At 42.0% G+C, this 109,460-nt stretch overlaps 1 protein-coding gene and 1 non-coding gene across 2 annotated transcripts; one reads left to right on the plus strand and one right to left on the minus strand.

Annotated features, from left to right (window-relative positions):
- Nucleotides 1-4,348: 4,348 nt before the first annotated feature.
- LOC139413198 (fer-1 like family member 4) lies at nucleotides 4,349-108,709 on the plus strand. The gene is made up of 46 exons (XM_071160300.1): nucleotides 4,349-4,555; nucleotides 12,769-12,824; nucleotides 18,162-18,250; nucleotides 24,176-24,275; nucleotides 24,507-24,601; nucleotides 24,793-24,834; nucleotides 25,064-25,231; nucleotides 25,309-25,369; nucleotides 25,760-25,891; nucleotides 26,778-26,840; nucleotides 27,075-27,159; nucleotides 27,390-27,552; nucleotides 29,325-29,508; nucleotides 32,692-32,878; nucleotides 37,382-37,654; nucleotides 37,841-37,944; nucleotides 38,101-38,209; nucleotides 38,484-38,676; nucleotides 38,805-38,925; nucleotides 39,039-39,139; nucleotides 40,890-40,977; nucleotides 41,278-41,394; nucleotides 52,556-52,708; nucleotides 52,890-53,073; nucleotides 53,632-53,756; nucleotides 56,074-56,208; nucleotides 64,577-64,750; nucleotides 65,057-65,167; nucleotides 65,737-65,898; nucleotides 66,491-66,662; nucleotides 76,423-76,532; nucleotides 84,008-84,127; nucleotides 84,454-84,493; nucleotides 85,605-85,699; nucleotides 85,914-86,045; nucleotides 86,240-86,356; nucleotides 86,570-86,697; nucleotides 87,025-87,195; nucleotides 87,333-87,487; nucleotides 88,131-88,312; nucleotides 91,833-91,918; nucleotides 92,036-92,134; nucleotides 92,446-92,687; nucleotides 102,377-102,672; nucleotides 103,596-103,696; nucleotides 107,502-108,709. Exons 1-46 carry the CDS (start codon nucleotides 4,477-4,479, stop codon nucleotides 107,680-107,682), a joined length of 6,081 nt encoding a protein of 2,026 aa, XP_071016401.1. The 5' UTR covers nucleotides 4,349-4,476; the 3' UTR covers nucleotides 107,683-108,709.
- Nucleotides 30,219-30,273, minus strand: LOC139414515 (U7 small nuclear RNA). The gene has a single exon (XR_011634892.1). It is a non-coding gene; the product is annotated as a U7 small nuclear RNA (small nuclear RNA).
- Nucleotides 108,710-109,460: the final 751 nt, after the last annotated feature.

The raw sequence follows: 109,460 nt of genomic DNA on the forward strand, positions 1-109,460 counted from the left end.
GTTGCAGGAAGCAGAACGTTCTCCACGGTGTCTCCAGACTCTGTCACGTCTGTCACATGTGCTCAGTGTGAACCTGCTTTCATCTGTGAAGAGCACAGGGCGCCAGTGGCGAATTTGCCAATCTTGGTGTTCTCTGGCAAATGCCAAACGTCCTGCACGGTGTTGGGCTGTAAGCACAACCCCCACCTGTGGACGTCGGGCCCTCATACCACCCTCATGGAGTCTGTTTCTGACCGTTTGAGCAGACACATGTACATTTGTGGCCTGCTGGAGGTCATTTTGCAGGGCTCTGGCAGTGCTCCTCCTGCTCCTCCTTGCACAAAGGCGGAGGTGGGTTGTTGCCCTCCTACGGCCTCCTCCACGTCTCCTGATGTACTGGCCTGTCTCCTGGTAGCGCCTCCATGCTCTGGACACTACGCTGACACACACAGCAAACCTTCTTGCCACAGCCCACTTGTGTGGGTTGTAGACTCCGTCTCATGCTACCACTAGAGTGAAAGCACCGCCAGCATTCAAAAGTGACCAAAACATCAGCCAGGAAGCATAGGAACTGAGAAGTGGTCTGTGGTCACCACCTGCAGAACCACTCCTTTATTGGGGGTGTCTTGCTAATTGCCTATAATTTCCACCTGTTGTCTATTCCATTTGCACAACACCATGTGAAATGTATTATCAATCAGTGTTGCTTCCTAAGTGGACAGTTTGATTTCACAGAAGTGTGATTGACTTGGAGTTAAATTGTGTTGTTTAAGTGTTCCCTTTATTTTTTTGAGCAGTGTATATATTTTCCTATATATAATATATGATTATTGTACTGCACCGTGGACTCTGTACCGAACGGTTCAATACGAATACACGTACCGTTTCACCTCTAATATTTACCCATGATAGAAATTGTCTGAATATTAATATTTGACATGAATGACAACCGTTCAGGAGATATCGGTCCTCTAAGTTGGACCCTTTAGCCTATTCTTGGACCCTCCCCCCCACACTACCATGAGACATCAATATCTTGGTCATTGATTAAGACAAAACGTTGATTTTGAGGTCATTTTGAGGTTTTAAATAATAATCTCAATCTTCTATAGGAAACATACTTATATGATAGAATTGACATTCCCATTCAAGTTGACATTCAACAGTGGGAGGACCGGGTGTTGGTCTGAAAATCTCCCCCCTGCCAGAATTCCCCCATCTAATTTCCTTAATTTTGTGGCTAGAGTCAAATACTTTCTATAGAACAAACTCCACGTCAGGATAGGCAACCGAAATTAATAGTTAATGTATGTGTGTTGGGGGGTAACCTGTAACCGAAAGGTTGCTAGATCGAATCCCAGAGCTGACAAGGTAAAAATCTGTCATTCTGCCGCTGAACAAGGCAGTCAGTTAACCCACTGTTCCTAGGCCATCATTGAAAATAAGATTTTGTTCTTAATAACTGACTTGCCTAGTTAGATAAAGGTTAAAAAAAATGTAAGCTAAACTGACAACTGAGTAATGAGCAGAAAGCAAGTTGCAGCATTGAAGAACGCAAAGGGAAGTGTATTCTGGCAAGGGGGAGATTTTCAGCACAACACCAGCAGCCATCTTTGTGGTAGTAGTTGGAAGTTAAAATGTCAATGCTATTTCAATTTCAATGGCGTACCAGCTAGGGTCTGAAAGGGTAGGTCCAATCTGTGAATTATATTTGTTGGATTGAAATTACACCCACCCTGTATTCAAGAGTATTTCCGTGTTACAACAAAGTAATGTGCTTTTGAAGCCAAAGAAGTGGATTTGACGTTCGTGATACACACAGTGCATTCGGAAAGTATTTAGACCCCTTCCCCTTTTCCACATTTTGTTACGTTACAACCTTATTCTAAAATGGATTCAATTCAATTAATTTTACATAATTTGGAAAGGCACACACCTGTCTATATAAGGTCCCACAGTTGACAGTACATGTCAGAGCAAAAACCAAGCCATGAGGTCAAAGGAATTGTCTGTAGAGCTTCGAGACAGGATTGTCTTTAGGCACAGAGCTGTTTGAAGGGTACCAAAAAATGTCTGCAGTATTGAAGGGGTCCAAGATCACAGTGGCCTCCATCATTCTTAAATGGAGGAAGTTTTTCTAAGAGCTGAGCCGCCGGCCAAAATGAGCAATCAGTGTTGAAGGGCTTTGGTCAGGGAGGTGACCAAGAACTCGATGTTCACTCTTACAGAGCTCCAGAGTTCCTCTATGGAGATGGCTGTCCTTCTGGAAGGTTCTCCCACCTCTGCAGCACTCCATCATTCAGGCCTTTATGGTATAGTGGCTGGACGGAAGCCACTCCTTAGTAAAGGGCCCATGACAGCCCGTTTGGAGTTTGCCAAAAGGCACGTTAAGGACAAGATTCTATACCAAGATTGAACTCTTTGGCCTGAATGCCAAGCATCACGTCTGGAGGAAACCTGGCACCATCCCTAAGGTGAAGCATGGTGGTGGCAGCATCATGCTTTGGGGATGTTTTTTAGTGGAAGGGACTGGGAGACTAGTCAGGATCGAGGGAAAGATGAACAGAGCAAAGTACAGAGAGATCCTTGATGAAAACCTGCTCCAGAACGCTCAGAACCTCAGACTCGGGAAAAGGTTCACCTTCCAACAGAACTACAACCCTAGCACACAACCAAGACAGCGCAGGAGTGGCTTCGGGACAAGTCTCTGAATGTCCTTGAGTGGTCCAGCCGGAGCCTGGACTTGAACCCGATCTAACATCTCTGGAGAGACCTGAAAATAGCTGTGCATTGACGCTCCCCATCCAACCTGACAGAGCTTGAGAGGATCTGCACAGAAGAATGGGAGAAACTCCCCAAATACAGGTGTGCCAAGCTTGTAGTGTCATACCCAAGAAGTCTCGAATGTAATTGCAGCCGAAGATGCTTCTAGAAAGTGATGAAGGGTCTGAATACTTATGTAAATCTATTATTTCAGTTTATTTTTAATACATTTGCAAAATGTTCTAAAAGCCTGTTTTTGCTTTGTCGTTATGGGGTATTGTGTGGAGTTTGAGGGGGAGAGAAAACAATTTTAATCAATTTTATATTAAGGCTTAAGACAGTGGTGTACCCATTATATTAGAAAAAAGCACTTACTGACTTGTAATTCCACAGTAGCTCAATCACCCAAATCAGTGCTGCTATGAATATGCTAAACTTGTTGGGACCACATGTATACAGTACATATATATATATATATATATATATATATATATATACAGTAAATACAAAGTGTTTTTTGTTTAATTTAAAGGGAATCCATTTTGCTTCTACTGAACAAAAATATAAACACAACATGTAAAGTGTTGGTCCCATGTTTCATGAGCTAAAATAAGAGGCCAGACATTTTCCATATCCACCAAAAGCTTATTACTCTCATTTTGTCCATTTTTTTTTACATCCCCGTTAGTGAGCATTTGACCTTTACAAAAATAATCCATCCACCTTACAAGTGTGGCATATTAAGAAGCCAATTAAACAGCATAATCATTACACGTGCACTTTGAGCTTGGGACAATAAAAGGCCGCTCAAGTGTGCAGTTGTCGTCACACAACACAATGCTACAGATGTCTGAAGTTTTGATGGAGCTTGCAATTGGCATGCTGACTGCAGGAATGTCCACCAGAGTTATTGCCAGACAATTATGGGATCGTCTGAGGAGGGGAAGGGGGGTGCCCAGGAGTATTTCTGTCTGTCATAAGCCCTTTTGTGGGGAGAAACCTATTCTGATTGGCTGGGTGGACCTGGCTCCCAAGTGGGCGGGCCTTCCCCTGCACAGTCATGTGTAATTCATAGCTTAGGACCTAATGCATTTTTAAAAATTGACAGATTTCCTTTAATGAACTGTAACGCAGTAAAATATTTGAAATTGTTGCATGTTGCGTTTATATTTTTGTTGAGTATATTTATGAACGCAAGCCTTGAGGTGAAGGAAACTGTATCTCCAGTCATAACTTTTTATGAAAAATAGTTTTTAAAGACACCCATGTGAATACACCAGTCGTTGTAATATGAGCAACTTAATTTATTCTAAAAACATTATTTGGAATCCAGTTGACATGGACAGACCCTCAAGGTTTACACAGGCAGGCAGCCCAATTCTGTACCTTTTTTTGTATTACTATTTGGTCTTTTGACTGATCATATCTGCTTTTGTGTCAATAATTGAGCAAAAGATCAGAATTGTGCTGCCTGTGTAAACGTAGCCTATGCGTTCTGTCTGATTGTGACTAACCAGGCTGGGCAACTCCTACCTCACATTCCTCAAACATTAGGAACTTCCCCTTTAGAAAACAAAACACTGTTTTTGTCCCTCATTGAATCAACACCTATGTGGATAGGAGATTTTGTTAGAGGTTCAGTTGACAGCATGTGAGCTACTGGTCTCCACACTCAAACAGATCAGAGCTGTACGATGATATCTATTGGATACAGTTACATACTCAAACAGAAACATGTCCATCACTGTCAACCTGAAGAGGATCACCAATTTACCTGGGACGTACGATCGAAAAGTGGAGTTATCCTTTAGAGGTACATAAGTGCAGTTATGTTGAGCTTTCAGACATTCAGCTTTCATGAATATGTTTGATGTGATTGTCTGCCATGGATGCAACTTATCCTCTGAACATTTATTGTATTTGATTGACATGAAAGTAAATGTTTGCTTTACCTGGATATGAAACCTGAGGTTCAACTAGATGAAAGAGGATAGTTTCATATTGCGTGGTGGTGTACATTTAGTAATCTTGTAGATCCACAAGTATATTACAGTTGTTCTTGAATTCTGGTGACATTTGAAGCCATAAAGTGTTTATAAATGTTTATAAATGTTTATGTTTATGTTTATAAATACATTGTTAACAAACAATGGAGTGAATGCAATTTATCCACAAGCTTTTGGGTTCTGATCAAGTTAGACAGTTGAACTTGAAGTTGTTTTTCGCAAGTTATATTCTTTAAGAATCAATGGCTATATACAGTTGAAGTCGGAAGTTTACATACACTTAGGTTGGAGTCATTAAAATTAGTTTTTAAACCACTCCACACATTTCTTGTTAACAAACTATAGTTTTGGCAAGTCAGTTAAGACATCTACTTTGTGCATGACACAAGTAATTGTTCCAACAATTGTTTATAGACCGATTATTTCACTTATAACTCACTGTATCACATTTCCAGTTGGTCATAAGTTTACATACAATAAGTTGGCTGTGCCTTTAAACAGCTTGGAAAATTACAGAACATGATGTCATGGCTTTAGAAGGTTCTGACAGGCTAATTGACATCATTTGAGTCAATTGGAGGAGTACCTGTGGATGTATTTCAAGGCCTACCTTCAAACTCAGTGCCTCTTTGCTTGACATCATGGGAATATCAAAAGAAATCAGCCAAGACCTCAGAAAAAATGTTGTAGAGCTCCACAAGTCTGGTTCATACTTGGGAGCAATTTACAAATGCCTGAAGGTACCACGTTCATCTGTACAAACAATAGTACGCAAGTATAAACATCATGGGACCACGCAGCCGTCATACCGCTCAGGAAGGAGACGTGTTCTGTCTCCTAGAGATGAACGTGTTTTGGTGCGAAAAGTGCAAATCAATCCCAGGACAACAGCAAAGGACCTTGTGAAGATGCTGGAGGAAACGGGTACGAAAGTATCTATATCCACAGTAAAACGAGTCCTGTATCGACACAACCTGAAAGACCGCTCAGCAAGGAAGAAGCCAATGCTGCAAAATCGCCATAAAACGCCAGACTACGGTTTGCAACTGCACAAAGATCGTACTTTTTGGATAAATGTCCTCTAGTCTGATGAAACAAAAACACATTGTTTTTGGAGGAAAAAGGGTTAGGCTTGCAAGCCGTAGAACACCTACCCAACCGTGAAGCACGGGGGTGGCAGCATCATGTTGTAGGGATGCTTTGCTGCTGGAGGGACTGGTGCACTCGGGTGACCCGGGGGGCGAGGTGCCGGGCGATCCGGGTGGAGGCGGTGGAAGTCCCTCAGGAGTGAAGGTTCCAAAATGTCCCCCACCGGTACCCAGCACCTCTCCTCCAGTACCCTTCCCAGTCCACGAGGTACTGTAGGCCCCTCGCCCGGCGTCTCGAGTCCAGAATGGCACGTACTGTGTGCGCCGGGGACCCCTCGATGTCCAGAGGGGGCGGAGGGACCTCTGGCACCTCACCTTCTTGTAGGGGACCAGCCTCCACCGGCTTGAGGAGAGACGCATGAAACGAGCTGTTAATACGATAAAAAGTAGGAAGTTGTAACTTATAACACACCTCGTTTATCCTCCTCAGGACTTTAAATGGCCCCACACACTGTGGCCTCTGCTTCCGGCAGGGCAGGCGGAGGGGCAGGTTTCGGGTCGAGAGCCAGACCCGGTTCCCCGGTGCGAACACGGGGGCCTCACTGCGGTGCTGGTCAGCGCTCTTCTTCTGTCGTCCCCCAGCCAGTCTCAACGATTCCTGGACGGCTCTCCAGGTGTCCTTTGAGCGCTGCACCCATTCCTCCACCGCAGGCGCTTCGGTCTGGCTCTGATGCCATGGCGCCAGGACCGGCTGGTAGCCCAACACACACTGGAAGGGAGACATGTTAGTTGAGGAGTGTCGAAGGGAGTTCTGAGCGAGCTCTTCCCATGGAACATACCTCGCCCACTCACCTGGCCGATCCCAGCAATAGGACCGCAGAAACCTGCTCACATCCTGCTTTAATTGCTCCACCTGCCCATTACTCTCGGGTGGAAACCCGAGGTCAGGCTGACCGAGACCCCAGCCTCTCCATAAACACCCTCTAAACTCTGGACGTGAACTGGGGACCCCGATCAGAGACGATTTCCTCAGGCACCCCGTAGTGCCGGAAGACATGGGTAAACAGAGCCTCTGCAGGGCCGTAGGGAGACCGGGCAACGGGATGAGACGAAAACCGATCCACAACGACCAGGATCGTAGTACTTCCCTGGGACGGGGGTAGGTCGGTGAGGAAGTCCACCTACAAGTGTGACCACGGCCTTTGTGGAACGGGGAGGGGCTCTAACTTCCTTCTAGGCAGGTGTCGGGGAGCCTTGCTCCGAGCGCACACCGAGCAGGAGGAGACATAAAACCTCACGTCCTTCGCCAACGTGGGCCACCAGTACCTCCCCCTAAGACTCTGCACCGTCTTCTCGATACCAGGATGACCCGAGGAGGGTAGAGTATGGGCCCAACGAATTAACCTGTCACGGACACCCCGCGGCTGAGACCCTGCTGGACACTGGGGGGGTGCAGGCTCCAACCGTGATGCCCTCTATCTCCACGTCCACCTCCCGTACCACCGGTGCCATGAGACATGAAGGTGGAAGGATGGGGGTCGGCTCGATGGACCGCTCCTCGGTATCATATAGGCGGGACAGCGCGTCGGCCTTCGCGTTTTGGGAGCCTGGCCGGTACGAGATGGTGAAACGGAACCGGGTAAAGAACATGGCCCATTTAGCCTGACACGGATTCAGTCTCCTCCCTGCCCGGATATACTCGAGATTACGATGGTCAGTCCAAATGAGAAAAGGGTGTTTAGCCCCCTCAAGCCAATGTCTCCACACCTTCAGAGCCTTGACTACAGCTAACAACTCCCGGTCCCCCAGGTCATAGTTTCGCTCTGCCGGACCGAGGTTCTTCGAAAAGAAGGCGCAAGGGCGGAGCTTCGGTGGCGTGCCCGAGTGCTGGGACAGCACGGCCCCTACCCCAGCCTCGGACGCGTCCACCTCCACTATGAACGCTAAAAAGGGGTCCGGATGCGCCAACACGGGCGCATTGGTGAACAGCTCCTTCAGACGACTGAAAGCTCTGCCCCGACTCTGTTGACCAGCGCAAGAGCGCCAGTCCTCCCTTCAGCAGTGAGGTAATGGGAGCAGCCACCTGACCAAAACCCGGATAAACCTCCGGTAGTAATTGGCAAACCCTAAAAACCTCTGCAGCTCTTTTACCTTGGTCGGAGTCGGCCAATTACGCACGGCTGTAACGCGGTCACACGCCATCACCACCCCGGAGGTGGAAATGCGATAACCCAGGAAGGAAACGGCTTGTTTGGAGAACACTCATTTCTCAGCCTTGACATACAGGTCATGCTCCAGCAGTCACCCAAGTACCTTATACGCACCAGAGACATGTGCGCGGCGTGTGTGTCATAATAGATCAGGATGTCATCGATGTACACTACCCCTCCCTGCCCGTGCAGGTCTCGGAGAATCTTGTCTACCAAAGATTGGAAAACGGCTGGAGCATTCTTCCACCCATATGGCATGACGTGGTACTCATAATGGCCAGATGTAGTACTAAATGCGGTCTTCCACTCATCTCCTCCCCCGGATACGCACCAGGTTATATGCACTCCTCGGGTCCAGTTTTGTGAAGAAACGCGCCCAGTGAAATGATTCCACCGCTGTAGCGATGAGAGGTAGTGGGTAGCTACCTCTATAATCAATGCACGGACGCAGACCTCCCTCCTTCTTCTTCACAAAAAAATAAGCTTGAGGAGACGGGTGACGTGGAGGGCCGAATGTACCCCTGTCCCAGAGATTCGGTGACGTACAGTGCCTTGCGAAAGTATTCGGCCCCCTTGAACTTTGCGACCTTTTGCCACATTTCAGGCTTCAAACATAAAGATATAAAACTGTATTTTTTTTGTGAAGAATCAACAACAAGTGGGACACAATCATGAAGTGGAACGACATTTATTGGATATTTCAAACTTTTTTAACAAATCAAAAACTGAAAAATTGTGCGTGCAAAATTATTCAGCCCCTTTAATTTCAGTGCAGCAAACTCTCTCCAGAAGTTCAGTGAGGATCTCTGAATGATCCAATGTTGACCTAAATGACTAATGATGATAAATACAATCCACCTGTGTGTAATCAAGTCTCCGTATAAATGCACCTGCACTGTGATAGTCTCAGAGGTCCGTTAAAAGCGCAGAGAGCATCATTAAGAACAAGGAACACACCAGGCAGGTCCGAGATACTGTTGTGAAGAAGTTTAAAGCCGGATTTGGATACAAAAAGATTTCCCAAGCTTTAAACATCCCAAGGAGCACTGTGCAAGCGATGATATTGAAATGGAAGGAGTATCAGACCACTGCAAATCTACCAAGACCTGGCCGTCCCTCTAAACTTTCAGCTCATACAAGGAGAAAACTGATCAGAGATGCAGCCAAGAGGCCCATGATCACTCTGGATGAACTGCAGAGATCTACAGCTGAGGTGGGAGACTCTGTCCATAGGACAACAATCAGTCATATATTGCACAAATCTGGCCTTTATGGAAGAGTGGCAAGAAGAAAGCCATTTCTTAAAGATATCCATAAAAAGTGTTGTTTAAAGTTTGCCACAAGCCACCTGGGAGACACACCAAACATGTGGAAGAAGGTGCTCTGGTCAGATGAAACCAAAATTGAACTTTTTGGCAACAATGCAAAATGTTATGTTTGGCGTAAAAGCAACACAGCTGAACACACCATCCCCACTGTCAAACATGGTGGTGGCAGCATCATGGTTTGGGCCTGCTTTTCTTCAGCAGGGACAGGGAAGATGGTTAAAATTGATGGGAAGATGGATGGAGCCAAATACAGGACCATTCTGGAAGAAAACCTGATGGAGTCTGCAAAAGACCTGAGACTGGGACGGAGATTTGTCTTCCAACAAGACAATGATCCAAAACATAAAGCAAAATCTACAATGGAATGGTTCAAAAATAAACATATCCAGGTGTTAGAATGGCCAAGTCAAAGTCCAGACCTGAATCCAATCGAGAATCTGTGGAAAGAACTGAAAACTGCTGTTCACAAATGCTCTCCATCCAACCTCACTGAGCTCGAGCTGTTTTGCAAGGAGGAATGGGAAAAAATGTCAGTCTCTCGATGTGCAAAACTGATAGAGACATACCCCAAGCGACTTACAGCTGTAATCGCAGCAAAAGGTGGCCCTACAAAGTATTAACAAGGGGGCTGAATAATTTTGTACGCCCAATTTTTCAGTTTTTGATTTGTTAAAAAAGTTTGAAATATCCAATAAATGTCGTTCCACTTCATGATTGTGTCCCACTTGTTGATTCTTCACAAAAAAATACAGTTTTATATCTTTATGTTTGAAGCCTGAAATGTGGCAAAAGGTCGCAAAGTTCAAGGGGGCTGAATACTTTCGCAAGGCACTGTATGTCTTCATAGCCACTGTCTCCTCCTGGGACAATGGGTAGACGTGACTCCTAGGAAGTGCAGCGTTTTCCAGAAGGTTTATCGCGCAGTCCCCTCGACGATGGGGTGGTAATTAGGTCGCCTTCTTTTTACAGAAGGCGATAGCCAAATCGGCATATTCAGAGGGAATGCGCACAGTGGAAACTTGGTCTGGACTCTCCACCGTAGTCGCACCTACAGACACTCCTACACACCTGCCTGAACACTCCTCTGACCACCCTCGAAGAGCCCCCTGTCTCCATGAAATCACTGGGTTGTGATGAGCTAGCCAGGGAATTCCCAGCATCACTGGAAACGCAGGTGAATCGATAAGGAATAGACTAATCCGCTCCTTATGATCCCCCTGCGTTACCATGTCCAGTGGCACCGTGGCCTCCCTGACCAGCCCTGACCCTAATGATGGCTATCTAAGGAGTGCACGGGGAAAGGTTGGTCTAACGACACCAGGGGAATCCCTAGCCTTAGCGCGAGCCCACGATCCATGAAGTTCCCAGCTGCGCCTGAATCGACTAGCGCCTTATGCTGTAGAGAGGGAGAACCCAGGGAAAGACGTTAGCACAAACATATGGCCGACAGGAAGCTCTGGGTGAGTCTGGTGCTGACTCACCTGGGGTGAACGAGTAGTGCTCCGCCTGCCTTCCTGACTCCAAGACGAGCTCCTCCAGCACCGGTCGGCAGTGTGTCCTCGCCGACCACAACTGGTGCAGTAGGAAACTCCTCCTCCGGTCCCCCTCGATGCAGCCCCCCTAACTCAATGGGGATGGGAGCAGGAGGGCCTGGAGGTGGAATCGACAGGGCCCGTTCTGACGCCCCCGGGCAGCCAGCAGGTTGTCCAGACGAATGGACATGTCTATCAGTTCATCCAGGGAGATGGTGGTGTCCCGACACGCTAGCTCCCTGCGGACGTCTTCCCTGAGGCTACAACGATAGTGGTCCATCAGAACCCTGTCGTTCCACCCCGCCCCTTCGGCCAAGGTCCGGAACTCCAGAACAAGGTCCTGCACGCTCCTCGTCTCCTGTCGCAGGTGGACCAGCCCTCCCGTGGGTGGTCGTACACAGCCCGGAATCGGCGGGTGAACTCGGGGTAGTGATCCCTCGCCGAGTCTGGGCCATTCCACACTGCGTTGTCCCACTCCAGGGCTCGCCCAGTCAGACAGGAGACGAGGACGCTCACGCTCTCCTCCCCTGAGGGAGTCGGACGGACGGTAGCTAGGTACAACTCCAGTTGTAGGAGAAACCCCTGACACCCAGCCTCCGACCCATCGTACTCCCTGGGGACCACCAGACGCAGGGCACCGGAGTCGGACGCTGAAGCAGGGGTAGGTGGTGCTGGTGGAGGGGGCGCTGGAGGAGAGGTGGGAAGGCCACTCCTCTCCCATCGGTCCATCCTCTCCATCAGCTGATCCATTGCTGACCCAATCCGGTGAAGAATGGTGGTGTAATGGAGACCCTCTCCTCCATCGATGGGAGAGGTGTGGCTGCTCCTGCTTATTCCATGACAAGGTGCGGGATTCTGTCACGGATGACTAGGAGGGGAAAGTAGGAATCAGGTGCAGAGAGCAGAGGGTTCACGGAGAAATGCACTTTATTCCAGCACAAAATGGTCATGCCCAAAACACAGGGCGGAAAACACTGACCAATCCAAAGCACAGGGTAACAACGGTCCGGATGGAGCACAATAACACCTCCGATACAAAACGTGAACAAAATATAATCCCGCACAAACAAGGGTGGGCTTCACAAGCTTAAAGAAGTAAGCAAATCAAGAAAACACAAATAGTAACAGGTGCAACTCATAAGACTAAACTAACTTAAAAGGGTAAAGGAATTGGTGGCGGCTAGTAGGCCGGTGACGACGACCGCCGAGCACCGCCCGAAACAGGCAGGGGAGCCAACTTCGGCGGGAGTCATGAGATGGCTAGTAATCCTCTTTAATATAGACACCTCCCCCGATAACAGTTTGCCCTCAAGGATCTTTGAATATCTTTGTAATAAGTGATTTTCAAGGCGATAACACCAACAACAAAATGTAGGAATGATTTATATATATTTTTAATAGGATTTAGTTTTTATTGATCTGTACAATACTTACTTTCTTGCATTCAAAATTATAGATATACTATAAATTCCCTAATGTCAATACAACTGTACTGGATGACTACTGGGATGAGCCAAGTACTTTCAACAAATCATAATGTTTTGTAGAATAAAGGACTTGCATTATGTTGTATCAATGGTAAACAGTTCAATATAAACAATAACATGTATGATGTGTAACTATTTGCCATTTTAAAGTGTGTTTCATGCTTGCAAAGAAGGGGGGCGCAAATGCCACTGCAATTCAAGAATTACCCATTCAATTTCAAGAAAACAGTGTCTTATTAAAACTACGGTGGTTAATTTACTTATTTTCAAGTTTTTGCAAGTGTAATTATGTCTACTGTTTTCTGTCCTACAGTATATTCATACAATGTGTGTAATATGTCTCCAGTCTTCTCAGCATATTTATCCATTTTTTAGGTTTTACCCACAAAACCAAGATTCTTCAGTGTGAAAATTTTGCCATTTTCAATGAGGTAAGATCCTTCTTGAATTAAATATTTGGCCCAGTATCAGGGTTGTAGTCAATTTGAGTTGGAATCATTCAATTCAGGAAATTATTTTTTTTAAATTATTATTATTTTTTTTAAATCTCCTTTTCAGTTTATTGAAAAGAGATGCCCTTTTTCAATTATTGTAACGGAGTTTCAGTTTACTTCCTAAATGGAATTTCAGTTTACTTCCTAATTTTTTTCTCCACAGAACATGTTGGTATCTGGTTGCGCTAAGCAACCATTTGCTTGTCCAGACGAAACCAGTTTGTCAAAAGTTGCTAGCTCACGTTTTAATTCTCAAACAAAATAAATACTGCAATTTCAACCAAGCCACATTTTTATGGATACATTTTTATGGATATATACAAAGAAATGTCAATTGAAAAAGGGTCAAATGAAACAAAGTGCAACTAGTTTGCAGTCTCCAGCTTCAGTTTGAAGTGATTGTGTTTGTTGTGTTGTTGGCTAGCTCCTCTGAACAACAGTGTCCTGACGAGAGAGCACATTTTCTATGCCAAGCGAAATTGTGCCTCATTAGCTCATTGTAATGAATGTCACTAGAAAACAGTTTAAACAAATGCAAATGCAGCTACTTTGCTGTTATTCTGGCTGCCCTTTTTGACGTGACTAAGTTAGCCGTGGTTGGCTAGCTAGCAAGCAAGGGATAAGAACTTTGCCAGCAAGTATGGCAATGGAATTTTTAGCCAAGATGTAGAACAAATGATTGGGTCGCGTCCATGGATACAGAACAAAAAGACTGAAAGACTGGGTCACGTCTCTGGCAACCAGCCGGCTTGGGTAGCAACCCTAGATTTGTGTCGGGACTATATATTGTGGACGGATGAAATAGTATGAATACGTTTTAATGAAAATATGTCTATCATTATTTGAATATATTGGTAACCCGTTGTATAAAAGTGATAATGCCCGGTGTTTGGAGGATATATTGACACGGTTTGCCGGCCATCGACTTCGTCTCCGGCCTAACAACACCCATGCCAATATATCCTACCAAACACCTGCTTTTCGGGCATTATCACTTAATTATATCATGGTATTGTTGAATACTCATTTCTGATTGGCTTGAAGGGAATTCTCGAGCATGCATTATTTCCCAATAACGCACAGTATATCAGCACGGTAGAATTCAATGGCTATAGTTCAATCTTACATGTTCTATGTTTAAGCTGCTTTTGAAAGCAAAAGTTGAATTGAAAACATTATTGGCATTGTTGAATTCAATTTTCATAATAGCAAGCTAGGACTGATGGTTTGGTTACCAAGACAAATACTGTAGCTAGCTATCTAGTGAACCTGCAGTGGATGTTGAACACATTTTTTACCTGCAAAATAACATTTTTTTGCAGCAAATGTGTTAAATGATAGCCATGGTATAATGAGGATAATCAACTCGGGGCTCTATGCATTCTCTGGAAAATAATTAAACTTCTGTGGAAAGTTAGTTCCACTCTATAATGGTGTTGTGGAACACCTCCCGAATTGTTCATTATTTTCCATAGAACACATAGCCAGCCCCTCGTATATTATCCCTAATGCCTCATGTCCACTAGATGCATCAAACTCTTTGCCTTCAGGTGGAAGTCATTCATTGTCAATGGAGCAGTCCGAAACGCTACGTAGCACGGTGGTACAAACGGAAATACAATCACAGACTCCAACTAGCTAGCATTTTAGCTAGTTAAAAAGCAAAGCACGTGCATCGTACGGAAACTGTGGGTTAGACATCTGGCAGAACAAAACGCATATGCAGCTGGTGAACATCGAGCATATTACACAACGCAACTTGCACACAAATGTAGTTGCTTGCAACTGAGTTGCTTTTTGATTGCTATGTGAAACACTAATACACAACTAATAAGCAACTTATCTGCAACTTGGTTGCATTCAGTTGAAACTTTTCAACTTTGTGCAACTAGTTCCACTACTTTAACCTGATCCTACCCCAGGCCAATGGCCTGAGAGGACAGGACACTACCACTCAACACACTCTGTAACTCTTCTTAATTAAAATCTTGTGCTCCCAAGTACTTCTCTACAGCTGCCACAACAACACCTAGTTTCTGTGATTTAAATTCCATTTCTGCTGTACAGTTGATAACCATTGCTATAAACGCTAAGAAGACACACAAACAAACATCACAAGTCCACTTTGGATTTGTGCAACTAATTGCAAGCAACAGCCAATCAAAATGAATGCTTTTGTCACATGATCCATTCGAAGGTTCGGATCTCCGGCCCAGTTGTCATGTCAACAACACAGCTGTCAGTGCTGCAGAACCGTGATCAAGGTGGACATATGAGACATTACCCAAACGAAAGCTGTATAAATAAATACTGGAATCGGGGCTAGTGAAGGTTTATGTACATGGTTTGGAAGTCAGTAGCTTTCCATCCAATTGGCGACGGATTTTCATGAGAATATTCTAGAATCCGCATAAAGAAAATATGAGCACTTTCCACCAAATGGACTTGTTGCAGATTACATCCGTGCGTTATGTTCGATATGCTTCCATTGTATTTTAAAGTCTACCAATAGTTTTGTCACAAAAACGGTTGCATTAAATAGCAAATGTGCCTACTCTGGTATAGGCACCTGCGCTCTAGACAGTAGCTCGCAGATACAGTGCGGGTGTGCTGTGCGGGTTGTCTAGTCTACATGGTGATATTAATACATATCTAACTGCACTGTCCAATTTACAGTAGCTATTACAGTGACATAATACCATGCTATTGTTTGAGGAGAGTGTGCAATTATGAACTTGAACATGTATTAATAAACCAATTAGGCACATTTGGGCCGTCTTTATACAACATTTTGAACATATATGCATGCAATCATTCATTGGATCAGTCTAAAACTTTGCACATACACTGCTGCCATGTAGTGGCCAAAATCTAAATTGTGCCTGGGCTGGAATAATACATTATGGCCTTTCTCTTGCATTTCAAAGATGATGGTACAAAATATTATTGTATTGTATTATATTAACTTTTACCAGATCTAATGTGTTATATTATCCTACATTAATTTCACATTTCCACAAACTTCAATGTGTTTCCTTTCAAAATGTATCAAGAATATTCATAGTTGTTACTTTTATCTCTTATTCTTATCCATATTTTTTGAAACTTCACTATCGGTTAGGGGCACGTAAGTCAGCATTTCACTGTAAGGTCTACACCTGTTGTATTTGGTGCATGTGACTAATACAATTTTATTTGATTTGAAGAATATGCACATCCTTGCTTCAGGTCCTGAGCTGCAGGCAGTTAGATTTGGGTATGTCATTTTGGGGGGAAAATTTAAAAAGGGATCCAATCCTTAAGAGTTTTTAAGCATTGGTCATCATGACACCAAAATAAGACCCTCAAAAATTATTGGAAAGCAGCATCAAGCTGTATTTACAATGGTGTTTGTTCTTCACAGGCTGCCCATTTCTAGTGGGAACATGTCACAAATCTTGCTGCTGTGATGGCACACTGGTATTTCACCCAGTAGATATGGGAGTTTATCAAAATTGAGTTTGTGTTTTAATTCTTTGTGGCTCTGTGTAATATGAGGGAAATATGTGTCTCTAATATGGTCATACATTTGGCAGGAGGTTAGGAAGTGCAGCTCAGTTTCCACCACATTTTGTGGGAAGTGTGCACATGGCCTGTCTTCTCTTGAGAGCCAGGTCTGCCTACGGTGGCCTTTCTCAGTAGCAAGGCTATGCTCACTGTGTAATGGATATCTTCGTCTGAGGAGGAGTAAGGATCGGACCAAAGCGCAGCGTGGTGAGTGTTCATGATGATGTTTAATGAAACGAACTGAACACTGAAATACAAAACAATAAAGTGAACGAACGAAAACCGAAACAGTACCGTGTGGCCCAAACACTCACACGGAAACAAACTCCCACAAACCAAAAGTGAAACCCAGGCTACCTAAGTATGATTCTCAATCAGGGACAACAATTGACAGCTGCCTCTGATTGAGAACCATACTAGGCCGAACTCAAAAACTAACATAGAAAAACAAACACAGACTGCCCACCCCAACTCACGCCCTGACCATACTAAAACAAAGACAAAAACAAAGGAACTAAGGTCAGAACGTGACACACTGAGTCTGTACATAGTCAAAGCTTTCCTTAAGTTTTGGTCAGTCACAGTGGTCAGGTATTCTCTCTGTTTAGGGCCAAATAGCATTCTAGTTTACTCAGTTTTTTTGTTAATTCTTTCCAATGTGTCAAGTAATTATCTTTTTGTTTGCTCATGATTTGGTTCGGTCTAATTGTGTTGCTGTCCTGGAGGTCTGTGGGGTCTTTTTGTGTTTGTGAACAGAGCCCCAGGAACAGCTTGCTCTCTCTCTTCTTACTGCTCCAGGTTCTTTGTATGATATTTTATTAGCAATGCTATCACTACTTGTAGGTTGGATAGAGCTCAAGGCTCTATTCTTCTCTCTGTGAGTCATCAAGTTGTCATTTACCTTACCGGTAATGGGTGGACATTCTCCACACATAGCAAACACGGGTGCTAAGCTCACAGTGGCACTGGGTGACAAGCATGCACACACAAAATACAGACTGGGGTTAACCTTTCACAAACACAAATTGAAGGTGGTACTGAATCAACATGAGGAGTCTCCATGTCACTCGTAAAGAAGCGTATTCAGTTTCTTGTTTGCATTCGCAGTTGTTGAGGGTTAGTTAGTTTGGGGCGGCAGGGTAGCCTAGTGGTTAGAGCGTTGGACTAGTAACCGGAAGGTTGCGAGTTCAAACCCCCGAGCTGACAAGGTACAAATCTGTCGTTCTGCCCCTGAACAGGCAGTTAACCCACTGTTCCCAGGCCGTCATTGAAAATAAGAATTTGTTCTTAACTGACTTGCCTGGTTAAATAAAGGTAAAATAAATAAAATAAAAATAGTGGCAGTTATCGACTGCTAATGATCTATTTGCTAATTACAGATATGTTTGATTGATGCTATTATACAATTTGAACAGACACATGCATGATCCCATTTTATGGTGTTACTGTTTTCCTGATGTTTTTTTTACAAATGTATCTACAGCGCAACAACAATGAACTAATGCCTGAAAAGTTTTGCAGAAATTCCAATCATGTTGGTCCCTCTTTAGCAAAACTTTAAATATAGATGTCATCGGTGACTTTTAAGTGTTTTGTTTACAAAATACAAAGTTCACTTCTGTCCTGGGATCCTGGAAATGGCAAGCAAATGTGTGATTGATGAGAGAATATCGCCCCCTCAAATTATTAACAGCTATTCCATACTCTTGAATGTCTCCATTTCTGCAGCACTTCAGGTGGCCAACCTATGGGAAGGTCATCAAGCACGAGGTACTCTCTGTCAGCGTGTACAACTGCAGCAAGGTTTTCAGCAACAGGTTAGTCTACAGATCATATGACGTAACTGTGAAATGCAAGGCCACACATATCAATAGTAGTTCTCTTTTAAATAATTGTTCGATATCTCACGATATCTCTCTTTGGGGTATCGCCACTTCTGTCGAAGACAGACAAGCTGCGCTGCGACCGGGAGGGACCCTCCCGACCCTCCCCCTTTATAAGTCGTTGCGTGAAACAAAGAGGCTCTCGAAACTAGGCTAGCTAACACTGCAAAGCTAAATAACTAGGCTAGCTAAAACTGCAAAGCGAGCTAACCAAGCTAGCTAACTCGTCAAGGCAAACTAGCTAACGTAAACTCCGCCCATTCCGTACAAATGTGTGCAACCGCGACATTCAAACGAGGTTGCAAAGAACTAATGGGACTGTAGTGACTGTGTTGACTTCAAAATCTGGGGTGTGAACTACGTTTCTATTCAAGCGTTGATCGACATGGTAATGGCTCTATAGTATTGGAGAAAAGTTGAAAAAAACTGACCCTCCGTTACATTGTGACGTGTCATGCTGTAACGAACAGCACACATAAAGGAACTCTTTCTGTCTTACAATCTCTCTCCACCAGGTGTAGCACTTCTCTCATCGTTTAAAAACAAGAGATGGACAGTGACAGGGGTCAGGGGGGATACCTAAGTCATGTTTTGCGTCATCACTGCAAGCGATCAGGACTCTCAAAGCCACTGTTCACTTCTGAAGATCACTTTAGCACCGCCCTAAAAACCCGATTCAAATTCGACACAAACCTTCAAATAGGTATGTAATGACACATTATATAAACTCTTTATAGTGATTTATTTACATTGTAGAGGCGATAAGGTGATAAGTTGGACAGATCGAGTGAAAAAAAAGCTGTTTCCCCACAAGACATCTCTCCTTCTCACTATCACGCAGTAGTCTTGCTTCCCCACACACCATTTTTTCAAAGACCCCACGGAGCTCATTGCCTTCCTGAATCATGCAGAAACAGGCAGCGTGGAGGTCTCGACATGGATTTTATTGGAAAGGGGATAAATTGTGCTTTACAATGGTATTGTACAGTTGATCTGCAAGTATTGGGAGCTAAAATAAGGTCAATTGTACGATGTACAAAAGTGAGTGAATTTACGATACCGCTTCTAGCTAGTCCTACCCACCAATGGTGGAATTGCTATCCAGCTCCCTTATTTAGCGCACCTAGCATTCACTCATTTTGTGCTCACTGCCCTGTCCAACTGGTGCTACAGCCAAAGGGACATGCAAGACCAGAGAAAGACGCCACCCACGCGACTTTCTACGGCTAGCTCAAGCTAGGCTACTAGCCCACGAGGCAAATGCCAGCTAGCTAACTACCAGTTTAACTAACTAACAGCTTAGCTAAAACTAAAACCTCACAGCTAACCTTGTGCTTACTAAACTGACCAACCTCATGGTGATAAGGTCAGAGAAACTCCAAAAGTGAAGGAAGACGCCATCCACGTTGCTTCTAACCCACACAGCTAACATCAGCTAGCTAACTGCCATCTAGCAACTGCTAGCTTAGCTCTCATATTTATTTCACCTATCAATCAGTTGCTTTGTGCTTACTAATGGAACCAGTCCCATCACACAGTGATCCGCTAACTAACCAAGGCGAGCTGTGCCACTGCTAGCTTATGCTAGGCCAAATGCGTGCACGGTTTACCTCTGCTAGCACACTGCTAGCTTATCTCTCTTGTATGGGCTAAAGCCCACACGGCTAATGTCAGCTAGCTTACAAAGCTACCAAACTTTCTCCCTGCGATATGGATACTCTCACCACATTCACAAGTCAACTCTAACAAGGCTAAGGACCCCGCACCTTGTCCGTGCGCATGCAGGTCTTTGATTTCAGACAAGGATTCATATCCCCTTTGTATTTCATGTCTGGGGGTTGAGCAGGGCCACGTCTTGTTCGATAACCCTGAATCTTGCTCGCATTGTAGTGTGCTGCTAGAGGAAAAAGTCTACAACTTTTTTTTTACAAAGAGAGTCCCTATCAACGGCTGATCTAGTTCGGATATGTATTGAATAAAAGAGCCCAGACTGCTGACAGCTAGCTAAATACTGCTAGCTCAGCTAAATTAAACGCTGTGTGTTACCACGCTCAAGCCCATGGGTAGGGGCATGTTAAAACAGCCCCAGGCTAACACTAGCTGGGCTAACATCACAGTTGTCACCAAGCACTGTTCGTTCTCCAAAGGCACAGGGCCTAGTTATTTAAATGTAGAGGGTGAATCTCTAGAACACCACCAGAGTGTCGGAGCACACCATCTCTGTCATCAAGCTTGTGGACAGCTCACTGCCAAAAGGGAGAATTGATGCGCATGTGCAGTTCATCCCTGTGCACTATCCACGATTGCAAGGAGATGCAGAGTTCAGTTCGCCATTAAACCACCCATTTTCTACTGAATAAATCTTCCATCCTCATCCAGATCAGCTGGCCCTCTGGGCCTGGCCCGTGAATGGATGAATCTAAATGCGACAGGACTGCCACTTAAGGTTGTTGCGGGTGCCAGGGCCCCTTCCACATGTTCACTGTATGACAATAAGTGCTGTGTATCCGAAGTGATATGCTTTTTACAAAACAAATCAGGAAGAAAACATCCACTTGTATGTCGTTTCATGAAGGGTGTGCATCGTTTATGCCCAGTTTAAAGCCTTTAGTCCCGCCATGGGACCCCCAGCCGAATACAACAGGTGTAGTAGACCTTACCGTGAAATGCTTACTTACAAGCCCTTTAGCCTAGTGGTTAGAGCGTTGGACTAGTAACCGGAAGGTTGCAAGTTCAAATCCCCGAGCTGACAAGGTACAAATCTGTCGTTCTGCCCCTGAACAGGCAGTTAACCCACTGTTCCTAGGCTGTCATTGAAAATAAGAATTTGTTCTTAACTGACTTGCCTAGTTAAATAAAGGTAAAATAAATTTGGAAAGGCACACACCTGTCTATATAAGGTCCCACAGTTGACAGTGCATGTTAGCACAAAAAACCAAGCCACGAAGGCAAAGGTATTGTCCGTAGAGCTCAGAGACAGGATTGGGTCGAGGCACAGATCTGTGGAAGGGTACCAAAACATTTTTGCAGCATTGAAGGTCCCCAAGAACACAGTGGCCTCCATCATTCTTAAATTGAAGAAGTTTGGAACCACCAAGACTCTTCCTAGAGCTGGCCAAACAAAGCAATCGGGGGAGAAGGGCCTTGGTCAGGGAGGTGATCAATAACCTGATGGTCACTCTGACAGAGCTCTAGAGATCCTCTATGGAGGTGGGAGAAACTTCCAGAAGGACAACCATACCTGCAGCACTCCACCAAGGTAGTTTGGCCAGACGGAGGCCACTCGACAGTAAAAGGCACATGACAGCCCGCTTGGAATTTGCCAAAAAACAAGACTCTCAAACCATGAGAAACAAGATTCTCTGGTCACGTCTGTCAAGCGTCACGTCTGGAGGAAACCTGGCACCATCCCTACTGTGAAGCATGGTGGTGGCAGCATCATGCAGTGGGGATGTTTTTCAGTGGCAGGGACTGGGAGACTAGTCAGGATCAAGGCAAAGATGAATGGAGCAAAGTACAGAGATTCCTTGATGAAAACCTGCTCCAGAGCGCTCAGGACTTCAGACTAGGGCAAAAGTTCACCTTCCAACAGGACAATGCCCCTAAGCACACAGCCAAGACAACGCAGGTGTGACTTCGGGACAAGTCTCAATGTCCTTGAGTGGCCCAGCAAGAACCCGATCGCACATCTCTGGAGATCCCTAAAAATAGCTGTGCAGTAATGCTTCACCTCCAACCTGACAGAGCTTGAGAGGATCTGCACAGAAGAATGGGAGAAACTTCCCAAATACAGGTGTTCCAAGCCTGTAGCATCATACCCAAGAAGGTTCAAAGCTGTAATCGCTGCCAAAGGTGCTTCAACAAAGTACTGAGTAAAGGGTCTGAATACTAAACGTGATCTTTTATTTATTTATTTATAATAAATGTGCTAAAATGTATAAAAACCTGTTTTTCTTTTGTCATTATGGGGTATTGTGTGTAGACTGATGAGGACAATATACAATTTAATTAATTTTAGAATAAGGCGTTAACATAACAAACTGTGGAAAAAGTGAAGTGGTCAAGTCAATTTGCGGGGTTATGTGTTAGTCGAGGTATTTGAGGTAATATGTACATGTAGGTAGGGGTAAAGTGACTATGTATACCGTTGAAGTCAGAAGTTTACATATACTTAGGTTGGAGTCATTAAAACTCGTTTATCAACAACTCCACAAATTTCTTGTTAACAAACTATAGTTTTGGCAAGTTGGTTATGACATCTACTTTGTGCATGACACAAGTAATTTTTCTAACAATTGTTTACAGACAAATTATTTCACTTATAATTCCCAGAATCACAATTCCAGTGGGTCAGAAGTTTACATACACTAAGTTGACTGTGCCTTTAAACAGCATGGAAAATTCCAGAAAATGATGTCATGGCTTTAGAAGCTTCTGATAGGTTAATGTTTAAATGTATTTGGCTAAGGTGTATGTAAACTTCCGACTTCAACTGCAGATAATAAACAGCGAGTAGCAGCAGTGTAAAAAAAAGGGGGGGGGGGGGGAGTCAATGCAAATAGTCCGGATAGCCATTTGATTAGCTGTTCAGTAGTCTATGGCTTCGGGGTAGAAGCTGTTAAGGTGCCTTTTGGACCGAGACTTCATGCTCTTGTACCGCTTGCCATGCGGTAGCGGAGAAAACAGTCTATGACTTGGGTGACCGGAGTTTGAAAAATGTTTGGGCCTTCCTCTGACACCACCTGGTATAGAGGTCCTAAATTGCAGGAAGCTTGGCCCCAGTGATGTACTGGGCCCTACGCAGTACCCTCTGTAGCACTTTGAGGCGGTGATGCTCTCGATGGTGCAGCTGTATAACATTTTTGACGATCTGATGACCCATGCCAAATATTTTAAGTCTCCTGAGGGGGAATAGGTGTTGTCGTGCCCTCTTTGCGACTGTCTTGGTGGGTTTGGACCATGATAGTTTGTTGGTGATGTGGACACCAAGGAATTTGAAACTCTCAACCTGCTCCGCTACAGCCCCATCGATGAGAATGGGGGCATGCTCGGCCCTCCTTTTCCTGTAGTCCGTGATCATTTCCTTTGTCTTGATCACATTGAGGGAGAGGTTGTTGTCCTGGCACCACACGGACAGGTCTCTGACCTCCTCCCTATAGGCTGTCTCAACGGTGTCGGTTATCAGGCCTACTAACGTTGTGTTGTCAGAAAACTTAATGAAGATATTGGAGTCGTGCTTGGCCACGCAGTCATGTGTAAACAAGGAGTACAGCAGTATAGGAAGGGACTAAGCACACACCCCTGTCTATTGTGCTCTAAGCTACAGTATTTCATACCAGCCTTGAGAGCCGATGGAAAGCGTGAGTGCCTCTCTTTCAAAACTGCTTTGCTACTTGCCCTTACTTCTGCAAATCAAGAAGTGTGTGAGCTGCATGCAGTTCATCACTTGTGCCTGCAATTTGCCCTGGGGTTATCTAAGGTTACCCTACAGCCGGTCCTACAATTGCTTCAGATTAGAATGCTTTTCAACCCCCGCCTTTCTCCTCTCTGGAGGAAGAACAGAACAGTTTTTGTCCAGTGCACACTTTACTCATCTATATGGACACGAGGAGAGTTTTAAGGAGGAGTAACCAGCTTTTTGTCTCCTCGGCACCTCACACAAGTAAACCTCTCCGCAGTCCAACCTGTCAACCTTACAGTATGTAGAGTTTGTGACCAACCTTTCTTCACTGAGAGGAAAAATAAATCCCAACAAAAGACAAATGCTGAATTGAATCTATTGTTTAATTCAATTGATATATATAATATGCATATATGGAGGGGTGATCGAACACTGTTTGACTGTGATGTCTCCCTCAGGCTCCTGGGTAAATTAATCATCAGTCTTCAGCATGTGGTGACCTCTGGGAGACTGATACTCCGAGAGCCACTGACAGACAGCAACCACAGCCAGACAAATGTAAGTCAAGCACATACCCCAGTGGAGGCTTCTGCAGGGAGGATACCGAGAATGACCCTCCACTTTACTGTGGAATGCATTTTTTTTTTTAAATGTATGATCCTGGCACACACACACACACACACACACACACACACACACACACACACACACACACACACACACACACACACACACACACATACGTTTATTTATCTATAAAGGCACTTTTTATATACTTCATATGTTCAGATATACATTGAGCTGGACGTACGATACCACCCTGTGCAAGGTGCTGCCGGTGGATGGGAGGGTGAGGAATTCCTCAATGTGGAAGACAATGATGAGTGAGTGAAAGAATAGTATGTCGAATACTGCCCCATTTCGTCCACTATATTTGATAACAGATTGCATGCTCACCGACGTTGTTATATTCTTCCTAATGTTGATTAATTAATATTTCATTATATTAAAATAATAATCTTCAAGTCACATATCAAACTCTCTTCTCATTTTCTCTCCTTTCCCCCTTTCTCAGTTCAGGTCTTTTTATCAGAAACTCAGGTTTTGCTGAACCTAGGTAAGTCCTAGACACTATAATTGAGAGATGATTGAAGAGTGCTCAAATTTGATTGATTGATGCCATTCTGAGATAAGATCACATTCAGTGAACTCTAGTCATATGGAATGTTTCTGTGGACGATTTCTCAAGTGTTAGACATTTTGTTCATTTGTCCAGACACCTGTATTTGTATTTCTTATTGTATTTCATATGACAATGATCCAAATGATGATACTCTGACTCTCAGGTTAAAACAGGGTCTGCGACCCGAGAAACTCGACCGAGAGACCAGGAAATTAGGGCGCGGTCTGGTCAAAACCGGGGACGAGGATGATGAAGACGATGACGAGGATGATGACGATTATGATATATCAGACATGGAGTCTGCCAACATAATGTTCACTCCCCTTTTAAGGTGTTTTTTTTCTCTTGTTTCTGTAGAGGAATTTTTAGACACGATTATATTTTTATGCTGAGTTGTCTGTGTTTTAGTCGTTGCAGACCTCTTTCAAAGCATGTGCTTGCCGCCACACCTCGAGTACAGAGCTTCCAGGTGAGTGATGAAAGTTATGGAGGAGAAGGCAAAGGAAAAGTTTCCCCCAACACCATTATTAAGAGATGCTTATGTCACCCTTTAAAAAGCACTGGTTTATGTAATATTTGACATAGTGGGTTATGTCACTTTTGACATTGGTGGTTATGTCACAGTTATGGTACATTTATGAATCCTTGATAGAGCATGACATACAGTTCTAGATGATTTGTGACACAATAATATAGTGATTTTGAAGCCTTTATTAATGCTTGATAAGGCCTTCATGAATTGCACTTAATTTAAAGCGGGACAAAGTTGGGTCCATCTAATCTTTATGATCACACCATTATTTGTCCCATGAAAAACTTAATTTCAAGACCAGCACCTCAAAGTCGCTCTTTCTCTCAGGTTAATGTGAATGTATTGGAGGCCCAGAAACTGGTGGGCGTGAACATAAACCCAGCCGTGTACATCAGAGTGGGAGAAGTGAAGAAGAAAACCGCTACACAGAAGTCCACCAACTGTCCATTCTACAATGAGGTGGGCTATTTAACCCTGAGTCTCAGGGGTGTAGAATATACACTCAACACCATTTTTGTATTTGGACAGTGAAGCTAAAATGTTACATTTGTCTTTACAGTCCAGCATTTTGAATTTCAAATTAAATATTTCATATGAGGCGACATTTCAGAATGTCACCTTTTATTTGAGGGTATTTTCATGCATATCTTTTTCACCAGATAATGTTTTGCTCAATAGGAACTGAACGGTGAATAATGTATTGTGTCATTTTGGAGTCACTTTTATTGTAAGTAAGAATAGAAGATTTTTCTGAACACTTCTAAATTAATTTGGATACTAGTGCTACCATGATTATGGATAAACTGAACTGTGAATAGGGATGAGTGAGAAAGTTACATTGGCACAAATTCACATACCCCCCCCAAAATGCTAAACTCCCCTGTCATTATTATTCATGATTTTTCTTAATCATGACATTATCAGGATTCATTTGTGTTCAGAAACATCTTTATCTTCCAAACTTAGAAAAAAAATGACTCCAGTCATTATTCACAGATCAGCTCCTATTGGGAAAAACATGACCTAAAACACAACTAAAACAAATTGCAAATACTTATGACTTCTTCAAATGGGGGGACTAGATAATGCTTTCATTTCTAAACAGTAAAACTGATATGTGTGAAAATACCCTAAAATAATACCCTCGTATGCACCATTTGATCCAAAATCCAAAATGCTGGAGTATAGAGACAAATAAAAAATGTTTACTTCACTGTCCAAATACATATGATGTTGAGTGTAATCAAATAAGATAATTTACTTTATATGTGGAGGTATCCAAGAGACTCTTTACTTAAGGTTTCAATTCCCCACACGTTACTTCAATGTTTCTTTCCTCTCTCAGAACTTCATGTTTGAGTTCCAGGAGACACAAGATGTTCTGTTTGATAAAGTTATTGAGATAACGGTAAGTTGTAAAATTAGTTAGTTGTATGTCTCGACTTGACATTTTTGATAATCAGAATTTGATTCAATATATATCAGTGTAAAGTGAAATGAGGTATCTTTGTCCTGAAGCAGCATTTGCACACTGGAACCACAGGATCATGTGGTGTGATACATAATGTCCTGGGCTCACCGGATCAGTTAAGATAATGTAATGTTATCCTTGGATATACTGAGCCTTTGTTTTATCACATAGGTTGTTCACAAAAAGATGCTGGGATTAATGATGACACTTATCGGCACATTCAAAATTGACATCAGCACTGTGTACAGTCAGCAAGGTAAACAGGATATGACACAAAAACTTGGAAGCATGTATAAAAGGGAAGATAAACTCTGTGGTGCCCTGATAAGACTATGATTTAAAGGTTAAAGGGAATAGTCCTTATTCTTTCAATATTGGAATTTTAGGGAGTTGGGATAGTCATTCATTTTGACATCACTATTCAATAGAAATATCAGCCATTGTATTTTTTTACTCATAAAGAAGTCTCTCTTTCTGTCGCAACAGAGCACAGGTTCTACCAGAAATGGGCTCCCCTTACTGATCCCGGTGACACCCGGACAGGGATAAAAGGTTTTGTGAAGTGCACCTTGAGTGTTGTGATGAAAGGAGACGCAATGGGAATGCCCAGTTTGCCTCCTTTAGGCAGTCAGAACAATGACATTGAGACGTAAGTCATATGCCTCCTAAGACAAATGCTTAACATTTTATTAGCCATGTAGACTACTCCTTGGTGGGTGGTGTTTATAACTCACTTTAAGCTAAACTCAGCAAAAAAAGAAACGTCCTCTCACTGTCAACTGCGTTTATTTTCAGCAAACTTAACATGTGTAAATATTTGTATGAACATAACAAGATTCAACAACTGCGACATAAACTGCACAAGTTCCACAGACATGACTAACAGAAATGGAATAATGTGTCCCTGAACAAAATCAAAAGTAACAGTCAGTATCTGGTGTGGCCACCAGCTGCATTAAGTACTGCAGTGCATCTCCTCCTCATGGACTGCACCAGATTTGCCGGTTTTTGCTGTGAGATGTTACCCCACTCAACCACCAAGGCACCTGCAAGTTCCTGGACATTTCTGGGGGGAATGGCCCTAGCCCTCACCCTCTGATCCAACAGGTCCCAGATGTACTCAATGGGATTGAGATCCGGGCTCTTTGCTGGCAATGGCAGAACACTAACATTTCTGTCCTGCAGGAAATCACGCACAGAACGAGCAGTATGGCTGGTGGCATTGTCAAGCTGGAGGGTTATGTCAGGATGAGCCTGCAGGAAGGGTACCACATGAGAGAGGAAGATGTCTTCCCTGTAATGCACAGCGTTGAGATTGTCTGCAATGACAACAAGCTCAGTCCGATGATGCTGTGACACACCACCCCAGACCATGACGGACCCTCCACCTCCAAATCGATCCCTCTCCAGTGTACAGGCCTCGGTGTAACGCTCATTCCTTTGACAATAAACGCAAATCCGTCCATCACCCCTGGTGAGACAAAACCACGACTCATCAGTGAAGAGCACTTATTGCCAGTCCTGTCTGGTCCAGTGACATTGGGTTTGTGCCCATAGGCGGCGTTGTTGCCGGTGATGTCTGGTGAGGACCTGCCTTACAACAGGCCTACAAGCCCTCAGCCCAGCCTCTCTCAACCTATTGCAGACAGTCTGAGCACTGATGGAGGGATTGTGCGTTCCTGGTGTAACTCGGGCAGTTGTTGTTGCCATCCTGTACCTGTCCCGCAGGTGTGATGTTCGGATGTACCGATCCTGTGCAGGTGTTGTTACATGTGGTCTGCCACTGCCAGGACGATAAGCTGTCCATCCTGTCTCCCTGTAAGCATCTTAGGCATCTCACAGTTCGGACATTGCAATTTATTGCCCTGGCCACATCTGCAGTCCTCCTGCCTCCTTGCAGCATGCCTAAGGCACATTCACGCAGATGAGCAGGGACCGTGGCCATCTTTCTTTTGCTGTTTTTCAGAGTCAGTAGAAAGGACTCTTTAGTGTCCTAAGTTTTCATAACTGTGACCTTAATTGCCTACCGTCTGTAAGCTGTTAGTGTCTTACCGACTGTTCCACAGGTGCAAGTTCATTAATTATTTGTGGTTCATTGAACAAGCATGGGAAACAGTGTTTAAACTCTTTACAATGAAGATCTGTGAAGTTATTCAGATTATCTTTGAAAGACAGGGTCCTGAAAAAGGGATATTTCTTTTTTTGCTGTGTTTATTACTTGAAATCATTGGCTGATTTCCCGTTTTATTTTTCTGCTTCCCGTATTGTTCATTCATTCAACAACAACAAAATATTGATGCAGGAAAGCTTTAACTGCTCACTATTCCTGAATTTGCCTTTCTTAATTGCCTCTGAGGGGATAAGTTAAGTTGTACTGATTTGAATTGAAGTTGGGCTCTTGTTGCTTTCCTCTCTGTGTAGGAACCTGCTCTTGCCCAAGAGAATGCCAATGGAGAGGCCCTGGGCTAAGTTCCTGGTGAAGATCTACAAGGCAGAAGGTTTACCCAGTATGAGCGCTGGCTTCCTGGGTAGCTTCTCTAAGATGATGGGGGACAAGAAGGTCTTCATTGACCCTTACGTACAGGTCACATTCGCAGGCCAACAGGTACAGGTGCAGGTTATTTTAACGTTGAATAACAAGGCTTTGATCAATTCCATTTAAATTAAGTTAATTCAGGAAGTAAACTGAAATTCTAATTCCATTTTTGTCATGAGGAAAATTTACTTCCTTAATTGACTGAATTTAAATGGAATTGACCCGAATCTATTGGATATATGCTAGAAATAAGGTATATCAAACCGATTTCGGTCGCATTCATATAACAATTAGTCTATTAAATGGTTTAGTTGGTTTTGTATAGTCAGTCGTTAATGCAGGGTTTTCTTTGTTGTGCCAGTTCACATTACAAAATACTGTAGTATACAATTATTATTGTTTAACCTTTATTTAACCAGGGTTGGTAGTGTTTTTACTAACTTTACTGTAGTATTAATAAATAAAAGAAAACTGCAATGTATACTATAGTAATTAATGTAGTGTTTTTGTAGTATACTGTAGTATTTACAGATAACAGTTAACTATAGTATAAATAATAAATAAAATATATAAATAAAATAACTGTAGTATATGGTATAGTGTAATGTAGTTTTTTGTAGTATACTGTACTATTTACAGTTAACTATAGTATAAATAATAAAATAAATAAACAAAAGAATTGTAGTATATACTATAGTGTAATGTAGTGTTTTTGTGGACTGTAGTATACAGTAGTAATTACTGTAGTGTTTTTATTTTATTATATGTGACATGGAAGTGGAGGCTTTCTCCTTCAGGAAACCTACTGGAGAAATACTAAAATAGCAAATTTTCCATAACCTGTAAGTAGGTTATGGACCTTACTGTAGTCATCTTTCTACAGTGATTTTTTTGTGTGGATATTCTACAATATACTGCAACATTCTATAGTTTTTATTTTTGTATTTAACCTTTATTTTGACAGGGTGTCAATTTTTTATTACATTTTTTTATTGAACTAGGCAAGTCAGTTAAGAACAAATTCTTATTTACAATGACAGCCTAGGAACAGTGGGTTAACTGCCTTGTTCAGGGGCAGAACGGCAGATTTTTACCTTGTCAGCTCGGGGATTCGATCTAGCAGCCTTTCGGTTACTGGCCCAACACTCTAACCACTAGGCTATAACTGTCTCCTGTGATAAAACGGCATCCAAGTGTTTACGATTAAAAGCAGCTGCACTTTGATAAATAGTATCACCATAATCAAGAACAGGTAGAAAGATTGACTGAATAATCTGCTTCCTACTGCTTAGAAAGAGACCAGATCTGTTTCTGAGAAAAAAAAGCCACTTTAAATCTTAGTTTCTAAACAAGGTCAGTCGTAAGTTTTTTTTAAAACAATAAATCATTGTCATTCTACATACCAAGGCATTTGTATGCAGGGACTCGTTCGATTAAAGAACCATCCGATGAGTAAAGATGTAATCCAGCTGAGAAAATCTTACATGAACTTGAAAACAACGTATTTGTTTTGCACGTATTAAGTACGAGTTTTAAATCAGTAAGGACTTCCTGCACAACTGAAAAATCAGACTGTAGTCTTGTCACAGCCAGGTCAGCAGTTAGGGAAATTGCGTACATAATAGTGTCATCTGCATATAGATTAAATTACATTTTGATTGACCAATAGCATTTATATAAAAAATGAAAAGAAGAAGTCCTAGTTTCAACCCCACGAAACACCTTTACGTACTTCAAGAAATTCGGACTTAAAGGAAAATTCCACCCAAAAATTCCACCCAAAACTATCTTTTGGTATATGTTTCATTTTGTCCATTGTTGACATAGTCCCAAAATGTTTTGCTTGTCAGCAATCAAGTTTTCAAAAGAAATCGAAAAAGATTGTTTTTGGGTGGAGTTTTCCTTTAACCCCATCAATCACGATGGCGTGAGTTCTGTCACTAAGATAATCATGAAAACATGAACAGGCGTCAGAGCTCAGGCCTATCGAGGACAACTTATTTAATAAAATGTTCAATAGTATCAAAAGATTTGGACAGGTCCACAAACAAAGCAGCACATTTAATTTTAGTGTCTAAAGCATTGACAAGATCATTAGCAACTAAAGTGATTGCTGTAATAGTGCTATGCCTAATACCTAAACCATGATTGGTTTACATACAAAATACATTCCTCAGATAGAAAAGAGAAAAGTTGTTAATTTACCAAGGATTCAAGAATCTTAGTTAGACAACAAAGCCTTGAAATGGGGCTTTAATTAGGGCCCCGAGTGGCGCAGCAGTCTAAGGCACTGCATCTCCGTGGTAGAGGCGTCACTATAGACCCTGGTTCAATTCCAGGTTGTATCACAACCGGACATGATTGGGAGTCCCATAGGGCTGCGCACAATTGGCCCAGCGTCGTCCGGATTAGGGTTTGGCTGTGGTAGGCTTTCATTGTAAATAAGAATTTGTTCTTAACTGGGCTGCCTAATTAAACATAATGGAGTCTCAGCACAAGAGCTGATTTTCCATACTTTTGGAATATTTCCTGATAACAATGTTAAATAAAAAATGTTGGTTATTGGTTAATAACCAACATTGATGGGCGTTGCACACTTAACCAGACCAGGATCCAATTTGTCAATAGTAAGTGCTACACATGAACGAGGGACACTACAGTGTGTAGTATAGTATTCTACAGTATACTACATACTTCTCTAGTAAGTACAGCAGTGTTATATAGTAAATTGTAATATTTTTTTAATATGGGATGTCTCTTCCTTATTTGAGTTCATCTCACCTCTACCTGCCTGGTCTCATACAAGCCATCTATGTCCTCCCTGTGATATGCTTGTGTTTCTATGCCTCAACTCCCAACAACACTCACTCTTACAATACACCCACTATTTGTTTACTGGGTTGTGGTCCCTTTATTTGTACAGTACACTCTGTCTTTCCTGGTAAGGTAATGGCAAACACACCACTGTTTCCAAACAAATGTAGTGTGTCACTGTGGCTGCCACCTCATTCACATCACGGCACAACCCTATATTTCCTTTACTGCATTCCTTCTCTTGATGTACTGTAAGACTAGGGATAGGATTACAATAGCACTTAACCGCTCTCTGGCTTTTGGGAGTTTGTTAAATTAAATAATTAACCTTTATCTAAAATGAAATTAGCCTGATTTTTATAATTTAATTGTAAGACCTACAGTATGTGAATTTATCAATGGACTGCTTCAATTGAGAAATACTGCTTTTTATTAAAGGGTGAGACGTCAGTGGAGTCCAACACCAACACTCCTGAGTGGAATGAGCAGATCTCTTTCATCGAGCAGTTTCCTCCCCTTGCCCGCCGAATCAAAGTGCAGATCCTGGATGATGCCAACATTGGCGATGTGGCAGTGGGGACACACTTTCTTGACATGCAGCAAATCTCCAACCCCAACAGAAATGGTAGCATCTGCAGCAGAAGACCTAAACTCTCCCTTTAGCAGACTACTATCGACATAGCTTCTGACCACAAGTTGGATCCTGACCACAACTAGGATCTTGATGGGACTTTGGGCTTAGATGAATCCTAGTTGCGTGAGGTTCCAGTGCCTGCCGTCCTAAATCAATACAGGCCTAAAGTGTGAACGGTTTCATCCCCCAAAAAATCCCTTCAACAAAGGCATATCCATAATCTCTAGGAACAATACTTACCACCAGGCAGTTTTAAATTGTCAAGGCTTGAAAATCAGTTCAGTTCGCTACCCAAACCAGATCAAACCAGACACATCTGGTTTCAAGTGACCAAGTCACGTCATGTGATCTGCTACTGCGGTTAGTGGACGCACTGGGAATTAGACATGATATCTGATTACATCAGTGAAAAGGTTACGACTTTAGCTTTTCTTCTATGTACTGTAATTCCTGTAATACGATAAATTAAGGCATGGCTAGTTGTACAACCCCTACACCTATGGGAACCGTGCATGTTTAGAGCGCCACCATTAGTTAAAAGATGTAACTTTTTTCCCTCTTAAAAAATCTACAATCCTTTTAGAATGATGATTTTCCCTTTACCGGGTTGGGTCATTGTCCTGTTGAAAAAACAACAACAAATGAAAGTCCGACTAAGAGCAAACCAGATGGGATGGCGTATCGCTACAGAATGATGTTGTAGCCATGCTGGTTAAGTGTGCCTTGAGGACAGTTAGGACAGCTAACTTCCTAACTTCTTACAAAAAGTGTACTTCTGACTAAGAGCTCCCAAAGTAAGTACATTTTAGACTGAAAGACAAGTTAATTTTGTCAAACTTGTGAGGCTCTCCATGCTCTCCAGGCTCTCCATGCTCATTAGTTGCTCATTCAACATATTTGCTGCTACTTTACTCAATTTTGAACGTCTCCATTCCTAACTGTTACATTCCCTGAGACCAACCAGAAATATTTCCTTGGCTAAATATTCCCCGATTTTCATAAAACAGCCACACGTGGTCTCTCGTTTCTGTATCACCCCATTTTGCGCAAGGCAAAATAGTAGTACTTGGTGATCATCAATTAGCTTGTTTGGTGCCGTAGGAGCAGGGGTGTAATGCTGCTGGAGCGCACTGCATCCTCACAATGGTGCTCATTTAGTAAAGTTAGATCAAAGCTGAATCAATGTCTTGGAAGATCACATAATCATTATTAGTATTCTACATAACAGAAACGGATATAATAGCATAGCCTTACTGTTACATCAAAAACACCACCTCATTTCTAATAATATTTTAGGATGGTTAGCCGAAAATTATTGGCGTGCGTCAAACTCAGCAGCGTGCGTAGCTTGGCAGAATGTGCTTCAATTTAAACAACATACATAAAGGCTATATAGTTTGTTAACACCATCTGCTCTAATTGGCTTACAAAACAGTAAATCAAGAAGATCTAAATGCATATTCCCATAAAAATGATTGGCATGCAGATGTAGTTTGGATGTTTCACAGCAATCATTTGAAATTTGGTATGCCTTATTTGGGGTTTGAGGGTGTCTATTATTTAAAAAAATGATTTACTATGTTTGGGCATAGGCAGACGTTGCAATATATGTCTGCATTTTATGCATCTTCCAAAGGGGGGAGTGCTGCGTCTGAAAATAATTCATGTTGGATACACTGGACAATGAATGTCCCACAATATCATCCTGATGTCCCCCATTTGGGTATTTTAAATGTGGTCACCCTAAATTAGTGAGATATTTTATTTAACACCTAGACTTTCAAATATTTTATTCCCCAACATGGGGACAAAATAACAAAACATTTTTATTTTTTAAATAATTCTGCTTTTCTTTGCCATGCTGTTGCTCTGGCTCTGTAATAGTCAAGTTGTGGGTGACACCTGTATCAGAATCCCACAGTTCTTACCTTTCTAACAGTACTAAGCATGTTTTGATACAACTTATATAATCTAAATGTATCTAATGAGTCAGAGTTTAACATGTTGCCTGGTGGTAAGTATTGTTCTTGGAGATTATGAATATGCCTTTGTAGACAGGAAAGGTTTTTGGGGTGAAACGGTATACTTTAGGTCTGTTTTGATTTCAGACGCCAGGCACTGGAGCCTCGCACAACTATGATACATCTAAGCCCAATGTCTTGTCAAGATCCATGTTGCGGTCCAAAGCTACTATCGACAGAATGATACAGGTTTTTCTTGGGGGAAGGGATTCACTATAAAAATATAGGAATTGTCTTAAGTAATACCTTATAATAACTTCTTTATAATGCACATTTATATTGTATTATGCACAATGCTATGCATGCACAACACGGGTGTTTATAACTGGTGATAAAGATGTATCATCAGGGGTGGAAATGGAGAAAAAAATACTCTGGGAACCAATTCTTACGAATCAAAATGATTTCACTAATTGAATTCAATGTAAAATGGCCATTTATTTTTGCATGACAAAACGATTTCCCAGGGTTCTCCCTGGGATTTCACTCCAGGAACCCGGTTCCTCCCCATTTCCACCCATGTACAGTGGGGCAAAAAAGTATTTAGTCAGCCACCAATTGTGCAAGTTCTCCCACTTAAAAAGATGAGAGAGGCCTGTCATTTTCATCGTAGGTACACTTCAACTATGAGAAAAAAAATCCAGAAAATCACATTGTAGGATTTTTTATGAATTTATTTGCAAATTATGGTGGAAAATAAGTATTTGGTCACCTACAAACAAGCAAGATTTCTGACTCTCACAGACCTGTAACTTCTTCTTTAAGAGGCTCCTCTGTCCTCCACTCGTTACCTGTATTAATGGAACCTGTTTGAACTTGTTATCAGTATAAAAGACACCTGTCCAAAACCTCAAATAGTCACACTCCAAACTCCACTATGGCCAAGACCAAAGAGCTGTCAAAGGACACCAGAAACAAAATTGTAGACCTGCACCAGGCTGGGAAGACTGAATCTGCAATAGTTAAGCAGCTTGGTTTGAAGAAATCAACTGTGGGAGCAATTATTAGGAAATGGAAGACATACAAGACCACTGATAATCTCCCTCGATCTGGGGCTCCATGCAAGATCTCACCCCGTGGGGTCAAAATGATCACAAGAACGTTGAGCAAAAATCCCAGAACCACACGGGGGGGACCTAGTGAATGGCCTGCAGAGACAAAGCCTACCATTAGTAACACACTACGCCGCCAGGGACTCAAATCCTGCAGTGCCAGACGTGTCCCCCTGCTTAAGCCAGTACATGTCCAGGCCCGTCTGAAGTTTGCTAGAGAGCATTTGGATGATCCAGAAGAAGATTGGGAGAATGTCATATGGTCAGATGAAACCAAAATATAACTTTTTGGTAAAAACTCAACTCGTTGTGTTTGGAGGACAAAGAATGCTGAGTTGCATCCAAAGAACACCATACCTACTGTGAAGCATGGGGGTAGAAACATCATGCTTTGGGGCTGTTTTTCTGCAAAGGGACCAGGACGACTGATCCGTGTAAAGGAAAGACTGAATGGGGCCATGTATTGTGAGATTTTGAGAGAAAACCTCCTTCCATCAGCAAAGGCATTGAAGATGAAATGTGGCTGGGTCCTTCAGCATGACAATGATCCCAAACGCACCACCCAGGCAACGAAGAAGTGCCTTCGTAAGAAGCATTTCAAGGTCCTGGAGTGGCCTAGCCAGTCTCCAGATCTCAATCCCATAGAACATCTTTGGAGGGAGTTGAAAGTCTGTGTTGCCCAGCAACAGCCCCAAAACATCACTGCTCTAGAGGAGATCTGCATGGAGGTATGGGCCAAAATAACAGCAACAGTGTGTGAAAACCTTGTGAAGACTTACAGAAAACGTTTGATCTCTGTCATTGCCAACAAAGGGTATATAACAAAGTATTGAGATAAACTTTTGTTATTGACCAAATACTTATGTTCCACCATAATTTGCAAATAAATTCATAAAAATCCTACAATGTGTTTTTCTGGATTTTTTTCCCCTAATTTTGTCTGTCATAGTTGAAGTGTATCTATGATGAAAATTGCAGGTCTCTCTCATCTTTTTAAGTGGGAGAACTTGCACAATTGGTGGCTGACTAAATACTTTTTTGCCCCACTGTATAATACAATGCCTTATAAAAATTATAATCAAGGGATATATTCACATTCCACCCTCTTCGTCAACTAATATGTATCACAATGTTAATTAGGCAACATTTTACCCGTTCATAATGCTGCATGATATAATTACATTACGGTATTATTATGCTGTGTATTATATTGCATTATGCATAGCTCATAACATTAATGCACTTATAATTCATTATGGAGATGGTATTTGTAGGAGGTGTTACCGTCTTTGGTCCTGTCTATTACAAATTTTATGTAAACATCCATCTGTCAATTATAGTGTATCTCTCAGTAACAGGACATTATCCTTCCCCTCTCTCTGGTGTGGTCTCCCTGGGTTCATCCTTTCCATCCTCTCCAGGGTTCAACCCCACCTTTGGCCCGTCCTGGATCAACCTGTACGGCTCCCCCCAGAACTCTGCCCTGGGCGACATCCACCAGTTTTTGAACGAAGGTCTGAGCGAGGGCATCTTCTACCGGGGCCGCATGCTACTGTCCCTCAGTGTGGAGGTTTACTCCTCCCCCAACAATGCTGCCGTGGAGAACAGCAAGGCCACAGCCGGTGCCAGGAGCGCCCTTGGCAAGCTCTCCCTCAAGAAGAAGAGCCGGAAGTCCAAGGAAAATAAGCAAGAAGGTAGCAAACAGTTATTGTACAAGTTACAATGGTTGTTGTATTTTGGATTGCAGTGTATGTTGTTAGTTGATCTGTGCAATGTTGTTTTATGGTATAGTGCAGTGCCATCAGTTAAAGGCTAAGTATAGGAAGGGATAGGTTGTTCTGCGAGCTTTGGTGATTTGTTGTTGTTGGTGTGATGTGTAGCAGCACCAGGCCCTAGTGGGCCTACAGAGGAGTCTGAGGAAGCAGGTACAGAGGTACCCGGGGCTGTGACTGTGGAGGTGGAGGAGATTCATCCCTTGCCTGAGGTCAGCACCGCCTACATCCCCCAGAAACCTAACACGATAATAAACCCACGCTGACATACCATTTGCTGCATTATTACTGCCTGATTGTTTAAGTTTGAGTATTTAAGACCCCTCTTCTTGTGTTCTTGTTACAACTTGTCTTATTTTGTCTTACAGAATTTCTTTGGAGAAAAGGATGAATTTTTGCTATTCGCATCCCTCTTTGAAGTGACCATGATTGATCCCATCATTGGAAGCAAGCCAGTGACCTTTGAGTTGTCCATTGGTAATACTGTGACATTTTGCCCACTTTTTCAAGATAAGAAACTAGACATTAGTGGGATTAGTGCCAAGTTAATTAGGAATCATCTAACTATAACCTATGTAATGAAATACATTACTGAAATCTGCCCCTGGTGGTGCAGTTACATCCACCTTGAAGTGTTGCAATACAGGTTAACTTTTCAGTGCCCATAATTGTTTTTCTATCAAACATGGATTTTGCAAGGTCTTTTCACTGAGATATATTCTGTGTGTTGTGTATTTTTGGATGTGAACAGGGAACTACGGTAAGGCAGCAGAGGTGGTAGTGAATCCAAAGAAGAGTCAGAGCAGAGAGGATCTAAGCAGTGAGAGACAGTCTCTGTTGGAATCATCAGAAGATGAACTGGAGAGGGAGGATATTCCAATCCCTGGGTCACAGGACAGTTCTATCACTGCTCCAAGAAGACCACAGTTTACTGAGTATGACCGGTAACTCAAAGTCTTATTCATCTGATAAATTATCAACAGACAAACTAACAATGGATGCACCCCAGCCAATCTTCCAGATAGATACCAGGGCAGTGTAAATCTTTTATTTTTATTTTTTACATTTACAGATCATTTAGCTGTGTCCCAATGACATATGAGAAGCCTTGTATGTTTCTGTGGACCCATTTTGAGGACCACTGCTTCCGTTACCACAATGTCAACTGGCTGCACAAGATGGCTGATAGGCTGGTAAGTGCTCAGATCTAAATACTGTAACCTGTGCTTAACTTGTGACCTGATCTCCATTGGTTCCCTGGAAGCCGCAAAGATACTGATGTTGAGGGCTGTTCCCTCTTCATTAGGAATATGGCATTGATGAGGTGGAGAAACTCCTAAAGAGACCAAGGAGCAATGCCAAGGAGCGCTTAGGGGAGGTGCTTTTGGAGTTTGTCACGAGTTGCAAGTGAGTTGCTACAATACCATCTCAGCATTTGGAAACATCAAGTGGACAACCTGTAGCCTTTTAGTCAATTGCTTACAGTAGGTTACCATGATGCTTTTAAATGTTTATTGTCGTGTCTTTACTATCATTAAACTGAAGACATAGTTTTCATCGAAGATTCTCTGTAATTAGTATTACGCGATCAACTGATTAATCATGTAAATGTAATTAACTAAATTGGGGCACCAAGGAAAAATATTCAGATTACAAAGTTATCATTTCCTAAAATAACTTTTCAGATATTTTATCTGATCAATTAGTCTTCTAATTAATTAATTATTTACTTTACCTCACGTTAGTCTCATTCCAAACGTCGTAAATTGTTGGTTATCTGCACGAACCCAGTCTTCACTATGAGTCATCCATACATCAATTGTCTTAAATCATTTATGTATTACTAACTAAGTAATTCACAGAAATGCATAAGCAAACAGTAAACATGGTTACATGAAATGATAGGAGAATGTGCCCTAGTGGGCTAAACTGGCATGGCGGCATGTTAGACAAAAGGAGAAGTGGGGGTCGACTAAGAAGTCACTACAGAGTGATAATTATAACAATTGAAATGCTAATCCTTTGCACATGAACGCTCACTAATTCGGGAACAATTGCAATCAATATATATATTTACGCTCAGTGTGTCGTCTTGATCGCTGGTGAAAAGTTTGTTGATCGCTGGTGAAAAGTTTGTTGATCGCTGGTGAAAAGTTTGTTTCTTTTGTAGAATTGTCCGTCTCTCTCCCCCTCTCTCTCGGTTGTGGTTAGAGGGGATAGTTCAGAGTGACATTCATTTGTTTCGTTATAGGATGGATGTTTCGGTGGTTATCGTTCTTCGCGTTCAATGATACCGAATTCCTAGCTGCAGACTAGTAATTAATATCAAAGACTTGTTCTTATTCTGTCGGCATCGATAGTTTAAGAGTTTAACCACGTGGTATGGTTAAAAGATTCAGCAATGGTCTACAACCTTTGTCTCCTCCTAATGGAGAAAAGCATGGTCTGCAACCTTTAGCCATCTCGTAATTGAGGTAAGCTCGGTCTGCTGATCGAAAACCCGAGTGGGGGTTTTATTCGGAAGGCAGAAAAGGGCTGTCCCAGGACGCCTGACCCGCTCAGGGGCGGTCCTCTGATTTAGTTAACTCCAATCCCCTTTTTCCTTCATTAAACAGTCCAAAATCACATTACACAATTTTACAAACAGTATCATACTCACTCATTCATCTTATACAACAATTAGATCTAAACCTCATATCTGAGGCTATTATATAAACAGCGTTATGGTAATGTGGCCACACCGTCTCCAATGAGCTTCCCCAAGTTGTGACAAATGGACCAGTTCATAGCTGGATTCTTAACCGATCTTTTATACTTTTTTTTAAATACTTTTTTGAAATTTGTTCGTACCTCAAGTTCTGTGAGGTGGAAGGAATTCCTTTGTTCTCCATGAAAATCTACTCTCTCTATACTGTGTCCATGAGGAGATCCTCAGGAATTTACGACATCTCTCTGACCACAACAACCTAGTTGACATTATCAATCATACCCAGCTGACAATTGGCACATTCATCCCCCTCCTCTCCCCTGTAACTATTCCCCAGGTCGTTGCTTTATATGAGAATGTGTTCTCAGTCAGCTTACCTGGTAAAATAAGGGTTAAATAAATAAAACAATTTAATAATAAAAAATGACCGTGTTTCTCCCTGCCCTGAAGGCAGTACAACTCCAACTCAGATAGGAAGACACCAGCGAAGCGCAACAACCTGGACAAATTCCGCAAGGAGTTTATCAAGAAGAACATTGTGAGTGAGGCTTAAACATGAGCCACTAATCTCATCCGTTATTATCTCAATCCACATTACAAACACAATTCTCACTGATTATATTGATACTATGTTTCTATCCTGTGATATGGTATCTATGAAGAGACACACACAGGTACAGACACATGCATACACACTCTACACACACATACATTGTAATTTTGTTATATGGTGGTATTATACATTTTGTATTGTAGATATGTAGTGGTGTAATAATGTTATATGATGTACTGTTTTATATTTTCTTTTATGTAAATATATACATATCTCTTTCCCCAGATTGTCCTAGCCAAGCAGTCTCTGCGAGTGAAGCGGAAGGTGACCAGACGTACAGTGAAAGAAAGACTGACAGACGCCAAGAGGATCCTAAAGAGGCTACAACTCCTGACGAAAGAAGTGAGTCGAAGCGAGTACTTTGCAGGGGTGGGATTGGGTCTTTCAATCTAATTCAAACAAATGCATTTATAAAGCCCTTTTTACATCAGCAGATGCCACAAAGGGGACAGCCAGGAGTAATTAGGCCAGATAGTCCTGAGACATGATCCTAATGCTCAGGTCCTCTGGGAGGGGAGAGACAGAGAGAGAAATTGGAGAATTAGGAGCATACTTAAGTTCACACAGGACACCAGATAAGGCAGAGGACAATTTCACCAAATAGGACAGACTGACAATAGCCCACCAGCACATAGACTATTGCATCATATATACTGGAAGCTGAGACACAGGGGGGGTCTGTGGACACTGAGTTTGATGATACCTCCCGGATAGGGCCATCCAGACAGGATATAACCCCACCCACTTTGACAAAGCACAGCCTCCACACCACTAAAAGGACCACCAACTTACTTCCCTGAGACAACCCTGAGTATAGCCCACGAAGATCTCCTCCACCGCACTAGCCCGAGGGGGCACAAAACCGGACAGGAAGATCACATCAGTGACTCAACCCACTCAAGTAGAGTATAGTGAAGAAAACCTGGCGTGATGTATCCCTCCTAGGGACGGCATGGAAGAGCACTAGTAAGCCAGTGACTCAGCCCCCTTAATAGGTTCAGAGGCAGAAAATCCCAGTGGAGAGGGGAGACGGCCAGGCTGAGACAGCAAGGGTGGTTCATCATTTGCCATTCCCCTTCGCACCCCTGGACCAGACTACACTCAGTCATAGGACCTACTGAAGAGATAAGTCTTCGGTAAAGACTTAAAGGTCGAGACCGAGTCTGCGTATCTCACCTGGATAGGTAGACCATTCCATAAAAATGTAGTTCTACAGGAGAAAGCCCTGCCTCCAGCTGTTTGCTTAGAAATTCGAGGGACAATAAGGAGGCATGTGTCTTGTGATCATAGTTTACGTGTCGGTATGTACGGCAGGACCAAATCGAAGAGAGACACTACATGACCAAAGGTATGTGGACATCTGCTCGTCGAACATCTCATTCCAAAATCATGGGTATTAATAAAGAGTTGGTGCCCCCTTTGCTGCTATAATTGTCTCCACTCTTCTGGGATGGCTTTCCACTAGATGTTGGAACATTGCTGCGGGGACTTGCTGCCATTCAGCCACAAGAATGTTAGTGAGGTCGGGCACTGATGTTCGGCGATTAGACCTAGCTCGCAGTCGGTGTACCAATTCATCCCAAAGGTGTTCGATGGAGTTGAGGTCAGGCCTCTGTGCAGGCCAGTCAAGTTCTTCCACACAGATTTCAACAAACAATTTCGGTATGGACCTTGCTTTGTGCACAAGGGCATTGTCATGTTGAAACAGAGTAGGGCCTTCCCCAAACTATTCCCACAAAGTTGGAAGCACAGACTCATCTAGAATGTCATTGTATGCTGTAGTGATTTCCCTTCACTGGAACTAAGGGGCCTAGCCCAAACCATGAAAAACAGACCCAGACCATTATTCCTCTTCCACCAAACTTTATAGTTGGCTCTATGAATTTGGGCAGGTAGCATTCTCCTGGCATCCGCCAAACCCAGATTTGTCAGTCGGACTGCCAGATGGTGAAGCGTGATTCATCACTTCAGAGAACGTGTTTCCCATTTTCCAGAGTCCAATAGCGGCAAGCTTTACATCACTCCACATAATTTTGTATTTACACTACCGGTCATTTAGATCCACAATATTTATTCCATGGGACAGCACTAGATCCAGGGTTTGAATGTGGCAATGCGTAGGTTTGGAGACAGTGGGTTTTGTCCAATGATGATGGCTCCAATAGCTTTTTGGAGTGGGTCTATGGACTTTTTCATGTGAATATTGAAGTCCTCAAAATGATCTGCCAGTCCAAAAGGAATTCAGGGAACTCAGTGAGGAATGCTGTATATGGCCTAGTAGGCTGCATAGATTCCATGACTGGAAACTAAAAAGACAAAAATGCAGTCATTGTTTTTCTCATAAAGGCAGCAGCTACTCTTCCTGAGGTCCAGCAAAATGAAGGCACTTTATACAATTTAAAAAACATTACAATACATTCACGGATTTCACAACACAATGTGTGCCCTCAGGCCCCTACTCCACTACTACCATCACATATCTACAGTACTAAGTGTGCGTGCGTGTGTGCGTGCGTGCATGTGCCAGGGTTTGTGATGCTTCACAGTCCCCACTGTTCCAAAAGGTGTTTTTTAAAATGTTTTCTAAATCGAATTTTACTGCTTGTGTCAGTTACTTGATGTGGAATAGAGTTCCATATAGTCATGGCTCTATGTAGTACTGTGTGCCTCCCATAGTCTGTTCTGGACTTGGGGACTGAAGAGACCTCTTGTGGCATGTCTTGTGGGGTATGCATGGGTGTCCAAGCTGTGTGACAGTAGTTTATACAGACAGCTGGGTGCATTCAACATGTCAATACTTCTTTAAAAATAAGTAGTGATGAAGTCAATCTCTCCTCCACTTTCAGCCAGGAGAGATGGACATGCATATTATTAATATTAGCTCTCTGTGTACATCCAAGGGCCAGCCGTGCCAATTGCAATTTTCCTAAGTCCTTTTTTTGTGGCACCTCACCACACGACTGCACAGTAGTCAAGGTGCAACAAAACTAGGGCCTGTAGGACCTGCCTTGTTGATAGTGTTGTTAAGAAGGCAGAGCATCGCTTTATTATAGACAGACTTTCCCCATCTTAGCTACTACTGCATCAATATGTTTTGACCATGACAGTTTACAATCTAGGGTTACACCAAGCAGTTTAGTCATGTCAACTTGCTCGATTTCCACATTATTTATTGCAAGATTTAGGGTTTAGTGAGTGTTTTGTTCCAAATACAATGCTTTTAGTTATAGAAATATTTAGGGCTAACTTATTCCTTGCCACCCACTTTGAAACTAAAAGCTGCTCTTTGTTGAGTGTTGCAGTCATTTCAGTCGCTGTAGTAGCTGACGTGTATAGTGTGGAGTCATCCGCATACATAGACACTCTGGCTTTATTCAAAGTCAGTGGCATGTCGTTAGTAAAAATTTAAAAAAGCAAGGGGCCTAAACAGCTACCCTGGGGAATTCCTGATTCTAACTGGATTATATTTGATAGGCTTACATTAAAGAACACCCTCAGTGTTCTGTTAGACAAGTAACTCTTTATCCACAATATAGCAGGGGGTGTAAAGCCATAACACAAGTTTTGCCAGCAGCAGACTCTGATCGATAATGTCAAAGGCCGCACTGAAGTCTAACAAGACCACACAATCTTTTTATAATCAATTTCTCTCAGCCTATCATCACCCATTTTTGTAAGTGCTGTGCTTGTTGAGTGTACTTCCCTATAAGCATGCTAAAATTCAGTTGTCAACTTGTTTACTGTGAAATTGCATTGTATCTGATTAAACACATTTTTTTTCCAGAACTTTACTAAGGGTTGGTAACAGGCTGATTGGTCAGCTATTTGAGCCAGTAGAGGGGGCTTTACTATTCTTGGGTAGCGGAATGACTTTAGCTTCTCTCCAGGCCTGCGTGCACATGCTCTCTAGTTGGCTTAAATTGAAGATGTGGCAAATAGGAGTGGCAATATCGTCTGCTATTATCCTCGTCAATTTTCTATCTAGATTGTCAGACCCCGGTGGCTTGTCAATTTGGATAGACAACAATATTTTTTTCACCTCTTCCAGACTGACTTTACAGAAATCAAAAGTACAATTCTTGTCTTTCATAATTTGGTTCGATATACTTGGATGTGTAGTGTCAGCGTTTGTTGCTGGCATGTCATCCATACGTTTGCTTATCTTGCCAATGAAAAAGTAATTAGTTTGTAATAGCATGTAGGCTTTGTGATGAATGAGCCATCTGATTCAATGAATGAAGCAGCCGAGTTGGCCTTTTTTCCTAAAGTTTCATTTAAAGCTTTTTTACTTTTTTACCATCATTCTTTATATAATTTTTCTTTGTTTCATACTGTAGTTTATTTTTATTTAGTTTAGTCACATGATTTATTAATTTGTAGTATGTTTGCCAATCAGTTGGGCTGCCAGACCTAATTGTCATACCTTTTGCCTCATCCCTCTCAACCATACCATTTTTCAAGTCCTCATCAATCCAAGGGGATTTAACCGTTTTACAGTAATTTTCTTAATGGGTGTGTGCTTATTAGTAACTGGAATAAGTAGTTTCATAAATGTGTCAAGTGCAGTGTCTGGTTGCTCCTCATTACACACAACAACATTCGAATCACTGCAAAACTTATTGTATCCTCTTATACACTAGGCCCAGCCTTCGTCTCTTTGGTTTTCCTAGATATGGCTACTATATTGTGATCACTGCATTCTATGGGTCTGGATACTGCTTTTAAGCAAATATCTGCAGCATTAGTAAAATGTGATCAATACATGTTGATTTCATTCATGTGCTGTTTGTAAATACCCTGGTAGGGTGACTGACAGCCTGATCCAGGTTGCAGGCACTTGTTACAGCTGGAAGTATTTTCCTGAGTGGGCAGCTTGATGATAGCCAGTCTATTTAAAGCACCCATAAAATATACTTCTCTGTTGATATCACATACACTATCAAGCATTTCACACATATTATCCAGATACTGACTGTTAGCACTTGGTGGTCTATAGCAGCTTCCCACAAGACTGGGCTTTAGGTGAGGCAGATTAACCTGTAGCCATATTACTTCAACAGTATTTAACATTAGATCGTCTCTAAGCTTTACAGGAATGTGGTTCTGAATATAGACCGCAACACCGCCTCCGTTGGCATTTCTGTCTTTTCGGGTAGATGTTTTAACCATGTATTGCTACCACTGTATCGTCAAAGGTATTATCTACTGTAAGTAAGTTTCAGAGATAGTCAGAATATGAATGTCATCTGTTACAAGCAAGTTATTGACTTCATGGACCTTGTTTCTTAGACTACATATGTTAAAAACCTCTTTGGGCTAGACGTGGTGCTAGCGACCCACCTTGACAACACCTGGTGAAATTGCAGAGCGCGAAATTCAAATGACAGAAATAGTAATATTTAACATTCATGAAAATACATCAGAAAAAAAGTGTAACTTATTGTTAATCCAGCCACTGTGTCAGATTTCAAAAAGGCTTTACGACAAAAGCACACTATGTGATTATCTGAGGACAGCATCCAGCACACAAAAGCATTAAAAACATTTTCCAATCAGCCAGGCACGAAAGTCAGTAATAGCGATAAAATAAATGCCTTACCTTTGAAGATCTTCTTCTGTTGTCACTCCAAAAGGTCCCAGCTACATCACAAATGGTCCTTTTGTTTGATAAAGTATTTCTTTATATCCCCAAAAATATCCCCAAAGTTTAGCTGGTGCGCTTCATTCAATAATCCACCGGTTTACCTCCTTCAAAATGCATACAAAATGAATCCCAAACGTTACCAATAATCTTCTCCAAACAAGTCAAACAACATTTATAATCAAACCTCAGGTACCCTAATACGTAAATAAATGATCAAATTTAAGACGCAAAATCATTATTGTCTTTACCGGAGATAAACAACAAAGTACTCGCTCTAATCCTCGCGCGTGAAAACACTACAGCCAAAATGGGAGCCACCTAGAAAAGCGACAAATTCTAGCTCATTTTTCCAAAAACAAGCCTGAAACTCTTTCTAAAGACTGTTGACATCTAGTGGAAGCCATAGGAATGGCAATCTGGGAGGTTTTCCCTTCATATTAAAAATGACAGGCATTGGAATCAGTGGTTGGCTGAATTTCTGGATGGTTTGTCCTCTGGTTTTTGTCTGCCATATCAGTTCTGTTATACTCACAGACATTATTTCAACAGTTTTAGAAACTTTAGAGTGTTTTCTATCCTATTATATGCATATCCTAGCTCCTGGGCCTGAGTAACAGGCAGTTTACTTTGGGCACGCTTGTCATCCAGACATCAAAATATTGCCCCCTAGCCCAAAGGGCTATTTTTAGCACTTTACTGGGTTGCTTGATTGTTTTTATTGCTTTACTGAGAAGCTTATCAGAGGTAGACTTACTCATGTTATTTATGTTGGAGCTGATAGTGCAGGGTGAGCTGCAAAAAGTGGTCTTCCTACTATTGCACACTGCCTCAGTGCTATCAATGTAACTCTGGTTTATATGCTCATGATTACTGCTTACAATAGCTGTAGGATGAACAGATGTATTCGGTGCAATTAGGGGTACATAAATTAAATTACTTACATTGTTTTCCAATGCCCCTAAGATCATGTACATTTGATGCAGCATTATGATGACTCATTGTCACAATGGTAGGGATTAACTGAGCTGGTCTTGGATCATTTACCAGTCGTTGTTTTAACGCAGCCTTGAAATGCGTGGACACGATTCCAGGAGCCAAGATGATTTGAATGGACTCCATCATTCCTGGAGAGAATCATCTGTTTCCAAGTTATCAATTAAAGTGACTCCAGCAGAGCTACAGTAGTCTTTTGGCCAGATGTGTAATGTCAGCAGTCTGCTGAATCTTTCACGGCCACGGCCCAACGATGGTACTGGACCATTTGCATTAAAATACATTAAAAAATAATAATAATTTGGAGACTATTAATGCTAAAATCAGTTCTTTAAATCAAATCAAATCAACGTTTATTTGTCATGTACACCGAATACAACAGTGAATTACAGTGAAATGCTTACTTACAGGCTCTAACCAATAGTGAAAAAAAGGTATTAGGTGAACAATAGGTAAGTAAAGAAATAAAACAACAGTAAAAAGAAAGGCTATATACAGTAGCGAGGCTATACAAGTAGCGAGGCTTCATACAGACACTGGTTGTCAGGCTGATTGAGGTAGTATGTAGTTAAAGTGAAATGGTTAAAGTGACTATACATATATGATGAACAGAGAGTAGCAGTAGCTTAAAAGAGGGGTTGGCGGGTGGTGGGACACAATGCAGATAGCCCGGTTAGCCAATGTGCGGAAGCAGTGGTTGGTCGGCCCAATTGAGGTAGTATGTACATGAATGTATAGTTAATGTGACTATGCATATATGATAAACAGAGAGTAGTTGTTTTTTTTTTTTATCCAATTGTTAGTAGTTACTATCTTGTCTCATCGCTACAACTCCCGTACGGGCTCGGGAGAGACGAAGGTCGAAAGCCATGTGTCCTCCGAAACACAACCCAACCAAGCCGCACTGCTCCTTAACACAGCATGCATCCAACCCAGAAGCCAGCCGCACCAATGTGTTGGAGGAAACACTGTGCACCTGGCGACCTGGTTAGCGTGCACTGCACCCGGCCCGCCACAGGAGTTGCTAGTGAGCGATGAGACAAGGATATCCCTACCGGCCAAACCCTCCCTAACCCGGACGACGCTAGGCCAATTGTGCATCGCCCCACGGACCTCCCGGTCGCACCCAGCTGCGACAGAGCCTGGGCGCGAACCCAGAGTCTCTGGTGGCACTGCTAGCACTGCGATGCAGTGCCCTAGACCACTGCGTCACCCGGGTGGCAATTTCCTGTTTAGGAGTCTTATGGCTTCGGGCAAAAACTGTTGAGAAGCCTTTTTGTCCTAGACTTGGCACTCCGGTACCACTTGCCATGTGGCATTAGAGAGAACAGTCTATGAAGTGGTGGCTGGGATCTTTGATAATTTTTAGGGCCTTCCTCTGACACCGTCTGGTGTAATGCTACAACTCCCGTACGGGCTCGGTGCCTTGCGGTCAGAGTCCGAGCAATTGCTGTACCAGGCAGTGATGCAACCAGTGCTCTCGATGTTGCAGCTGTAGAACCTTTTGAGGATCTCAGGACCCATTCCAAATCTTTTTAGTATCCTGAGGTGGAATAGGCTTTGTAGTGCCCTCTTCACGACTGTCTTGGTGTGTTTGGACGATGATAGTTTGTTGGTGATGTGGACACCAAGGAACTTGAAGCCCTCAACCTGCTCCACTACAGCCCCGTCGATGAGAATGGGGGTGTTCTTGTTCCTCCTTTTCCTGTAGTCCACAATCATCTCCTTTGTCTTGGTTACGTTGAGGGATAGGTTGTTATTCTGGCACCACCCGGCCAGGTTTCTGACCTCCTCCCTATAGGCTGTCTCAACGTTGCCGGTGATCAGGCCTACCACTTTGTGTCGTCTGCAAACTTAATGATGGTGTTGGAATCGTGCCTGGCCATGCAGTCATGGGTGAACAGGGATCACGCAACCCTGGGGAGCTCCAGTGTTGAGGATCAGCATGGCAGATGTGTTGCTACCTACCCTCACCACCTGGGGGCGACCCGTCAGGAAGTCCAGGATCCAGTTGCAGAGGGAGGTGTTTCGTCCCAGGATCCTTAGCTTAGTGATAAGCTTTGAGGGTACTATGGTGTTGAACGCTGAGCTGTAGTCCATGAATAGCATTCTCACATGAGTGTTCCTTTTGTCCAGGTGGTTAAGGGCAGTGTGGAGTGCAATAGCGATTGCATCATCTGTAAATCTGTTTGTGCGGTATGCAAATTGAAGTGGGTCTAGGGTTTCTGGGATAATGGTGTTGATGTGAGCCATTCCCAACCTTTCAAAGCACTTCATGGCTATTAACATAAGTGCTACAGGTCTGTAGTCATTTAGGCAGGTTGCCTTTGTGTTCTTGGGCACTGGGACTGTGGTCTGCTTGAAACATGATGGTATTACAGACTCAATCAAGTGACAAAATCCATTGTCAAATGTTTTGAAATAGCCCTCCTGATGTCGTTTGACCCCACATGGACTACAACAGTGTCAGCTCCCGGGCATCTGTGGTAGAACAGTTGGAAGCAGCCTTGTTATGTCCTGTACTTATGCTCCTGGGTAGCACAGGGTTTTTGCCTTGGGGACCGAGATATTTCTCACCATAGTGCTGCCTACGATGACAGCTGGTGATGTTGAATGGGCCTGTCTCACCAGACCGTGAGGCTGGGAGCTCCGAGAATCTGAACCCGAGGTAGAAGCCACCGGAGAGGGAGACAGAACCCAGGATGAAGACGCAGGTACCTCCAGATCCGATCTTGATTGGGAAGCCACCAAGGAACCTCTGGATCCAGCGCGGCAAAGCTGTTTCTGGTCTGTGTCAACATCTCCATGGAGAGCCCAGTTGCCAGAGCACGCCTTCTTCGACTTCCACGGCGTGTGACGTACCTCCATGGCTGGTTGGTTGGTTCGAGATCGGCTCTGTTCTCCAGGGAAGGGGGAGACCCCTTCAGGATGGAACTCTGCTTAGTACTGACCAGTCGGCTGTGGAGAGCTGACACGGCGGCGAAACTTCCTCCAGATTAGAGCAGCGTCCAGCTACTGGGGTGGAAGGAAAAAAAAGTAGGTGGGGGTGGGTTCCCCAGTAGCTTATGTAGGTTTTCTACTTGCTTGCTAAGAGTAGCTACTTTGGTCCTGTAGTCCTCCGCAAGCAAGCAGTTGCTACATTGAAAGTCAATGTGGTCCACATTGTCCCGAAACAAAGCAAAGTTAACACCTCCTGCAACGCTGGAAACGTTCAATAGCAGCCTCCATTTGAGTCCACCGAGCCAGCTAGGATAGCTGGGCTTTCACGTCTCTCCCCCTATACCGAATCTGACAGGATCCCGGGACAGATAGCAGCACTCACAGCAATTTTATAAATAAATAAAAGTATATAAAAACACTGTCAGCTTTTAAACCAAGGTCTTTAGGACAGGTTTCAGTTTTGGCGTTTGACAACGTTCAACAACAACAAACATACGTCACGCTCTGATGACGTGCTCATGTTATTTATAATGAGGAGAGACCTCAGTAAATGAATTAGGCTTGATCCATGTTTCAGTCAGGCCAATCACATCAAGGTTATGATCAGTGATTAGTTCATTGACTGTGACTGCCTTGGAAGTGAGGGACCTAACACTATTTTGAGATGTGAGATATAGTTAGAGCCTTGTCTATGTTGATAGATAAAATAAGAGTAACCCTCCAGCTTGGATGGAGTCCGTCACTCTTTCAGCAGGCCAGGCTTGGTCCTGTTTGTGTGGGTGTCCCAGAAAAGAGGGCCTGTTATCTACTAATTCTGTCTTTTGGGAGGGGCAGAAAACAGTTTTCAACCAGCGATTGAGTTGTGCAACTCTCATCACTTCCCCAACTGGGAGGGGGCCAGAGACAATTACTCAATGTCAACACATCTTTCTAGCTAAGTTACACACTAATGTTATGTTTGGCTTGGTGACCTCTGACTGTTTCATCCTAACATTGTTGGTGCCGACGCGGATAACAATATCCCTATACAATCTACACCTGACAGTTTAGGCTTAGCCAGCACCATCTTCAGATTAGCCTTTATGTTGGTAGTCCTGTCCCCTGGTAAACAATGTTTGATTGCTGGATGATTTTTTAAAAGCCTAATATTGCGGGTAATAGAGATGCCAATGACTAGGGTTTTCAGTGTCAGAACTAATGGTGGGTGGCTTCGGTGGCTCAGACCCCGTAATGGGTGGAGAAGGCTCGGGCTCTGAAACCGACTCTTTGCTTAGTGGGGAAAATTGGTTGAAAGTTTCTGTCGGCTGAATGAGCGACACCAGTTGAGCATGCCGACAGCATATCCGGCTGCGTGGACTGTGCAGGGGGATTATCACTACTACCTGTATTTACTGGTGGCACAGACGCTGTATCATCCTTTCCTACACTTCAATTGCCTTTGCCTGACGACTGCATCTGAAGCCGAGCTTGCAACTCGGCTATCCTCACCGTATTTCGATAGTTCTCCTATATATTAAGAGTACAGCAACTGCAGTGAGACGGCATCATGTTATACTTAGCTTATTTTTTTCGGCCTGAGGAGGTCCTGCAGATCTATGTTCAGATAAAGCACCCGGGGTGAAAAAGTTGAATTTAAAAAGTTGTGTGAGGACAAAACTAGGACGTTGCTAAACTTGTTAAATAAAGAGTTTGATTAAATAGTTATTAAGCGTAAAAAGACACTGCCCAACACAAATGTTGGGCAGGGCAGGTAGCCAAGGAGCAGCAAACAGTACAGCAGTAAGGAGACAGTGAGGAAGTGCTCAAGTGATCAACAGCTCTTACTGACATTTAGATGTTAACTATTTCTATGTGGGACTTTTTTTTTCACTCTATTTTTATTTTTGTCTTTCTGCCTGTCTGCCTCTATTCACTCTCTATCTGCAGCCTCAGAGCACCCTGCCAGATGTGTTTGTGTGGATGATGAGTGTAGGGAAACGGGTGGCCTTTGCCAGGATCCCCTCCCACTCCATCCTCTTCTCTTTGGTGGAGGAGGAAAGGGGGAAAGACTGTGGGAAACTCACCACCATGTACTTGAAGGTATCTCCCAAATCTCTATATGGTGTTCTATACTAACTGTATTAATGTACAATATGTATCACTGTTTAATTTAATTCATACAAGTATCATATTACATTTGAATGTTATTCTATGGAATTTCGAGAACTTTGTATTCCTGTGTGGAACAAACACCAAATCAGGAGTTATCTTGTGTCTTTAGGCTCCAGGTTGCCCAGTGGGGGAGATCTTTGCTAAGCTGGAGGTGTATCTATGGCTTGGTATCACCAAATACTCCAAGAACTGTGTTACCAGCCTGCCAGCTGAGTTCAAGCCTGTGTACGAGGAGGCTATGGGCATCATCCCTGTCCCTATGAACATGGCCCCCATCAAACTCTCCTGCGAGGGTAAGAGTTCCACCTTTACCTCTGTCTCCCTCGGATGCAATACACACACTCAAACTCACTCACACACATATGCAGCCTGACACATGTAGTGGACATGAGTTGGTCTCGTGATGAGGTAGCCCCGCCTTGCGACTTCAAAATCAGTGTCACCCTCGGCCTAAGGGGGAATTCCCTTATGGAGTAATGGTCAAGATATTGTTATTTACCCACACACTCTTACATTGGCATGCACGGATGGGCACACATACAGATGTCGGCTCTTAATTTGACCAGTTTTGTTGCACAAGTTAAATAATCCTGCAGTAGGATTTGATTATTTTTAAAAACAACTGGAAATTACTTTTTATAGGCTATAGTAGGCTATAGTTTAAGTGTGAGATCTATTGAGACAAAGAGAACTGTGGTGCAGGAAAATTCTCAGCAAAGTAAAACAAATTAAATACCATATCTATATACACAAACCTGTTGCAATTTGTCACTCACAAAGTGGATAAACTACACACCCATTATTTGAATCTGACATCTTAATGAGTTTCTCCGGCTTTTCTGTATTTCCAGACAGCCGCTATTTCCAGTTGCGTGCCCATATCTACCAGGCGCGTGGCATCGTGGCAGCAGATGACAATGGACTGTCTGACCCCTTCACCAAGGTGGTGTTCTCCACACAATGCCAGGTCTCACGGGTGAGTGAGTCACAAACTGGAGGCACTTGTTAACCCACCACTGGAGTACCACCTGGGTTTCAATGGGAGGAATGGAGTTGATATACTTATGGGATAGAAGATAATATACTGTGGAAAATTAAACACCTATAGGAGGGCTAGACAGAATAGAGGAAGAATTTAACAGTTTACTATCATATAAATGATCTGTCATGATCTACTGTAAAGGGGATATTCAGGTGAACAAAATATATTGTAAATCATAAATCAACCAGTTTTAATACAAGTTGCAACAGGGAGACACCTCTAGCACTGAAGCAGAGGAAATGTCTAACTCGCCTTCTTTCAGCAGGCCCTTATATTTTAATCTCACAGTACCAATGTTCTGTAAACATCAGCCCGGGAGGTTTGAACACAATCAAAACAAAAGACACTGACAACTTTGCCAGCTGCTACAGAATCAGAGTGTTCAGAATCACACAAGGTCATCAATACAATAACAAATCGGTGTCCTCGGTCCTTGTACAGCCAGTCTGGCGTCAATCGCTATCAACAGATATTAGTTTCATACATAACATACTGCATCGAGTCTAGTGAACATCAACCCTGAGAATCACAAATAGAACTCTGGAAATCCGTCTCAGATTATTGCATGGTTTGCTTTTTCCGTAAAGTTTAAAAAAAATCTGACACAGCAGTTGCATTAACTTCATATGGCTGCAGGGGCAGTATTGAGTAGCTTGGTTGAAAAGGTGCCCATTGTAAACGGCCAGCTCCTCAGTCTCAGTTGCTAATATATGCATATTATTATTAGTATTGGATAGAAAACACAAAAGTTTCCAAAACTGTCAAAATATTGTCTGTGAGTATAACAGAACTGATATTGCAGTGAGGAAAATCAAAACAGGAAGTGGCCTCTATTTTGAAAACTCCATGTTCCATAGCCTCCCTTTGCTGGATTTAAAGGGATATGAACCAGATTCCTTTTCCTATCGCTTCCTCAAGGTGTCAACAGTCTTCAGACATAGTTTCAGGCTTTTATTTTGAAAAAGGAGCCAGAACGATAACATCGCTTCAAGTGGTCACATGAGTTTTGCTTGCGCAACAGAATTTGGACAGCCATTGTTTCCCCCTCTCCTACTGTGAAAGACATTTGCGGTTGAAATGTTATTGATTATATATTTTAAAAACAACCTGAGGATTGATTATAAAAAACGTTTGACATGTTTCTGTGGACATTATGGAAACTATTTGGAATTTTCGTCTGCGTTGTCGTGACTGCTCTTTCCTGTGGATTTCTGAACATAACGCGACATACAAACAGAGGTATTTTGGATATAAAAATCATCTTTATGGAACAAACGGAACATTTGTTGTGTAACTGGGAGTCTCGTGAGTGAAAACCTCCGAAGATCATTAAAGGTAAACGATTAATTTGATTTCTTTTCTGATGTTCGTGACCGAGCTACCTGATGCTAAGTGTACTTAATGTTTTATCGTGCGATCGATAAACTTACACAAACGCTTGGATTGCTTTCGCTGTAAAGCATAATTTCACAATCTAACACGACAGGTGGATTAACAAAAGGCTAAACTGTGTTTTCCTATATTGCAATTGTGATTTCATGAATATAAATATTTATAGTAATATTTATTGTATGTATTGCTATGCTATTCAGCGGTTGTTGATGACACTTATCCCGATAGGGGCATTGCAGCCATAACAAGTTAAGGAGACGTATATCTATATTTCCATGTCTAACAATTGGCTGTGTTTTTCCGTGAGTTGGTGGTGACCTAACACAATCGTTTGTGGTGCTTTCGCTGTAAAGCCTATTTGAAATCGGACAGTGTGGTGGGATTAACAACAATATTACCTTTAAAACGGTATAAGATACATGTATGTTTGAGGAATTTTAATTATGAGATTTCTGTTGTTTTGAATTTGGCGCCCTGCACTTTCACTGGCTGTTGTCATATTGATCCCGTCAACGGGATTGCAGCCATAATAAGTTTTAATCATTCTTAACTGAATATTAACTTCTTTTTTTTAATATTCCCCATTACATCTACTATCATGGATTATCATAGAAAAGCAACAGTTTGTGCACTAACAAAATCCCAAATCAACCTTCAAAATCACCTGTCACACATGCAATGAAACAATCTGGAACAATGCAGTTTTGGACGATGTGTTTGAAGTCTGTCAGTACCCATAATAATACAGTAATGATCTCTTTATTAATGAAATGCAAACATGCCCTGCACAAATAAGTACCCATGTATGTACAGTAGGTCTACATGACTTCCTTCATTGTTTTTTGTGGTTGTATTTTAGGTGATGGAGGAGACTCTCTCCCCGACCTGGTGTGAGCTGCTCCTGTTTGACCAGATCCTCATGGAGGGTAGTAAGGACCAATTAAGAGACGACCCCCCAATAATCATCATTAATGTCTATGATTACGACACAATGGTAAACTCTGTTATGCTATGAATCAAGTATGGCTATTTTTGTAAACTAGTGTTGTTGTGAATTATTTGTTCTACTGCCTGGGTTGAGTGCTAAATGTCTGACCTCTTTTGTATATGCGAGGTAGTAGAGAAATAAGTGTAGCCGATCCTATGCCACCCCATATTTAAACCAGAGAATGGGGAGCTTTGCCTAACCATACAATACAGGTTCTTAGATCTGTTGGGAGGGAAGAGGCTGAGACTGGAATGACGTTCTGATATTTATTATACAGAATGTCTCTTCATGAAATGTATAGAAAGTATTTCAATGATTGGCAAAGGAAAAATAATTATATGAAACAATGAAAATACAATAATATTAAATCCTTGTTGACGCTGCCACTGTAATCTAGGCTGTAGTCAAGATTAGCAGTAGTGCACTCAAGGAATGGGCCGTGGCAAGAGTTAAGAGTTCTATGGGAGACGAGTCTATACCACCCGCAACATCTGCATAAAGAACTGCAACACAGACGACAGTATGATGCCTGAATAACTCCTATCAGTCTATGTTCAATTGTCAGGAACAAAAGCAATACATTATGCCCAAGGACTAAGCCAAACCAAAATAGTAAAGGTGCCTGCATACTAGATTGGATTGTTCCTAGCAGAACTCGGTGAGTCGAAGTGAAAACCTATGCCTCTCATATAACCCTTAAATGACCTTTGCCTAAAAAACTATTTAAAAATGCAATAGTACTGTTGGTCCCTCTTGAGACACTGTAGCCAGCATACTGTACACTTCCTCAAAAGTCCGAATTAATCTAATATAGCTCAAGAAATCTGTAATACATTTGGACATTTTTGCCAAGGAGGTCTTAGTCGCGCAAAAGTACACCAAATCAAATGTATTTATATAGCCCTTCTTGCATCAGCTGATGCCACAAAGTGCTGTACAGAAACCCAGCCTAAAACCCCAAACAGCAAGCAATGCAGGTGTAGAAGCACGGTGGCTAGGAAAAACTCCCTAGAAAGGCCAAAACCTAGCAAGAAACCTAGAGCGGAACTAGGCTATGAGGGGTGGCCAGTCCTCTTCTGGCTGTGCTGGGTGGAGATTATAACAGAACATGGCCGAGAAGTTCAAATGTTCATAAATGACCAGCATGGCCAAATAATAATAATCACAATAGTTGTCGAGGGTGCAACAGGTCAGCACCTCAGGAGTAAATGTCAGTTGGCTTTTCATAGCCGATCATTGAGAGTATCTCTACCACTCCTGCTGTCTCTAGAGAGTTGAAAACAGCAGGTCTGGGACAGGTAGCACGTCCAGTGAACAGGTCAGGGTTCCATAGCCGCAGGCAGAACAGTTGAAACTGGAGCAGCAGCACAGCCTTAACAGGAAGCCAGTGTAGGGAGGCTAGCACTGTAATAATTCTAGTCAGTGCTAAATACATCTGCTAGAATCCTAACTGAATTTTATTTAGTGCTTTATCCGGGTAGCCAGAAAGAAGAGTATTGCAGTAGTCTAACTTAGAAGTGACAAAAGCATGGATTCATTTTTCTGCATCATTTTTGGACAGAAAATTTCAGATTTTTGCAATGTTATGTAGATGGAAAAAAGCTGTCCTTGAAACAGTCTTGATATGTTCGTCAAAAGAAAGATCAGGGTCCAGAGTAATGCCGAGGTCCTTCACAGTTTTATTTGAGACGACTGTACAACCATCAATATTAATTGTCAGATTCAACAGAAGATCTCTGTTTCTTGGGACCTAGAACAAGCATCTCTGTTTTGTCCGAGTTTAAAAGTAGAAGGTTTGCAGCCATCCACTTCCTTATGTCTGAAACACAGGCTTCCAGCGAGGGCAATTTTGGGGCTTCACCATGTTTCATCGAAATGTACAGCTGTGTGTCATCCGCATAGCAGTGAAAGTTAACATTATGTTTTCGAATGACATCCCCAAGAGGTAAAATATATAGTGAAAACAATAGTTGTCCTAAAACGGAATCTTATTATGTTCAACATAGGAGGGCCAAGCACAGGAAGCAGCTCTTTCAGTAGTTTAGTTGGAATAGGGTCCAGTATGCAGCTTGAAGGTTTAGAGGCCATGATTATTTTCATCATTGTGTCAAGAGATATAGTACTACAACACTTGAGTGTCTCCCTTGATCCTAGGTCCTGGCAGAGTTGTGCAGACTCAGGACAACTGAGCTTTGGAGGAATAAGCAGATTTAAAGAGGTGCCTGTAATTTGCTTTCTAATGATCATGATCTTTTCCTCAAAGAAGTTCAGGAATTTATTACTGCTGAAGTGAAAGCCATCCTCTCTTGGGGAATGCTGCTTTTATTTAGCTTTGCTACAGTATCAAAAATACATTTTGGACTGTTCTTATTTTCCTCAATTAAGTTGGAAAAATTGGATGATCGAGCAGCAGTGAGGGCTCTTCGATACTGCACGGTACTGTCTTTCCAAGCCAGTCGAAAGACTTCCAGTTTGTTGTGGCGCCATTTCCGTTCCAATTTTCTGGAAGCTTGCTTCAGAGCTCGGGTATTTTCTGTATACCAGGGAGCTAGTTTCTTATGACAAATGTTTTTAGTTTTTAGGGGTGCGACTGCATCTAGGGTATTGCGCAAGGTTAAATTGAGTTCCTCAGTTAGTTGGTTAACTGATTTTTGTCCTCTGACGTCCTTGGGTAGGCAGAGGGAGTCTGGAAGGGCATCAAGGAATCTTTGGGTTGTCTGAGAATTTATAGCACAACTTTTGATGATCCTTGGTTGGGGTCTGAGCAGATTTGTTGCAAACGTAATACAATGGTGGTCCGATAGTCCAGGATTATGAGGAAAAACATTAAGATCCACAACATTTATTCCATGGGACAAAACTAGGTCCAGAGTATGACTGTGGAAGTGAGTAAGTCTGGAGACATGTTGGACAAAACCCACTGAGACGATGATGGCTCCGAATGCCTTTTGGAGTGGGTCTGTGGACATTTCCATGTGAATATTAAAGTCACCAAAAATTGGAATATTATCTGCTATGACAGCAAGATCCGATAGGAATTCAGGGAACTGAGTGCGGAACGCTGTATATGGCCCAGGAGGCCTGTAAACAGTAGCTATAAAAAGTGATTGAGTAGGCTGCATAGATTTCATGACTAGAAGCTTAAAAGACAAAAACGTTTTGTTTTTTTTGTAAATTGAAATTTGCTATCGTAAATGTTAGCAACACCTCTGCCTTTGCGGGATGTGCGGGGGATATGGTCACTAGTGTAACCAGGAGGTGAGGCCTCATTTAACACAGTAAATTCATCAGGCTTAAGCCAGGTTTCAGTCTGGCCTATCATATCAAGATTGTGATCAGTGATTAGTTAATGGACAATAACTGCCTTGGAAGTGAAGGGTCTAAACATTAATAAGTAACCCTATTTTGAGATGTGAGGTATCACAATCTCTTTCAATAATGGCAGGAATGGAGGAGGTCTTTATTCTAGTGAGATTGCTAAGGCGAACACCGCCATGTTTAGTTTTGCCCAACCTAGACACGGTCTCAATGGGGATAGCTGCGCTGACTTTACTGACTGTGCTAGTGGCAGACTCCACTAAGCTGGCAGGTTGGCTAACAACCTGCTGCCTAGCCCGCACCCTATTTCATTGTAGAGCTAGGGGAGTTAGAGCCCTGTCTATGTTCGTAGATAAGATTAGAGCACCCCTCCAGCTAGGATGGAGTCCGTCACTCCTCAACAGGACAGGCTTGGTCCTGTTTCTGGGTGAGTCCCAGAAAGAGGGCCAATTTTGTACAAATTTTATCTTTTGGGAGGGGCAGAAAACAGTTTTCAACCAGCAACTCTGCAGTAGAGCTCATCACTCCCCCTAACTGGGAGGGGGCCAGAGACAATTACTCGATACCAACACATCTTTCTAGCGGATTTACACGCTGAAGCTACGTTGCGCTTGGTGACCTCTGACGGTTTCATCCTAGCATCGTTGGTGCCGACATGGATTACAATATCCCTATACTCTCTACACTTGCCAGTTTTAGCTTTAGCCAACACCATCTTCAGATTATCCTTAACGTCGGTAGCCCTGCCCCCTGGTAAACAATGTATGATCGCTGGATGATTCGTTTTAAGTCTAATACTGCTGGTAATGGACTTGCCAATGACTAGGGTTTTCAATTAGTCAGAGCTAATGGTGGGAAGCTTTGGCGTCTCAGACCCCGTAATGGGAGGAGTAGAGACCAGAGAAAGCTTGGCCTCTGACTCCGACTCGCTGCTTAATGGGGAGAACCGGTTGAAAGTTTCTGTTGGCTGAATTAGCGACACCGGTTGAGCATTCCTACAGCATTTCCCTCCAGAAGCCATGAGAAAGTTGTCCGGCTGCGGGGACCGTGCAAGGGGATTTATACTACTATCTGTGCTTACTGGTGGCACAGACGCTGTTTCATCCTTTCCTACACAGAAATTACCCTTGCCTAACGATTGCGTCTGAAGCTGGGCTTGCAGCACAGCTATCCTCACCACAAGGCGATCATTCTCCTGTATATTATGAGTACAGCGACTGCAATTAGAAGGCATCATGTTAATGTTACTACTTAGCTTCGGCTGGTGGAGGTCCTGACGAACCACGTCCAGATAAAGCGTCATCTCAACATCAACTGTTTAGAGTAGACTGTGTGAAAATCAGGCCTTCATGGTTGAATTGCTGCAAAGAAACCACTACTAAAGGACACCAATAATAAGAAGAGACTTGCTTGGGCCAAGAAACACAAGCAATGGACATTAGACCCGTGGAAATTTGTCATCTGGTCTGGAGTCCAAATTGGAGATTTTTGGTTACAACCGCCATGTCTTTGTGAGATGCGTTGTGGGTGAACGGATGATCTCCACATGTGTATTTCCCACCGTAAAGAATGGAGTAGGAGGTGTTATGGTGTGGGGGTGCTTTGCTGGTGACACTGTCTGTGATTTATTTAGAATTCAAGGCACACTTAACCAGCATGGCTACCACAGCATTTTGCAGCGATACACCATCCCATCTGGTTTAGGCTTAGTGTAAGGGCTATTTTACCAAGAAGGAGAGTGATGGAGTGCTGCATCAGATGACCGGGCCTCCACAATTTGAGATGGTTTGGGATGAGTCTGACCGCAGAGTGAAGGAAAAGCAGCCAACAAGAGCTCAGCATATGTGGGAACTCCTTCAAGATGTTTGAAAAAGCATTCCTCATGAAGCTGGTTAAGAGAATGCCAAGAGTGTGCAAAGCTGTCACCAAGGCAAAGGGTGGCTATATTGAAGAACCTAAGATATAAAATATATATAGATTTGTTTAACACTTTTTTGGCTACTACATTATTCCATGTGTTATTTCATACTTTTGATGTCTTCACTATTATTCTACATTGTAGAAAATAGTAAAAATAAAGAAAAACCCTTGAATGAGTAGGTGTGTCCAAACTTTTGCCTGGTACTGTACTTATCCAGCAGCAATGCCACACACTACATACACCGGGACGGCAGAGGAGGGCACAGCCATTGCGGTCACAATAGTGAGGGCGAGTGCCCCTTATCACACCTCCATCCCACCTACCCAAAAAACATACCAGGCTTCAGAGGTTACACTAAAACTAAGATTATCCAGGGTGGGATACTAAAACTAAATGCACCAATACATGTGTTAAAGAGCCCGTACCAATAAATAATTAAATTACTAAAACCAATAACATTATCATGTTCCGGTTTCCGGTCACTGATCCTGGCGACTATCTTCAAATGTAACATGGGGGATTTGTATAGCCTAAAGCATGAAAGACACAGAGAATCTCACTGTCGATAGACTGACGATAAGCAATAATCACAGCCGGAAGCCGTTTCTTCTCTTGCTAGAACAAAAGCGGTACCTGTTGCATGCCGACCCGGTAATGACGAACCTACTGTTTCTACTTCGCAATGCTCATCTAGCTAGCTAAACATTTGGCAAAATTATCTCAGATAGCTTGGAATCTCTAGACCAGGGGTGTCCAACTCATTACATGGAGGGCCAAGTGTCTGCGGCTTTGAGTTTTTCCCCTTTTCAATTAAGACCTAGACATTCAGGTGAGGGTAGTTCCTTACTAATTAGTGACCTTAATTCATCAATCAAGTACAAGGGAGGAGTGAAAACACTCAGTCCTCTGTCGAATGAGTTTGACACGTGCTCTAGACCATAAGAAATACAGACAGACATGCATTGCCAAAAAACGCTACTGCCACCTTCTGGTTTGGAGTATTTTAACAAGGCTGACGACCTCCAAGGTCTTTGCTGTGTGAACACAAAATACATTCTGTTCAGAAGTGCTAAGTATTGTCGGCAGGCAAACATTTGACAATCCTACCAGTATGTCTGAGGTTTTACTGTTCCTGAAGCCGATTCTACCCCGTCTTTTTTTTTACACGAGGTGGGAGGTTCTCTGGACTATTCTACCACACAGGTTATCTTTCACACAGGGAGGGAAGCATTGGAATAACCAGTCAGATATGATAAAAAAAGACATGTTTTATTCATAGAAACTGGAGCAACTCAAGGAGAGCTTGTTCTCTCTCAGTCAGTAACTACCATAGCTTTGGGTTCAACAGGTTACAGTTTGTTATCACAAATCAACTTCATCACAGAAAGGTATTCAATAAGTAACTTATTCAAGTGTTCAATATCAGGAAGTATCAATAAACACTATGGTTTCTGGCTCAGCAATATTGAAACACAACATACCTAGGGAGGTGTGCCATAAACATAATCACAATTCATTCTCATCATAGATTTGGTCTAGGCCAGAGGTTCTCAAAGTGGGGTCCGTGTACAATGTACTGCAAGGGGTCTGTGGCCAGATCTCAATATACACTGAGTATACAAAAACATTAGGAACCCCCCCCGCCCCTTTTGCTCTCAGAACAGCCTCAATTTGTCAGAACATGGACTCTACAAGGTGTCGAAAGAGTTCCACAGGGATGCTGGCCCATGTTGACTCCAATGGGTCCCACAGTTGTGTGTAGGTGGCATTTGGCTGGATGTCTTTTGGGTGGTTGACCATTCTTGATGCACACAGAAAACTGTTGAGTGTGAAAAACCCAGCAGCGGTGCACTTCTTGACACAAACCGGTGTGCTTGGCACCTACTACCATACCCCGTTCAAAGGCACTTAAATATTTTTTCTTGCCCATTCACCCTCTAATTGCACACCAATCCATGTCTCAATTGTCTCAAGGCTTAAAAATCCTTCTTTAACCTGTCTCCTCCCCTTCATCTATACTGATTGAAGTGGATTTAACAAGAGACATCAATAAGGGATCATAGCTTTCACCTGGATTCAACTGGTCAGTCTATGTCATGGAACGAGCAGGTTTTCTTAATGTTTTGTATACTCAGTATATATATATACTTTATTAAATTAATATTACTAACATATTAAACAAATGTATCCATGGAATACATTTAGAGGGTGTAATACAATGTAATCTTAATCTACAATTTATGTTCTTAACCCTGGGCAACATGGGCCTTGGAGGCTCACAGGGATATTGCTTTCCACAGTACTGGCTTTATTTTTTTTTACAAATAAATGCACTGTAATTTAAGCTTTAAAACTGCAACGTTTTCTCTTTGCCTCGTGGAAAAATGTGTAGAATTGCAGGGTATTAGCTTTAAAGTTGCAACAACAAAAAATCTTTGCCCCCTGGCAAAATGTGTAGAATTGCAGGAAATTAGCTTGAAAACTGCAAAACGTTCTCTCTGATTTCAAGAGGTGGGTCTTTAAAATGTTTCTTTCCCGGGCCCGAGACTTGATTTGTCTGGCCATGCTCTGCCGAAGTCATGGTAAAACTTTTTGTATGCTATTTTTTTTATCTCATTTGAGTTGTGTACTGATTATGACTGAGGGGTCTCTGATGAATTTGTTATCACAAAAGGACTCCAAGTTTGATAACCCCAGGTGTAGGCCACAGTCGCCGCACTTGTCCTTCCAAGGCACGCCAGCCTGCAAATAGTAAGGGGATTCCCTAAATGAATGAAACGGACAAACATTTATACCTTGGGCCACGTTCTTAATTACAACGGGGCACACCTGGGAACAAACAGGCCAAGAGACCGGTTCAATTATACAATTAGGAATTAGAATAGGATCTCTATGGGTTCAAGACAATTCAGCAGTTCTACCCTGTTACATCTTTCGCATATACAAGGACATTTGCTGACCCTAAAATGACAGGACATCATGATGCCAAATAAGTTATCCTAATATCCAATTAGGACAACAGTTTGTCAATAAAATCCCTTAAAAATAACTATCAGTTGAAAACATGCATACACAGGTGGTCATCAGGCACTTCACCCAGGTCTCATGTATTTCTCTGTGTTAACAATGTCACAGGGGAGTCCTGAGCCCCTGGGCCGAGCGTTCGCTGAGCCGGAGCTGAAGTTTGTGGAGGAGCCATATAAGAAGCCCATGCTGAAGTTCTTTGACATTAGCCGAGGCAAAGCCTCAGCGGGGGAGCTCCTGGCGGCCTTTGAGCTGATAGAGCTGGACTACTCAAGCTTTGGAGAGGTCAGACACTTAAAGCATTAGTTTCCTATGGAAATAGTAAGGTCAGAAGCCCTGCTTTATAAGGAAAACAATATAGCAAGTGAGTGAATGAGTGAGTGAGACTGGACAGGGGAGATGGAGAGAGAGATTGGAATGTCAAAGCAAATAGAGACTATCTTATACGTTATTAAGCCACTATGTTTACACTTATGGTGTGCTAAATATATTAATAATTTAGATGTATATAGGCTCCACGAAGGTAGCATTGCTGCTGTGGTTGGGAAAGTATACTCTTTCTGACTTTTTTTCTCCTCTCTATCTACCCAGCCATCACTACCTGCTGATGTGTACCCCAGGGAGCCTGAGTATCTAAAGGAAGAGAAGTGTTACATCATCCCAGATGGGGTTAGGCCTGTACTGAAGAAATTTCGTATAGAAGTAGGTGAAAACCTTTCCTCTATAAAATGTGTATGACATTATAACATATGTCACTTTAAAAAAAGCTTTTTATCCAAAGTGACTTATACAGTACAGTGAGTGCATACAGTATTATTTGTATGTGATCCCTGTGGGATATGAACCCAAAACATTGGTGTTGCTAGCGCAACACTTACCAACTGAACTATATCAATACCTTTTGATGGCTGCTGTACTACAGTATGTTGAGTGTGTTTCCTATCATGTGATGCTGCTGCCTCAGTGCTATGGTATGTTGAGTGTCAGTTGAAACCACTGTGATGCTTGTGTTCATTTGAACATCTTGGCCATGTTCTGTTATAATCTCCACCCGGCACAGCCAGAAGAGGACTGGCCACCCCTCATAGCCTGGTTCCTCTCTAGGTTTCTTCCTAGGTTCCTGCCTTTCTAGGGAGTTTTTCCTAGCCACCGTGCTTCAACACCTGCATTGCTTGCTGTTTGGGGTTTTAAGCTTGGTTTCTGTACAGCTCATTGTGACATCAACTGATGTAAGAAGGGCTTTATAAATACAATTGATTGATTGTGTTCAGGTGCTGTACTGGGGTGTGCGAGACCTGAAGAGGGTCAACCTGTTTGAAGTGGAGAGGCCTCAAGTGAGAATGGAGTGTGCGGGACAAAGGATCGAGTCAGAGGAAATCGAGGGCTACAAAGTCCTTCCCAACTTCAAAGAGGTTGTCAAACACTTTGATGTGGTAAGTACTTATTTTCCACTGACAAAACTGGCCCACTGTGTTTAATATTGAACTGTAGCTCCAGGTTTTAGATGTGAATTTTTAACATGAGTACTTGTAGTACAAGCTAAATTCACCAGAAGGATTACTTCAAGGGGGGTTGGACACATTTGCTGCCTTTAGTCCAGCCATTCATTTAGTGTAAGAGTACAAAAGTCTGATGCTTGATGATCAGAATGTATGCTGGTTTTTGTCCCCATCTGGCATCTTTCAATCAGAGACCAAATTATACCGATCAATGACACTAATTGATCAATTAAGTCTCATAGAGAAATGACAAACAGAACTGTGGCCCTCAAGGGACTATTTATTTTTGTACTTTTATTTAACTATGTAAGTCAGTTAAGAACAAATAAACCCTAACCCGGACGACGCTGGGCCAATTGTGCACCGCCCTATGGGACTCCCAATCACGGCCGGTTGTGATACAGCCTGGAATCGAACTGTCTGTAGTGACGCCTCTAGCAGTGACTTAGACCGCTGCGCCACTCGGGAGCCACCAACTAGAGTTGTGCATCCCTGATCTCCAGTTTCTTGTTTTATCCCCCTATAGGACCTTCCAGAGCTGACATACCTTCACCCTCCTCTCACCATCTTTGTGATGGAGCAGCGGGCATTCGGGAGGCTGGTACTGGTGGGCACACACGTGGTCCAAAGTCTGATGCAATTTGCACCAAAAAACCTGGAGGAATGGGGAGACGATGAGGAGGAGCCTGAAAGTTGGGGTACGAGTGACTAACATGTTAGTCCTATCTTTTACCCTAGGTCTTTTTTTGTTTACAGATAAACCTATCAGGACTCAGGATGAGACCCAGATGCAGACACAGGAGGCGGATGGTTCAGTTCTCAGATAATTTATTATAACACAGGGAGCAGGCAAAGGGTAGGTCGAAGAGGCAGAGGTTCGTGACCAGATCAGAGTCCGACAGGTACTGGACGGCAAGTAGGCTCAGGGTCAGGGTCAGGGCAGGCAGAAAGGTCAGAACCGGAAAAGCTAGAAACAAAAAACTAGAGAGCAGGGAAAACAGGAAACACGCTGGGACAACCTGACAATACAAGATGTACTGGCAACAGACAAACAGAAAATGCAGGTAAAAATACATAGGGGATGAATCAAAATCAAATTGTATTGGTCACATACATGGTTAGCAGATGTTATTGCGAGTGTAGCGAAATGCTTGTGCTTCTAGGTCCGTCAGTGCAGCAATATCTAACAAGTAATATCTAACAATTCCACAACAAATACCTTATACACACAAATCTAAGTAAAGGAATGGAATAAAATATACGGATGAGCAATGTCAGAGCGGCATAGGCTAAGATGCAATAGATAGTAAAGAATACAGTATATACAGTGCCTTGCAAAAGTATTCATCCCCCTTGGCGTTTTTCCTATTTTGTTGCATTACAACATGTAATTTAAATTGATTTTTATTTGGAATTCATGTAATGGACATACACAAAATAGTCCAAATTGGTGAAGCGACATGAAAAAAAAGACTTGTTTAAAAAAATGTAAAAACATTAAAGTGGTGCGTGCATATGTATTCACCCCTTTGCTATGAAGCCAATTTATACGATCTGGTGCAACCAACTACCTTCAGAAGTCACATTATTAGTTAAATAAAGTCCACCTGTGTGCAATCTAAGTGTCACATGATCTCAGTATATTTACACCTGTTCTGAAAGGCCCCAGAGTCTGCAACACCACTAAGCAAGGGGCACCACCACGCAAGCGGCCCCATGAAGACCAAGGAGCTCTCCAAACAGGTCAGGGACAAAGTTGTGGAGAAGTACAGATCATGGTTGGGTTATAAAAAAATATCAGAATCTTTGAACATCCCACAGAGCACCATACACTCCACAGAGATGGGCTTTACGGAAGAGTGGCCAGAAAAAAAGCAATTTCTTAAAGTAAAGAATATGAAACACGTTTGGTGTTCGCCAAAAGGCATGTGGGAGACTCCCCAAACATATGGAAGAAGGCACTCTGGTCAGATGAGACTAAAATTGAGCTTTTTGGCCATCAAGGAAAACGCTATGTATGGTGCAAACCCAACACCCCGAGAACATCATCCTCACAGTGAAGCATGGTGGTGGCAGCATCATGAATACAGGGAAATTCCTGAAGGAAACCGGTTTCAGTCTTTCAGAGATTTGAGACTGGAACGGAAGTTCACCTTCCAGCAAGACAATGACCCTAAGCATACTGCTAAAGCAACACTCGAGTGGTTTAAGCGGAAACATTTAAATGTCTTGGAATGGCCTAGTCAAATCCCAGACCTCAATCCAATTGAAAATCAGTGGTATGACTTAAAGATTGCTGTATACCAGTGGAACCCATCCAACTTGAAGGAGCTGGAGCAGTTTTGCCTTGAAGAATGGGCAAAAATCCCAGTGGCTAGATGTTCCAAGCTTATTGAGACATACCCCAAGAGACTTGCAGCTGTAATTGCTATTACAGGTGGCTCTACAAAGTATTGCACGCTCAAGTTTTCAGTTTTTGTGTTATTTCTTGTTTGTTTCACAATAAAAAATACTTATTCAATCAAAATATTCAACAATATCAAAAGCTTTTGACAGGCCCTCAAACAAAGCAGCACATTTATTTTTAGTGTCTTAAAGCACTGACAAGATCATTAATAACTAAAGTGGTTGCTATAATAGTGTATGCCCATGCCAAAACCCTGATTGAGGGCAAAGTTGAATATTTACCAAGGACTCAATCTTAACTGGACAGGAAAGCCTTGAAATGGGACGATAATGATCAATACTATCCCGCCCTTATGGAGTGGCAGCACAAGAGCTGATTTCCATAATTTGGGAATATTTCCTGATAACAATGTTAAATTAAATATATGGGTTATTGAGCCAACCACGATGCACACTTAAGCAGACCGGATCCAATTGTTTGTTCTCTGTTGATTTCTTGTTGTCTATTGCTAGCAAAGCATCCATGACTTACTTTTCTGTAAATATCCCCCCCCAAAAAAGCTTTAACTATCATTTCTCTGATCATTCAACAAGTTTCCCATATCAGCATCCAGCCCAGTATCATTGTGACCTTAGCAGTTCTTTCTAAGAGAGCCTGCTGAAATAAAATTATTAAATGCATCAATGATGGCATTTTTTTTCCAGAATGAGGCCTGTGGCTGAATTAATTTGTTGTGGCAGAGAGGAGGAAGTAGAAACCTTCAGTGATTTGACAGTTTTTCAAGAACTTAGCAGGGTTCCCATTACAATACGAAAGAGCGGTAACATTTAGCCTTTCTGATTTGTCTTACACAATTATTCCTCAGTTGCTTGACCCAAGCATAATTTATTTTATTAATGACTCGGATCAATCAGAGTTGACTTTGAAGGATCTTTAGGGTTGGGCCGTGTAGGCTTAGTCTCCAGCTGGGTTAGGTTTAGGTCATTACACGTCTTTTAGATTGTCTGAAGCCTGCATTTCCCAATCATAATTTAGGTCACCCAGGATAATAACTTCTGATTTAGTAAAAAAAAAAGACAACATACTAAATTCAGCAAAAAAAGAAACGTCCTCTCACTGTCAACTTTGTTTATTTTCAGCAAACTTAACATGTGTAAATATTTGTATTAACATAACAAGATTCAACAACTGAGACATAAACTGAACAAGTTCCACAGACGTGACTAACAGAAATTTAATAATGTATCCCTGCACAAAGGGGGGGTCAAAATCAAAAGTAACAGTCAGTATCTGGCAGAGGTGGGACCAAGTCATTGTTTCACAAGTCACATGTAAGTCTCAAGTCTTAGCACTCAAGTCCGAGTCAAGTCTCAAGTCAAGACCGTCAAGTATTAAGTCAAGTCTCAAGTCCTAAACTTTGAGTTTCGAAACAAGTCATAATGTGCTCTTCACCAAATGTAATACCATTTCATATTTAAATAATAGTTAGAATATTACATTAACGCAAATCATGAATGCTTTTAAAAATATCTATGTATTTATTACTTAAACGTTATATTTCCATGGAAATACATGGGTAGCCATTTGAAAGACCCCCCCAATAGTGATCGACTATTGAGAATCGCTATGGGGTGCAATCGGGCGATGTAGGCTTGTACACAATCGCCCAACCTTAACACACACACCCTTAACACACACACACACACACACTCTCTGTGTGTGGTTACAGTAGGCTAACGTATGTTAATGGTTTTTAGGAACAGCAGTAACATCAGGCAGGATTTCGGCTACCAACTGCCTAGCCATTTGTAGCTCAATCTTGGGTGAAATGATCACGTTCCCTCACTGACTGACTGTGTGGAGGTTCATTGATTTAACGTTATGTTAGTCTACATGCTAGACTAGCAAAGTTATACATTTTTTTTGCCAATATTAGCCACGACTTACCGTTCTTTGTGCAGCTTCAAATGTCGAACAAAGTTGTAAATTGTTGCCCTCCGTCTATATTTTTTTTCCCGCATGTTTTGCAAGTTGCAATCTGTTTTTTGTCTTTATATCCGAAAATAATAATTTGGGGTATTATCTTTCCAAGGGCTCCATCTGAATTTACCTGCCGACGTACCTCTGCACTGCCATGCACAAGTTTTTCTCAGCTGGCACAATTTGATTGGCTGCTGTCAGATTCAAACTGTAATCAGTTAAATGAAGAGTTGATGCACTGCACACTTTTTTAAATAGCATACTTTTTCATATTTGTGATTGGGGAGGGTATCAAGTCAGGTCGAGTCAAAAGGCTCAAGTCCAAGTTAAGTCACGAGTCATTGGTGTTAAAGTCAAAGTCGAGTTGCAAGTCATCATATTTGTGACTTGAGTCTGACTCGAGTCCAAGTCATGTGACTCGAGTCCACACCTCTGGTATCTGGTGTGGCCACCAGCTGCATTAAGTACTGCAGTGCATCTCCTCCTCATGAACTGCACCAGATTTGACATTTCTTGCTGTGAGATGTTACCCCACTCTTCCACCAGGGCACCTGCAAGTTCCTGGACATTTCTGGGGGGAATAGCCCTAGCCCTCACCCTCCGATCCAACAGGTCCCAGACGTGCTCAATGGGATTGAGATCCGGGCTCTTCGCTGGCCATGGCAGAACACTGACATTTCTGTCATGCTGGAGGGTCATGTCAGGATGAGCCTGCAGGAAGGGTACCACATGAGAGAGGAGGATGTCTTCCCTGTAAAGCACAGCGTTGAGATTGCCTGCAATGACAACAAGCTCAGTCCGATGATGCTGTGGCACACCGACCCAGACCATGACGGATCCTCCACCTCCAAATCGATCCCGCTCCAGAGTACAGGCCTCGGTGTAACGCTCATTCCTTCGACGATAAACGCAAATCCAAGTCAGAGACAAAACCGCGACTCATCAGTGAAGAGCACTTTTTGCCAGTCCTGTCTGGTGCCCATAGGCGACATTGTTACCGGTGATGTCTGGTGAGGACCTGCCTTACAACAGGCCCACAAGCCCTCAGTCCAGCCTCTCTCAGCATGTTGTGGACAATCTGAGCACTGATGGAGGGATTGTGCCTTACTGGTGTAACTCGAGCAGTTGTTGTTACCATCCTGCACCTGTCCCGCAGGTGTGATGTTCTGATGTACTGATCCTGTGCAGGTGTTGTTACATGTGGTCTCCCTGTAGCGTTGTCTTAGGTGTCACTCAGAACGGGAATTGCAATTTATTGCCCTGGCAACATCTGCAGTCCTCATGCCTCCTTGCAGCATGCCTAAGGCATGTTCATGCAGATGAGCAGGGACCGTGGGCATCTTTCTTTTGGTGTTTTTACGAGTCAGTTGGCCACTTTAGTGTCCTACGTTTTCATTACTGTGATCTTAATTGCCTACTGTCTGTAAGCTGTTAGTGTCTTAACGACCGTTTCCACAGGTGCATGTTCATTAATTGTTTATGGTTCATTGAATAAGTATGGGAAAGAGTGTTTAAACCCTTTACAATGAAGATCTGTGAAGTTTTTCTGTTTTTTCCCCCGAATTATTCTGAAAGACAGGGTCCTGGAAAAGGGACACTTCTTTTTTTGCTGAGGTTAGTGAACTTTCCTGAGGTTAGTGAACTAGACAAAGGCTAGCCGAGGGAGGATGGTAAGACAACTATAACTGTTATTTTTTTCCCCAGACACAGCCTTAAAGTAGAACTGACAGCATTTTTGCAGTATAAAACCCCTAAAATCTGTTGATATACACCCCCAAGACACTTTTGATCATTTTCTGACAAGCGAGCACTTATATATGTTAAAATTAACATATATAAAATTTGTGAAAATTCTATCACAGTATGAAGTGGGAAAGCGGCCGTGAATTTTGGACAATTATTAGACACTGCAGTAAATAAAACTTAATAAAAACATCTGTCTCATCCATTACCGGAGTCTACGCAGACCAGTGCACCATAGCCAACCAGAACTAAAGTAGGCGTTTTCGTAAGCAAGCCATTTGCCACACAGGCCTGCCATCATTCACTTTGATCTTGACTGTGTTTACAGACAGTTGCGTGACTTTAGATCATTCGAACGCATTCGCCAAAAGCCACAATACCACGGGAGTCCTCTTACATTTGGGAACTTTAAAGTCCTACTGACCATACAACCATAAAAATGTATTTTCCTGTATGCACATCAACAAGATCAACAACTAATGCTAGCCAGAGTAAGATGAGCTAAAAACTAACGAAGGAACATTAGATGAAACCTCTCAAACTTGTTCAGCTAGTTGGCTGTAAAAATTGCTCTAATAAACAATGGGGAAGTGTAGCCTACTCGTCCTTCTGCAGCTTGCATGCAACCAAGCAGCTAACCAACCAAGCTAACTGACCAGCTAGTTACTTCTAGACACAAATGAGAGAACACCTCACTCTGACCATTTTACTCGCCCTAGCAGAGCTGGTTAGCTAGGCTGTTTACATTTAATAAAAATATAAAAATTGGTCATTTAGCAGATGCTCTTATCCAGAGCAACTTACAGTGGTAAATGCATACATTTTCGTACTTTCTCGTACTGGACCCCCATGGGAATTGAACCCATAACCCTGGTGTTGCAAGTGGCATGCTCTACCAACTGTTATCTAGAACGTTCATTACTTTTTTTGCCTGTGTTTACTGACACGTTCATATTCAGTGGATGTTGCATGTTCGTAAATGTATAAATGATTCTATGCTCAGCACACTCAGACGAGAGTGCTCTGAAATCCGAGTAGATAGCCAGAGTGAATTTGTGAACGCAAGAGATATGCTATCTGGATAAGTCATTCAAGTTCTGGCTAGCTGACCAATTGACATCTGCATCTCTAGCTGTGTAAAGCCACCGAAAAACAATGAGGGGAAAAAGTCAGTAACTCACCCACTCCTCCAATGACATGACATGACATGATCCTCCTAGCAGCTAGATAGCTAGCTAATGTTAGGCTCCGTGTTTTTAGCTTGCTACATAAATAGATACGCTAGCTGATTAGCTACATTATGACTGACTTGTGATCATTGCCCTTGCTAGTTTGATTGTATTGACATTCTCAGCCTTATTTACTGCACATTTGTCTGTTTTTGTCCAAAATATTGAGTAAATTAAACTGAAACAGTGCATCCCGAATGGAGGCAGGAAACAATGTACCAGGCCAGCTGTGATTTGCAACCTGATAGCAATATTTTTTGGAATTCCAAGATATGTATTGGTGAATTATATTAACCATGCATTGAACAGCAGCCATCTATTCTGCCAACAATGCCTTAGTGTATGTCATGGAATGTTAAGTCTGATACAACCTATTTTTAAAACCTCTTATGAAATTTGGATTTTGATATTTTTGATATTATTTTACTGATATTATGATTGTCTCTATGTTTAATATCTGCAAAGTAGTTACAACGCTGTCAGCTCCACTTTAAAGATAGTGACTAATAATTTTTGGGATTTCAGTAAAGAGACAGAAATTATTTTACCCTGTTAGCTCTGAACACATGAATATCCTCAATATTAATATCAGAGTCCAGTATGTCCACAGATATCCAAGTGTCAGTCAATACCAGACTGTCCGGATTTGTCTGCATAGCCGAGATCTTGATGTAATCCAGTTTAGGAAGTAAGCTCCTAACGTTCAAATGCATCAACCCAAGTTCTTTACGATTTTTATAGTCACATGGAGTCTCCAACTTAATGATGGTTGATATTGATAATGTTGGTATGGCTATAAGGTTGCATGCAACTGCACCATTTGGTTTATTCCTATTTGTAATAGAGGAGACATTGAAATTACTTTTCAAGGTTGGCACCAATGGGGCCTGAGGCCGCAGCCAATGTCAGTATGAGGAACTCTGAGTAACCAATGATGGAATGTTTGGACACACCTACTTATTCCAGGGGTTTCCTTTATTTTCTGTATTGTAGAATAATAGTGAAGAGATCAAAGATATGAAATAACACATATGGAATCATGTAGTAACCAAAAATGTGTTAAACAAATCCAAATATATTTTATATTTGAGATTCTTAAAAGTAGCCACCCTTGCCTTGATGACAACTTTGCACACTCTTGGCATTCTCTCAACCAGTTTCATGAGGTGGTCACCTGGAATGCAATTCAATTGACAGGTGTGCCTTGTTCATTTGTGGAATTTATTTCCTTCTTAATGTGTTTGAGCCAATCAGTTGTATTGTTGGGGTGGTATACAGTAGTAGATAGCCCTATTTGGTAAAATACCAAGTCCATATTACGGCAAGAACAGATCAAATAAGCAAGGAGAAATGACATGTCCATAATTACTTTAAGACATGAAGGTCAGTCAATATGAAAAAAACTTTGAAAGTCTCTTCAAGTGCAGTCGCAAAAACTATCAAGCGCTATGATGAAACTGGCTCTCATGAGGACCTCCACAGGAATGGAAGACCCAGAGTTACCTCTGCTGCAGAGGATACGTTCATTTTACTAGCCTCAGAAATTGCAGCCCAATTAAAATGGTTCACAGAGTTCAAGTAACAGACACATCTCAACTGTTCTCAATCTCACATCTCAATCTCAACTCTCAGCTGTTCAGAGGAGACTGCATGAATCCGGCCTTCATTGTTGAATTGCTGCAATGAAACCACTACTAAAGGACACCAATAAGAAGAAAGGGCTTGCTAGGGCCAAGAAACACGAGCAATGGACATTAGACCCCAGGAAATCGGTCCTTTGGTCTGATGAGTCCAAATTTGAGATTTTTGGTTCCGACCGCCTTGTCTTTGTAAGACGCAGAGTACGTGAATGGATGATCTTCGCATGTGTGGTTCCCACTGTGAAGCATGGAGGAGGAGGTATAATGGTGTGGGGGTGCTTTGCTGGTGACACTGTCTGTGATTTATTTAGAATTCAAGGCACACTTAACCAGCAAACCATCCTACCTGGTTTGTGCTTAGTGGGACTATCATTTGTTTTTCAACCGGACAATGACCCAACACACACCTCCAGGCTGTGTAAGGGCTATTTGACCAAGAAGGAGAGTGATGGAGTGCTGTATCAGATGACCTGGCCTCCACAAACCCATTTGTGATGGTTTGGGATGAGTTGGACTGCAGAGTGAAGGAAAAGCAGCCAAAAAGTGCTCAGCATATGTGGGAACTCTTTCAAAACTGTTGGAAAAGCATTCCAGGTGAAGCTTGTTGAGAGAATGCCAAGCGTGTGCAAAGCTGTCATCAAAGCAAAGGGTGACTACTTTGAAGAGTAAAATATTTTGGGATTTGTTTAACACTTTTTTGGTTACTACATGATTCCATTGTGTAGAAAACTGTCATGGTCAAAACATATTGACTAGCTAAGATCTGTCCATAATAAAGCGCTACTCTATCTTCTTAACAGCACTATCAACAAGGCAAGGCTCTAGTTTTGTCGCATCTGGACTAGTGTTCATTGCAATTGGCTCAGAACAGGGCAGCACTACTGGTCCTTGGATGTACACAGAGAGCAAACATTAATAATATGCATGTCAATCTCTCCTGGCTTAAAGTAGAGGAAAGATTGACTTCATCACTACTTGTATTTGTGAGAGTTATTGACATGTTGAAAGCACCAAGCTCTGTTAAAACGACTAGCACAATACTACATAGAGCCATGGCATCATGGAACTCTATTCCACATCAGGTAACTGATGCAAGCGGTAGAATCAGATTTTTTTTTAAACAGATAAAAATAGACCTTATGGAACAGGGGGGGACTGTGAATCAACACAAACATAGACACTGACTCATGCATAAACACACATGATAACATACTTACTATACACACAAGTACACATGGATTTTGTGTTATAGATATGTGGTAGTGAAGTATGGGCCTGAGGGCACACAATTAATGTGTTGTGAATTCTGTAATGAATGTAATGTAATGTTTTTAAAATAGCATAACTGCCTTAATTTTGCCAGACTCCAGGAGGAGTAGTTGCTGCCTTGACAGCAGCTAATGGGGATCCATAATAAATACAAATAATCAGTCCCATGTCCTCTCTTTATTGCCTTCAGAAAATAACCCCCCCATGAGGACATCCCTTCTCAATACAGTGAAGCAAATGGACCTGAGAGGCCTTCCGATCAAAACCTCCAAGATTCCCATCAACCCCCTAAACTTCACTGTGAGTAGTTGTACCTTAGCCTATCTCATCTTTCTGCTCAACTGAGCCTTCTGCAGCTCCTCTCTTTACTGATCAATCAACCCACCTACAAATGCATTTTCCCTCCTCCATAAAGACTAAAAAGACAAAGGTTTCCATTTATGCTAAAGCCCCGTTTATGCCTGGTGCTAACATACATCCTTTGTCCTGATCCTGTCCACATTCTGATTGCACCCAAACGTGTGCCTGAGCTAGCCAGGCAAACGTTGTGCAATGGGGTTTGCTGTAATACTAGTGCCAGACGTTTGTCTCAGAGGCCACTGATTACTGTTGGATTAAATGCACAACATGCTCACAGCAGGTGTCCTGTTGATTCCCCGCTGAGGAGCAGTCAATCTGTTTCACACTCTCCCGCCCTGCACCTCGGCTGGGTATCTGTGCTCAGTTTTGTCAATGCTTGTTTATTTACCGGAGCTTTGGTAGTCCCACCGTGACACTGGCACGTTTTGGAATTCTAACCCTTTTTAACATTGTGTGTTTGAGCTACAGACTATCTATTTCTTCTGCATCCACTGATTTCATTATGTGTGATTAACAGGGGCTGAGCTAGAGCTGTGTTTGAGAGAAGGGCGGATCCCAAAAACAGTTATTATTCTCCCAAAAACATCTGTAAATTCGTAACGGTTTAAGCTACAAACAATCATGACCCATCTATGAAAAGCTGAGACTCATGAACGCTCAAAAGTTTTCAGTGGTGGCAAAAATACCCAATTGTCATACTTGAGTAAAAGTATAGATTCCTTAGTCGAAAATTACTTAAGTGAAAGTCCTCCAGTAAAACACTACTTGAGTAAAAGTCAAAAGGTATTTGATTTTAAATATACTTAAGTATCAAAAGTAAAAGTATAAATCATTTCGCATCCCTTATATTAATTAAACCTGTTAAAGATATTGGTTCCCATTTGGGACTCAACCCTCCCACGTTCAGCTGAAACGGTGGCGCATGGAACGCAAAATATTCTTAGAAATATTTAACCTCCACACATTAACAAGTCCAATAGCTCAAATGAAAGATAAACACCTTGTTCATCTAGCCAGCAAGTCAGATTTCTAAAATGTTTTACGGCGAAAACATAGTACATATTTATGTCAAACCACCACCAGACACAGCTCATTTGAATAGCCAAAACATGCTATCAACAAACGCAGGATTAAAAAATAAATCATTCACTAACCTTTTGAAAATCTTCATCAGATGACAGTAATAGGACATGTTACACAGTACATTTTTTTTTTCTCAATAATATGCCATTTATATCCATAAATGTCCATTTACATTGAGTTCATGTTCAGAAATTACTCAAAAATGTCCGCAGGAAATCTAGGTAGCGCGGCAAGATAACGTAAATAGACATCATAAACTTTGACTAAATATACATGTTCTACATATAGTTAGAAAGATACACTGCTTCTTTATGCAACCGCTTTGTTACATTTCTTTTTAACGTTACAGAAATCGCACACTATTCAATATGCTGAGACGGCGCTCAGATACAAGCTACATTTCTCCGTAATGTTGGAGTCAACAGAAACACAGATTTCAGCATAAATATTCCCTTACCTTCGATGGTCTTCGTTCAGAATGTTCTGGAAGGCTTCATACTTACCCAATACATCGTTTGGTTTCAAGTCTTGCGTTTTTGTATTAGCTACTGCTAATAACATCAGCTGAAATGCACCCAAAATGTCCTCTGGTCCGGAAAAGTTGCGCATCAAAACTTCAAAATGACATATTATATGTTGACTAAACAGGTCAAACTAAGTGCAGAAGCAAGCTTTATGATGTTTTTAACACACAAAACAAATTTCAATTCAATCGGCCATCGTCTGTCCTTCTCTTGAGTGCTGGAACAAAGGAATGGCTGGGACCAATTCGCGCCACAACGCACAACATATTTTCTCATGGCACGCACTAATTTCACTCCCATAGGGCCAATTCTCGCGGGATTTGAATGATTAAAAGCTCTACTGAATGAGGACATCTAGTGGAAGACATAGAAAGTCTCCCCAGAATCATAACTGGTTGGGAAGGGTGGGGGCGATGACGTCAAAGTTGCTCCAACTTTCATGACCACAAAAACTAGTTTGGAAGAATGCCTGCCCTGTGAGTTCTGCTATACTTACAGACATAATTCCAACGGTTTTAGAAGCTTTAGAGTGTTTTCTATCCAATAATAATTATTATATGCATATATTAGCAATTTTTGACAGATTTTTTTTTCAGTTTACTAGGGGTACCCAATCCCTCCAAAGGGGGCATATGTCTGCCATATCCTTAACAGGTTTTAAAGGACTCTCAGATCATGAGAAACAAGATTCCCTGTTCTAATTAAATCAACTATTTTGCCAGAATGCCAAGCATCACGTCTGGAGGAAACCTGGTACCATCCCTACCGTGAAGCATGGTGGTGGCAGCATCATGCTGTGTGGATGTTTTTCATCGACAGGGACTGGGAGACAAGTCAGGATCAGGGCAAAGATGAACAGATTAAAGTACAGAAAGATCCTTGATGAAATCCTGCTCCAGAGCGCTCAGGACCTCCGACCGGGGCAAACGTTCACGTTCCAAGGAAAACAACCCTAAGCACACAGGCAAGACAACGCAGGAGTGGCTTCGGGACAAGTCTCTGAATGTCCTTGAGTGACCCAGCCAGAGCCCGGAATTAAACCCGATCGACCATCTCTGAAGAGACCTAAAAAAAGCTGTGCATCAAATGCTCCCCATGCAATCTGACAGAGCTTGAGAGGATCTGCAGAGAAGAATGGGAGAAAGTCCCCAAATACAGATGTGCCAAGCTTGTAGCGTCATACCCAAGAAGACTCAAGTATGTAATCACTGCCAAAGGTGCTTCAACAAAGTACTGAGTAAAGGGTTTGAATACTGATGTTAATGTAATATTTCCATTTATTTATTGTTAATAACCTCTGGGGGATAGGGGGCAGCATTTTCACTTTTGGATAAATAGCGTGCCCAATTTCAACTTCCTGCTACTCATGCCAAGAATATAAGATATGCATATTATTAGTAGATTTGGATAGAAAACACTCTGAAGTTTCTAAAACTGTGAGTATAACAGAACTTATGTAGCAGGCAAAACCCTGAGGACTAACCGTTCAGAATAAAAATGTTTTTAGGTCTCTGTCTGTTCAGTGACTTCTCATTGGCAAACGATATTTCTTAGGAACTGTTTTTTAGTTCCTACTGCTTCCACTGGATGTCACCAGTCTTTGGAATTTGGTTGAGGTTATTCATTTGTGCAATGAAGAAGTCGGCCAACTAGGAACTGGGTAACACTGTTGAGAGTTGCGCAAGACGTGAAAAGTAGCGTTGGTTTGTTGTATTGAACACAGATAGACCCGTCTACAATTTGATTGATTATTAATGTTTAAAAATACCTAAAGTTGTATTACAAAAGTAGTTTGAAATATTTTGTAGTGACGTTGCGTTTTTTGGAAGATGTTTTTTTCTGGATCAAACGCACCTTATAAATTGACATTTGGATATATATATGGACGGAATTAATCGAACAAAAGGACCAATTGTGATGTTTATAGGACATATTGGAGTGCCAACAAAAGAAGCTCGTCAAAGGTAATGCATGTTCTATATTTTTTTTCTAAGTTTTGTGTAGCGCTTGCAGGGTTGAAATATGCTACCCTCTTTGTTTACTGGTTGTGCTATCATCAGATAATAGATTCTTATGCTTTTGCCGAAAAGCCTTTTTAAAATATGACATGTTGGCTGGATTCACAACGAGTGTAATTTTAATTGAGTATCTTACATGTGTGATTTAATGAAAGTTTGATTTTTATATCATTTTTTTTTATTTGCCGCGCTGCATTTTCCCTGTTTTTGCCCAAGTGGGACGCGACTTTCCCGCCTATCCATAAGAAGTTTTAATAAATTAGCAAAACCCTGTTTTTGCTTTGTTATTATGGGTGTATTGTGTGTAACGTAACATGGGGTCTGAATACTTTCCAAATGTACAGTACATATAACTAGAAATAAAGTGACTAGGCAACAGGATAGATAACAAACAGTAGCAGCAGCGTATGCGATGAGTCAAAAGAAGTTAGTGAAAAAGGTTCAATGTAGATAGTCCGGGTAGCTGTTTGGTTAACTATTTAACTAACCACTAAGCAGTCTTATGGCTTGGGAGTAGAAGCTGTTCAGGGTCCTGTTGGTTCCAGACTTGGTGCATCGGTACCGCAGAGAGAACTGTCAATGACTTGGGTGGCTGGAGTCTTTGACATTTCTGGGGGCCTGGTATAGAGGTCCTGGATGGCAGGGATCTCTGCCCCAGTGATGTACTGGGCCGTATGCACTACCCTCTGTATCGCCGTGCGGTCGGATATCAAGCAGTTGCTATACCAAGCGGTGATGCAGCCAGTCAAGATGGTCTCAATGGTGCAGCTGTATAACTTTTTGTGGATCTGAAGGCCCATGACAAATCTTTTCAGCCACCTGAGGGGGAAGAAGTGTTGTCGTACCCTCTTCACAACTGTGATGATGTGTGTGGACCATGATAGATCCTTAGTGATGTGGACACTGAGAAACTTGAAGCTCTCGGCCCGCTCCACTACATCCCCGTCGATGAAAATGGGGGGCGTGCTCGGCCCTCCGTTTCCTGTAGTCCACAATCAGTTCCTTTGTTTTGTTGAAATTGAAGGAGAGGTTGTTGTCCGGCACCACACTCCTCCCTATAGGCTGTCTCATCATCATCGGTAATCAGGCCTACCAACATCATGTCGTCAGCAAACTCAATGAGGGTGTTGGAATTATAAAATTCCCCTACTATAAAAATTATGTTTCCCTGCTGGACAAGGATGATCCCGAATTTCAAGAATTTGCTGCTATTTAACACATGTTCTCGTGGTCTCCCACGCCTTGCGTGGGTGTGTGCTACGCCAGTGGTATAGTCCCATGGTCCTTAGCTCAGGTGATGAGCTTGGAGGGCACTATGGTGTTGAACGCTGAGCTGGAGTCAATGAACAGAATACTCACATACAGTGGTTCCTCCTTTGAAGATATTTGGCTTAATTAATTTGATTAATATTATGGTGTTTCCATTCAGAGAAAAATTGTCAGTTTCTAAATTCAGACCGTTTTGCTCTCGGAGCGCACACTGGACGTTCCGGACGATGAGTAGGGTTGATTTGAGCATTCTGGCCTTACAACGGCAGTCAAGCACCCAAGCTAACGTTGGCTAGCTACTTCCAGACAGAAATGAGACAACTCTGACCATTTTACTCACCCTAGCAGAGCTGGTAAGGCAGTTTTCGTGTTAACCAGAGCGTGGGTGACTCTAAATGTGCTGCTGGAAACAATTTAATTAAGTTTCTTTTCCATTTACTGACATATTCAACGGGTGTTGAGGCTCGTAAAGTAATTATTCTGCGCTCTGGTACACTCAAACGAGAGTGCTCTGAAATCTGTGTAAATAGTAGGCTGGACACATTACATTATGATAAAAACTAGTTCATTGCATCCGCCTTGGAGCCCAGTTTCATAATATGACCATATTTCCCAGCTGCTTGCCGTCGTTTTGAAGTAATCGCAAAAAAACAGGCCTTATTTTTTTGCATTTTTCACCCTGCCAGCTCCTATTAGTTCTATTGAGCACAGTAGCACCAACTCGCCTTCCGAACGTTCTATTTCCAGCTTATTGTTCAATGTCATAATGCCTGCTTCGCTATTGTTGCGAATGAGACCTGCTCACGTTGTTTTATACACTGCTCAAAAAATAAAAGGAACACTTAAACAACACAATGTAACTCCAAGTCAATCACACTTCTGTGAAATCAAACTGTCCACTTAGGAAGCAACACTGATTGACAATACATTTCACATGCTGTTGTGCAAATGGAATAGACAACAGGTGGAAATTATAGGCAATTAGCAAGACACCCCCAATAAAGGAGTGGTTCTGCAGGTGGTGACCACAGACCACTTCTCAGTTCCTATGCTTCCTGGCTGATTTTGTTCACTTTTGAATTCTGGCGGTGGTTTCACTCTAGTGGTAGCATGAGACGGAGTCTACAACCAACACAAGTGGCTCAGGTAGTGCAGCTCATCCAGGATGGCACATCAATGCGAGCTGTGGCAAGAGGGCTTTCTGTGTCTGTCAGCGTAGTGTCCAGCAGCACTCCTTTGTGCAAGGAGGAGCACTGCCAGATCCCTGCAAAATGACCTCCAGCAGGCCACAAATGTGCATGTGTCTGCTCAAACGGTCAGAAACAGACTCCATGAGGGTGGTATAAGGGCCCGACGTCCACAGGTGGGGGTTGTGCTTACAGCCCAACACCGTGCAGGACGTTTGGCATTTGCCAGAGAACAGCAAGATTGGCAAATTCGCCACTGGCGCCCTGTGCTCTTCACAGATGAAAGCAGGTTCACACTGAGCACATGTGACAGACGTGACAGAGTCTGGAGACGCCGTGGAGAATGTTCTGCTGCCTGCAACATCCTCCAGCATGACCGGTTTGGCGGTGGGTCAGTCATGGTGTGGGGTGGCATTTCTTTGGGGGGCCGCAGAGCCCTCCATTTGCTCGCCAGAGGTAGCCTGACTGCCATTAGGTACCGAGATGAGATCCTCAGACCCCTTGTGAGACCATATGCTGGTGCGGTTGGCCCTGGGTTCCTCCTAATGCAAGACAATGCTAGACCTCATGTGGCTGGAGTGTGTCAGCAGTTCCTGCAAGAGGAAGGCATTGATGCTATGGATTGGCACGCCCGTTCCCCAGACCTGAATCCAATTGAGCACATCTGGGACATCATGTCTCGCTCCATCCACCAACGCCACGTTGCACCACAGACTGTCCAGGAGTTGGCGGATGCTTTAGTCCAGGTCTGGGAGGAGATCCCTCAGGAGACCATCCGCCACCTCATCATTTTGACTTGTTTTAAGGACATTACATCAAAGTTGGATCAGCCTGAAGTGTGGTGTTCCACAATTTTGAGTGTGACTCCAAATCCAGACCTCCATGGGTTGATAAATTTGAATTCCATTGATAATTTTTGTGTGATTTTGTTGTCAGCACATTCAACTATGTAAAGGAAAAAGTACTTAAAAATAATATTTCCTTCATTCAGATCTAGGATGTGTGATTTTAGTGTTCCCTTTATTTTTTTGAGCAGTGTATTTACATAAGGCATTCTTATAAATGTATATTTGTTTATCAGGTTTTTGCTGACATCATTGGTGAAATGTAAGCAATGCAATGAATGAAAGAAGGGAATTTCACTGTGGGATTTCCTGGGACTGATAAGGTTAAATGTTCCAACTATTGCTTGTTTTGAATAATACAAAGCAGCAATATTGTAGTATTGTATATTTCCTCTGTACATATTTTACTGAAAAGGCATGGGGTCTTATAGTGCAGTATGAGATTTGTGACAGAATAAATCCATTTCAAATCAACTTTCTCATCCTCAGTCTCCACTGAACAAACTCAAGAAGAACAAAGTGGAGGAGCTTGAAGAGGAGACCCCAGAGAAAGAGGAGCTGGATTGGTGGTCCAAGTACTATGCGTCACTGGAAGAGCTTAGAAACCAGGTATATAGCAATGTTTTTATACCAAGGGTGGGCTTGGTGTGCTGAAATGTAATCCAACAAAAAAAGACATGGTTCATAATTACATCAGATGTTTCTGGAAGTCTCTGGTGGGCCAAACCAACATTTGTTGTTGAGGGCCAGGTTTGTTGCAACTGTATACAGCATCAGCATTACAATCAAATCACTATTTTAATTTGTTTTGCAATACATTTTTCATTCATAGGAAATGTCAATATTTGGTTTTTCTACAGTACTGTTTATCTGTGTATCTACAGTAATGTTTATCTGTTTTGATGATAGTGAGACATATTTTTTATTATTTCCAGACTGAGAACGAGGAGGACATGGATGAACAACAGGAAACAGGTACTCCACACAGCTGAGAGTTGTTGTCTGTCTAATACAGATGTCTACGGCCCGGTCTTAGTTAGATGCATAAGGGAATGAAAATCATCACAGACTATTTGATTTTATTCGTACCACTTATGCTCAGAATTGCAAGTCTATATTGTGTGAACTCCTCCTTACAATTGTTCAATTCAACTGGGGTGAGTTTCCCAAAACCTCATAGCTACAATGGAAAATGCAACCATTTTAAAATCAATATTTGACTGTCAATCTTAATGAAGTCTTAAGTACTTTGCTGCTCTACCAGTGATGTAGGTGTGGTTCATCAAGAAAAGCAGTACCTTTTACTTACGAAGCTTTTGGTAAAATCACCCCAGAGCTTTTCAAATTAAATAATTCTATGTATACTTTACTTTCTTACTTGTGCCCTGTTCTTCATACATTTTTGGGGATTCTAATCTTTTATACAAGAGTTTAATATAATGACATTCCCAGCATCCATTAATACAATGTTTTCAGAGTAAAAACTCTACGGACACTATGAAAGCTCAACCATGTTTATTCTTCCAGAAGGATCAAACAGCTGCTTTAGACTAACATTTTCATACAAGCACTGATATTTAACCCTTTCTCCTAGGGTGAGTCTCCTCCTACCCTTCTGAACAAACATCTTTACTGCTAGGCAGGAAACTAAGTAATAGGCCCTAAACTTTTCTTTCTCCCTTAATAACGTGACCTGACCTCGACCCCCTTCATCACTAATCCATGGCTCTCTGCCCTTATCAATGCCTGCCACGTGATCGCTTCCCTGCACTCAGCACATTCCAAGTTCAATTGCACACACTATATACGTTCCTCCTACAGAGGAAGATATATAACCCTAAGCACACACATTTCAATAAGATCGCTGATATAATGTAAACGTTATACATTACCCTCTCTCCCTCCGTGACATGAATAAGTATGTTTCATATTCTCAGAACCCAACAGCAGTGATGAATCAGCCTCGTGTGCCAAGTGATCCTTTCCCCACCTCAGTGTGGAAATCTGCACACGCTGTATCTCATTGAAGGCTTCAATGCACAGAGCAATTGTAATCTCTGAGTTAAAGGTCATGTTTATTCAACAGATGTCGGAACATTAGAGGCAGAGGAGGAGGATGCTGTGATAGTGGAGATGGAGCCACCGCCCAAACCGAAACGGAAAAAGATAGCAACTCTCCAGGTGAGAATTTTCTCTGTGAGAATTGGATGAAACCTGTACGGCACTATGTGGCAGGTGTGGATGGGGGTGTAGATTCAAATCCGGTCCACGCCTTCTCGCACACCATACCTCCTCCTTACTTTCTTCTATCTCCTCATTGTGTCTGTCCAATATACTTGAAAATGTGAGCAAAAAATACAGTAAGGCTACATTAATAACCTGGGTGTTTTCTCAGCTCTATAAATCAGAACTGGAGAATGAGTTTAGCGAATTCATGGATTGGCTGCACACATTCCCCATCTACAAAGGCAAAGCCAATGAAGAAGAGGATGAGGATGAAGAGGAGAGAAGCATGGGGAAATACAAGGTGAGCGAGATAAGAACACATTGTTACTCTAGATCTAAGAGAAATGTGTCTCCCTCAAAAAATAAAATCAGAGCGATTTTTACTGTCATAAGTGTCTTAGAGAGTCACACTATTGTGTCAAACCACTCTTCAGTACTGATACTGTGTGGTTGGTTGAGACAGTGCTAGTAAAAAAGTGTTTTTTGTTACCACAGGGTTCTTTTTTGATTTATCCCATCTCACCTGAGGACGAACATGCAGAGCGCCAGATTACCAAAGGAATTCCCCAAAATACACCCATTAAAGTACTAGTGCGGGTGTATGTTGTGAAGGTAGGCTTATAAGCTAGCATGTTTTTGTTGCTTATGTTTTCAAGACATGTGAACTGAATTCGAAAAACCTCAGCACAACTCCATTGCTATGCAATTTCAAAGTAATTAATAAATTACTAATATGTTAATACAATGTTATTACTCTAATAGCAACCTTACTACATAAGAGCAAATTAAGGAACAATGTTATCAATCTCCCCCATGAATTTCCAGGCCACCAACCTGGCCCCTACTGACCCTAATGGGAAGGCAGATCCCTATGTGGTGGTGAAAGTTGGTGGACAGAGCATGGACAACAAGGACAGCTATATTCCCAAACAGCTCAACCCAGTGTTTGGCGAGTGAGTGGCAACAGGAAGAATTATAAACATTCAACTACCGAATATGATTATGCAGAGTTAAACATTAAACCAAAAACTCTTGCATGTCGAACTGCCGACATGAATGATGTCATTGTGTTTTTTTTAAGGCGGAACCATTTGCAAGGAGTATTGCAGAAACGATCACTAATTAACAAACACATTAAAGGCACAGCGCAGTGAAATTCAGATTCATATCCTCTTTGTACAATAGCTGAAAAATCTGTGAAGGTGTGACAATATGATTAGCTTTGTTTTACGACCGTTTCTGCATGTATGGAGTTTTTACATGTTGCACTTCTCCTGTAGAGTGTTTGAGCTGACCGTGTCCTTCCCACTGGAGACGGAAATTACTCTGATGGTGTTTGACCACAACTTGGTGGGCTCTGATGACCTCATCGGAGAGACGCGAATCGACCTGGAGAACCGTTTCTACAGCCACCACCACGCAGGCTGTGGCATCGCCCTCTACTATGACAAGTGTGTCTGATATTCCTGTCCATACAGGACCTTACATCTCAATAATGTGCACAAGATATTACGGTGCATCAGATTGGCATAACCTCATCACTGGTCTTTGCAGCATAATTTAAGGCAGCTGTTTTCTGTGATTGCAGAGACGGATACAATAAGTGGAGAGATGCCAAGAAACCATCTGCCATTCTGGCAGAGCTCTGCAGGAATAATGCGATTCCCTCTCCGGAATACCGTGAATTAGAAATCAAAGTTCTAAACAAGATCTTCAAAGTGCCTGATGAAGCGTTTCCTGAAGGTATGTTTCCTTTATCATGTGGGTTGTTCTGTACGAAACTGAAGAAAATAAAAGACCGTGTCCAGGATTCAATCAGATCAGCGGTAACCCGGGTTAGCCGACAAACGCATAGCTTTTCATTGCTTTTGTTTAGGCAGTGTCGGAAGTGTAATTGCGTTGGAACTGTCAAATCGGTGAGCAGTTGCTCTTGTGGTCGTTGTCACGAAACCACAGTCGTCCTTATATTCCACCAGTGTTAGAAGTTTAGAACAAGAAAGTGTAGGCTATATAGAGACAATGATTCTCATATTGAAAATCATTAGACAAACTAATAAGGATTTATAATAAGGATTACATCACACATTCCAGTTTTCAAAAGGAAATTACATGTTGTAGAGTCTAGATCCAAATATCAAATATACAGCATATACCAAATATCCTTGCTCCAGAGGACATTTTCATGTATTACATTTCAGATTGATCCAAAAAGTAATTTGCTTTTTTTTTTTTTTTGTTTCGTGTGGAAAAACCCATAACTGATTTACACAGATAGCAATCATGTGCCAATTGACAATATTTGCAGCTGCATTATAAGCATGTTAATGACTAATCCATAACATAAACAAGTGGCACTATCACAATCATGTTTCCTTTGTGTCCTCAGAGTTGCTGAAGAAGAACAAGAAGACAGAAGAGGATCTGCATGAGCTGGATGAGCACAAGGCCCTGAGTGTATTGCACCGGTGGGGGGAGATGAGAGAGTTTTGTGAGGGAGCCTGTCCCCTTGTACCAGAGCACGTGGAGGTACGCTCCCTCCTCAACCCTGAGAAACCAGGACTGCCTCAGGTGAGGGCACATTTCTTACAACAAATACAGTTCAACAAATAAAATAAAAGGTGAGAAATATAACAAAAGCTTTACGTTTCTAGACAAATATAAAATTAAGATAGGCAAGATTACAATAGTATAACAATAGTAAAATAACAGTGAATATGAGAGACTAATGCAGCAGTAAATGAAAGGGGATAAAATAAATAAGATATACAGTATGGGATAAAATCAATATTGTAAATAATGTGGCTAAGACAACTAAGAACACCCTTGGTAAAAGCACAGCTAAAGAGAAGCTTTTATTTGTTCTTAATTTTTTTTTTACAGTTTCTGAAGCCATCAAAATCCTCATTAGTCCAGGGGCCAGTGGAAAAATGTGTCCACTTTGGGGGATAACCAATATGTGAAATTTGGCAGGCTGTTCCAAAGGCTAGGACCATAGTGACTAAAGGCAGCCTCACCAAAAGTTTTTGTTCTGGCTTTGGAACAAAAACAAAATTCAGTGTCAGGGGATCTGAGTGACCGACTAGGCACGTACAGTGAGCTACAAAAGTATTTGCTGTTTGTTTTGGTTTTGTTTCAGATTATTTTGTGCCCAATAGAAAGGAATGGTAAATTATTTTGGAGTCACTTTTATTCAAAATAGGAATATGTTTCTAAACACTTATACAATTATGTGGATGCTACCATGATTACGGATAATCCTGAATGAATCATGAATAATGATGAGTGAGAAAGTTACAGATGCTCAAATATCACACCCCCCCAAAAATGCTAACCTCCCCTGTTATTGTAATGGTGAGAGGTTAACATGTCTTGGGGGTATGATATTTGTGTGTCTAACTTTCTCAGCTGACAGTATGCACTTTAACATCATAGTCTTTGTATCATTTCAAATTTAAAGTGCTGGAGTACAGAGCCAAAACAAACAAACAAATCTGTCACTGTCCCAATACTTTTGGAGCTCACTGTATCTTAAGCACACTGGCAGTTTGAAGTAACTCAAATCCTATCTTTTTTGCATATCTGATTCGAATCTGAACTTTTTCCTGCAGTATGAACAGCCAAAACGCACATGTAATCAGATATTTCAAGCCACATTTTAAACTACCTTCATAGGTGGTTTGAAATCAAATACAAGTCTGATTCCTGTCAATACGATTTGTCTGAACTGTCAAATCTGATTTATTTGCCATCAAGTGTTTTTTTTTTGTTTTTTTTTACTGTTATTTGGCACATCTTGCTAGCTACTCTGTCGACAGTTTTGACAAGAACATGTGGTAGCTAACTATTTGTGAATGTTCTAGCAAGCTAAATAGCTAGCTTTAAAAGTGATCTTAAGACCTTTGCAGACTGTATGTCGGATTCAATCTTTTACTATTATCACGTCACACTGCAATGTTACCAAATTAAAATCTTGCTATCAACATGGTCAGTTCTGTCGGCGATTGGCTTGCAAGGCTACATCAGCCGATGTATTTGATCTGCACATGTGCCAGAAGTGCAAGCCTCACTCTATTCTTACGGGTGAGTGAAATGAGTTTGGAAAAACTGAAAGTATGCATCTTATATGTTCAAACTCAGAATCAAATAGGCTTTTCCAAAATAACATGTGGTAGAATGTTTATTTTCATTGCTGATTTTGTACATTTATCAAAATCCCATCAGGTAGCCTGATTTCAGATGTGTCATGTAAACAAGATTATTAGGGAAATGGTTATTCTGGCACAGCATGTAGGCTAAACGTTTAAATCAAACTATTATATTAATCTGACTATTCATTTTAATCGTATTATTGTGCGCATACTCAGTGCCGACCGTGTTCCTATTGGTCAGTCACTGGAATCGGATCTCAACACCAGCCACACTACACGATAAAATGCTAAAAGATTCTGACACTGCTATAACTTTGTCGGTGCCTACGACTGCACATGTCGGTACTTCATCGGCAGACCTACACTGACCGAGCCAAGGAGTTACAACCTAAGAATTTGCCTACGACAGAGACATCTTGGCTGGGACAGCAAAATGTTGCATAAGACGGCTAAAAATCATACAGTCTGCAAAGGCCTTTACACTATGATTTCGAACATGCAACGAAACTGGGAAACTTCCATGGCAGGCATTGTTGTCACCTTAGCTTGCTACACAACAACTTCTGAGTGAGAGCACCACCATCAATCAGCCTACACCACTGCACACACACCACCAGGTACCATGACATGTAGGGTAGCCATGTCAGCAAATTACTACAGTCTGAACACACACAAATCCAATTCGGTCACATGTAACTAAAGCATATCAGACATGTATTCAAATACATCATCTTGAAACAAAGTGCTGGTGTGCTTTCCTCCCACGAAAACAAATAAGCCTTCTCTGGGAATTTTGTGACAGAAGTAAACTACTTTTAAGAACTTTGCATATGGCTGCCTTGCTTGGTCTCCTTACCTCTGCTCCTTGGTCAGCCACATGTCACATGAACAGATCCAGGAGGCGGTATACAAAGTGCTCAAAAGTTGTTTATTTTGTATTTTTGAGAAATGACACCCCAGCGCTTGGATAGAAAAGTTTGTCAGCACTCTAGCAACGTTTTATTTATTTAACCAGAAAAAACCCTTGAGGGTGTACTTAACACAAGAACACAATACAATACATGGTCTTAATTGTCAACAACCTTTTCTTCAATCAGAGCTTTAAACTCAGCAAGGAACATTTTATTTTTCCCATATTTAGTCCTGGCCTTAGGAACAGTGAAAGATAGTAGTGTCTGAGACAGAGACTATACGTTTGTGATGACCTTATTAATAAGAAGCATAGATAAGTAGGCAGTAGTCCTTCTTGTGGGAAGGGAGGGCCACTTCACCATGTCGGATAGATCACAGTGATGGGTGTGTGGTCTTGCATTTGTTAGAAATCTAAGCGTCCTGTGATACACAGTGTCCAGTATCTTATGAGTGAATTCAGTCCCAAAACAAAATTCCTCTATGGGGCATCACACTCGGTGCTTCATGTTGCCTGGGAGACTAACCTTTTACTGCAGTGGGCTAAATCAGGGTCACAGTGTTTCTTGGTAGTCTTAAACATGTATATTTTGAAACAAAAGTATACACCTCACACACATGGTTATGGGATAAAAATAGAAGACAACTGCACCATGTCAGATATAGAGTTGAAATATATAGAATTTTTAGTTTGCATCCCAATATTACATCACAGAAGACTGAAATATAACAAAACCATTTGACATAGAAACACTAGATTTTTGGCGTTTTAAATTTTTTGTATGTTTATTAAATATGAAAGGATGAATACAATTACACCCATGAGGCCAAGGGCCAGTTGGCTGCAGGAAACGACTACAAAGCTGCACATGACGGCCTAGACCAGAGGTAGTGGATGTCCTGATTTGTGTTTAATGTAACCACAAGTTTTAGACATGGCGATATTGGTGTTCCAGTGATTACCCCTGAACACTGGTTCAGGTTTCTTTCACAAGTCCTTGTCTTGACTGCTCTGTGCCCGGTGCTTTCAGGGCTACGCTCACATGTGGATCGATATGTTTCCTATGGACGTACCAGCACCTCCACCTATCGATATCAAACCACGGCTGCCTGTAAGGTAATCCAGACTAGTGTTCAAAGTTAGTGTCTGTGAGACACCATGTCATACTACTACATACTAGGATCCACAACCTAAAGATAACTCAGCAACACCCACTTTTCTCTCTCACTAAAGCTATGAGTTGCGCGTGATCATATGGAATACTGATGACGTCGTCCTGGATGATGTCAACCCCTTCACTGGAAATAAATCCAGTGACATATACATGAAAGGGTTGGTAAAAACCACACACACACACACACACACACACACACACACACACACACACACACACACACACACACACACACACACACACACACACACACACACAACCTAGAAAACCAAATTGATTAATTATTTTGTAAATCATTTTGGTGATGAAATGCCAGATGTAACAATGGGGACATTTGAGTTGTTCTTACCAGATGTGCCTCTCAAGATGTACAGTAACTGGATTCAGATTTTATGGATAATATATAAAGATTATTTGTAGAAAGATGTTGTGTGAATTGACGTTGAATTGTTTGTCACTCTGAATACAGCTGGATTAAAGGCTTAGATGGGAACAAACAGGAGACTGATGTCCACTTCAACTCCTTGACTGGGGAGGGGAACTTCAACTGGCGTTTTGTCTTCCGGTTTGACTACCTCCCCACAGAGAAAGAGATCACCTATACAAAAAAGGAGTCTATCTTCTCTCTGGAGGAATCTGAGTTCCGCCAGCCTGCCGTTCTTGTGCTTCAGGTCTGGGACTATGACCTCATCGCCGCAAACGACTTCCTGGGTGAGAGGTCATGATGAGTTTGTATCTTTGTGGTTCTGTTGTCCTGTGTGAGCATGGAGCTTGTCGTGGGTTCGATTACGCTGGAGCCACCCATACGTATAATTTATGCAGACATGACTGTAAGTCGCTTTGGGTAAAAGTGCCTGCTAAATGGCATAAGTATTCAATTATTTAGATTTTTAGTTTTCCTCTTCTCAGTTCATATTGGCTACGAAAACAATACCAGAACGACTGATGAACGTACCAATTACTAGTAAACATGAACTATAAATTAGCACTTCACTTTTGTATATATTTCTTTTTAACCTTTATTTCAACAGGGAGTTGAGACCAAGGTCTTTTTCACAAGGGATCCCTGCATTTTACAATGTTACACCTTTTACAAAATACAGGAAAATACAAAAGTATAGATGGATTCAAGAAAAACAATCACATTTCTCAATACAGAGGTCCTCTACATTTTTATTTGTCCGAGAGGCAAATACCAACGTATCCAGTTTAAGTTATTCACTGGCCCAGGCACTAACGTATCCAGTTTAAATGATTCACTGGCCCAGGTCTTTTAATGATGACTTAATCAAGTATTATCTGCTTGTAATGAAGAAGAACAAAAGCAAATATGAAGAGTTAATGGTGCTGATGACAAAAACAATCACACACAATCCTTTAACTAGGGTATGTTTTTCATAATACATAATGGTGTGTTTCTAGATTGTTTAGTAGAATTCAACACAGAATATATACTAGTAAACACAAGTAAACATATACTAATAGAGAAATTAGGGCAAAGGCTGCTAAGGTTTTGATCTTAGTCGTGAGTGTTGGCATGACAGACATTGGTCTTCCTTCATACTGTCCAAGCTGAAATTCATAAATAGTTATACAAAAAAATGTCCTTAAAGTGACAGCTTCCTGACATCTTAACCATCTTCTTACCTCAGAAGGAGACCAAGAACGATTTATCTCAGCAATCAACTAATGTATTTAATTACAATAGTTTGTCACGTTAGCATAATGTGACCCGTTGAAGGTTGTAGCCGCTACATCACCTTTTTGGAGAGGTGATCGGTCCTCTGATAATTACATAAAGATCTAAAACACTATAAAGCACACAGGTTCTTTATCAACAGGGGTGGAACGTGGAAATAACAAGCACACAACAAGATTGCAATAGAAGTCATTTTATTTTCAGCAGCAGCAATTAATAGTTTTAGCATCAGCTTTGTATTCAATAGATTCATAGTTTCCCACATCAATAATCAACATCGGAGTGCTCAGCATATAAGCATAATTAACCACATCTTCAGTGCTGTCATGCGCACAATTATTCTATCGCCATAGTTAACTTTATACATAGTAAGTAGATGAGGAAGTGCCCAAGGAGGAGGTGAGCGGATCCTGGCTGAAGGGCACAATCTTGCCAACCACATACTCGACATACGATTAGGCTACCAAGCTGCCACACTGGAATTTGGACTAAAGGCACAGTCACCGCTCTCGTCCTCCCGAGGCACGTCAACCTTCACAGGTAAAGTGAAACTGCTGAGCACATGGAAACACTGGCATTTCTAAGGCAAACCCCACTACCCAATAATAAGATGCAAACGGGCACAATCAGTCTAGATGTGACGCCTGTCACATATTCCCCCTGCAATTTCAAAATGTGTCCTCACATTTTGGACAATAATAAAAGTAGCATGCAATAAAAATAAGAAAATATGCATGCAAAATATTAAGAAATCAAATCTTCAATACCATTAGGAAATGTTAAATGTGTGACACAATAGTGTGTTGCGAAATCTGTCATGAATGTATTGTAATGCTTTTAAAATGGTATAACTGTCTTAATTTTGCTAGACCCCTGGAAGAGTAGCTGCTGCCTTGGCAGCATATAGGAAAAGCACTCCACAAGATCCAGGGTTTGCACAGCCAAGCCAGTCAGGGTTAACTCGGGACAGTCAGCTCAACCTGCCGACTACGCCAAATGTAACATGTTGCCGATACTACGCCACTTTTTTCTATTCATGAGGTGACCTCAGGATTAAACTAACACACACAGGTTCTTTTAATTGGAGGTGGCACATGGGAATAGCGATCAACAACAGTATTTTTTTTCCTGCTGAGTAACACAACACATAACAATATTTTAATCTTCAGCTACAGGTACATATGCCTATACTAGGACAAATATTAAAACATAGCATATAGATCAACAATTAAATCACCGGTCAGTATATGTAACTCAGATCAATATGTTGTGCAGCACTCACATTCACAGGAGGGTGTGCCCAGTGAGAAGGTGAGAAGGTCAATGGCATATGGGCATTTACACCATATACAGACATACTTACAGCTGTTAGGCTAGTTCTCTGTTTGGACTATGCAACATTGAGTACGTTCACATACACACAATATTAAGATTAGTGTGAATAGTCAGATTAATATAATAGTTATATTTAAAGGTTTATAAGCTTTGCAAGAATAACACATTTTCTAATAATCCTGTTTACATGGACACATCTGAAATCAGGCTACCTGATGGGACTTTGATAAATGCAGAAAATCGGCAGTCAAAAAAAAACGTTCTACCAAGCTGGAAAGCCTAGTTGATTCTGAGTTTGGACATTTGTATTTATTTAGTATGCTCTTCCTGGGGTCCCGCAACATTAAGGCAGTTATATACAATTACAAATATTACATTTCATAACACTTTTCACAACACATTAAGTCTCTGCACTCAGGCACTGCTCTACTACCACATATCTACAATACAAAATCCATGGGCACTGTGCGCCACCCATAGTCTGGGCACTGTGCGCCACCCATAGTCTGTTCTGGACTTGGGGATTGTGAAGAGACCCCTGGTGGCATGTCTTGTGGGGTATGCACCTATTTGTGTCTGAGCTGTGTGACAGTAGTTTATACAGTTTATACAGACAGCTTGGCGCATTCAGCATGTCAATACTTCTTTAAAAATAAGTAGTGATGAAGTCAATCTCTCCTCCACTTTCAGCCATGAGAGATTGACATGCGTATTACTAATGTTAGCTCTCTGTGTGTACGTTTAAGGGCCAGCCGTGCTGCCCTGTTCTGTGCCAATTGTAATTTTCCCTCTTTGTGGCACCTGACCACACGACTGGACAGTAGTTCAGGTGCGACAAAACTATGGCCTGTAAGACCTAACTTATTGATAGTGTTGTTAAGAAGGCAGAGCAGCTCTTTATTATGGACAGACTTCTCCCCATCTTAGTTACTATTGCATCAACATGTTTTGACCATGACAAATTATTTAAAGTACAACTAAAGTAGTGGGTATCTGTACTTAACTTTTACTTCACTACATTCCTAAACAAAATAATGTATTTTTTACTCCATACATTTTCCATTTCCATTTGACTATATTAGTATTTTACTGGGTGAATTTAACTTATACTTGAGTAACTTTCTATTAAGGTATCTATACTTTTACTTAAGTATCACAATTGGATACTTTTTCTACCACTGATCCAGAGTTACTTGAGGCAGTTTAGTCACCAATTTCCACATTATTCATTTCAATATTTAGTTGAGGTTTTTATTTTAATTTGTACTATTTTCTACATTGTAGAATAATAATGAAGACATCAAAACTATGAAATTACACACATGGAATCATGTAGTCACCAAAAAAAGTGTTAAACAAATCAAAATATATTTTATATTTGAGATTCTTCAAAGTAGCCAACCTTTGCCTTGATGACATAGTTTTCATGTATTCATTATTATTCTACAATGTGGAAAATAGTAAAAATAAAGAAAACCCCTTGAATGATTCGGTGTGTCCAAAGTCTTGACTGGTACTGTAAATATACATTTTGTATATTCTAAAATGCATACTTTTCCCGAACTCACTTCAATCATGCATAAGACGGAGGCTTGCGCTGCTGGTGCTGGCACATGCGCAGATCAAATACACCGCTTGAACTCCGATTAAGCGGCCATCTCTGTCGGCGCCGACAGAGATGGCCGCCTCGCTTCGCGTTCCTAGGAAACTATGCAGTTTTTTGTTTTTTTTACGTGTTATTTCTTACATTAGTACCCCAGGTCATCTTAGGTTTCATCACATACAGTCGAGAAGAACTACTGAATATAAGATCAGCGTCAACTCACCATCAGTACGACCAAGAATACGCTTTTCGCGACGCGGATCCTGTGCTCTGCCTTACAAACAGGACAACGGAGTGGATCCCATGCAGCGACCCAAAAAAACGACTCCGAAAAAGAGGGAAACGAGGCGGTCTTCTGGTCAGACTCCGGAGACGGGCACACCGTGCACCATTCCCTAGCATTCTTCTTGCCAATGTCCAGTCTCTTGACAACAAGGTTGATGAAATCCGAGCAAGGGTAGCATTCCAGAGGGACATCAGAGACTGTAACGTTCTTTGCTTCACGGAAACGTGGCTTACTGGAGAGACGCTATCCGAAGCGGTGCAGCCAACAGGTTTCTCCACGCATCGCGCAGACAGGAAAAAACATCTTTCTGGTAAAAAGAGGGGCGGGGGCGTATGCCTTATGACTAACGTGACATGGTGTGATGAAAGAAACATACAAGAACTCAAATCCTTCTGTTCACCTGATTTAGAATTCCTCACAATCAAATGTAGACCGCATTATCTACCAAGAGAATTCTCTTCGATTATAATCACAGCCGTATATATCCCCCCCCAAGCAGACACATCGTTGGCTCTGAATGAACTTTATTTGACTCTTTGCAAACTGGAAACCATTTATCCGGAGGCTGCATTCATTGTAGCTGGGGATTTTAACAAGGCTAATCTGAAAACAAGACTCCCCAAATTTTATCAGCATATCGATTGCGCAACCAGGGGTGGAAAGACCTTGGATCATTGTTACTCTAACTTCCGCGACGCATATAAGGCCCTGCCCCGCCCCCCTTTCGGAAAAGCTGACCACGACTCCATTCTGTTGATCCCTGCCTACAGACAGAAACTAAAACAAGAAGCTCCCACGCTGAGGTCTGTCCAACGCTGGTCCGACCAAGCTGACTCCACACTCCAAGACTGCTTCCATCACGTGGACTGGGACATGTTTCGTATTGCGTCAGACAACAACATTGACGAATACGCTGATTCGGTGTGCGAGTTCATTAGAACGTGCGTTGAAGATGTCGTTCCCATAGCAACGATTAAAACATTCCCTAACCAGAAACCGTGGATTGATGGCAGCATTCGTGTGAAACTGAAAGCGCGAACCACTGCTTTTAATCAGGGCAAGGTGTCTGGTAACATGACCGAATACAAACAGTGCAGCTATTCCCTCCGCAAGGCTATCAAACAAGCTAAGCGTCAGTACAGAGACAAAGTAGAATCTCAATTCAACGGCTCAGACACAAGAGGCATGTGGCAGGGTCTACAGTCAATCACGGACTACAGGAAGAAATCCAGCCCAGTCACGGACCAGGATGTCCTGCTCCCAGGCAGACTAAATAACTTTTTTGCCCGCTTTGAGGACAATACAGTGCCACTGACACGGCCTGCAACGAAAACTTTCGGTCTCTCCTTCACTGCAGCCGAGGTGAGTAAGACATTTAAACGTGTTAACCCTCGCAAGGCTGCAGGCCCAGACGGCATCCCCAGCCGCGCCCTCAGAGCATGCGCAGACCAGCTGGCCGGTGTGTTTACGGACATATTCAATCAATCCCTATACCAGTCTGCTGTTCCCACATGCTTCAAGAGGGCCACCATTGTTCCTGTTCCCAAGAAAGCTAAGGTAACTGAGCTAAACGACTACCGCCCCGTAGCACTCACTTCCGTCATCATGAAGTGCTTTGAGAGACTAGTCAAGGACCATATCACCTCCACCCTACCTGACACCCTAGACCCACTCCAATTTGCTTACCGCCCAAATAGGTCCACAGACGATGCAATCTCAACCACACTGCCCTAACCCATCTGGACAAGAGGAATACCTATGTGAGAATGCTGTTCATTGACTACAGCTCGGCATTCAACGCCATAGTACCCTCCAAGCTCGTCATCAAGCTCGAGACCCTGGGTCTCGACCCCGCCCTGTGCAACTGGGTACTGGACTTCCTGACGGGCCGCCCCCAGGTGGTGAGGGTAGGCAACAACATCTCCTCCCCGCTGATCCTCAACACTGGGGCCCCACAAGGGTGCGTTCTGAGCCCTCTCCTGTACTCCCTGTTCACCCACGACTGCGTGGCCACGCACGCCTCCAACTCAATCATCAAGTTTGCGGACGACACAACAGTGGTAGGCTTGATTACCAACAACGACGAGACGGCCTACAGGGAGGAGGTGAGGGCCCTCGGAGTGTGGTGTCAGGAAAATAACCTCACACTCAACGTCAACAAAACTAAGGAGATGATTGTGGACTTCAGGAAACAGCAGAGGGAACACCCCCCTATCCACATCGATGGAACAGTAGTGGAGAGGGTAGCAAATTTTAAGTTCCTCGGCATACACATCACAGACAAACTGAATTGGTCCACTCACACAGACAGCATTGTGAAGAAGGCGCAGCAGCGCCTCTTCAACCTCAGGAGGCTGAAGAAATTCGGCTTGTCACCAAAAGCACTCACAAACTTCTACAGATGCACAATCGAGAGCATCCTGGCGGGCTGTATCACCGCCTGGTACGGCAACTGCTCCGCCCTCAACCGTAAGGCTCTCCAGAGGGTAGTGAGGTCTGCACAACGCATCACCGGGGGCAAACTACCTGCCCTCCAGGACACCTACACCACCCGATGTCACAGGAAGGCCATAAAGATCATCAAGGACATCAACCACCCGAGCCACTGCCTGTTCACCCCGCTATCATCCAGAAGGCGAGGTCAGTACAGGTGCATCAAAGCTGGGACCGAGAGACTGAAAAACAGCTTCTATCTCAAGGCTATCAGACTGTTAAACAGCCACCACTAACATTGAGTGGCTGCTGCCAACACACTGACACTGACTCAACTCCAGCCACTTTAATAATGGGAATTGATGGGAAATGATGTAAATATATCACTAGCCACTTTAAACAATGCTACCTTATATAATGTTACTTACCCTACATTATTCATCTCATATGCATACGTATATACTGTACTCTATATCATCGACTGTATCCTTATGTAATACATGTATCACTAGCCACTTTAACTATGCCACTTTGTTTACATACTCATCTCATATGTAAATACTGTACTCGATACCATCTACTGTATCTGCCTATGCTGCTCTGTACCATCACTCATTCATATATCCTTATGTACATATTCTTTATCCCCTCACACTGTGTACAAGACAGTAGTTTTGGAATTGTTAGTTAGATTACTTGTTGGTTATTACTGCATTGTCGGAACTAGAAGCACAAGCATTTCGCTACACTCGCATTAACATCTGCTAACCATGTGTATGTGACAAATAAAATTTGATTTGATTTGATTTGATGACCAAATAAAAAGAAAGATTGCTCAGAAAAACAGGTTTTATCAGTGTATGCTTAATTCAATTATGACATTATGCCGATTTAAGATAAGCAAAGTAAGAGGTTTACGTGACTAATGCCATACTCGGCCTATTGCCATTATCAAAATTTAATATCAAATTACTAGTGTGCATGGTAACATACTCAATCGACCACCTCTCTTGTTTCGACTGTGCACGCCAACCTTCTCACAGCAATGGGATCTGCTGAACAAACAGCAATTTTTATAATGAAGGCCACACTCTTATTAATTGCAATCTCACACACCTGGCACTGACGAAGGCACAAGGCTGCTTTTACTGTACCCTGTTACACATTGAATGTTAGCATCCTATTGGTTTCCATTCATTCACGTCACTACTAAAACAAAACGTGTAAAAAAAATCAACCTTTGCCTAGCTGCAATAAAGGCTTTACAAATGTTTTCCTTTTCAACAGACTGATATTACTTATAATTTATTTAGTGTTGTTTACACTGTTCCAAACAGTCAGAAAAATTATATTGTAATCTAACAGCACCTGTTTGTCGCACACAATATACATGCAGCTCTCGCTCCTAACCCCTCCTTTTCCTTGATCTCCATCTTAATCTTAAGATTGCTTATTATTATTATAATGATAATCATAATAGGCCATGTCGTTATCATTAGTAGGCTTTGTATAGTAGCCTTGTATAATCACCATCGAGCTGTAGGCCAAAGAGCGTGTCCTGTTTAGTTGTAACACTGTAACTTGCTTAGGCTTATATTTCAATATATAGGCTACTGTATCAATCAATCATTCCATCACACAGCATACGAGACATTCATGCTTTGAAATGTAATCAAGCATTTTAGTTTTAAAATGAAATAATAAAGGGAGCTTTGAATAATTAGCCTAAACAATAAATAAACCGCAATTCACAAATGCATGCAACTATTTTCAGTCTGCTGTAATAAAGGCTTTCTATATCTCTTTTTCCGTTAGAACATGCTCTCTGTGTTCGTGTATATATTATGACTACATTTTGTGAAGTTTCCTTTTTGGCTGTTCAGGCACACAACATAATTTTTGGAGGTAACACCCCTTTGTCAGTGATTGGACAACAGTAGGGATTCTTCAATAAAGTCTGTTGTCATTCAACAAGAGATGACTAGTTTTCAAGCAACTTTTTTTCATTGAGAAATACTGCATCAAACATCTTAGTTAGATATGAAGTTGCACGACTAAGATCTCTTTGGCAAAAACGGTAATTAATGATACAGTTCTTGAGTCATCTTAGATTAATTCTGACTATTTTGAGGAAGTGTATACTGGCTACGGCGTCTCAAAATGGACAAACAGTACTATCGGCACTTTTTTTAAATTTTTGAAGCGAAGGTCTTTTAAGGGAGGACAATTTTTATAACCATAATGCAACACATTTTGAAAAGGCCATCGTTGGTCACCCCTTTTCAAAGTGTGTTGCATTATGGTTATAAAAATTGTCCAGCATGACCTTTACAAAAGTCATGTGATCAAAGGTCATGCAGTTTTCGATTAAGCCAAGGTGCTTCTCACCAACTGCACCCATCACCTATATTGCGGGAGGCAGTATTTGTCAACCAAATCATTAGTGTGTTTTGTTTGACCCATTCGAACGTGGCCAAAAAGGTGACTGAAACAGGAACCAACTTTGCAGCTGTTCTAAAGCTACAGCAGATCCAAATGAAAGTGATATTTCAGACCTCTCTCTTACCAATTCATTGTAGACATGTTATGTTTTCAGTTTGTGATATGGGGCTATAGAAAAGTTTATTTCAACATTTATACAGATACGCTTTTATAAACAATAGCAGATATGTTGAAAGTGCCATATTGAACTGAGCCTTGCTGTTGGAAAACCACTACAGTGTCTGACTAATGGCTGTCGCAAATGCACCTCCCCCGACTTCACTCCTCGACTTGTTGGCTTCGTTAGGCTTACCACACAAACAAACCATTGTTAAAAACATGACCTCTGGGCCCTCCTGAGTGGCGCAATGGTCTAAGGCATGCTTGAGGCGTCACTAGAGACACAGGTTCGATCCCAGGCTGCGTTACAGCCGGCCGTTATTGCTGTGATGTCGACTCCTTTTGGGGTGTGTAGATATTAAAATGGCAGGAAAACTATTGCTTAGCTTAAAACTCTTCAGCTGCTAAAGGTTGCTCTCGCCTCTCTGTCACCTCTCTCCCAGGCTCCATTGAACTGCGTCTGAACGACATGGTGCGGGCAGCCAAGACCTCAGGGCAGTGCAGCATAAAGATGGCAGAGGACAAGGCCAGTCCCCGCTTCTCTATCTTCCTTAACAAAAGGATGAAAGGATGGTGGCCCCTCATCAAGCTCAAGAGTCAGGAGGACATTGAGAGGGAGGAGAAGGAGGCTGAAGAGGCAAAGAAGAACAAGAAGAAAAAGAAAAATAGCAAGCACAGAAACATGAAGCCGGAGGACCTTCAGTTTGTAGACAGCAGTGGGAGCACTTATCTCCTCATGGTAATGCATTATGAGATTATAATTGACCTGGAGGGTTGGGCAGGATTAAATCCTGGTGTGGGTCACACATTAATAACTGAGATTATGGGGAGGATCCTAGTTAGCCAAAACACCATGAAAGTTTGGTATTTTATACATTACCTTCCTCTTAATTGTCGTCCACTTAATTGTGCCATTGTTGAACTTTCCAGACACTTTTAAAGTGCATGGCAGTTATCCTTAAGAGTCTATCGACACCCGTGCATCATTCTAAGAAACATAATTTTAAAAATCCACATCAAAATCCATCAGTTTATTCAGCATGAATATCTTAGCAAAGGAGAAATGCTCACTAATAGGGATGTAAACAAATTTGTGCACAAAAGTTAAGAGAGAAGTTTTTTGTGTGTATGGAACATTTCTGGGATCTTTTATTTCAGCTCATGAAACATGGGACCAACACTTTCCATATTGCATTTATATTTTTGTTCAGTGTAGTAAAGGCCAAATTAAAAATAAATAAATATATTTTTATACTTGAAATGGTCCTAAAATTCCAAATCAAATAGCTGAATGTTAATGACTTCCAGCACCTTGAGCCTCCAATGACTATAGTGGAATCAGATTAGAGTGAGGGTATGGTTTAGTCTCGAATTGGTGGTAGTGATAAGTGTAGGACTTAAATATAATCTTTCTGTATGTGTGTTGTGATTAGGGCCCTGTGTTTTGCACAATCATCTGACATAGTAAGATTGTATCCTGTATTTTAAGCCTTATCCAAAAGTTTGAACTACACAAAAAATGAAACCAATTGTCTGAGGATGGTGCTGGACCATCAGACATAAAATGAAAAGTGGAAAAAGCTTTAAATCCAGGCATGTCACATGATTGTGCAAGACACAGGGCCTTATTTGATAACTCTTTGTATTTTCTTTTTTGTTTAGGGAAAAGTGGAGGCAGAGTTCCAGTTGGTGACACTCGAGGAGGCAGAGCTGACTCCTGTGGGAAAAGCCCGCAAGGAACCTGAGCCACTTGATAAACCAGAGTAAGTGACTAAAATTATGTTATTCAATCAAAATAATTGTGCAAGAAGTTCTCATGGTCATAAAAAATTAAATGCTTTCCTTTTTTAGAATGTTTGAGTGCTGAGTGCGTGGGCAGACCTTTAAGCAATAAAGCCAGAGGGGATGTAGTATATTTAAGTAATAAGGCCTGAGGGGCTGTGGTATATGGCCAATATACCACGGCTATGGGCTGTTCTTAGGCACAACGTGTTCTTAGGAACGACGGCTAAGGCTTGGATACAGCCCTTAGCCGTGGTATATTGGACAAATACCACAAAACCCCAGAGGTGCCTTATTGCTATTATAAACTAGTTACCAACTTAATTAGAGCAGTAAAAATATGTTTTGTCATATATGTGGTATATGGTCTGATATACCATGTCAGTCAGCATTCAGGGCTCGAAACACCCAGTTTATAGCAATAACGTGCAAGGGGGTGTGGTATATTTAAGAAATAAGGCCTGAGGAGGTATGGTATATTGCCAATATACCACGGCTAAGGGCTGTTCTTAGGAACGACACAAAGCGGCCATTATAAACCGGGTCATTCGAGCCATGAATGCTGATTGGCTTAAAGCCGTGGTATGTCAAAACATTTAGTTTTACTGCTCTAATTATGTTGGTAACCAGTTTAAAATAGCAATAAGGCTCCTCGGGGGTTTGCGATATATGGCCAATATACCACGGCTAAGGGCTGAGTCCGTGTAGCGTCGTGTGTAAGAACAGTCCTTAGACATGGTATATTGGTCATATACCACAAACCCCTGAAGTGCCTTTTTGCTATTATAAACTGGTTACCAACCTAAATATAACTGTAAACAAGTAGTTTTGCGTAATACCCATGGTACATTCTCTGATGTACACATGGCTGGAATGCTGTTTCATCCAATCAGCAGTTATAAATATATGTGGGTATTACTGATGGTGGCTAGTAATTTAACAAATTGTATAATACAAATTGTAAAATAAAATGGAGAAAAGCCTGGGCATACTGTAGACTTATTAAAACATTCTAAAGTGCATACATCAATTTGGCAGGTTCAGCCCGACAGAAGCCTATAGCTTGGGTGTCCAGATTTCATCCATTCAAATTATGAGGGCACACAATAAAAATTCCGTACCGGCACAGCTACAGTGCCTTTGACTTTTTCCACATTTTGTTACGTCACAGCCTTATTCTAAAATGGATTAATTTGCTTTTTCCCCGTCATCGATCTACACACAAAAATCATCATAATGACAAAGCAAAAACAAGTTTTAAGAAATGTTTGCTAATTTATTAAAAATAAAAAACATATCACATAAGTATTCAGACCCTTTACTCTGTACTTTGTTGAAGCACCTTACAGCATCGAGCGATTAAAGCATCTTTTTGGGTATGACGTTACAAGCTTGGCACGCCTGTATTTGGGTAGTTCCTCCATATTCTTCTCTGCAGATCCTCTCAAGCTGTGTCACGTTGGAAGGGGAGGGTCGCTGCACAGCTATTTTCAGGTCTCTCCAGAGATGTTTGATTGGGTTCAAGTCCGGGCTCTGGCTGGGCCACTCAAGGACATTCAGAGACTTGTCCCAAAGCCACTCCTGAGTTGTCTTGGCTCTGTGCTTAGGGTCGTTGTCCTGTTGGAAGGTAAACTTTTACCCTAGTCTGAGGTCAAGAGCCCTCTGGAGTAGGTTTTCATCAAGGCCAAATCAAATCAAATGTATTTATATAGCCCTTCGTACATCAGCTGATATCTCAAAGTGCTGTACAGAAACCCAGCCTAAAACCCCAAACAGCAAGGAATGCAGGTGTTAAAGCACGTTGGCTAGGAAAAACTCCCTAGAAAGGCCAAAACCTAGGAAGAAACCTAGAGAGGAACCAGGCTATGAGGAGTGGCCAGTCCTCTTCTGGCTGTGCCGGGTGGAGATTATAACAGAACGTGGCCAAGATGTTCAAATGTTCATAAATGACCAGCATGGTCAAATAATATGTCTGGGACAGGTAGCACATCTGGTGAACAGGTCAGGGTTCCATAGCCGCAGGCAGAACAGTTGAAACTGGAGCAGCAGCACGGCCAGGTGGACTGGGGACAGCAAGGAGTCATCATGCCAGGTAGTCCTGAGGCATGGTCCTAGGGCTCAGGTCCTCCGAGAGAGAGAAAGAAAGAGAGAAAGAAAGAGAGAATTAGAGAGAGCATACTTAAATTCACACAGGACACCGGATAAGACAGGAGAAGTACTCCAGATAAAACAAACTGACACTAGCCCCCCGACACATGAACTACTGCAGCATAAATACTGGAGGCTGAGACAGGAGGAGTCAGGAGACACTGTGGCCCCATCCGATGATCCCCCCCGGACTGGGCCAAACAGGCAGGATATAACCCCACCCACTTTGCCAAAGCACAGCCCCCACACCAAAGAGTTCCATCTTTGTTGAATCTTGTTTTGCATGGACTAAGAGTCTAACTCCAAGCGGGCTGTCACATGCCTTTTACTGAGGAGCGGCTTCCGTCAGGTCACTCTACCATAAAGGCCTTATTGGTTGAGTGCTGCAGAGATGGTTGTCCTTCTGGAAGGTTCTCCCATCTCCACAGAGGAACTCTAGAGCTTTGTCAGAGTGACCATTGGGTTCTTAGTCACCTCCTTGACCAAGGCCCTTTTCACCCGATTGCTCAGTTTGGCCGGGGAGCCAGCTCTAGGAAGATTCTTGGTGCTTCCAAACGTCTTCCATTTAAGAATGATGGAGGCCACTGTATTCTTGGGGACCTTCAATGCAGCAGAAATGTTTTGGTACCCTTGCCCAGATCTGTGCCTCAACACAATCCTGTCTTGGAGCTCTACAGACAATTCCTTCGACCTGATGGCTTGGTTTTTGCTCTGACTTGCACTGTCGTCTGTCGGACCTTATATAGACAGGTGTGTGCCTTTCCAAATCATGTCCAATCAATTGAATTGACCACAGGCACTGTATTGCCAATTTCACTGTAGAAAAGGGGCCACAATACATGTCGTGTTGATATGATTTTCAGTTTGCTTCCATATGTCTGGTTTCACAGTGATCATAAGGAAAAATAATCTAAAACAATTGCTATGTGTATTTTTTATCCCCATTCTCCAAACTGTTAACCATTTATAAATGACAGTGCATGGAGAATGCTATTTCTTTCGTGAAAAATATAAAGTATATGCTTTTTCCACTTGGAACCGGTAGGTTCGCAAAACCTTATTCATGGTTTCCTTGTGCGTAAAGGTGGTGGAATTAAGTTAAAGTCAGAATACAGCTTATCTGAAGACACCTCTACCACATCTTCATTTCTTAGATCTCCACCCTGAACGAATAGCGGGTGAATAGCTTAAGATCAAGGTCAGAATACGTATAGAGTGCATAAAAAGGGAATAATATTACATTTACTTGTGCTTAATCGGGGTCATTGAGCGCATTTGATCTTGCATTAACATGTGTTTGTTGTTAAGTGAATACAAATGGACATACCATTCACATTTTTTATAGAAGTTGTAAATGGGGGTCATAGACTGCATTTAAACATTGATACAGTTTAGAAGGTTTGATTGAATCTGATCCGTGGGCACACTTTGTGCAATTCGCTAAGTTTACACTGAAAACAAAGCTTAAACATCTATTCATTTATTATTTACCTTAATGCCTTATTAATGAGTCCTACTGCTCAAACTATGTCATTGCCTACTGTATTAAAAAATGTAATTAAACAAATCCATGAAACTGGGAAACATTACTAACTTTTTTGTTCATTTTGTCTCTTTCCTCATTCTACCTTATATTAGTCGCCCCAAGACAACCTTCAACTGGTTTATCAACCCCATGAAGACCTTCATCTTCTTCATTTGGAAAAAATACAAGAAGTACATCATCGCTCTACTCATCCTGGCAATCCTGCTGGTTTTTCTCATCCTCATCCTCTACACGCTCCCTGGACAGATCAGTACGCTCATCGTAAATGGATGAACAGTTAACAAGTGCATAAGGATCAGACGGAGAATGAAACATCTATATGAGAAATATACTTTGTTATCATAAGTTCCATTTAATTTGCGTTAGGACATTGTGTGTGGTAGATTTGCTATTGTGATATACTCTATGTAAGTGCTAATTTCCTTTGTATAAGTCTTGTAATTTTCAAAAACTTGGTTATTATTAGACCAATCTTAAACATTTATTAAACAATCAAAGCTACTGATGAGGAATTATTTGAACTGACTTGGCTCAGAACCGGACAGGGCAGCTGGCCCTTAAACGTACACGGAGAGCTAACATTAATGACATGTATGTCGATCTCTCATGGCTCAAATTGGAAGAGAGATTGACTTCATCATTACTTGTTTTTGTAAGAGGTGTTGACAAGCTGAATGTACCGAGCTTTACTGAGCTGTCTGTTGAAAATACAGCGCGGACACTCATGCATACCCCACAAGACATGCCACCAGATGTCTCTTCACAGTCCCAATGTCCAGAACAGACTATAGGAGGCGCACAGTACTAGATAGAGCCATGACTACATGGAACCCTATTCCATATCAGGTAACTGATGCAAGCAGTAGAGATTTAAACATTTAAAAAGAAGGTAAAAAAAAAGGTAAAAAATACACCTTATGGAACAACGGGGACTGTGGAGAGACACACACAAAAGTACAGACACATGCATAGGCACACATTTTTGATATTGTTGTATGGTGGTATTGAACATTTTGTGCTGTGGATATGTAGTGGTGTAGGGATATTATATGATGTACTGTTTTATCTTTAGCTCATTCAGTACGAACATAGTTCACTGCTTTATCTTTTGTTTTATACACAATGTGGGTGCTTTGGTGTGTTTGGACCCCAGGAAGAGTAGCTGCTGCCCTGACAGGAACTAATGTGGATCCATAATAAATACAAAAAATAAACACAAAAATACAAATACTAATCAGGAATGTTCCTCAACCACATTATTTACAATATGTACTTTTTCAATAAATGTCTGTCAGTGAAATAACCTGCCTCATGTCATTCTTAATATATGGAATGTTTAGGCTTTTCTCTCTTCTGGTCCACTACTAGGTCATGAAGGTTATTGCAGAATTTCTGTTAAAGGGAAATGGAAATACTAGGCTTTAGAACACCAGCTAACTGTAACCATAGAGATCCTATTAAATTACTTTTTTTGTATACATATTTTTATTCTAATTCCTAATTCTATGACTAACTGTAAATCGCCATTTTGGTATTTTTGCATCATCGGTAGAATAGTTTTGGAATTCCTGAATTTACTGAGACCATGATCTCTGTTTTCTGGTGTCAAACCACATATGAAAACATTATACATATTTTTAACGCTGAAAAACAGCCCTTTCAAATGATATGGCATATAATAGCACCACATCAATCAAATGGCAATCAGTCAAGAAAAAACACCATCTTATATGCTTTTTTGCAAAGCAACTGCCATTTACACAACTTCCTAATGAAGAGCGTACTGAGGCTTCCTTCTTTTCTATGGATTGATAATTCCTTTTACTGTGAATGAGTTACAGCAGTTTTATTGACCGGTGGTATTTTTCTAGAATTCTATGGAATGTTCTGTGATCAGACACTTTCTTATGTGGATAGTATATTAATTATATATTTTGGGGTGGCAGGTAGCCTAGTGGTTAGAGCGTTTGGCCAGTAACCTAAAGGTTGCTAGATCGAATCTCCGAGCTGACAAGGTACAAATCTGTCATTCTTCCCCTGAACAAGGCAGT

This window comes from Oncorhynchus clarkii, chromosome 7 (genome assembly GCF_045791955.1).
Source record: "Oncorhynchus clarkii lewisi isolate Uvic-CL-2024 chromosome 7, UVic_Ocla_1.0, whole genome shotgun sequence".
NCBI lineage: Eukaryota > Metazoa > Chordata > Actinopteri > Salmoniformes > Salmonidae > Oncorhynchus > Oncorhynchus clarkii.

Excerpts from the sequence above, each read along its gene's own strand:
- LOC139413198 (XM_071160300.1), top strand. The coding sequence starts at position 4,477 with ATGTCCATCACTGTCAACCTGAAGAGGATCACCAATTTACCTGGGACG. Across the intron at positions 26,841-27,074 it reads ATAAAGTTATTGAGATAACG|GTTGTTCACAAAAAGATGCT; the intron begins GTAAGTTGTAAA and ends TTTATCACATAG. Across the intron at positions 38,677-38,804 it reads CAGTTTACTGAGTATGACCG|ATCATTTAGCTGTGTCCCAA; the intron begins GTAACTCAAAGT and ends TTACATTTACAG.